At 46.4% G+C, this 121,896-nt stretch overlaps 3 protein-coding genes across 3 annotated transcripts in view; 1 reads left to right on the top strand and 2 right to left on the bottom strand.

The window, feature by feature from the left end:
* Nucleotides 1–5,645, top strand: part of COG8 (component of oligomeric golgi complex 8) — a gene marked incomplete at both ends in the record, with an annotated part of 12,553 nt that extends 6,908 nt beyond the window's left edge. Inside the window, 3 exons of the mRNA XM_080703481.1 lie at nucleotides 969–1,137; nucleotides 3,258–3,437; nucleotides 5,488–5,645. Coding sequence (XP_080559607.1) covers nucleotides 969–1,137; nucleotides 3,258–3,437; nucleotides 5,488–5,645 — 507 coding nt within the window. The remainder of the gene's footprint in view (nucleotides 1–968; nucleotides 1,138–3,257; nucleotides 3,438–5,487) is intronic.
* Nucleotides 5,646–8,338: 2,693 nt separating this feature from the next.
* Nucleotides 8,339–27,694, bottom strand: VPS4A (vacuolar protein sorting 4 homolog A; the record flags this gene model as incomplete). Its single annotated transcript, XM_080703482.1, has 13 exons — nucleotides 8,339–8,440; nucleotides 8,924–9,064; nucleotides 11,445–11,664; nucleotides 11,900–11,981; nucleotides 12,229–12,377; nucleotides 12,817–12,973; nucleotides 14,150–14,269; nucleotides 14,721–14,782; nucleotides 16,256–16,403; nucleotides 16,495–16,606; nucleotides 21,048–21,338; nucleotides 26,108–26,198; nucleotides 27,594–27,694. The coding sequence occupies 13 exons, from the start codon at nucleotides 27,692–27,694 to the stop codon at nucleotides 8,339–8,341; spliced, it is 1,776 nt and encodes a 591-aa protein (XP_080559608.1).
* Nucleotides 27,695–37,744: 10,050 nt separating this feature from the next.
* SNTB2 (syntrophin beta 2) lies at nucleotides 37,745–121,690 on the bottom strand (the record flags this gene model as incomplete). Its single annotated transcript, XM_080703169.1, has 7 exons — nucleotides 121,147–121,690; nucleotides 69,487–69,700; nucleotides 63,015–63,225; nucleotides 51,797–51,939; nucleotides 43,135–43,331; nucleotides 38,825–39,009; nucleotides 37,745–37,837 (listed from the first exon to the last, which is right to left on the bottom strand). The coding sequence occupies exons 1-7, from the start codon at nucleotides 121,658–121,660 to the stop codon at nucleotides 37,745–37,747; spliced, it is 1,557 nt and encodes a 518-aa protein (XP_080559295.1). The 5' UTR covers nucleotides 121,661–121,690.
* Between the last annotated feature and the right edge of the window lie 206 nt (nucleotides 121,691–121,896).

Below are 121,896 nucleotides of genomic sequence, written 5' to 3' on the forward strand. Positions count from 1 at the left end.
TATTTTGAAACAGGGTCTCACTAGGTTGCTGAGAGCCTCACTAAGTAGCTGAGGCTGGCTATGAACCAGCGATCCTCCTGTCTCAGCCTTCCAATGGGATTATAGGTGTGTGCCACCATACTTGGCTAAGAATATGCAGGGGTTTTTGTTTGTTTGTTTTTGTTTTTGCGGGTCTGGGGATGGAACCCAGAGGCATTTGACCTCCAAGCTACACCCCCTGCCCAATTTTTTATTCTTTATTTTGAAACAGGGTCTCACTGAGGTGCGGACGGCCTCATTAAGTAGCTGAGGCTGTCTGTGAACCAACATCCTCTGGTCTCAGCCTCCCGAATGCTGGCATTACACGTGTGCGCCACCACACCTGGCTTGAATATGTAGGCTTTGATGCCCATAGGGACTGGACCAGATCAGTAATAGATCCAAGAAAATGATGGAACTGACTTTGTCTTTTTTGTGTATGTGTGTGATACTGGGGATTGAATTCAGGGGCATTCTGCCTCCAAGGTCCTCAGCAAGCCCCTTTAGCAAGCTCCTCAGCAACTTAGATTCTATTTGAAAAACAAAAAACAAAAAACGTTCTGGGGGGATAGTTTGGAGGTAGAATGCCCCTAGATTCAATCCCCAGTGTCAAAATATACAAATAAATTAAAAAGGCTGGTGGTGTAGCTCAGAGGTAGAAAGCTCTTGGGTGCAATACTCAGTGCCAACAGAACACAACAAAACATGTATTTTCTGTATAACTCCATGATTTTCCTCCATTGGAACTGGAAACTATGCCAGTAATAAAACAAGTGGGATCTGAAATAAATCAATGAAGTGACAACATTGTGAAGACTGACTACAGTTCTGCTTTTAAATAGGAGATTAATGTATTGTTTGAATGACTTTCTTCATGAAAACGTGAGGGCTGTGTATTTGTTATCCTGTCATGCAGTGTGCTAGTGATTGATGATAGTGTTTTCTTTTAGGTAACCAAAATAATCCTGGCCTTCCATCGTGCAGAAGAGGCGGCCTTCAGCAGTGGGGAGCAAGAGCTCTTTGTCCAGTTCTGTACAGTCTACCTGGAGGACCTCATTCCTTACTTAAATCGCTGTCTTCAAGTCCTTTTTCCACCAGCTCAGTTGGCACTGACTTTAGGTAAGAGAAAACATTAATGCTTTGCTGATATATAATCACCCACCCATTTGTGTTTTTGTTTGTTTGTTTTTTGTACTGGGGAAGGAACCCTCTGGGCTACACTCCCAGACCATTTATTTATTTATTTATTATTTGCGGCACTGGGAAATGGAACCCAGGGGCATTCTTCCTCCAGGATACACCATAGCCCTATTTTTTATTCTTTTTTTTTGGGGGGGCAGGGTCTGAGGATGAAACCCAGGAACATTCAACCTCTGAACTACATCCCCTTCCCTATTTTTTTTTTTTTTTTTTTTTGCGGGTCTGGAGATGGAACCCAGGGGCATTTGACCTCCGAGCTACACCCCCTGCCCTAATTTTTATTCTTTATTTTGAAACCGGGTCTCACTGAGTTGCAGAGGGCCTCACTAAGTAGCTGAGGCTGTCCACGAACCATGATCCTCCGGTCTCGGCCTCCCGAGTGCTGGGATTACAAGCGTGCGCCACCACGCCCGGCCCCCCTTCCCTATTTTTTATTATTTATCTTTTTTTTTCTTTGCGGGTTTGGGGATGGAACCCAGGGGCATTTGACCTCCGAGCTACACCCCCTGCCCCATTTTTTATTCTTTTATTTTGAAACAAGCTCTCACTAAGCTGCAGAGGGCCTCACTAAGTAGTTGAGGCTGTCCGCAAACCTCGATCCTCTGGTCTCAGCCTCCCAAATGCTGGGATTATAAGTTGTGCCACCACGCCCAGCACAACCATCCAATTTAAAACATTTCCAATGCCTCAAAAAGATCATTCATGAGCTGGGCCTGGTGGCTCATGCTTGAAATCCCAGCATTTGGGAGGCTGGGACAGGAGGATTGTGGTTCGCAGACAGCCTCAGCTACTTAAACCCTTTGCAACTCAGTGAGACCTTGTTTCAAAATAAAGAGTAAAAAATCATGCTGGGGATGTAGCTAGGAGGTAGAATGCCCCTGGGTTCCATCCCTAGTACACCACACACACACACACATCATTCATGCTCATTTTAGCCACTCCTCAATCAACTTCCTGTTTATTTCTGTCCTAGATTATTTTGCAGTTCTGGGAATCAAATTCAGGGCCTTGCACTTGCTTGCAAACCCTCCACCACTGAGCTATAGCCTCAGCCCCAGAGAAGGGGTATTTGTTTAGCTTTTTTGGGGAGGGGGAATGCAACAGCTAGGACCCAGGGCCAGGAATATGCTAGGCAAATGTTAATGTTCTACCACTGAGCTGTCCTCCTAGCCCAAGGGGAAGGGATTTTTTAAAGTTTCACAATTTGCTTTCTCTTTCCTGTGTCGCCTCCTTGTGAGGAGTGAGGGAGGCATAACTTCTCAAAGGGCAGTAGGTTAGCGGTCACTGGCTGAGTGTCCGCCCTCCACCTTGGCCACAGCTTTTCCTGGCGATCTGTCCCAGGAAGCTGGTGTGCATTGATCTCTTCCTGGCCCTGTCTCCAGACACCCTCCTACCTGCTGCTCCAGATTGCCTTCTGTGGTCTTGCTTTACAGTAAGAGTATTACTTCCTGTCCCATATCACAAAGATGTGGTTTTTGCTGTAATGAAAATTTTAATTTTATGTGTTTCTTCCCTTTAAGTGTTCCCCCTACCCCGTGGCTCCTGCACGGAATTTAATTTATTTATTTTTGCAGTACTGGGGATGGAACCCAAGGGCATTCTACCTCTGAGCTACACCCCCAGTGCTATTATTTATTTATTTATTGGTGGTACTGGGGGTGGAACCCAGGAGCTTTCTACCTCTGGGCTATACTCCCAGACCTATTATATATTTTATTTGGAAACGGGGTCTCACTAAGTTGCTGAGAACCTCACTAAGTAGCTGAGGCTGGCTTTGAACCTGTGTGATCCTCCTGTCTCAAGCCTCTCAAGCACAGGGATTACAAGCGTGTGCCACCACGCCCAGCTTTATTTTTTAATTTTTGAAACAGGGTCTCACTGAGTTGCTAAGGGCCTAATAACTAAGGCTGTCCATTAACCGCGATCCTTCAGTCTCAGCCTCTGGAAAGCTAGGATTACAAGCGAGCGCCCGGCCCGGCTTACATTGAATCCGACTGATAATGTTTTTCCTACTTTGCCTTCCCTCCCATCTGGGTCAGGTATCCCACCCGCTCAGCTCTCCAAGTATGGCAACCTGGGACACGTGGACATCGCAGTCATCCAGGAGCCCCTCGCCTCTATCCTGCCCAAGAGAGAGCCGGTCTTCTCCCTGGATGACAAGGAGTTGGTGGTGCCCGAGCTCCCGGCTCCGGCACTGGAGCCGGCGGCCGAGGAGCCTGGCCCGGGGCCCACCGCTGCAGCTGCCCCGGCCGGCGCGGAGGCCGCGCAGCCCCTGGAGCCGCCGCAGGGGGCGCCGCCCGAGGCCGAGCCGTCGCCGGCCGCGCTGCCCGGCGAGGGGCCCCAGGCCGAGTCCCGGGGCTAGCTTCCGGGAGGCTGAGCCGGTGGACGCAGGGCACTTCCGCCCCCCCCCCCCCGTGCCGGCTGGAGTGTAACAATAAAGTGTCCGACTGTCCCCGCGCGACTTCCGTCCTCCCGTCGCGGCGCCTCCTTCCCGGCATCCCCCGCGGGCCTGGGCGCCATGGCGGGGCCGGTGCTCGCGCGGCTGGCGGGGCTGCGGCCGCGGGCGCCGGGCTGCGCGGCGCGGGCCTGCAGCTCCTGGGCCGACGGGCCGGAGGGCCCGGCGCGCGCGCGCTCCTACTGGAAGGTCGTGAGGCGCCTGGTGCGCGGCGCGCCGCGGCCGCCCTTCGCGCACGTGTGCCAGGTGGGCGACCCCGCGCTGCGGGCCGTGGCGGCCCCGGTGGCGCCCGCGCAGCTGGCGGGGCCCGAGCTGCGGCGGCTGGGCCGGCGGCTGGCGCAGGAGCTGCGGCGCCGGCGCTGCGTGGGGCTGAGCGCGCCGCAGCTGGGCGTGCCGCTGCAGGTGTTCGCCGCCGAGCTGCCCGAGCCGCTCTGCCGCGCCATGGCGCCGCGCCTGCGCGAGCTGCGCCAGGTGGAGCCCTTCCCGCTGCGCGTGCTCGTGAACCCGCGCCTGCGCGTGCTCGACAGCCGCGTCGTCACCTTCCCCGAGGGCTGCGCCAGCGTCGCCGGCTTCCTGGCGCACGTGCCCCGCTTCCAGGCCGTGCAGGTGTCAGGTGCGGCCGCGCGCGCCGGCCCCGGTTCTGGCGGGCCGGGTTGGCGGGCCCAGCTTGGCCCAGCGTTTAGTGAGCCTTTCCACCCCTGCCACGCCGCACATGGGTTGTGGAATGTGGGTTTTGTTGTTGCTGGTTTTGCGCGGTACTGGGAATTGAACCCAGGGGTGCTTTATCTCTGAGCTACACCCTCAGCCATTTACTTATGTATTTATTTAATAAGTAGATGAAAATTTATTTTTGCTGCACTGGGGATGGAACCTAGGGCATTCTACCTCCGAGCTACACTGCCAGCTCTATTTTTTTTTTTTTTTTTTTTTTTTTTTTTACTTTGAAACACGTTATCACTGAGTTTCAAAGGGCCAAAGTAGCTGAGACTGTCCGCTAACCGCGATCGTTCTGTCTCAGCCTCCCAAATGCTGGGATTACAAGCATTCGCCACCAGCCACCATGCCTGTCTGGGGGTGTCTTTTTTTTAGGAGAAACAGGACTGCTATCTACTTTTTTTGTTTTTTTGTACTGGTGATGAAACAAAGGGGCAGTCTACCTACTGCCCTACTTTTTTTCTTCATTTTGAAACGTCTCACTGAATTGTAAAGGGCCTCACTAAGTAGCTGAGGCTGGCGATCCTCCTGTCTCAACCTCCCAAATGCTGGGATTTCAAGTGTGTGCCACCACGCCCGGCTCTCCAGTATTTATTTATTTAAATTTTGTAACGGGGTCTCACTAGGTTGTGGAGGGTCTCGCTAAGTTGCTGGGGCTGGCTTCAAAGCTGTGATACTCCTGTCTCAGCCCCCCAAGTAGTGGGATTACAAGCCACAGCTGGCTGGCCTTTTTTTATTTTGAAACAGGTCCTGCTAAATTGGCTGAGGCTGGCCTTGAACTGGCAATGCTTCTGTCTCAGCCTTCTTAGTACTGGGATAACAGGTGTGTGTCAGACACTTGGCTTCTATATTATAGGGTCTCATTAAATTGCAGACAGCCTTGTAAAGTTGCTGGAACTGTTCTCTGACCTAGGATACTCCTGTCTCCACCTCCCAAGTACTGAGATCACTGGCAGGCGTGCGCCACCACACCCCACTCCTCCATTTGCTTCCTGATGCAGCCTTTAGTGAGCAGTAACAGGCAGAGATGGGGGACAGCAGAGAAGCTGTGAGTGCAGTTCCGTCTGGCCTCACCTCACTCGGCCGCACTTTCTTTGCAGGGCTGGACCTCAACGGAGAGGAGGTGGTGTGGCAGGCGAGCGGATGGACCGCCCGCATCATTCAGCATGAGGTGGACCACCTGCAGGGCTGCCTGTTCATTGACAAAATGGACAGCAAGACATTTACAAACGTCTACTGGATGGAGGTGAATGACTAGACAGCTGTGGCTCAGGACCTGGAAAGCAGCGTGCGGATTCTCGGCCTGAGCCGGGCCTTCTTACCCGGCCTCGGCTTCATGCGGTCTTGGATCTGACAGAAAACTGGATGGCCGGCGCATGCTGAGCTGAGCATGCTCTTGACAATTTTGTATGGAGAGAAGCGGGGCAAGTAAATTACCCGTCTCAGTAGAAATGATTTGATAAGACCTGTGCAGTCTACCTCCACAGCCAAGCTATGATGATAATGTGTTCTCCAAATACCTGAAAGCTGTGTTTCAAATGCAGGTACGGCTGTGGTTGAGGAACTTCCCCGAGTTCTTTTTATAAATGTCCTGTATGTATCTGACTTGCAGAATCCTTGGTTTGTCTTGGACACCAGTTGTTTATGAAAGTAAAATACAGGACTGATGGCCCCAGTTGAAGAAAGTGTTGAAGGAGCCAGGCGTGGTGGCACACACCTGTAATCTAAGTACTTGGGAAGCTGAAACAGAGGATTTCAGGTTTGAGGACAGCCTCAGCAAGTAGACTCTTTTTTTTTTTTTTTGCAGTACTGGACATGGAACCCAGGGGCATAGTAGCTCAGAGCTACACCTCCAGCACTATTTTTTAGTCTTTATTTTTTGAAACAAAGTCTTACTGAGTTGCTGAGGCTAAGTAGCTGAGGCTGTCAGGGAACCAGCAGACCACAATCCTCCAGAATGCTGGGATTACAAGTGTGTGTGCTACCATGCCCAGCCTTATTTTTTATTTTGAAACTGGGTCTCACTGAGTTGCAAAGGGCCTCACTAAGTAGCTGCTGCTGTCCATGAACCGTGATCCTCCTGTCTCAGCTTCCCAAATGCTGGGAGTACAAGTGTGTGCCACTACACCTGGCTTAGTAGTGAGACTCTTAGCAACCTTGTGAGGTCCTGTTTTAAAAGTAGCCGGGCTTGGTGGCGCACACGCACTTGGGAGGTGGAGACAGGAGGATCGCGCAGGTTTGAAGCCAGCCTTGCTGGCTTAAGAGACCGTTTCCAAATGTTAAAATATATATTAAAATAGGCCTAGGAGTGTAGCCCGGAGGTAGAAGGGTTTCCAAGAACGCCAGTACCACCTCCCCCCAAATATAAATAAATAAATAAATAAATAAAGGGCTAGGCCAGGCATGGTGGCGCATGTTTGTAATCCCAGTGCTTGGGAGGCTGAGACAGGAGGATTGCACAGGTTCAAAGCCAGCCTCAGCTACTTAATGAGGCTCTCAGCAACTTAGACCCTGTTTCCAAGTAAAGTATAGAACAGGTTTGGGAGTATAGCCCGGAGGTAGAAAAACCCCTAGGTTTCACCCCCAGTACCACACACACATACAGAAAAAGGCTAGCTGGGAGTGGTGGCACACGCTTGTAATCCCAGCATTTGGGAGGCCGAGACAGGAAGATTGCAGTTTGCAGCCAGCCTCAGCTACTACTTAGGCCCTTTGCAACTCAGTGAGACCCTATTTCCAAATAAAGAAAAAATAGGGCTGTGGGTGTAGTTTGGAGGTAGAATGCCCCTGGGTTCCATCCCCAGTAGCAAAAAAAGTGTCAGAACTTTGTCAAGAGGTAAGGGAACTCCAGAATAACTAGGTGAATTGTCTAACATTGTTATTTTTGCTGTCATACAGCATCTCCAATACTGCCAGCTCATCAGTGAGTGGGGACAGGGGGGCCCTTCTAAACTAGGCAGCCCCTGCTCCGTGCAGCTGGTAGGGATATAGGCCCAGCAGTTCCTGACCTAATCTTCCAGAAGCCTGAAATCCGTATTTTTACAACTCCTGGTTTTATTTTTTGTATGTGTGACACTGGGGATTGAACCCAGGGGCATTCTACCTCTCAGCTAGACCCCAGCCCAATTTTATTTGGGAACAGGGTCTAAGTTGCAGAGGGCCTTGGTAACAACTCCTGGTTTTAAATGTTGGCAGCAAACCAAACGCAGCAGTTGCGGGCCATGTGTGCCTCCCAGTTGTGAGATCTGGACGCCAGACAACAGGAAAAGCTGTCCAGGTCCTTTGATCACCCACTGGTGCAGACGGACAGGGAAAGACAAGCACACTCCAGGGCCTCCAGACGGAAGGGTTTATTAGACCATCTCCAGGACAGGGACCCAGGGCCGGGCTGGGCTGTGTTCTCACTCAGGAAGCGGCAGCAGCCAGGACCTGCCGCTGCCTTCGCTCCAGACTGAAATAGCTCTGTGCTCACAGAAACCCTCTCCTCTCAGAAGCAAGGAGGATACAGGGCCTGGAGGCCAACCCGGAGGGCAGGAAGGGCTCCTCTTCAGTCTGTTCTCACAGAAGGAGCAGGGGTTTGGGGCCTGTCTGCTCCCACTCCTTGACACTTCCAGGTGGTTTTATTTTTATTTATAAACAAGACAGAAATCAAAGCAGCATTAATTTAGGGGAACAAAAAAGGTTTCAACAAAGAAGACATGGTGGGGCAGGGAGAGGAGCTGGTGAGCATCCAGGAGAGGAGTAGGAGGAGCCAGTGTCCATGTGCGCCAGCACGGTGGGCTGAGTGTCTGCAGCTGCCAAGGCCCTTCCTGCCCCCTGGCTGGGGGCCACAGTGCAGGGGGCGCAGTAGAGACCAGGACAAGCCCTGGAGTCCTGCCTGCCGCCCGCGTGGGAAGTACTGTGGATTTTCCCTGCCACCTCCTGCCTTCGCCGCACCCATGGAGGCAGCCCTCAACTCTCCTGTCCAAAGTCCTCTGAGAATTTCTTCACTTTCAGGAGGTCATCTGCATTCACTGTAGGCCGGGTGGTGGCCAAAGACCGGAGCATGTCCGACTGCAAAGACAAGGGCTGTTGCTGAGACAGGCCGGGTTCCGGCCCTCCATACACAGCTCTGCTGTGGCCAGGTCTGCCCCCTGCAGGACACCTCCCTGCTTATCTGCGCTGGTGGGGACCCCTTCCTCCGGGAGGCAGCACAGATCCGACCTCTCATGCCTCCCATCGGCACATCCACGCCCGCGAGACTAACACGTTCGTTCCTTCTGGCCCAAATAAGCAAAGAAAGCCCTTGAAGTCACAGGTTCACATTATCTGCACTTTACTCTTCCTGCTGGAGAACACACAGTGCTAAGGTGCCACCTCTGGTCCAGGCCCCCACTTAGTCATGGCAGGACCTCAGCTCCCCAGAGCCACAAAGGCCACTGCAGAGGGGCTGCACTGCAGAGGGGCTACGCAGCCACAGGAGGGAAGCTACTTTCACCCCGACCCAGGCCCCCAACTGTCTGGGTTCTACGGCCTTTCTCCCAGCTGGCCACTTACCATGCAAACCACAGGCTCTAAGAGTTTGTCACTAGGGACATCCATCCAAGTCATCTCGATGGCCCCTGGGTCCCCTGGTGAGCACGGGGTCAGGAGGTCATCAATGACGATGCTAGGGTTGGTGCGGGAAGGGCCGCACACCTGAAACCAAGTTTGACAGGTTGACGTGGCTGCCCCTCAGTGTCAGGAGACAGGAGGACAACTTAGATTATTACCATTATTGTTTTATACAGCATTGGGGATTAAACACAGGGTGCTCTACCACAGAAGTATATCCCCAGCCTATACTGGGGTGGGTGGGTATGTCTGTGTGTTACTGGGGGAGGACCCCCAGGGGCCTTCTACCTCTGGGCTATATCCCCAGCCAGCCCTATTTTATTTATTTTTTGTGGTACTGGGCTACACCCCCAGCCCTATTTTTTTAGTCCTTATTTTGAAACATGGTCTTACTGAGTCACAAAGGGCTTAAGTAGTATCTGAGGCTGTCTGTGAGCCATGCTCATCCTGTCTCAGCCTCCCAAATGCTGGGATTACAAACATGTACCACCATGCCTGGCTTTATTTATTTAGTATTTACTTATTTTTGTAGTACCAGAGATGGAACTCTGGGGCATTGTACCTCCAAGCTACACCCCAGCCCTATTTATTTTTTTCTTTTTCTTTCTTTCTTTCTCTTTCTTTCTTTCTCTTTCTTTCTTTCTTTCTTTTTCTTTCTTTCTTGGTGGTACTGGGGTTCCTAGAAGCCCTTCTACCTCCGGGATACATGCCCACGGGCTACACTCCCAGACCTATTTTTTTTTTACTTTTTTATGTGGAAATAGGGTCTCTTAAGCCAGCAAGGCTGGCTCCAAACCAGCGCGATCCTCCTGTCTCCGCCTCCCAAGTGTGGGGATTAAAAGTGTGCGCCACTACGCCCGGCTATTCTTTATTTTGAAACAGAGTCTCACTGAGTTGCGAAGGGCCTCGCTAAGTAGCTGAGGCTGGCTGCTGACAGCGATCCTCTGGTCTCCGCCTCCCGAAAGCTGGGATTACAGGCGTGCGCCACCATGCCCGGCTCTATTTTTTATTTGGAAACAGTCTCACCAAGTTGCTGAGGCTGGCTTTGGATCTGCAATCCTTATCTTTTAGCCTCCCAAGTGAGCCACCATGCCTGTTTTTTTTTTTTTTTTTTTTTTGTTTTGTTTTTTTTTGTGGCACATATATGTAATCCCAGCACTTGGGAAGCTAAGACAGGAAGACTGGAGGTTCAAGGACAGCCTCAGCAATGTGATGGGATTCTTACCGACCTGCTGATACTGTTTCAAAATAAAAAATAAAAAGGGCTAGTGGTATTGCTCAGAGGTATAATATCTCTGGGTTAAATCCCCAGTACCACACACACACACACACACACACACACACACACACACACACACACGGTGCTGTACATTTGTAATCCCAGTACTTGGGAGGCTGAGACAGGAAGGTAACAGGTACACAGCCAGCCTCAGCTACTTAGTGAGCCCCTCTGTAATGTAGTGTGAGACTGTTTCAAAATGAGAGCTGCACATAGGTTTAACACCCAGTACTACACACAACTAAAAAGAAAACTTTTTTTTTTGGTACTAAGGATGGAACCCAATGGCAGTCTATCTCTAAGCTACATCCTGCACCCTACTTTTAATTCTTCATTTTGAAACAGGGTTTTACTAAGTGCAGTTGGCTTCACTAAGTAGCTGAGGCTGGCCAAGAACTGTGGTCCTTCTGTCTCAGCCTCCCAAGTACTGGGATTACAAGCATGTGCCACCACACCTGGTCAAAACAAAAACAAAATTTTTTTGGGGGGGCTGGGGATGGAACCCAGGGGCATTCTACCTCTGAGCTACACACCCAGCCTGATTTTTTATTCTGAAACAGGGTCTCACTAAGTTGCAAAGGGCCTCACTAAGTAGCTGAGGCTGTCCGCAAGCTGTGATCCTCCTGTCTCAGCCTCCCAAGTGCTGGGATTACAAGCATGTGCCACCACACCTGGTCAAAACAAAAACAAAATTTTTTTGGGGGGGCTGGGGATGGAACCCAGGGGCATTCTACCTCTGAGCTACACACCCAGCCTGATTTTTTATTCTGAAACAGGGTCTCACTGAGTTGCAAAGGGCCTCACTAAGTAGCTGAGGCTGTCCGCAAGCTGTGATCCTCCTGTCTCAGCCTCCCAAGTGCTGGGATTGTAGGTGCGCGCCACCAGCCCAGCCTCCATCTTGCACTCTGCGAAGCATTTACTTGGTGTCCACCCTGCTGCAACACAGTGCTGGTTAAGGGGCAGCAAAGCTGGAAAGTCACCGCCCCATCTTTTGGTTTCTCACACCTGGGAACGGGAGCGTGCAAGCCAGGGCTGCAGAGAGGGGCGGGCAGGTGTAGTCCCCCCGCCCTGGAGCCAGAGGACGCACCTGGCACTTGCCCTGGTTCTCCAGGAGATGGAGAGTGTCAAAGAGAGCAGAGATCCTCCGTCCCGGTGACACTGCTGAGGCCATCGCGGGCCACTTACCTTCTTGAAGTGTGTGGCGGACTGCACCTTCCTGACAGGCTGCATGAGGGAGTCGCGCACAATGATGCTGATGTCGGCGCCCGAGTAGCCTTCTGTCTTCCGGGCCAGCTCCTGGATGTTGACCTCTGTGAGGCTGTGGGGGGTGCTCCCCAGATGCAGCCGGAACATCTGGGCCCGTGCAGCTTCCTCCGGCAATGGGATGTAAATGCGCTTTTCAAACCTGGAATGAGAGCCAGTCACAGGGTGGAGGTGAGGGAAGGCGCGGCTTGGAGAGCAAAAGGAGAGGCCTTTCCAGGCTGGCGTTGCTGGCGCCGTGGCCTTCAAGCCACCTCTGCTCAGGGCTCTGCTCTACGTGAGCCTGGGGGGGGGGGGCTCCAGGGAAGGGAGTTCTGCGTGGCCGGCCACCACTGACCACAGCTGGAGGAGACTGCAGCCTGGCCCTCCCGTGGACTCACCTTCTCCTGATGGCCGAATCCAACACCCAGGGGATGTTTGTGGCACCGAGAACCAGAGTCCCATCGTTGTTGTTGCCTACCCCTGCAGAGAAAGAGAGATAGTCTGTAGACTGTGGGTGCTTGGAAGGGCCAGTCAGAAGCGGGGCCTCTGAGCCTCCACAGCAGCCACCCCAGTGCCACCGCTGCAGGGCCATCTGCACCCAGACCTCGCTCTGGTCTGGCCCAGGGCCCGGGCCCCAGGAGCCGATGGCCTCTTCACCCAGGACGGCCGGGCCACTGCCACGGCTTAGGGACGTGACCAGCCAGCGGGGCCCGGGGCTGGTACGCACCCTGCATCTGCACCAAGAACTCCGTCTTGATCCTTCGGGCGGCCTCACTCTCGTTTTCGTTTCTGGAGCCACAGAGGGAATCAACCTCGTCGATGAAGATGATGGAGGGCTTGTGCTGTCTGGCCAGCTCGAACAGGTTCTTGACCAGCCTGTGAGGGCGGGAGGGGTCAGGACGGGGCGTCCTCGAGCATGCCCACTCAGGCTTCCGGTTTCCACTTCCTTGCCCTTCCCATGGGGAGGCTGAGGGGCGCCGCAGTGACAGGAGCCCCGGCCCCGGCCCTGGCCTCGGGGCACATCTCTCTCCTAAAACTGTGAGCTGGGAGTCAGCGTGGGGAGCAAGCTAACCTTATAAAATGCTCCAACAGGGGACACTCCACTGATTGTCAGTCACAGCCAGCTCCCTTCCCTTCCCTCCTGCGCACGCCCTCTCTCCCGCGGGCTCCTCCAGACCCGCAGGACAGCCTCCCACTCGGGTGGCTCGCAGCCTCGCTCCTGGCTACTCTCCCTGATCACGGAAGCAGCTCCTCTGGGAGGGAGGCGGCCCAGGGGCAGGGGCTGGCCCACCGGAGCTGCCTGCGGCCGACTTACTTCTCGCTCTCCCCCAACCACTTAGACATCAGATCTGAGGAGGACACAGAGAAGAAGGTGGAGTTGTTGGCCTCTGTTGCCACGGCTTTGGCCAGGTAGGATTTCCCTGTGCCAGGGGGTCCAAAGAGCAGTATCCCTCGCCAAGGGGTACGCTTGCCTACGATAAAGAGTAAACTCAAGTAAGCTTCCTGATTGGGGCAACAGAACAAGAGAGCACAGGGTCTTTAGCCACTGTAAATACAGTAGGAAAGAGAAAGTTCTATAAAACAACTGCTTCTAGAACAACAGAGCGAAGGGACTGAACAACTACGGGAGTCTGTTCCTTTTGGATTTTTCTTGTGGTTTTTCTTTTTTGTACTGGGGACTGAGCTACACCTCCAGCCCTATTTTACTTTTTATTCTGAAATAAGGCCTCACTAAGTTGCCAAGGATCTAAGTTGCTGAGGCTAGCCTCAAACCTGCAATTTTCCTGTCTCAGCCTCCCAAGTGCTGGGATTACAGATATGCATCCTTGTCTGGCTTGTTTTGTGTTGCGGGGAGAAGCCAGGCTTAGGTGGCCAAGGGCTCTACCACTGAGCTGCACCCTCAGCCCTTGCTAATGACCCTGTGGTTTTGTCATGTGACACTGGCTGGCACTGGTTCCTGACCCTGCCAGGATTAACTCAAAATTCTGGTTACATATAAGTGGTGTGTGTATGGCACTGGGGATTCAATTGAGGGGCATCCTACCTCTGAGCTATACCCCATTCCTATTTTAGTTTTTATTTTGAGCCAGAGTCTTGCTACGTTGCTGAGAGCCTCACCAAGTTGCTGAGGCTGGCTGCGAACCTGTGATCCTCCTGTCTCAACTTCCCAAGTATAAGGATTACAAGTGTGTACCACCATGCCTGGCTCAAACAAGCTCAAACACCATGCCCGGCTTAAACCACCATGCCTGGTTTTTTCTTTCCTTTTTGTGGTATTGGGGATTGAACCCTGAGGCATGGCGCTATACCCCTAGCCCTATTTTATTTTTGTTTTTGAAACAGGGTCTTACTAGGTTGATGAGTCTCATTACTTGATGAGGCTGTCCTCGAACCTATAATCCTCCGTCTCAGCCTCCCAAGGTACTGGGATTACAGGTGTGCGCCACCATGCTCAGATGCACACGTGTTTTTGGTGCCAACAAGAAGCTACGGAGTAGATGAGCAGCCCCAGGGCCTCTCCTGACAGGTCACATGGCTAGGCCAGGGCCTCTCCTCTGCGGGCTCAGGGAGCCAAGGCCATCTCCCCCATGCTGGCTCCCTCGAAGCCTGGTATTTTTACATCCGGGCCTCAAGTGACTCACTCTTACCTGTGAACAAGTGTGGAAACTTAATTGGCAAAATGACAGCTTCTTTGAGGGCCTCCTTGGCTCCCTCCAACCCAGCCACGTCACTCCACCGAATGTTGGGCTTCTCCATCACAACAGCACCTGCAGGAGGAGGCAGACCCAGAGCTGACCCATGGGTGCAGGCCCCCCACAGGGCCCGAGGAGGCAGACCCGGAGCTGACCCATGGGTGCAGGCCCCCCACAGGGCCCGACGAGGCAGACCCAGAGCTGACCCATGGGTGTAGGCCCCCCTCAGGGCCCGAAGAGGCAGACCCAGAGCTGACCCATGGGTGCAGGCCCCCCACAGGGCCCGACGAGGCAGACCCAGAGCTGACCCGTGGGTGCAGGCCCCCCACAGGGCCCGAGGAGGCAGACCCGGAGCTGACCCGTGGGTGTGAGCCCCCCACAGGGCCCGACAAGGCAGACCCAGAGCTGACCCATGGGTGCAGGCCCCCCACAGGGCCCGACGAGGCAGACCCAGAGCTGACCCATGGGTGCAAGCCCCCCTCCAGGGCCCACTGCATCCTCCCTACCACAGGCCTCGGGCACTTACCCATCAGTTGTTCCTGCAACTTCTTTTTCTCAGGATTATCCCCTTCGCTGTCACTGTCACTGCTAGGAAGGGAGACAGAAGTTCAGAAGCTGGCCCCTGAGGCTGGGAGGCTCTGCTTCCTGCTCATCTCCGCAGAGGGACCAGCAAGCAGGTACCTCGTGACATTAGCCACAGGCTCTTCTCCAGCAGACACTCTCCCGCCCAGGGGAGAAAAGGACATCTACCCTCTCCCAGGGCTGCCTTGGCTGGACTGAAGGAACAGTTGGTCAAGCCAAGGTGCCATCAGGAACCTTTGCTAACTCACAGAGTGTGTGGCCGTGACTCCAAAGCAGGTGCAAGGACTGAGAAGAGCTGAAGCTTCTGAACCTAGGGCAGTCTACCCTGAGCTACCTCCAACCCTTTTTTGTGTGTGCTACTGGGGGTGGAACCCAGAGGCTTTCTACCTCCGGGCTATACTCCCAGACCTATTTTCTATTTTTTTGGAAACAGGGTCTCACTAAGTTGCTGAGAGCTTCACTAAGTAGCTGAGGCTGGCTTCAAACCCGTGCGATCCTCCTGTCTCAGCCTCCCATGCATGGGGATTACAAGCATGCGCCACCATGCCTGGCTTTTATTCTTTATTTTAAAACAGGGTCTAAACCAGGCGTGGTGGCCCACGCTTGTAATCCTACTATTCAGGAGGCTGAGATCGGAGGATCTCGGTCTGCAGACAGTCTCAGCTACTTAGGCCCTCTGCAACTCAGTGAGACCCGGTTTCAAAATAAAGAATAAAAAATAGGGCAGGGGGCGTAGCTCGGAGATTCAATGTCCCTGGGTTCCATCCCCAGACCCGCAAAAAAATAAATTAAAAAAATAAAACAAGGTCTCACTAAGTTGCAGAGGGCCCAAGTACCTGAGGCTGGCTGGAAACCTACAGTCCTCCCAGTCAGCTTCCCAACTACTGGGAGTACAAGCATCCTGCCTGTCTCATGCGTTCTCCCCTGGTCTCCAGGACGCCGCTGGCAATTGTGCTCAGCTGATGGCCCGGCAGTGGTGGGTGGGCCCCAGACAGAGGCCCTGGAGTAGGCACGGACTCCATCGTGCCTTGCTCTGTGCTCTGGCTAACCCAGCATCTCCCATCAGACGACGATGGGTTGTGACAGCAGATGATGTTTGCTGTGCGCTTATGATGCCAAGCTCCCGCTAAGGCTTCACCTCATCTGCTCCTTCCTTACAGCAACACGGAGAAGCGTTCCATCATCCTCCCCTCCCAAGCCGAGGCCGAGCGTGGGGAGAAAGGGTCTCACCACACCGCAGAGGCAGAGCCAGCATTCTACCCGACAGCTGGGTGGCAAGGTCCAAGGCTCTGACCCCCAGGCCAGGCTCCCCACCGCCCACAGCTGTTCTGCAGGGAGTACGGGGTACCTGGAGGGTGCTCTGCAGAGCCGCCCTGACAGCAGCTGCTGGTGGTACTCTGAGGAGGGTCCGGGTTTGGAGGGTGCAGACGCATGCGGGCATCAGAGCAAGATGGCCAGGCATGCGCAGAGGACACTCACCCCTTGCCCTCGCTCTGATTCTCTTTGACTGGCTTCTTGCCGTGCTTCTCTTTGTTCCGTAAATAATCCTTGAGCTTCTCCGCCCTGTCTAGGTACTGCGCGCACTTGGCTCGAATGCGCTCCTTGGCCTTGTCACTTTGAGCCTCATCTGCAAGGGGAGCAGAGTGAGCGGCCGTGAGCCGCGCGCCCTCTTTCTGCACCCTGCCCTGCCCCGCCAGGAAGGCCCCAGAGCCACTCACACTTGATGGCGTGGAGGAAGTACTCCACCGCATGCTGGTAGAGCCGGAGAGCCTCCTCGTAGTTCTTGGCTTTGTCCTCTTCTGTGGCTTTTGTCACCAGATCAATGGCTTTCTGGGAAGGCAAAGCAAGCAGCTCAGGGCTTCCCAGAAGATCCAGAAAGCCCTTGGGGTCACAAGCAACAGGATGAGATATGACCAGACAGTGCCAGGCCTGTGGATTTACTGGCTGCAGGCCATTATGTCGCCCTAGTTTCCTGATACCAACTAGAAAGGCCTTCAAAGGAAGCTTTAAGCTGGGCATGGTGGCGCACGCTGGTAATCCCAGCATTTGGGAGTCTGAGACAGGAGGATCGCAGTTTGTGGGCACCCTCAGCTACTTAGTGAGGCCCTTTGCAGCTCAGTAAGACCTTGTTTCAAAATTTAAAAAAATAGGGCTGGGGGTGTCACTGGGAGGTAAAATGTCCCTGGGTTCCATCCCTTTTACCGCCAAAAAAAAAAAAAAAAAAAAAAGACAACCGAGCTCATACACAACAGTTCCTACTCCCCTGCCATACTCTGGAGCTGAGCAAGCAGGAGCCTGGCCTACAACCTGGAAGGACAGACTGAGCCGAGAGCTTGGTGACAGCAGACACAGGGAGAAGCTGACCCTGCGCTCAGCCAGCTATGGAAGTCCTTCATGGACCCCAGAGAAAGCTTCAAGATGCCTCTACTCCCTTCTATTAGCCAACTAGTCAACGCGCCTCCTGGCTGAAAGGGAAGACAGTTTTCCTCAGCTGCCTGGAGTTGACACCTGGGAGGGGCTTAGCCACATGGCTCCATAAGCCTAGAGCTCCAGGAAGGAAAGTGCTCGCTCACTCCAGAGGCAGATACGTGCTGCAACTGAGAGGAACTGTCCCCTGGAACTCCTTTTTTCTGTGTGTGTGGTACTGGGGATGAAACCCAGGGATATTTGACCTCCAAGCTATATCCTCAGCCCTCCTTATTTGTGGTGCTGAATATTGAACCTTTGAGCCGCATCCCCAATTGTGTGTGTTGGGGGTACTGGGGATGGAACCCAGGGGTCTTCTACCTCCAGGATACAACCCCCAGAACTATTTTATTTTTACTTGGAAATAGGATCTTGCTAAGTTGCTGAGAGCCTCACTACGTTGCTGAGGCTGGCTTTGAACCTGTGATCCTCCTGTCTCGGCCCCCAAAGTACTGGGATTACAAGCATATGACACGATGCCTGGCATTATTATTATTATTATTATTATTATTATTATTATTATTATTATTTGGAAACGGTCTCAGTAAGTTGCTAAGGCCGGCCTTGAACCTGCAATCCTCTTGTCTCAGCCTCCCAAGTATAACAGGTGTGCACCACCAGGTCTAGCTCCCTGGACCTTCTAACTCGGAGTTGAGTGATGTCTTGGGAAATCTCCTAAGTCCTATGGGCCTGTGCTTTGGATGAACTGGAAGCACCTACACATCCAATTTTAGAAACTGCAGCTTCCCCAGCCCACAAGCCCAGCCAGAATTCTCCACTTGGTGTGACGCCAGTCACCTGGCAGGCAGATCCCACCACAGACCCAGATTCAGCCTCAGCAAACAATAACATTGCCACCTGATCTTGGCAGGACCAAGGTGATCAGTAGTCTCAGATTTGGGCGCAGTGGCGCACGCTTGTCATCCCCGCGCTTGGGAGGCGGAGACAGGAGGATCGCGCAGGTTGGAAGCCAGCCGCGCTGGCTTAAGAGACCCTGTTTCCAAATAAAAATATAAAATAGGTCTGGGAGTGTAGCCCGGAGTTAGAAGGGTTTCCAAGAACCCCTACCACCAAAAAAAGAAAATGTAGTGAGACCTTGTTTCCAAATAAATAATAGAGCCGGGTGTGGTGGCGCACGCTTGTAATCCCAGCATTTGGGAAGCTGAGACGGGAGGATAACGGTTCGTGGACAGCCTCAGCTACTTAGGCCCTCTGCAACTTAGTGAGACCCTGTTTCAAAATAAAGAATAAAAAACAGGGCAAAGGGTGTAGCTTGGAGGTCAAATGCCCCCTGGGTTCCATTCCCAGACCCACCAAAAAAAAAACAGGCCGGGTGTGGTGGTGCATGCTTGTATTCTTGAAAAGCTAAAACAGGAGACCCTGTTTCCAAATAAAATAGAAAATAGGTCTGGGAGTATAGCCTGGAGGTAGAAAGCCCCTGGGTTCCACCCCCAGTACCACACATACAAAAAAAAAAAAAAAGAATAAAAAATAGCGCAGGGGGTGTAGCTCAAAGGTAGAATGCCCCTGGGTTCCATCCCCAGACCCGCAAAAAAAAAGAAAAAAGAAAAGAAAAAAGAAAAAGCCGGGTGTGGTGGCGCATGCCAGCGCTTGGGAGGCTGAGACAGGAGGATCGCACAGGTTTGAAGCCAGCCTCAGCTACTTAGTGAGGCTCTCAGCAACTTAGTGAGACCCTGTTTCCAAATAAAATATAAAAAAGGTCTGGGAGTATAGCCCGGAGGTAGAAAGCCCTTGGGTTCCATCTCCAGTACTTAAAAAAAAAAAAAAAGGGGAAAGCATGCTACGAAACTGTGTGAGGAGGGCCTGGCAGGTAGTAACAGAAGTCACTAGACTGAAGAGACAGGAAGGGTGTTGACTAATAGGGCTTCTCCACTGCCTGCTCAGCCGACTGCCAGGCCCATCAGCTCACACAAATCCCACCTCTCTGCTCTCTCCGGCCCTTCTGCTAAGACACAGGATGGCGCTCCTCTGCCTGTGGCTTCTCTTCTCCAGAACGAACCCCCCAGTTCCTGGAGCTTTGCGCTCTAACTGCTCCTCGTTAGGCCTGTCCTGTGAAGTGGGGGCTCAGAACAATACTTGGGGTGAGCTCCGCTCCCCCCTCCAGTACAGCAGGCCCATCCCTCTCCCCTAGACCCACTATGAATGCACCTAAGAATGCGCTCGATTTCTGCAGGAGGCTTGTGTTCAGTGGTGAGAAACAGCTTTGTGTAACAGGAGGGCAAGGTGACAAATAAAACTGCCAGCACCGCCAGCTCTAGTAACACGCGTGGCAAAGGAAGAGTAACGAAGGTGTGCCGACGGAGCCCGCGCCTTTCCCTGCAAACAACCCAACAGCAAGTATTTCAGGTTGTTTTGTGTGATACTGAAGACTAAACTCAAGGCCATTCTGCCTCTGAGCTATACTCCCAGCCCTATTCTACTTTTTATTTGGAAACAGGGTCTCACTAACTTGCTGAGTCGGGCTTTGAACCTGCAATCCTCCTGTCTCAGCCTCCCAAGGGCTGGGATTGCAAGCGTGCACCACCAGGCAGGCTTTTTTTATTTTGGAACAGGGCCTAAGTTGCCGAGGCTGTCCTTGAACTGCGATCCTCCTGTCTCAGCCTCCCAAACACTAGGATTACAGGCATGTGTGCCACCATGCCCAGCTGGTATTTTTTGTTCTGCCAGCCATACAATCTCTGTAGCAACTTCTCATCTCTGCCTTTGTAGCACAAAAGCAGCCGGATTTTATGTAATGGAATGAACTGAGATGTGTTCCAAGAAAACTTTATTTATAGGCTCCAAAATTTGAATCTCAAAATTATTTTCACGAGTCAGAAAATGGTCTCTTTTTTCCAGCCTTTTAAAAATGTAAAAGCCTTAGCCTGGCGTGGTGGCCCACACTTGTAATCCCAGCATTCCAGCATTTGGGAGGCTGAGTCTGGGAGGATCGAGGTTCGCGGACAGCCTCAGCTACTTAGGCCCTGTTTTAAATAAAGAATAAAAAAATAGGGCAGGGGGTGTAGCTCCGAGGTCGAATGCCTCTGGGTTCCATCTCCAGACCCGGGGGGGAAAAAAAAGTAAAAGCCTATAACATCATGTTATGCCAAAGAAGTCAATCACAAAGGCGCACAAATAGTACTATTCCCTTTATATAATATGGTAACAGGCAAATGAGAGAGAGAGAAAGGGAGGGAGAAATAGAGGTGGGATTAGCGGCACCCTAGGGCTTGGATGGACAGAGGGATTGGCGACTGACAGTTAAAGGGCGTAAGGTTTCTTTTGGGGTTGGTGAAAATGTCCTGAAAGGTGAGCGTGGTGATGATTGCAGAAATCTAGGAATAAGTTAAAAGCACTGAGTGGTACCTTTAAATGGGTGACTCGAATGGCGCGTGAGTTACAGCGTGATACAGCCGTGTTAAAAACTCAAAATCCTTCTCTGCTCGCAGCCCGCGCCTACGCTGGCCGAGGCGCGGCGAGACCCCCGAGCCGGCTGCTGGGGTCCGGCCTCGGGGGTCTGGCCTCGGGCTCCCCGGCTCCCGGCCTGGTCCTCGCCCCAGGGCCCCCGCCCGGCGGCTCCGGCCACCCTCCTCCAGGGCCCGCCCGGCTCCCGCGCGCTCCGGGCCGCTCGGAAGCCCGGCCGGGCGTCGCCCTGGTCCGGAGGGGCCGGGCGTCCAAGGTCAGCGGCGGCCCCACCCGCGGCCCGGGCGGCGAGGAAGGCGGGCGCCGGGGAGGCGCGCGAGGCCGGAGCGCCCCGCCGCCCAGGCCCGCCGCCCTCGCCGCCCGCAGCGCCGAGCCCCGGTACCTGGAGGGTTGACGTTGTCATTTCATCTCCTGGTCCGCCCACCCCGCGGCGCTGCTGGCGGCCTCGCTCCGGCCCGGGAGCCGCGGCGCAGGGTCCGGCGCGGAGCCCGGCGGGTCGGTGCTGGGCGCGGGCAGGGCGGCCGCTCGCAGCCGGGGCCGAGTCGGAGGCTACCGAGCCGCGCGGCCAGAGCGGCCGGGCCCGAGCCGCGCGCCCGCCCCCCGGCGGCCACGGCCCGCACTGCAGGCGCCGCGCCGCGCAGGCCGAGGGCGGACGGGCTGGGGCGGGGCCTGGCTGGAGGGCGGGGCGAGCCGGGGCGGGGCCTGGAGGGCGGGGCGAGCCGGGGCGGGGCCTGGAGGGCGGGGCGGACGGGCTGGGGCGGGGCCTGGAGGGCGGGGCGAGCAGGGGCGGGGCCTGGTGGGCGGGGCGGACGGGCTGGGGCGGGGCCTGGAGGGCGCGGCGGGCGGGGCCTGCGCGGGGCCCTGGAGGGCGGGGCGAGCCGGGGCGGGGCCTGGAGGGCGGGGCGATCAGGGGCGGGGCATGGTGGGCGGGGCGAGCAGGGCGGGGGGGCTGGGCGTGGCGGGCGGCTGGGGCGGGGCACTGGCGGGCGGGGCCAGGCCGGGACCGGGCGTCCAGGACTGCCCTAGAGTAGCGGCTTCCCAATTTGCCAGAACTTTGGTTTCTTGCCGTTTAATAGGATGTGGTCATTAGTACCCACCTTGTCTAGCTTTAAAGGGAACGAACGAGCCAGCCAATGTACACACAGGGAGCACCTGATTGGGGGGCTTAATCTCTGATAACTGTTATGCAGATGGCGCTGTCTAAAACCAGATTTTTCAGTACTTGGGAGACTGAGACAGGAGAATCTCAGGTTCAAAGACAGCCTCGGCAAGTAGTAAAACTCATCAATCTAGTGAGATCAAGTTTCCAAATGAGAAATAAAATCGGGCTGGGGAGCCGGGCGGCGCGGCGGCGCACGCTTGTAATCCCTGCACTTGGGAGGCTGAGACAGGAGGATCGCACGGGTTCGAAGCCAGCCTCAGCTACTCAGTGAGGCTCTCAGCAACTTAGTGAGACCTGTTTCCAAACAAAATATAAAAGAAATGTCTGAGAGTATAGCCCGGAGTAAAAGACCCCTGGGTTACATCCCTAATACCACACACAAGGTAGAAATGCCTCCTCTAGGTTCAATCCCCAGTACCACCAAAGAAAAAAAAAAAAAACTTTTTTTTTTTTATGGTGGTACTGGGGTTCCTGGAAGCCCTTCTACCTCTGGGCTACACTCCCAGACCTATTTTCGCTGCCTCTTCCAAATGTGGAAATTACAAGCTTGCGCCACCATGCCCGACTTAAAACAGAATTTTTTTTGTGTGTGTGTATATGGTATTGTGGACTGAATCCAGGGGTATTTATTCTACTTTAAAGCTATGCCCCCAGCCCTATTTTATTTATTTATTTATTTATTTATTTATTTATTTATTATTTATTGCAGTACTGGGGATGGAACTCAGGGGCATTCTGCCTCCCAGCTTCACCCAAACTTTTATTTTTATTTTTAGTTTTAGTTTTTTTTGGGGGGATGGATACTGGGTATGGAACCCAGGGGCATTCTACCTCCGAGCTATACTCCCAGTCCTATTTTTTATTCTTTATTTTGAAACATGGTCTCACTGAGTTGCAAAGGGCCTCATTAAGTAGCTGAGGCTGTCCATGAACCGCGATCCTCCTGTCTCAGTCTCAGGAATGCTGGGATTACAAGAGTGCACCACCACACCCAGCCCCAGCCCTATTTTTTTTTTTTTTTTTTTTTTTTGTGGTACTGAGGATTGAACCCAGGGGCATTCTACCTCTCCCAGCCCTATGTTGTTGTTGTTGTTGTTGTTGTTGTTGTTGTTGTTATTATTATTATTATTATTATTATTATTATTATTATTATTTTGTGGTACTGGAGATAGGAATGCCCAGGGGCGTCCTACCTCTGAGCTACATCCCTATTTTATTTTATTTTATTTTTTGTGGTTGTGGGACCCAGGGGCATTCAACCTCCAAGCTACACCCCTTGCCCTGTTTTTTATTCTTTATTTTGAAACAGGGTCTAAGTTACGGAAGGCCTCACTACATAGCGGCCTCACTAAGTATCTGAGGGTGTTCTTGAACCACGATCCTCCAGTCTCAGCCTCCCAAATGCTGGGATTACAAGCGTGCGCCACCACGCCCGGCTCACCCAGCCCGATTTTATTCATTTTTTTTTGTGTGTGTGGTGCTGGGAGTGGAACCTAGGGGCTTTTCTACCTCCAGGCTATACTCCCAGACCTATTTTATACTTTATTTGGAAACAGGGTCTCACTAAATTGCTGAGGCTGGCTTCAAACCTGTGCAATCCTCCTGTCTCAGCCTCCCAAGAGCTTTATTCTTTATTTTGAAACAGGGTCTAAGTTGTAGAGGGCCTCACAAGCTGCTGAGGCTGGTCACAAACCTGTGATCCTTCTGTCTCAGCCTTGCAAGTATTGGGATTACAAGTGTGTACCACCACGCCTGGCTCCCTATTTATTATTGTTGTTGTTGTTATTATTATTATTATTAACATTATTATTTATTATTTTTTGGTGGCACTGGGTTTCCTGGAAGCCCTTCTACCTCTGGGCTACACTCCCAGACCTATTTTTTATATTTTTTTATTTGGAAACAGGGTCTCTTAAGCCAGCACGGCTGGCTTAGAACCTGCGCGATCCTCCTGTCTCCTCCTCCCAAGCGCAGGGATTACAAGCGTGCGCCACCACGCCCAGCTCCCTATTTATTATTTTAAAACTAGGATTTGCTAAGTTATTGTTGAGGGCCTCCCTAAACGGGTGAGGTTGTCCTGGAACCTGCAATCCTCTTATCTCAGCCTCCCAAGTACTGGAATTGGAGGTGTATGCGATCACACTCAGCTTAAACCCTCTTCCACCGTCAGATGTCCTTGCCCTGGCTGGTCTCCCAGCCTCTGCCCACAGTAGACCGTTCCCATCCTCTCTATCTACTTGAATCTTCCAGGTTCTCAACCAGTGACCTGGGCCTTCTCACAAGCGGTTTCACCATCTGGAATATACGTTCCCTCATCTCTCAAACCTCTGCTTCAATTGAGAGCCTTCTCTGAGCCCTGTCTTGGACAGGTACTTGTTAGAAGTGTCCAAAGAAGCCAGGCGTGGTGGCGCACGCTTGTAATCCCAGCATTTGGGAGGCTGAGACCGGAGGATCGCGGTTCGCAGACAGCCTCAGCTACTTAGTGAGGCCCTCTGCAACTCAGTGAGACCCGGTTTTAAAATAAAGAATTAAAAATAGGGCAGGGGGTGTAGCTCGGAGGTTGAATGCCCCTGGGTTCCATCCCCAGACTTGCAAAAAAAAAAAGTGTCCAACGAGCTGGGCGTGATGGCGCACACTTGTAAGCCCAGCATTTGGGAGGCTGAGACAGGAGGATCGCAGTTCACGGACAGCCTCAGCTACTTAGTGAGGCCTTTTGCACCTCAGTGAGACCGTTTCAAAAGAAAGACTAAAAGGCCAGGCTCATGCTTGTAATCCCAGTGCTTGGGAGGCTGAGACAGGAGGATCTCACAGGTTTGATGCCAGCCTCGGCTACTTAGTGAGGCTCTCAGCAACTTAGTGAGACCCTGTTTCCAAATAAAGTATAAAATAGTGCTGGGGTGTAGCCTGGAGGTAGAAAATCCCCTAAGTTCCACCCCCAGTACCACACACACACACACAAATAAATAAAATACCAAAGAGTTGGGCGTAGTAGCTCACACTTGTAATCTCAGCATTTGGGAGGCTGAGACAAGGGGATCGCGGTTCGCGGGCAGCCTCAGCTATAGAGTGAGACCTTCTGTAATTTAGTGAGACCCTGTTTCAAAATAAAGAATAAAAAACAGGCCAGGGGGTGTAGCTCGGAGGTCAAATGCCCCTGGGTTCCCAGACCTGAAAAAAAAAAAAAAATCGGGCTGGGGGTGAAGCTTGGAGGCAAAATGCCCCTGAGTTCAATCCCTAGTACCACAAAAATTAATAATAAATAGGGCTGGGGTTGTAGCTCATATATATAGAATATCCCTCGGTTCAATCCTCAGTATCAAAAAAGGGGAAGGTTCTTAAGAATCATGGGGCCAGCCAGGCATGGTGGCCCATGCTTGTAATCCAGCATTTGGGAGGCTGAGACTGGAGGATCATGGTTCGCGGACAGCCTCAGCTACTTAGTGAGACCCTGTGTCAAAATAAAGAATAAAAGAACCGGGCATGGTGGCGCACACTTGTAATCCCCGTGCTTGGGAGGTGGCGACAGAAGGATAGTGCCATTTTCTGGCTTAAGAGATCCTGTTTCCAAATAAAAAATATAAAATAGGTCTGGGAATATAGCCTTAGAGGTAGAAGGGTTGGTTCCATCCCCAGTACCAACAACAACAAAAAAAGAATAAAAAATAGGGCTGGGGGTGTAGTTTGGAGGTCAAATGGCCCTGGGTTCCATCCCCAGACCCACACACACACACAAAAATCATGGGACACTTTTTTTTGTGGTACTGGGGATGGAACTCAGGGGCATTTGACCTCCGAGCTACACCCCCAGCCCTATTTTTTATCCTTTATTATGAAATGGGGTCTCACTGAGTTGCAAAGGACCTCACTAAGTAGCTGAGGCTGTCCTCGAACCATGATCCTCCTGTCTTAGCCTCCGAATGCTGGGATTACAAGCGTGCGCCACCACGCCCGGCTATTTGTTCATTTTAGAGAGATGATGGTAACCCTAATATAGAAGAAAGATTGCAGGATGGGTGGCTATTGTAGTGTGAAGCTATTGCCGTAGTCCAAGGGAGAGGGAAGCTGGGAGGGCCGCAGAGAGACACCTTTTGAGGAGAAATCCTAGGAGCTTGCAAATGGACTGGGTGTGGGGCGTGGGGTGTGGGGAGGGGTCGGTGGGGACAAGACACCTCTGGCTTCAGCATCTGGACCGTGGGAATACTGGACGAAGACGGGCTTTGGGCAGGGAGTAAGGAAGATGAGTTAGAGATGCCTTTGATATACCCTTATGAAAACATCACCAGTTGGAGATAGATGTCTATGGTGCTCAGCAGGAAGATGAGGGCTGGAGATCCACATCTGGGCACATCTGGACACAGGCAGGAATGGGACCTGTGTGAGGGGTACAGAGCAGGGTGAGGAGTGCCTAGGACAGCACTTTGTGGGTACTGACTAAGCAGAGGCTGAGCCTGCAAAAGCAGCTCAGAGACAGATGGTGGAGAGGCGGGACAGCCAGAGTTGTGCAGAGTTGTGGCCTTTTTTTTTTTTTTTTTAATTCCTTATTATTGAAACAGGGTCTCACTGAATTGCAAAGGGCCTAAGTAGTTTGAGGATGTCTGCAAACTGCGATTCTCCTGTCTCAGCCTCCCGAATGCTGAGATTACAAGCGTGCACCACCACGCCCGGAATGGGTCTTTTATTCTTTTTTCTTTTTGGCACGGTGATTGAACCCAGAGGCATTCTACCTCCAAGCTACCCCCTGCCCAGTTTTATTTGGAAATAGGGTCTCACTAGGTTGCTGAGGGCTCCATGAAGTGGTGGAGGTAGCTTTGAAGGGGCTGGAGAAGTCTCAGCAAGGAGAGAGGGGACAGGCGTACCTAATGCCGCCGAGGCTGACACACGTGGACGAGGGGTGAAGGAATGAGGAAGTGGAAGAGGCGGGCGCAGTGGTTGGCGGGCAGGTACATCAAGCAAATAAATGCACCGAGACTAAGGGGAGTCGCGTTGCTCACCGGGAAGGGATACATCAACGTAGGAAGGGGAACGAGAGTCCTTACTTAGAAGCATCAGTGTGAACCATGGTGGCTAAATGTGTGATAGACACGTCTAAAGGTAGAAGTGTGTGTGTACACACCCGTGCACGTTCCCACTGTTGTAAAAAGCTCAAGTACCCAGGCCTTGGTTTCCCTATCACTCTACATTGGGAATCCTCAGGGCTGTGTGAAAGAAAGGCCAATTTTTTTTTTTTTTAATTGAAGGATGGGGATGCGTTATAAGGACAATCAGCCAGGGATAGTGGTGCGTGCTGTAATCCCTGTGCTTGGGAGGCTGAGACAGGAGGACCTCAGGTTCTCAGCCAGCCTCAGCTACTTAGGCAACTCAGTGAGATTCAAAATAAAGATTAAACACAAGGGAGATACATCCTCAGCTACTTGGCGAGGCCTCCACAGTGTAGTGAGACCCGGCTTCAAAATAAAGAATAATAAGCCGGGCGTGGCGGGCACGCTTGTAATCCCAGCATTCGGGAGGCTGAGACTGGAGGATCGTGGTTCGTGGGCAGCTTCAGCTACTTAGTGAGGCCCTTTGCAACTCAGTGAGACCCGGCTTCAAAGTAAAGAATAAAAAATAGGGCAGGGGGTGTAGCTCAGAGGTCCAATGCCCCTGGATTCCATCCCCAGACCTGCAAAAAACAAACAAAAACAAAAAAACGGAGATAGAATGCCCTGGGTCCCATCCCCAGTATCACAAAAAAGGGGGGAGCACTGCATGAGACTGGGGACACGGCACCACTCCTGTGGGATTTCTGCCAGGAACGCATGGGCCAGTCTGGTCCCAGGTGAGTCTGCGCGGGGCAGGTGCAGGACCGCGCTGCACAAGGAGAGCCCCATGTTGGAGACGCCCTGGCATCACGTGTGCTGGAGGGGCCTGCTCAGAAGCAAAGGGCGGCGCCGTGGGGGGCTGGCATCGCACGGGCGGGTCTAGGAGCAGCTGAGCAGTGCTGTGCCGTCGGCCTCCTGACTGGGAGGCCAGGTAGGAGCAGCCAGGGAGTGTCCGTGTGTGTGGTGTGTGCCCACCACACCCAGCTCACACTAGAGAATCTTAACGTGACAAGAGCCTCATGTCAGGAAGAGAAGTCAGGGTAATAGGAATGTGAAAAATGTTCATAATTGGAAAATTCTGGTGAAGGGGATACAGTTCTTTGTACTGTTTGTGAAACTTTCATGTAGGCTTGAAACTATTTCAACATTTAAAAAATAAAAATACAAGTCTAAAAGCAATTTTTTATTTACAGTATAAAGGTTACAAAGGTATGTATGTATATATATATATATATATAATACCCTTAAGTTACAAATTTCCATTGTAATGTACAATGCTATATACTGATGTGCAACTCAAGGGCCAGTGTTGTCCAGGCATCTATATTTATAGAGTACTCATAAAGCTTTTTATTATTTTTTTTTAAATTAAGAACACAAATACTGCCCTGTTTTTATGCTGTGGGCTTTTGATTTGGTACCCAGAAGATTTGAGAGTCGAATTTTAAACAAGACTTAAAAAGAAGTCTTGTTTAAATACAGGTTTCCAAAAGAAAATACTAGATTATCACATACTTTTAATTACTGCTAGAAGTACAATATTATTCTAGCTAAGTGTTTATGCCTCACAAATATGAAAGTGGTGCAGGAAAGAACGCGTCCAAGTGGACAGGGGTGTCACCCAAGAGGAGCCAGCAGGCCTTTCAGGCAGGTCTTCCCCACACTGTCTTCTGGAAGACCTCAGGGCTGGTACCAAGATGGAAGTTGATTCTTAGGGCACTAAGGTCTTCGGACATCGAACTCGTCAACACACTGTAAACAGAACACCCGCTTCCTGCGTGAGAGGAAAACCTGAGCCCGGTTCTAGGAGAAAGGCAGGCCTGCGCGGCGAGGAGACCGCGGGGACGGGGGACGGGGCGAACCCGGAACTTAGCTCAAATCATTTCCGCTCTTCCAAATTCTAACTCACAACACCGAGGTGCAAAGACCCAGGTGACAGCCACGCAGTCAGGACTGAGAACAGGAAAGCATTTCTTCTAACCAGAGGGACAGACGCCTGTATAATACTCATGTGCTGGTTTTTAAGAAAATACAATCATTAGCACCTGATTGTCAAAGGGCAGGTTTAAGGTAAAGGTCAAGACACCAGGGTGTGACCTAATCTTTTTGCACAACTGCAGGACACTTGAAGACAAAGGGGATGGAAGTGTGTGTGGCCCGGAGAGCTGAGCCTAGTGACCAGACCAGCCGAGGCCAGATGGGCAGGGACAGGGATGCTACTGCCAGGACACTTTATTTTGCAGTACTGAGGATGAAAGCCGGGGCATTCTACCTCTGCGCTCTGTCCCCAGCCCTATTTTTCTTTTTTCCAGTACTGGGGATGGAACCCAGGGGCATTCTACCTTCAAACTGCACCCCCAGCCCTATTTTTTAGTCTTTTATTATTTTGAAACAGGGTCTCACTGAGTTGCAAAAGGCCTAAGTAGCCGAGGCTGGCCGCGAACCGTGATCGTCCTGTCTCAGCCTCCTGAGCATGCTGGGATTACAAGTGTGCGCCACCACGCCCGGCCCCATCTCCTAATTTCTTCAGGTGCCCTTTTCACTGAATGGGAGCATGTTCTAGAATAAGTATGACTTTGTTAAGTTTTGAATATCTTCAATTTGCTCGAATACTAATGGAGAAATGCTCCATCCATCAGTGTGTGGGACTCGTAGCAAACAAGATGCTTAAGTGGTCATGAATGGGTTAGCAAAATTTAAATAAAAGGCCGATGAAAATATAGTTAGCTTTGCAGTTTACACCTGGAAGAAGCATTAGAAGACTTTCCCAATGGCCCACTTCAGCAATACAGCTTAAGTTTGGTTCTGACTGACTATACTAAAGACACTGTACACTGTTCTCGTTCCCAAACTAAAGGCTAGTTTTTCATTAAAAAAAAAAATTACACGTGCTGGCCAACCTATTTAAATGTGCTTGAATCCTTCTGTATTGACACAGATCAAAGTCCAAGCATCCTTTAAACATTTTCTAGTTTGCTAGATCAGAGAAGCAGAACTGGGAATATACTTTGGTAAAAATATGAAGTGATTAATTACTTAACCATAGATTGATAGAGATGGCATGGGATGATTGAAAATAATGGATTATATGATACTTGAAAGCTGAAAGTTTCTTTTGGATACTTCAAAATGCCCGAGCCGGGCGTGGTGGTGCACACCTGTAATCCCAGCTACCCGCGAGGCTGAGGTAGGAGGGCCACAGGTTTGCAGCCAGTCTCAGCCACTTAGTGAGCCCTTTAGGACTTGAGCGAAACCCTGTTTCAAAATAAAAAAAATAGCCGGGCGTGGTGGCGCACGCTTGTAATCCCCACGCCTGGGAGTTTAGCCCAGAGGTTGAAGGCTCCTGGGTTCCGTCCCCAGTACCACAAAAAAATAATTTGCGTGTTAGATGAGAGTTATGAATCAGTATGTCATTAACCAGCCTTGCAGTCTTCAGACTCTCCAAGGCCCCCAAAGAACCTTTTGTGTATTTGCGAGAGAGTTCTACCACTTTGGGAGAAGTGACGGACAATTGGCTCTGACGGGACATCTATGCCTGGGATAGAGGGACTCGCCAGCCTCGAATGCCATGTCAAGGGCACAAGCTGAGACAAGGCAGAGCCGAGAGGATCTTAAGAGGACTCAGAACGAGAGCACTCTGGCGCGGGGTGCAAGCCTGCCACCCAATCACTTGGGAGGCTGAGGCAGGAGGACCCCAAGTTTGGTGAGATTACCTCAAAATGAAAAAGGGCTGAGATGTGGTCAGAGGTAGAGTGCCTCTGGGTTCAATTCATAGCACTGGGGGAAAAATAGAAATCTAACCATCATTCCTAGTCTTACAATGTAATATGTATCATCTCTATATTACAAGCTTTTGAGTTTTTTTTTTTCCCTTTTGGCGGTACTGGGGATGGAACCTAGTGGCTTGGGCCACAGCTCTCGGCTCCAGATCTATTTTAAGTGGGGCAATTCAAAGACTACAGTTCACACGGCCATTGGAGAGCAAGCATTACTTACAAAGGCATATTTATGCGTCACATTAAATGTGGACTCACTACTAAAGCTAGAATATGCTTTGGTCTCGTCATCATAAGTGGGAAGAGCAGAAGCGTCAAGAGATTAAACTCAAGTCTGTGTTTTGCAGTAAAAGAAGGGCAGTGGCAGAGCTCAGGCTCGGCACGTCTGAGGCACTGGGCTCCATCCCCAGCACCCCACACAGCTAATAACAGCCACCATTCTTAGCTAGCCCTCTAGCCAGCATCAGAAAGAGAAAGAAGACAGATGTGCTCTGTATCTCTTGACTGTACATTGACCCTAACTTGAAATTCTTTTTTTGGTACTAGAATTTAACCCAGGGGCATTCTGAGTTATACCCACCAACCTTAAAAAAAAAAAAAAAATCAGGCCGGGCGTGGTGGTGCACGCTTGCAATCCCTGTACTTGGGAGTCTGAGACAGGAGGATTGCGCAGGTTCGAAGCCAGCCTCAGCTACTTAGTGAGGCTCTCAGCAACTTAGTGAGACCCTGTTTCCAAATAAAATAGAAAATAGGTCTGGGAGTATAGCCCGGAGGTAGAAAGCCTCTGGGTTCCACCCCAGTACCACCAAAATAACAACAAAAACAAAAATCAGTGTGTGTGTGTGGGGGGGGGTACTGCAGATGGAACCCAGGGGCATTCTACCTCTAAGCTACACCCTCAGCACTATTTTTTTTTTTTAAACAGTCTCACTCAGTTGCTGAGGCTGACTGCAAAACTGCAATTCTCCTGTCTCAGACCCCCCAGTACTGGGATTATAGGTGTGCACCACCAGGCCCAGCTCTTTAAAAAAAATATTTTGAAATGGTGTCTAAGGTTCTGAGGGTCTTGCTAAATTGTTGAGACCTGCCTGGGACCTGCGGTCCTCCCGTCTCAGCCTTCCAGGTACTGGGATTGCAGGTGTGAGCCAACTTGTCTGGCTGAGATTCTATCCTTTAATAGAACAAACTTCTATCACTGAGCTGCCAGGTGTGTTCGGTTTCTTAGAGAAGGGGCTTTGGACCAGCCACTTCAGTCTGTTACTTGAGTTAATAAATTCAGTCAATGTCATTACAGCACAGGAATAACTATATTGCTAAAAACAGTCTCGACATGGAGCACGCTTCCTCAACTGTCTATCATTATACATTTGTTAAATGTATGCGGACCCAACATGGTGAACAGTACAGCTTTAAAAGAGGCGGAGGGCAGACTGATGCTATTGGCTTTTTTTTCTTTTTTGGTGGTACTGGGGATGGAACCCTTCTGCCTCCGGGCTATACTCCCAGAACTGTTTTATACTTTTATTTAGAAACAGGGTCTCTTGAGCCAGCGCGATCCTCCTGTCTCCGCCTCCCAAGCGCAGGGATTACAAGCCTGCGCCACCACGCCCGGCATGCTACTTTTAAAGGCAGTATATGGGTAAAAGAAAATAATTCTAGATTACCAAGCAATTAAAATAGGGGCAAAGAAAAACAAAAAGAATGGTGGGAGATGGCCAATCTCTCTCCTTTCATCTTCAGAGGGAAAAATAACAACTAAAATTTAACTGAAAGATGAGACTCCAGGAGAATACCATCCTGCGGTACAGTACCTGATAGAGAAATAATAGGACAACAGCCACATTCAATTAGTCAGTGCAGAATCCCAAATTTAAATTTAGCCTCTTTGTATTACATAGATATTAAAATTTGACCAGAGCAATTTGCTTTGAGACCAGAGATCTGGACCTCACTTATTCATTAGGGATTAAAAAAGACCTTTGGCTTGCTGCCCAGCCATCTCACCGGTAGCGTCTACAGTAGACGGACGCTACAAGGAAACGTTTGCTGGATATTTGGATACTTGAAATAGTATGTACAATGAATAGCTTATAACCAGTGAAAATAAGAATGAAATTCCATGTAAATGTCCAAAAACAAGTTAGATACAAAAAGGTAGAGAAAGTGCTTGTGTCTACAGGTTGTCCCTGAAAATTTCAAAAATGTTTTAACTCTTTGAGCAGGTAGGGCTTTTAATAGAGTTTGCATAGCAGCTAAGGGGGCAATTTGCATGTAAAAACATGGACAGATTCTTCCATGGTTTTGAAAACAAACATATCCATATGTATATAAATTAAACAAGACAACTAGAGTTTCTCACAAAATTTAAACAAAAATTCCACTGTAACCCTGTGTCGTACTTTTGTCCACTAAAACCACTCACAGCAAAACTTGTTTCTGGGACAAACATAATCCTGTCTAGATTCCACAAAGGTTAAATTTTTTTTTTTTTTAAAGAATTTTGGTTTATCAGCTAAGTACATTTAATCAGCTGAAAAAAAACTTCACTACTATTCTGCTTAGGAAGATAGGCTGGGAGAGCAGTCAACAACCTTAGCCATCTGTTGAGAGCTGCTGCTTTTTTTTTTTTTTTTTTTTTGGTAGTCCTGGGGGTGGAACCCAGGGGCTTTCTACCTCTGGGCTACACTCCCAGACCTATTTTCTATTTTATTTGGAAACAGGGTCTCACTAAGTTGCTGAGAGCCTCACTAAGTAGCCGAGGCTGGCTTCGAACCTGTGCGATCCTCCTGTCTCAGCCTCCCAAGCGCGGGGATTACGAGCCTACACCACCACGCATGCAGGTGGTGGCAGGAGGATTTCAAGTTAGAGAACACCCTGTGCAATTTAGGAAGACCCTGTCTCAAAAAAAAAAAAAAAAAAAAAAAAGGTTGGAGATGTAGCTAAGTAGTAGAACACCCCTTGGCTCAATCCCCAGTACCGCAAAAAAGGTCAGAAATAATTAAATCTCTCCAGTAACGTTCAGTTACAAAGTTGTGAGAGTTCGGATAAAAAATGAGCACTACCAGATCTTCCCTATCTAAATACTGCAAAGATGTGGCTTTAAGATAGCTGACTGGAGCTGGGCATGGTGGCACATACCTGTGATCCTAGCACTTGGGAGGCAGAGACAGGAGTATCAGAGGTTTGAGGAGCCGCAGCTAAGCAGCAATTTAGCGAGACCATTAAAAAAAAAAGGGGATGGGGTGGAGCTCAGAGGTAGAAAGCCTCTGGATTCAATGCCTAGTACAAAAAAAAAAAAAAAAAAAAGTGGAATGGGAGCTGGATGAGGTGGTGCACACCTGTAATCCCAGTATTTGGGAGGCTGGGACAGGAGGAGCTCAGGGTTCATGGCCATTACAGTAACTTATTGAGACCCTGTTTGGGAAAAAAAAAAGACAAAAGGGCTGAGGGTTTAATTCAGTTGTAGAGCACCTCTGGGTTTAATCAGTACCACCAGCTCCCCTTGTTAAAAAAAAAAAAAAAGGCATATGGCATTAAGGTAATACTAATACTTTTTTCTTTGTGTGTGTTACTAGGATTGAGTCCAGAGGCATTTTACCTTTGAGCTACACCCAGCCGCCCCCACCTTTATTTTTTGTCTTGAAACAGGGTCTTGCTAGGTTGATGAGAGTCTCGCTACATTGCTGAGGCTGTCCTCAAACCTGTGAGCCTCCTGTCTCAGCCTCCTAAGTACTGATTACAGGTGTGCACTGTCATGCCGAGCTTAGCGTAATACTTTTAATTGCGTGTACACATCTGAATATTTAATCTGAAACTCTGTCTACTAGGTAGGAAGTTTGCAGTCACTATTATCTAATAAATACCACATAAACATAAAGTATTTCTTCACATAAAATATTAGATGCTAAATTCCAAGTAGTTTGCTTAATGACTTCAGGAAAGGACTTACTTTTTTAAAGAGAAAAATGGAGACTTTTCTATTCCTTTTGTTCCCTTCACTTTTCTTTATGGAGAGAAAGAAGAGAAGTTTTAGGGAAAGAGGAGGCAGCCTTCATATACAAACTGGCTCCTTCTCCAGACGCGTGTGGAGTGTGGAGTGTGGAGACGCAGGGCGGCCCGCGGCAACGGGAGGTGCTGTTCTGTTTTCCTGCCATTCTTCACGTGGGAGCCCGCAACATCCTCAACAACTGTCCTGATTCAAAATGCAAAAGAAACGTAGCTGGTTCTATAAAGGTGGAATATTAAATTGCCCGTGTCTAGTTATCATCTGAAAAAAACATGCCATACTTTGGCATATAAATACAAACTGCATGTATATAAAGGTGTCCCATCCGTAATGAGCATTTCATTTGTGGTATGAAAACCCCACAAACACACTTAATTGAGAACCACCTTGACCACTCGTGAGTGGAAAGCTGTTAATGTGTATAAAAACAGCAGCTTGGGATTCCTGCTCCTGAGAAGTGAGTGGACGAAGCACTACCGTACACTTTGACTGTACACCGAGCTCCAAAGATCTTAAACACCAGTGCGTCTCGGTTACGTACGGTTTAGGCTGGAGCAAAAGGAGCTGGAGTGGACGTGCGCCTCACCTCTCCACCCCCGCTTTCATCTCTGCTATTTTTACAGATCTTCATATTACCGATGAGCAGGGTGGCTCAGAAGTTCCCCTGTAGTCTCAGTGGCTTGGCCTTTTACATCAACACAGAAGACTTCAACCGTATGTATGGCTTTGCTGATCAAGTCTGTGAACACATCTTCCAACTTCTGTTTTTGGTGCTGGGGATTCAAACCAGTGGCATTCTACCTCCAAGTGATACTCCAGCTCTTTTTTTTTTTTTTTTTTTTCTTTTTCTCAAAACAGGGTCCTGCTAAGTTGTGGAAGGCCTCACTAAGTAGCTGAGGCTGGCCTCGAACCTGTGATCCCTGTCTCAGTCTCCCAAGTACTGGGATTACAAGCGTGCGCCCACATGCCCAGTTTAAACTTCTCATCTTAATAAAGAGTATTCAAGCTCTTTTATCTGAGGTTATTTTTTGTTGAAATTTTGCTTTCAAATAGAAAATATTTATCAGAAAGAAACAAGCTCAGGTTTATGAATTTGCAAAAAAAAAAATCTCTTGGGCCAGGTAAGGTGGTGCATACCTGTAATTCTGGCGACTCAGGAGGATGAGGCAGGAGGATCACCAGTTCAAGGTCGGCCTTGGCAACTTAGCGAGACTCTTTCTGAAAATAAAAAGTAAAATGGGGTGGGATCTAGGTCAGTGGTAAAGTTCTCCTTGGTTCAATCCCTAGTAAAGCAAACAAAAAGCTCCTGAAAGATTTGTCTAGATTGATGTGTGTGGGTCCGGGGATGAAACCCAGGGGCATTCTACCACTGAGCTACACCCTCAGCCCCATTTTTTATTCTTTATTTTGAAGCAGGGTCTCACTGAGTTGCGGAGGGCCTCACTAAGTAGCTGAGGCTGGCCGCGAACTGCGATCCTCGGCCTCAGCCTCCCGGGCACTGGGATTACAGTGTGCGCCACGCCCGGCTTTGTCTAGATCTTAACGTCATCCAGAGTGTACGGGACCATTCACTTTGGAGCTTTAATGCTTACTTGGAGCTGGGGAGGCGTTTCTCCCCAGCTCTGAACACTGCTGGTCTCGCTGACGGGGAGGGCAGGCTGGTCCCGGGCAGGCGGAGGGCGGCTCCCAGCATCAGAGCCCAGGTCGCCCCGGCTGCGCCTCCCGTCCTTCCTGCTGCCCACCCACCTGGAGCGGCCGCATCCTCCCTCGGCGTCGCTCCCCCCAGGCGCTCTTCTGATAGATCTGGAGGATCCTAGGGGCACTGTCCAGAGACCTCAGAGCACACCCAGGTCATCACCTCCTCTCCTTTCGGGTGCAGGGGCTCTGCTAATCGTGACTCTAGATATTACACCATCTTAAATGTTTTCAGAGATACAGAACCTCCTTGGAAATTAGAAAAAAACAAGCCGAGTGTGATTCCCCAAGAGGCTGATTTCACAGCCTTACCGACACTCCACCCTACTGATAACACCTGGGAATGCTCAGCCAACGCCGGCCATACGGCCCACTGTGGGATGTGCCAGGAAGCCAGCGCTGTCCTGAGCTGGCAGCTGCTTGTCTGTGCCACCTGCTGCCAGAGGAGGCGGCCAGGGCCAGGAGCCCGCACGGCTCGCAGAGGAGGACCTGGCAGGGCTCGCCCCCTCGTCTGCGCTGGTCTCCTGGACTCACGTTCCTCAAAGGTCCGGCCCGCTAGAAGAGCCACCTCAAAGGCCGCGACCTGGTGCCAGGGCAGGCGTACCCCTGGAATGGCAGTGACAGCCAGTTAAGCAAACAGTGACTGCTAAAGGGCCACGCACCCGACCAAAGGCACATTTGGTAAGCAGTAAAAGATGGCTTAGCTTAAAATGAGGATCTGCTTTTGAAATTAATCTCTTAATACTCCCTGGCTCCTAGCAAAGATAAAATCAGAAAAAACCTAAAACGAGCACAATTTTTCTTGCAGAGCAGCGGTACCCTACTTGCTTTCCACCATGGCCAAGGCAAATGAAAACGTGCAGGCGGAGCCCAGGCCCGCCTCTGAGCGGCGGCGCCGGGGCGAGAGCCAGGACGGGCTGCGGCTGACGCCAGGACAAAGCGGCGACCTGTGTGGAATGACCGAGGAGCTGCGGCTGCGCACGCCAGCGCCTGGGGACGCACGGCCAGCCCACGAGAGCGGCCACGCCTGCAGCAAACCCTCAGGAAGAGGAAACAGCCCCGAGCTCGATGGTGGCCGAAAAGGAAAACAAAGAGCCCCTCTTTTGTGAACAGGGAAAATACACCTCATCACTTATAAACCACATCGCAAGATGAGACGACACGTGGACAGCTTGGTCTGGAGCCTGTTAGAGCCTAGGATTTCCGGCCAGGGCGGCTCCTCTTCGAACCGGCCAGGCAGCGCTGGTGTGCAGGTCCTCGGGAAGGCACTGTGCAGAGGAGGGCAAGGGGCTTTGCTGTGTGCTTTGTTTTGAAGTGGAAGTGCTTGTAGTGACAGTCGAGGCTCTCTCTGACGTCTGCTGCTCACACCAGCAGTCCCATGCGAGTGACTTTGGCTGACAAGAACGTGTGCAACACAAACACAACTGGCTTTGGACAGGAGCGCAGGTCCATGGTCTGTGGAGAAAGGACACTGATTAGCACCGTGATATACGCGCACTGTCATTCTTTTTGCGGGTCTGGGGATGGAGCCCAGGGGCATTTGACCTCCGAGCTACACCCCCTGCCCAATTTTTTATTCTTTTATTTTGAAACCGGGTCTCACTGAGTTGCAGAGGGCCTCACTAAGTAGCTGAGGCTGCCTGTGAACCGCGATCCTCGAGTCTCAGCCTCCCAAATGCTGGGATTACAAACCTGCGCCACCACGCCCGGCTTTAATCCCAGTACTTTGGAGGATGAGACAGGAGGATTGTGGGTTCGAGGCCAGCCTCAGCTACTTAGTGAGGCTCTCTGCAACTTAGTGAGACCATGTTTCAAAATAAAGAGTTAACGCTGGGCGTGGTGGCGCACGCTTGTAATCCCCGCGCTTGGGAGGTGGAGACAGGAGGATCGCGCAGGTTCGAAGCCAGCTGCGCTGGATTAAGAGACTCTGTTTCCAAATAAAAATATAAAATAGGTCTGGGAGTGTATCCCGGAGGTAGAAGGGTTCCATCCCCAGTACCACCAAAAAAAAAAAAGAGTGAAAAATAGGGCTGAGGGTGTACCTCGGAGGTATAATAATGCCCTTGGGTCAAGTACTGCCCCCTCCCCCCAAAAAAAACCCAAACCAAACCAAAAAACCAAACCCAATGGTATCTTGCAATCCAAAGAATAATTTTTGGGTTCCAAAAGAAATAGCAGGCCACAACTTCCTTTTTCTTCTATTTTTCACTCTTTATTTTATGTACCACCATGCCCGACTCTTTAATTTCTTCTTTTGAAACATGCTCTCATTAACGTGCTGAGGGTCTCACTAAATTGCTGAAGCCGGCCTCAAACCCGCGATCCTCCTGTCTTAGCCTCCCGAGTACTGGGATTACTGGCTTGTGCCACCACACCTGGCTAATGCCATAATTTTTTACAGAAGAGGAAAGAAGCAATGAGAACGAAAGGATAAACTCTTACCAGTTCTCCCTCAGGACCACCAAAATCCAGATAGAGGTTTCTGATACCATCATCGGCTGACATTTTCAGCCGTTCAAAGGGGTAGCGATACAGTACGGTGCTGGAGCCTCCGTTTTCCCTGGAGACAGTGAACCCATTTTCATAGTGGACAGTGAATCTCACCTCTTGGCCATTTAAAGTGCAGCCTGCCAAAGACAAGAAAAAAGAATTAGTAAAAAAATTTTTTGGGGGGTCTGGGGATGGAACCAAGGGGCATTACACCCTCTGACTTATTTTTTATTCTTTTTTTTTTTTTTTTGTGGTACTGGGGCTGGAACCCAGAAGCTTTTTACCTCCGGGCTATACTCCCAGACCTATTTTTTATATTTTATTGGAAACAGGGTCTCACTAAGTTGCTGAGAGCCTCACTAAGTAGCTGAGGCTGGCTTCAAACCTGTGCGATCCTCCTGTCTCAGCCTCCCAAGCGCGGGGATTAATAGCCTGCGCCACCACGCCCGGCTATTTTTTATTCTTTATTTTGAAACAGTCTCACTGAGTTGCAGAGGGCCTCGCTAAGTAGCTGAGGCTGCCCATGAAAAGCGATCCTCAGGTCTCAGCCTCCCCAGTGCTGGGATTATAAGCGTGCGTCACCATGCCTGACTAGTAAAGTTCTTAAGCAAGTGGGAAAGGATTCCTCTGCTTCAGAAGAGGGAAAAAATCTCTTTCTTTCTTTCTTCTTTTTTTTTTTTTTTTTGGTGGTCCTGGGGTTCCTGGAAGCCCTTCTACCTCTGGGCTACACTCCCAGAACTATTTTTACATTTTTATTTGGAAACAGGGTCTCCTAAGCCAGCGCGCGCGGCTGGCTTCGAACCTGCGCGATCCTCCTGTCTCTGACTCCCAAGTGCGGGGATTACAAGCGTGTGCCACCACGCCCGGCTTTTTCTTTCTTTTTTTTTTTTTTTGATGGTACTGGGGGTGGAACCCAGAGGCTTTCTACCCCTGGGCTATACTCCCAGACCTATTTTCTATTTCATTTGGAAACAGGGTCTCACTAAGTTGCCGAGAGCCTCACTAAGTAGCTGAGGCTGGCTTCAAACCTGTGCGATCCTCCAGTCTCCGCCTCCCAAGCACGGGGATTACAAGCATGCGCCACCACGCCCGGCAAAAATCTTTTTCTTTTGAGAATAAATGACGACTAACCTGCTAGGACCCCTTAAAGTGGGTTTTGTTTGGTCACTGGAGTCCGCATCTTCAGATCCAAACCCCAGTTTTATTCAGGTTTCTACTCTGCCCCGTACAGTTCAGGAAAGGGTAATCCCAATGTAAGTGAAAAAGCTTACGGGCCAGTCAAAGCAAGGCTTTCCTGGGAACGGTGTGGCTGGGCTGCTGTGCCACACTGGCTCAGTCACTCGAGGACTACGATCAGAAGGGAAGGTCCTCCGGCCCTCACTCCTGAACACACACACTCTCCTTCTCCCCTCTCCTCTCCTTCTCCCCTCTCCCCCCAAGATAGTCCGTCTATCCGTCCGTCCTTCCTTCCTTCCTTCCTTGTGGAACTGGAGACGGAACCCAGGGACATTCTACTTCCAAGCTACACCCCCAGCCTTAGTTTTTATTCTTTATTTTGAAACAGGGTTTCACTAAGTAGCTGAGGCTGGCTTTGAACCTGTAATCCTCCTGTCTCAGCTTCCCAAATGCTGGAATTACAAGTGTGCGCCATCACACCTGGCTCCCCTATATAGTTATGTACTATTTAATCTAGTTGGGCAGGGTGGCACATGCCTGAATCCCAGCACTTGGGAGGCTGAGACAGGGGGATAATAAGTTTGAAGTCAGCCTCAGCAACTTAGTGAGGCTCTCCAGCAACCTAGTTAGACCTTATTTCATAAAAATGAAACAGGACTGGGAGTGTAGCATGGAGGTAGAATGCCTCTGAGTTCAACCCAGACAGACAGACAGACAGACAGACAGACAGACAGACACACACACACACACACACACACACACACACACACACACACAGAGTTTTAGTGGGCACTTTATATTGATTTCAGCCTAAAACATCCCAGCTGATATATCTAACCCTACTGACCATTCCTCTTTGAAATGCTCTTCCTATGGCTTCCATGACATTTACCACAGCCACAAAGCTGGTCTTCCTTCTAGTTATCTGGTGACTACTTTTCATTTTTTGTGGTACTGGGGATTGACCCCAGGGGCATTCTACTTCTGAGCTATACCCCAACCCTTTTTACTTTTGGTTTTGAAGTGAGATCTCACTGGTTGCGGAGAGACTCTCTAAGTAAGTTGCTGAGGTTGGTCCAAACCTGCGATCCTCCTACCTCAGCCTCCCAAATACTGGATTACAGGCGTGGAGCCGGGGTGGAGGCATTCACATGTAATCCCAGTATTTGGGGGCTAAAACAGAAGGAATGCAGGTTTGAGGCCAGCCTCAGCTACTTAGTGAAGCCCTGTTTCGAGATAAAGAATAAGCCGGGCGTGGTGGTGTTTGTTTGTCATCCCAGCATATGGGAGGCTGAGACTGGAGGATCATGGTTTGTGGACAGCCTCAGCTACTTAGTGAGGCCCTTTCCAACTCATTTGTTTCAAAGATCCTGTTTCAAAATAAAGAATAAAAATAGGGCTGGAGGTGTAGCTCAGAGGTAGATTGTCCCTGGGTTCCATCCCAAAAAAACCCAAACCCAAAAAACACCACCACCCCAAAAAAAGAAAATCTGGAATATCTGTGATGTATACATATTAAGACCTCAAATTCAGAAACCAGTCACAAGAGGGCGCTTTTACAATGAAAAGTGAAACCAACTTTATTTCCTTGAGATGCTTTTTTTGTGTGGTGCTGGGGATGAAATCCAGGGGCCTTCTATCTCCGGGCTACACTCCCAGAACTATTTTATTTTATTTTATTTATTTTTGCGGGTCTGTGGATGCGACCCAAGGGCATTCGACCTCCGAGCTATACCCCCTACCCTATTTTTTATTCTTTATTTTGAAACCAGGTCTGAGTTGCAGAGGGCCTCACTAAGTAGCTGAGGCTGTCCGCGAACCTCGATCCCTGGGTCTCACCTCCCAAATGCTGGGATGACAAGCGAGCGCCACCACGCCCGGCTCCAGAACTATTTTATATTTTATTTGGAAGCAGTGTCTCATTAATTTGCTGAGAGCCTCACTAAGTAGCTGAAGCTGTTTTCAAACCTGAGTGATCCTCCTGTCTCAGCCTCCCAAGCACTGGGATTACAAGTGTGCCCACCACGCCTGGCTCTTAGATGCTTTTAAAGCACAAGTTGGGCACATATTTTTCAAACTTTTAGAGAAAAATCCTTATTCTTAATCTTTTATTGTTCCACAGCCATAGGCTTGCCAGGTGCTAATATATATATTATATATATCCCCCCCCCCCAGTAATGGGAATTGAACCCTGGGACATTCTACCTCCAAGTTACACCTCAAATCCTATTTTATTTATTTATCTTTATTTTGAAGCAGGGTATCACTAAGTTGCCGAGAGCCTCACTAAGCAGCCAAGGCTGGTCCCGAACCTGCGATCCCCTAGTCTTAGCCTCCCAAGTACTGGGATTACAAATGTGCGCCACCAAGCCCAGCTTCGATGCTTATATTTAAGGCTGTCTTTTTATAATGCAGATTCCAATTCTTCTTAGTTAGAGTCAATGCATCTAGTACTTAGTGAGTCCTTAAATGATTAAAATGGGTAAGAATGTCCTGCTGTACATGGGGTGCTATACTTGTACTTAGAGCCGTGAACCAGACTTAGGAAGACTGCTTGTGAGACAGAACACCAGGTTTATCCCAGTCCTATTTTCTTGTTATTTTGAAACAGGGTCCCACGAAGTTGTGGAGAGCCTCACTAAATTGCTGAGGCAGGCCTTGAACCTGAGGTCTCCTGGCCTCAGCCTCTCATGCAGTGTGACTACAAACGTGCACCACCACACCTGGCTCACCACCATCACTTTTTTTTTTTTTTTTGTGGTACTGGGTACGGAACCCAGAAGCATTCTACCTCTGAGCTACACCCCCAGCCCGATTTTTAGTCTTTATTTTGAAACAAGGTCTCACTGAGTTGCACAGGGCCTCCCTAAGTAGCTGAGGCTGTCCACAAACCCGGATCCTCCTGTCTCAGCCTCTCAAGTGCTGTGATTGCAAGCGTGTGCCACCACGCCTGGCTCAGCATCACCACGGTCAGCAGCCACATTTTTACATGTTTTATAGTCTGGCATACAGGACAACAGTTTTACTCCGAAACAGAGTCTAACAGTCCCACTGTGTTACTGTTCGGAAGAGCATCGCATGTCTACCTAGAGAGACTTCCTTGATGAGCTCCGCAGCGGCGTGGCAGCCCTGAACGAGCATCCTGGTCCAGGTCGACAGGTCCCGATGCGTCTCCACCCTGAAGAGATGCATCTCGATGCCCTGCCGGGAGCCTGTCCTGGTGGCAAAGGTAAGGTCGGATCCGAGGGAGGGAGATCGACAGCCAGAGCCAGAGTGTACCAACCTAGGGCCACAAGAGAGCAGAGATCACAACAAATCCCCGCAGCGCGGGAGGAAAGCGCCAGGGGCCGATGCTCATTGACAAGCGCGCACTTACAAAAAGCAAGTTTTCGGATTAGTACGCTTGAAAGCAAGATCATGGTCTTCGGATGTAGACACTATTCTGTTTTCTCACAGAATGCCCCCAAGTGTCACAGCCAGACGGGACACTGTCTCCACAAAGAAAAGATCACCAGAAAGATAAAAAAGAGAACTGCTGTGCTACTGTCTATACGGTGGACTATTATTCAGCTTAAAAAAGGAAATCCGGTCAAATCTGCCACACGGCTGAACACTGAAGACATTATGTTCAAACAGGCGAGTCACAAAAAGACAATGCTGCCTCATTCTACGTGTGAGGTATCCGAAGTAGTTCCAGGATTCTAATTTTTCTTGGAAGCTAGAATTTTATCGTTGGCAACAAATGCCATCAGTGTTTTTCTTAGAGAACAGGCTCATCTCAGAGCGAGTCAAGTCTGACTGGCCAGTGTGTCCGTGAGGCGCTCTTCCAAGTGAACAGTGGCATTTCCTGAGGAAGACGTCAGGTCCAGCTCACGGCTCGGCCACTCTCGCGCTTCTGACAGCGCGCAGATTGGACCCGAGAGGAGCCAGAGGGGCCTCTGGGACTTCACTCCCACTTCATCCCACAGAGTATCATTACTTTTTGGTACTGGAGGTTGAATCCAGAAGCATTCTACCTCTGAGCTGCATCTCCAGCCTGATTTTATTTTGAAACAGGGTCTTGCTGAACTGCCAATGTTGGTCCCGAACTTGCGGGTTTCCTGTCTCAGCCTCCCAAGTACTGGCATTACGGACGTGCACTGCCATGCAGCTGCATCTGAGTATTAGTATAAAAATAGCTTTGGCGAGCGAGCGTGGTGGCGCACGCTTATAATCCCTGCGCTTGGGAGGCTGAGACAGGAGGATCGCGCAGGTTCAAAGCCAGCCTCAGCTACTGAGTGAGGCTCTCAGCAACTTAGTAGTGAGACCCTGTTTCCAAATAAAATATAAAATAGGTCTGGGCATAGAGCCCAGAGGTAGAAAAGCCCCTGAGTTCCACCCCCTGTACACTAACTAGCTAACTAGCTAGCTTTGGGAAGGCGTAGTGGTACACACTTGTAATGCCAATACTTGGGAGGCTGAAACAGGAGGATTGTAGGTCTAAGGACAGTCTGAGCAAGTAGTGAGACAGACTCTCATCAATTTAGCAAGACCCTCTTTCAAAATAAAAATAAAACAGGGCTGAGAAGTGTAGCTAGGGGATAGAATGGTCCTGGGTTCAATTCCCATTACTCTAAAAAACAAACAAAACACAAAACAAAAATAGCTTTGAATTTATAGATCCTCTGAAAAGGGCATCCCCAGATGTTCATGAAGTACACAAATTTATTTATTTATTTATTTAGCAGTACTGGGGATTGAACCTAGGGACATCTACCTTTGAGCTATTTTTTTTTTTTTTTTGGTGGTACTTGGGGTGGAACCCAGGGGTTTTCTACCTCCGAGCTATACTCCCAGACCTATTTTTTATATTTTTATTTGGAAACAGGGTCTCACTAAGTTGCTGAGAGCCTCACCAAGTAGCTGAGGCTGGCTTCGAACCTGTGCGATCCTCCTGTCTCAGCCTCCCAAGTGCGGGATTAAAGTGCGCCACCACGCCCGGCTACCTCTGAGCTATTTTTTATTCTTTATTTTATTTTGAAACAGGGTCTCACTAAGTTGCAGAGGGCCTCATTAATTACCTGAGGCTGGCTGCAAACCTGTGATCCTCCTGTCTCAGCCTCCCAAGTACTGAGATTACAAGTGTGTGCCACCACACCTGGCCCATGAAGTACATTTTGAGAGCTATTTACTGAGCTGATTCCTGTAGAATCAACATACCAATTAAACATGTTATCTCAAAAAGAGCTAAATAATACAGCCGGGCGTGGTGGCGCATGCTTGTAATCCCTGCATATGGGAGGCTGAGACCGGAGAGGAGAATCGCAGTTCACGGACAGCCTCAGCTACTTAGTGAGGTCCTTTGCAACTCAGTGAGACCCTGTTTCAAAATAAAGAATAAAAAAAATAGGGGAGTGGGTGTAGCTTGGAGGTTGAATGCCCCTGGGTTCTATCCCCAGACCCGCAAAATAAAATAAAATAAAATAAAATAAAATAAAATAAAAAAAGGAGTTAAATAAATTTCAAAATGACTCAATGTATGCCCCAAGTCAAACAGAGTGCAGGAAAAGTGCTAGGGGTATTCCAGCACATTCAGATTGACTGCTAATCCCAAGGCAGACATTACAAAATAAAGTCTAGGAGAGTTTTTTCCTACAGATTTGGTTATGAAATATTTTGCAGAGGGACTCTAATTCAAACCAGCTGTCGACTCTGGCTGAGCAACGGTCGGTTAGGACACACTGCCCAGAAGCGCCCCTTCGGTGGGAGGCCAGGCGAGCGCGTGCAAAGGCGTGAGAGCAGCTTTGGCCTGCGAATCCCATTCGCACACACTCCACTCTCCACACTGTGAAGGAGACGTCCTTTCTCTGCTTTTTCTCTTCTAGTCAAAGCAAGCGTATAGGACAAGACTGCCCCTCCTCTCTGTTTTTATTTTGAGGCTGCCCAGGCTGAAAAGCTTCTCTTTTTTCCTTGTACTTTTGATCCTCTGGTCTCATCCTCCAAGGTCCTGGGGTTATGGGCGTGGCCACCACATCCGTGCTGAGGTGTAAGAGTTCTTTATATATTGTAGCTTTGAATCCCTGGCGAGACATGTGATTTCAGTATTTTCTCCCCATGAGCTGTCTTCTTGTGTTTTTTTTTTTTTTTTTTTTTGGTGGTACTGGGGGGTTCCTGGAAACCCTGCTACCTTCAGGCTACACTCCCAGACCTATTTTAATTTGGAAACAGGTCTCCTAAGCCAGCAGGCTGGCTTCGAAGCTGAGCGATCCTCCTGTCTCCGCCTCCCAAGCGCGGGGATTACAAGCGTGCGCCACCACGCCCGGGTCACGCCTGGCTTCTAGACTGTGAAGAGTAGGTCCGGCTCACCGCCCTTCCTCCTGTCACTGTGCCTAAGGAGCTCTGCCTGACCCTGCTCAAGATCTACGTCCATGCTCTCTTCTAAGAGTTTTGTAGCCTGGGCCCAAATTTTGTCTCTACCTCTTCCCTAGTTGCAAATTAATGTCATACTGATAGTATACACACAGCCACCCACTTCCTTCTTTAGTACCAAAGTGTTTGATGATCCGCGCCGTGTCTAGTCTGTGGCCAGAAATTATTTGTTTACGGAGCTGTAATTCCATAAATAAAGTGAATAAAGGCTATCTATGGGATGTGGTAGGTTTCTGCTCCATTCAACCAGGGGCAAAGGGTTAAAGAAATGTCTAAACTGAGCATGATACCTGGGAGGCTGAGGCAAGAGAATCGCAATTTCAAGGCCAGTCTGGGTAACTTAGGGTCTTTGTTTCAAAATAAAATGAAAAAAATTTTTTTTTTTTTGGTGGTACTGGGGTTCCTGGAAGCCCTTCTATCTCCGGGCTACACTCCCAGGCCTATTTTTACATTTTTATTTGGAAACAGGGTCTCCTAAGCCAGCATGCGTGGCTGGCTTCGAACCTGCGCGCGATCCTCCTGTCTCTGCCTCCCAAGCGCGGGGATTACAAGCGTGCGCCACCACGCCCGGCTCCCAAGCCCTTTTTAAAATTTTCATTTTATGCTGGGCGTGGTGGCGCACGCTTGTAATCCCCGCGCTTGGGAGGCAGAGACAGGAGGATCGCGCAGGTTCGAAGCTAGCCCCGCGCGCTGGCTTAGGAGACCCTGTTTCCAAATAAAAATGCAAAAATAGGTCTGGGAGTGTAGCCCGGAGATAGAAGGGCTTCCAGGAACCCCAGTACCACCAAAAAAAAAAAAAAAAAAAAAAAAAAAGGGCTTGGGATGGGGGATGTAGCGCAAAGCCCTGGGTTCACTTCCCAGCACCACAGGGGAAAAAATGTCTAAGCATAAAGCTACCTTCCTTCTAGTATTAAAACTAGACTGTAAGTATCTTCCACAAAATTTAAACATAAGATATTGCCATAGTCATATTTCTAAGAGCTAAATCTTTGGGAAAAAAAATATATTTTTTTGCAGGTCTGGGGATGGAACCCAAGGGCATTCAACCTCTGAACTACATACCCAGCCCTATTTTTTATTCTTTATTTTGAAACAGGGTCTAAGTTGCATAGGGCCTCACTAAGTAGCTGAGGCTGTCCACGAACCGTGATCTTTCAGGCTCTGGCTCCCAAATGCTGGGATTACAAGCGTGTGCCACCACGCCCGGTTTAGAAAATACATTTTTTTTTTTTTTTTGACAGTACTGGGGTTGAGCCCTATTTTATTTGGAAACAGGGTCTCACTAAATTGCTGACAACCTCACTAAGCTGCTAAGACTGGTTTCAAACCTGATATCCTCCTCTCACTCGCCCAAATCCTGGGATTATAGATGTGTACCACCATGCCTGGAGGAGAATACAAATTTAATTGCTATAATTATAACTACTGAAATATGTCCACCTTTTTGCAGGATTCATGTTATGTTCCCAAAGTAACTACAATTTAAATGCCAGATAAAAATTAATGGGGCTTATTATATGCAAAATACTGTGGGAAGTGCTGCATTGACTAAGCAGTAACTTCTGTCTTCAAGAAGATTATATATATACATATATACATACATACATACATACATACATACATATATATATTTTGCAGTACTGGGGATCGAACCCAGGGGCATTCTACTTCCAAACTACACCCCTAGCCCTATTTTTTTTAATTCCTTGAAACAGGGTCTCAGTAAGTTACAGAGGGCCTCACTAATTAGCCGAGGCTGGCCAAAACCCCATGATCCTGTGGGGCGTGGTGACGCTTGGGAGGTGGAGACAGGAGGATCGTGGAGGTTCAAAGCCAGCCATGCTGGCTTAAGAGACCCTGTTTCCGAATTTAAAAAATGTATAAAATAGGTCTGGGAGTGTAGCCCAGCGGTAGAAGGGTTTCTAGGAACCCCAGTACCACCACCACCAACACACACACACACACACACACACACACACACACACACACACACACACAAAACAAAACAAAACACCAACCACCGTGATCCTCCTGTCTCAGCTTCCAAGGATCTGGAATAACAAAGAGATGGTGAGGATGTTGATGACGATGATGACTGGTACTGGGGAATGGAACCCATGGGCATCTATTTCTCCAGCCCTATTTAAAAAAAATTTTCATTTGGAAACAAGGTCTCACTAAGTTGTAAAAGGCCTCACTAATTTGCTGGCCGTGAACTCATGATCGTCCTGTCTTAGCTTCTCAAGTACTGGGATTATAAGTGTGCACACCCCTCCCCTGCCCAGCTGGACAAGAAGATTATAATTTATACACACTCGTGCACATCTACTAAAAAACACCAAAAAATCCTGCAGGTGAACTGTTGTTTAAATTCAACCTCTGCAGGTCTCTTCCACCCTGAAGGAATTAAGAAGCGCATGCTTCCCTAATTTATAGAGATACTCCTAGAAAGCTATGTAAAAATTATATATAGGCCGGGCGTTGGCCCACGGGTGTAATCCCCGCACTCGGGAGGCTGAGACAGGAGGATCGCGCAGGTTCGAAGCCAGCCTCAGCTACTTAGTGAGGCTCTCAGCACTTAGTGAGACCCTGTTTCTAAATAAAGTATAAAAAATAGGTCTGGAGCCGGGCGTGGTGGCGCACGCTTGTAATCCCCGCGCTTGGGAGGCAGAGACAGGAGGATCGCGCAGGTTTGAAGCCAGGCGCGTGCGCGCTGGCTTAGGAGACCCTGTTTCCAAATAAAAAAATGTAAAAATAGGTCTGGGAGTGTAGTCCGGAGATAGAAGGGCTTCCAGGAACCCCAGTACCACCAAAAAAATAAAAATTAAAAAAAAAAAAAAGGTCTGGAAGTATAGCCCGGAGGTAGAAAGCCTCTGGGTTCCACCCCCAGTACCACACACACACACATACACACACACACACACACACACACAAATTATAAATAAAAATTATATATATATATTTTTTTTTTTTTAAAAGAAATGACATATGTAAGGGAACTTGGAAAGTTGAAGAAGAACCCAGGATAAAGTGAAAATCTTCTTCTAATGAAAAGAATACTTTTCTTCACATGCACCTTTTCAAAGTAGGAAATCTCCAGTGTTGCCCATGGGACATATCACAGGATTCCTTCATTTTGCAATCTGAATACCACTTTTCTATGAGGCTCTTTTATAATGTGTAGATTTTTTTTTTTTTTTTTTTTTTTTTGGTGTGTGGTACTGGGAATGGAACCCAGGGGCATTCTACCTCTGAGCTACACTCCCAGCCTTATTTTTTAGTCTTTTTAAAATTTTTTTGAAACAGGGTTTCACTGAGTTGCAGAGGGCCTCGCTAAGTAGCTGAGGCTGGCTGCGAACCACGATCCTCCAGAGTCCGCCTCCCGAATGCTGGGATTACAAGCGTGCGCCACCACGCCCAGCCTACGTGTAGTTTTTAAGTTATGTCAACATCTGATTCTTTTTTAAAGCCCAAGTAAAAACTGAATTAGAATATGCTTTTCAGTTTTATAGTTATTATCCCTTAAGACATCCTGGCCCCCAAAATCTAAGTTTCTCTTCCCTTTTCCCTTCCAATTAGCCACATCTGACATGCCAAGAGCATTTTGTTGCTTCAGGTCAAATCAATGTTTATTGAATGAAATCAAAATTATGTGTTCTTCCATTAGAAAAAGAGTGAAAATATTGTGGCTGAAATGTGCGGTCTATCCACAGAACTGCATTCTGGTTTGAATGATTTCATCACTCGGTCAATAGGTTGCCACAATTTCAAAGTGGTTTTCCAGTCACAGTCAATAAAACAAAGGAAAAAAAAACAAAATAAAACAAAAAAACAACATTAGCTCCATGACTAAGCAAGCCTTGAAGAAAGTGGTTAGGAAGTTGCTTTACCAATTAAAAAGTACACAAAAGAGCAGGGTGTGGCGATGCACGCTTGTCACCCTTGTATCTGGGAGGCTAAAACAGGACGACTGCAGGTTCACGACCGGCCACAGTAACTCGGTTACACACTATTTCTTTTTTCTTGCGGTACTGGGGATGGAACCCAGGGACATTCTACCTCTAAGCTCTCCACCCAGCCCTATTTTTTATTTTATATTTTGAAACAGGGTCTGAGTTGCAAAGGGCCTCACTAAGTAGCTGAGGCTGTCTGTGAAACTGGATCCTCCTGTCTCGGCCTCCTGAATGCTAGGATTACAAGCGTCCACCACCATGCCTGGCTGACATACTATTTCAATATAAAGAATTAAATCGGGCTGGGGATGTAGCTTGGAAGTAAAAAGCCCGAGTTCAATCCCTAGTAACACCAAAAATAAACAAAAAGTACACACAAGCAAGACAGGTATGGTGGCACATGCTTGTAATCCCCCCCATTCAGAAGGTCTCAGCTACTTATAGTGAGGCCCTTTGCAACTCAGTGAGACCCTGTTTCAAAATAAAGAATGAAAAATAGGGCTGGGGTGTAGCTCGGAGGTAGAATGCCCCTGGGTTCCATCCCCAGTACTGGAAAAAAAAAAAGTACACACAAAAATTCTAGTGATAGGATCCATGTGTGGTGGTGCACACTTATAATCCTAGCACTTGGGAGGCTGAGACAGGAGGATCACACGGGTTCGAAGCCAGCCTCAGCTACTTAGTGAGGCTTGCAGCAACTTAGTGAGCTCCTGTTTCAAAACTAAAAAATGTAGCTCGGAGGTAGAATGCCTCTGGGTGCCATCCCCAGTACTGGAAAAGAAAATGCCAAAGAAAAGTTTTTATTTCAGCTACTTAAATCTATTTTAAGCACATAAGATGACTAAATAATAAAAATTTCTGTAAAGTTCTTTAGTAGAAAACTTTTTTCTAGTACTGAGGACTGAATACAGGAGCAATCCACCACTAAGCCACATTCCCAGACCTTTGTACTATTTATTTATTTATTTATTTATTTATTTATTTATTTATTTATTTGGTGGTACTGGGGGTGGAACCCAGAGGCTTTCTACCTCCGGGCTATACTTCCAGACCTATTTTATCCTTTATTTAGAAACAGGGTCTCACTAAGTTGCTGAGAGCCTCACTAAGTAGTTGAGGCTGGCTTCAAACCTGTGCGATCCTCCTGTCTCAGGCTCCCAAGCGCGGGGAATACAAGTGTGCGCCACCATGCCTGGCTTGACCTTTGTACTTTTTAATTTGAGATAGGGTCTCACTCAGTTGCCCAGGCTGGCCTCAAACTTGCGACCTTCCTGCTTCTGCCTCCAAAGTAGCTGGGATCACAGGCGGGCACCACCACGCCAGGTTAGGGCTCTTTAGTGGATTAGAGGAGGTCAGGCATTGTATCTTGGTCTTGGGTCTTCCTCACCTCGTGGCAATGAGAGGGTAGCTGTGACAGGGCGACGCCCAGGCGTCTCTGGTCCACGGCATGCAGTCATAAAGCAGCAGGTCCTTCTCAGTGACAGCCATGAGGACAGGTCTCCACTGTTGTCTTCCACCATCTAGTTTTGCCTGTTAAAAATAGTGAAACCCAGAAATTAGAGCTAATAGCAACATGTCACTGTAAAAGTTCCTTCAGCGGTGACATAACAGGGTCTCACTAAGTTGCAGAGGGCCTCACTAAAGAGCTGAGGCTGGCTGAGAACCTTGATCCTCCTATCTCAGCCTCCCAAATACTGAGATCACAAGTGTACACCACCACACCTGGCTCATAAGTAAATGTTTTGAATATTCTCCAATATAGTGTTTTTTTTCTTGTGGTACCAAGTACGGAACCCTGGGGTATTCTACCTCTGAGCTATACCTCCAGCCCTATTTTTTATTCTTTATTTTGAAACAGGGTCTCACTGAGTTGCAGAGGGCTTCACTAAGGGCTAAGGCTGTCCTCGAACCGCAACCCTCCTGTCTCAGCCTCCCAAATGTTGGGATTACAAGTGTGTGCCACCATGCCCGCCCTTCAATATGGTTTTAAATTATTCCAAAATAATACAACTATATTTTGTATAATATATGTTGATAATTTAAAAAAAATTTTTTTTTGCGGTCCTGGGGATGGTACCCAAGGGCATTCTAACTCTGAGCTACACCCCAGCCCTATTTTTTAATTCTTTATTTTGAAACAGAGTCTCACTGAGTTGCCAAGGGCCTCACTAAGTAGTGAGGCTGATTGCAAAACCGGATCCTCCTACCTGAGCCTCCCAAATGCTGGGATTACAAGCGTGCGCCACCACATCCATCTGATACTTTAAAAATTTTAATATGTTATATTTCAGGAAACATTGATCTAAGAATTCCCCATTATACATAAAAACTATTTTTTGGTACTAGATAATGATCTCAGGTGTATTCTACTTCTGAAATATATCCCCACGTCCTTTATTTTTATTTTTTATTTTTTATTTTTTGGTGGTACTTGGGTTCCTGGAAGCCCTTCTACCTCCAGTATACACTCCCACGGGCTACACTCCCAGACCTATTTTTTAACATTTTTATGTGGAAACAGAGTCTCTCTTAAGCCAGCAAGGCTGGCTCCGAATCAGTGCGATCCTCCTGTCTCTGCCTCCCAAGCACGGGCGGGCGCCACCACGCCCGGCCCCAAGTCCTTTAAAGATTTTTTTAAAGCCAGGTGTGGTGGCGCACTCTTGTAATCCTACCATTCGGGAAGCTGAGACGGGAGAATCGCTGGACAGGCTCGGGTACTTTAGTGAGGTCCTTTGTAATTCAGTAAGACCCTGTTTCCAAATAGAAAATAAAAAATTGGGCTCAGGGTGTAGTTTGGAGACAGAATGCCCTAGAATTCCATCCCCAGTACAACAACAACAACAACAACAACAACAACAACAAAAACAGTGGGTTAAAAAAAAAGTGGGCGTGGTGGGGCACGTTTGTAATCTCAGTACTTGGGAGGCTGAGACAGGAGGATCACAGATTCTCAGCCAGCCTCAGCTACTTAATGAGGCTCTCTGCAAATTATTAAAACCCAGTTTCAAAATAAATAATAAAGGCTGGATGGTGGCACATGCTTGTAATCTCAGTGCTTGGGAGGCTAAGACAGGAGGATCGCACAGGTTCAAAGCCAGCCTCAGCTACTGAGTGAGGCTCTCAGCACTTAGTGAGACCCTGTTTCCAAATAAAGTATAAAATAGGTCTGGGAGTATAGCCCAGAGGTAGAAAGCCCCTGGGTTCCACCCCCAGTACTGCAAACAAAACAAAACACCCAAAAAAACCAAAGAATAAAAAAAAAATGGGGCTGGAGATATAACTTGGAGGTAGAATACACCTGGGTTCAATCCCCAGTACTGGGGAAAAAAAAGTGGGTCAACAACCACTGTTCATCCATATTGGTGAGGTCCAAGGCCAGTCACAGATTATGTACAAGGAAAGCCCTGTCATCCTCAGAATTCTGGCTCAGGGGCTGAGCGGGGCCGCTGAGCATCACTGGCTCGCTGCCTGCTTCTGGAGAACTCCCCTTGCTGAGTCGCTGGCCTTGAAGGACTCGTCTCCAGAGCCACCTCCAATTTCTTTTCTTTGATGACTTCTGAAGGCCATGTGGACATGGCAGAAAATCTTAAACATATATTAATAATCTGCAAATGGCCAGAGTGGCTTGGCTCTATGTTAGAACATCTACCAAGGGGTCTCTTTCTCCCAGTCAGGGCCAAGAGCTAATTCCAGGAGTGGGAAGTGAATTCTAGCCAGGAAAGGGACCTGTGTGTCCTATGTGCTGACAGAAACAGAAAGCATCATTTGACTGAACATTCAAGTAAATGTAATCATCCTTCCATCCATTCTTCCTTCCTTCCTTTCTTTTTTTGAGGTACTGGGGATGGAACCCAGGGGCATTCTACCTCCGAGCTACACCCCCAGCCCTATTTTTTATTCTTTAGTTTGAAACAGGGTCTCACTGAGTTGCAAAGGGCCTAAGTAGCTGAGGCTGTCCTCAAACCATCATCCTCCTGTCTCAGCCTCCCAAATGCTGAGATTACAAGTGTGCGCCACCATGCCCGTCTATAATTATATTTTTCTTATCAGTGAATCTTATTTTTATACTTCATTGGTGTGTATTTTTTTTTTTTTCGGGTCTGGGGATGGAACTCGGGCATTTGACCTTCGAGCTACACCCCCTGCCCTATTTTTTTATTCTTTATTTTGAAACCGGGTCTCACTGAATTGCACAGGAACTCACTAAGTAGCCGAGGCTGTCTGCGAACCGCGATCCTCAGGTCTGTCTCCCGAATGCTGGGATTACAAGCGTGCCCACCACGCCCGGCCTTCATTGTGTATTATAGTCTCACATCACGATGCAGTTGGTAGTGAGAGTGATGTACATGCTCAGAGTCCTGAGTGGGATTTCCCCTTTGATTTTTTTGTTATTATTATGCTTTTGGTACTGGGACTGGAACCTATGGGCATTCTACATCAAAGCTATACTTCTAGCCTTTTAAAATTATTATTATTTTTGGTGCTGAGGATTGAACCCAGGGGCATTCTACCCGTGAGCTAGCCCCAGGTCTATTTTATTTCTATTTTGAGACAGGGTCTCACTAAGTTGCAGAGAGCCTCACTGAGCGGCTCGCGGGCAGCCTCGGCCACTTAGTGAGGCCCCTTGCACCTCAGTGAGATCTTGTTTCAAAAATAAAGAATAAAAAAATAGGGTCACTCAGAGGTATGCCCCTGGACTCCACGCCCAGTACCGCAAACAAAACAAAACAACCTACATTGAGATTCCATCTAACTCCAGACAGAATGGCAATCAAGAATACAAACTATAATAAATGCTAGTAAGGATGTGGGTTATAGGAACTCTTACACACTGTTGGTAGGACTACCACTAGCTGCTGTGGAGATCACCATGGGGGTTTCTCAGAACATGGGGCATGGAGCCACCATAGGACCGAGCTGTGCAACTCCTGGGCAGCTTGACAAAGGAGTTAAAAGAATCTTACAGCTATGCAAGCAGCATGATTCACAACAGCCAAATTATGGAACTGACTTAGGTGTCCCTCAACAGATGAATAGGTCACAAAACTGTGGCATAAACACACAATGAAATTTTATTATTATTATTTTTTTGGTGGTGCTGGGGATTAAATCCAGGGGCATTCTACCTCCAAGATACACCCCCAGCCCTATTATTATTTTTGTGTGTGGGTCTGGGGATGGAACCCAGGGGCATTCAACCTCTGAGCTACACCCACTGCCCTATTTTTTTATTCTTTATTTTGAAACAGGGTTTCACTAAGTTGCGGTGGGCCTCACTAAGTAGCTGAGGCTGTCTGCGAACTGCAATCCTCCTGTCTCAGCCTCTTAAATGCTGGGATTACAAGTATGTGCCACCACACCTAACACCCAGCCCTATTTTTAATTCTTTATTTTGAAACAGGGTCGCACTAAGTTGCGGAGGGACTCACTGATAGCTGAGGCTGGCCGCGAACCCAAATCCTCCTCCTGTCTCAGCCTTTCAAATACTGGGATTACAAACCTGTGCCACCATGCTCTGCTCACAATGAAATTTTACTTAGCCAAAACAAAACAAAACAAAACAAAAATAGAAAAAAGAATGGAATTTAAGCCGGGTGTGGTGGCGCACGCTTGTAATCCCCAAGCTTGGGAGGCTGAGACCGGAAGATGGCACAGGTTCAAAGCCACCTTCAGCTAATAGTGAGGCTCTTAGCAACTTACTGAGACCCTGTTTCCAAATAAAATATAAAATAGGTCTGGGAGTGTAGCCCAGAGGTAGAAGGTCCCTGGGTTCCATCCCCAGTACCACCACACACACACACACAAAAAAAAAAAAGGAATTTGAGATTATTATGCTAAGTGAGATTAGCTAGTCTCTCAGAAAGTGAGTAGTTTTGTTTTCTGTCATATGTGGAAGCTATTTGATGAGGCCCTGTTTCAAAATAAAAAACATTAAAAAAAATTGGACTAGGGATATAGCTCAGAGGTAGAATGCCCCTGGGCTCAATCTGCAGTACAAAAAATAAAAAAATAAAAAAAAGGACGCAGCTAGGAATTTAGTTAGTTCAGTGGTAGAGTATTTGCCTAACTTGTTTGAGGCCCTGGGTTCAAACTCCAAACTCCCACATCTCTCTCTTACTCTCTTCCTCTCTCTCTCTTTCTCTCTCTCTCTCCCCCAATGCCATAAAGTGATCAACAAATACATAAAAATATTTGCTCAACATTTCTTTTTTGTGTGTGTGGTTCTGGGAGTGGAACCCATGGGCTTTTCTACCTCTGGGCTAAACTCCCAGACCTATTTTATTTTTTATTTGGAAACAGGGTCTCCCTAAGTAGCTGAGGCTGGTTTGGAACCTGTAGGATCATCCTGTCTCAGCCTCCCAAGCGGGGATTACAAGCGTGTGCCACCACGCCCGGCTTCTTGCTCAACATTTCTAATCATCACAAAAATACAAATTAAAACCACCAAGGAGCCAGGCATGGTGGTGCACCCCTGTAATTCCAGTACTTGAGAACTGAGATAGGAGGATCGAAGGTTTGAGGTTGGACTTTTACCTAATTCAATGTTTATTAGATATTTAAGCTCATTATAATGCTTCTCAGAAATGACATTCAGGCTGGGCGTGGTGGCACACGTTTGTAATCCCCTCGCTTGGGAGGCGGAGACAGGAGGATCGCAGGATCGTGCAGGTTGGAAGCCAGCCACGCCTGCTGGCTTAGGAGACCCTGTTTCCAAATAAAAATGTAAAAAAAATAGGTCTGGGAGTGTAGCCCGGAGGTAGAAGGGCTTCCAGGATCCCCAGTATGACCAAAAAAAAAAAAAAAAAAAGTGACATTCAGTATTATCTGAACACTCTATTCTAAGAATGAAATTTGATTTAGGTAACCCATGCAACTACTTCAAACAATAAAAACAAAGAGTATTTTTAGAAGCTGAGCTTGTAATCCCAGTACTTGGGAGGCTGAGACGGGAGGATCACAGATTTTTGGTCAGCCTTAGCAACCTAATGAGACTCAGTTTCAAAATAAAAAAATAAAAATTGAACTAGGGGTATAGCTCAGAAGTAGAATGCCTCCTGGTAATCCCCCATACCACAAAAAGAGTATTTTAGTTTATTTTGGTGGTACTGGGGGTGGAACCTAGAGGCTTTCTACCTCTGGCTATACTCCCAGACCTATTTTATATATTTTTTAAATTTAGAAACAGGGTCTCTTAAGCCAGTGAGGCTGGTTTAGAACCTGCGCTATTCTCCTGTCTCTACCTCCCAAGAGTGAGGATTACAAGCGTGCGCCACCAGGCTCGGCTTCCAGTCCTATTTTTATACTTTATTTGGAAACAGGGTCTAAGTAGCCGAGAGCCTCACTAAGTAGTTGAGGCCGGTTTCAAACCTGTGCGATCCTCCTGTCTCTGCCTCCCAAGCACTGGGATTACAAGTGTACTCCACCTTGCCTGACTCAAAAAGAGTATTTTAGAAACAGTTCTTTGAATTAGCTCAGTGCTACTATTTTTAGGGAGGCTGAAACTTCTCCACTTAATATTATTTTCCAACACTGAGCTTGTGTTCATAGACAATATTTAATAAATATTTTGATTATAGAATTAGTGACTTATTTACTTTTTTTTTTTTTTTTTGGTGGTACTGGGGTTCTTGGAAGCCCTTCTACCTCCAGGCTACACTCCCAGGCCTATTTTATATTTTTATTTGGAAACAGGGTCTCCTAAGCCAGCGCGCGCAGCTGGCTTCGAACCTGCACAATCCTCCTGTCTCTGCCTCCCAAGTGCGGGGATTACAAGCATGAACCACCATGCCCGGCGACTTATTTACTTTTTGAATGTATGTATGTAGACAAAGAAAACAACATCACTGAACATTTACTATACACAAACCTCTGGGCCAAGTTCTCTTGAGGCCCTGAAGACTTGGGAAAATGTGCTTCTGTCTTCCAAGCACTCCCAACCGAGTTTTGGAAACATACATAAATATAGCCCATAAAAATCAGACTGTGACGAACTGGTGGCTTTTTTCCTTTTCAGCATAAACCCAACTAAATTCACTTAAAAAGTCTGGCAACTCTCAAACATTGTTGGTGGGAGTCTAAATTACTATGTCAATAATTGAAGCCAACTCAGCAATATTTATCAGAATTTTAAGTGCACATATACATTTGTGGCAGTGGTCAAAGTGCCATAAACCCTTTGCTACTCCTTCTGTGACTTCTGAGATGACAGCATATCAGGCATTGTGGCTTCTCCCTTGTACTCTGATTACTGCTCTGTGGAAAACCAGCAGCGGTGTCTCAAGGACCCTCAAATGCCTATGCAAAGGTGCACATGGCGAGGACCTGCGTCCTCTGCAAACAGCCAGGAAGGAGGCAAGGCCTCTGGTCATCCTGCAGATAAAGCCATCCTGGCTGATGGCTCCACTCTTCCATCATGAGAGGACCCAGCTCGGATCACCCAGCTGAGCCTGAGACAGGAGGATCTCAAGTTCACAGCCGGCCTCAGTTACTTAGTGAGGCCCTTACAACTTACTGAGACCCTGTTTCAAAATAAATAAAAATAACGCTGGGGGTGTTGTAACTCAGAGATAGAATGCCCTTGCGTTCCATCTCCAGTACTTCCAAAAATAAATAATAAGTAATTAAAATAAAATAGGGATGGGGTGTAGTTCAGAGATAGGCTGCCGCTGGGTTCAATCCCTAGTACTGCCAAAAATACATAAGTAAACAAACAAGCAAATAAATAAAATTAGAGCTAGAGATGTTGTTTGGAGGTACAATGTACCTGGGTTCAATCCCCAGTGAGAAAAGAAAAAAAGAAATGAGAAATTGTCCTAGGTGAGCTGGGTGCAGTGGCGCATGCCTATGATTCCAGCACTTGGGAGGTTGAGAGAGGAAGCTCGTAGGTTCGCAGCCAGCCTTAGTAACTTACTGAGAATCTATTTCAAAGTAGAAAAAATAATTAAGATTAAAAAGGGCTGAGGGTATAGCCCAGAGGTAGAATGCCCTGGATTCAAAATCCAGTAAAAAATAAAAAATAAAAAAGATTATTGGCCCCATAGCACAATTTCCTGGGAAACTTTCAAACAAGACTCTTAGGCCCAACCACAGATCTACCAAACCAGAATCTATACTGGGGACATCTGCTCTAAGGAAATAAAATTAATCTGACCTTAAAAAACAACAACAACAGAATCTGCAACGGCAGAGGATGTGGAGCCTGAGCTGGGAAAGTGTGTTTAAGATAAAATAAAAATGGAAGAACAAAAACCTCCTGCGCTAATTATGGCGTATTTGGGATCCTACTTCCTGCCCCTGTGCACACACACAGGGGACTGGTACTCAAAGAAATGAGGAGAATTTAAAAAGGACCTAAGCCAGCCAAGTGCTTTAACCCCAGCACTCATGAGGCTGAGACAGGAGGATCACAGGTCGCGGCCAGCCTCAGCTAGTCAGTGAGGCCCTCTGCAACTCAGTGAGACCCTGTTTCAAAATAAAGAATAAAAAATAGGGCTGGGGCTGTAGCTCGGAGGTAGAATGACCCTGGGTTCCATCCTCAGACCCACAAAAAAAAACCCAAAACCCAAAAAAACAACAAAAAAAAAACCCCCAAGGATCTAAGCCAGGCTCAGTGGCACATGTTTTTAATCCCAGTATTTAGGAGGCTGAGACAAAAGGATCCCAGACAGTAGCCTCAGCTACTCCCTGAAACCTTGTTTCAAAATTAAAAGGGCTGAGCAGGGCATGGTGGCGCACACTTGTAATCCCCACACTTGGGAGGCTGAAACAGGAGGATTGCACAGGTTCAAAGCCAGCCTCAGCTACTTAGTGAGGCTCTCAGCAACTTAATGAGACCTGTTTCCAAATAAAATATAAAATAGGTCTGGGAGTATAGCCCAGAGGTAGAAAGCCTCTGGGTTCCACCCCAGTACCACAAAAAATAAAAATAAAAAAAAAATAAAAAGGGCTGGGTTATACTTTTATGGTACAATGTACCTGGGTCCAATCTCCAATACTGCATAATAAAATAAATAACTAAATGGATTTATTTATTTATTTATTTATTTTGGTGGTACTGGGGTTTCTGGAAACCTTTCTACCCTCTGGGCTTCACTCTCAGACCTATTTTATATTTTTATTTGGAAATGGGGTCTCTTAAGCCAGCAAGGGGGGCTTTGAACCAGTGCGATCCTCCTGTCTCTGCCTTCCAAGCATGGGAATTACAAGCGTGCGCCACCACGCCCGGCTAAATAAATGGATTTAAAGCCAGTGAAAAACAGTGAAGACTTGTCCCTGAACCTTTGACCCTGTCTTCTCCATCACCTCCCTCTGGCCCAGCTGACAGAGAAGTGTGAGACTCAATGTCATGTAGAAACTTACTCTCCATGTGTCAGACCTGGGACCTAAAATAACTCTGTGTGTGTGTGTGTGTGTTTTATATTTAATTCTGAAGCAGGTCTCATGAGGTGAGACCCTCATTCCTGGCTGACAGTCTCGCCACGTTGCTGAGGCTGTCCTCAAACGTGATCATCCTGTCTCAGCCTCCCAAGTCCTGGGATTACAAGTGTGTGCCACCACCCTGGCTTAATTTATACTGCTAAGTTTTTCCTTTCCCTTCATGGGATATCCGTTTAAGTTTTCCTGTGTTTCTTTCTTTCATTTTTCAATTATGAAAGACAATTGTACTTTTGTCTAATGGCTTGTAAAATGTCTTGAATGTTTTACACTGTTCCCAGAACAGGGGACTAAGCTAGAACCTACTGTCCCTGGAAACTCAGTACACTACAGAAGGGGTAGAGAAACTATGACAGAACTCTGGGCCAATCTACTTCACCACCTGTTTTCCTAAGTAAAGTTTTACCAAAATACAGTCACGCACATGAACCTTCACACTGTCCGTGACTGTCCTCTTGCCATGATAGCAGTCAAGTATGTAGTTGGGAGCTATCTGGTCCTGGAGGAAATGTTTGTCGAGAGCCGTCTTAGAACTCTACCCTGAGATTAACATCTTGGATGGGCTCAAGCTGCGTACACAGTATTTGGCTGAGTGGGATTTGTCTGCAAGTGGACAAATTCCAAAGGACCTGATGGAATGGACGACAGTGTGGTCTTTGATGCCTTCTCCTCCAGTAATGCTGACCTTTTCCTTCCTCTAGATTTTTCCTGTCATTGCCTCTCCCTAAGCCTGGCCTGTAACCCTAAACTCCTGACTGCCCTTCCCTTTAATCAACTTTAGAGATACTCCGTTTAAAGCTTCTTTAAAGTCGGGTGTGGTGGTGCATGTCTGAAATCCCAGCGCTTGGGAGGCTGACACAGGAGGATCGCACAGGTTCAAAGCTACTTGGTGAGGCTCTCAGCAACTTAGTGAGACCCTGTTTCCAAATAAAGTATTAAATAGGTCTGGGAGTATAGCCCAGAGGTAGAAAAGCCCTTGGCTTCCACCCCCAGTACCACAAAATAAAATAAAATAAACCTTCTATAAAAGAAAAGTATACTCTGTAGGAGGCCAGGAGAATTATCAAACTGCCTATTCTCCACTGCCCCAATTTTTAAATTTTCTCCATATTACCATATCTGACTTGTCTACAGTCATTTTCGTGGGAGACAGTTCTTTTTGGTAGCTGCCTGGAGCAGCAACCTTCTTTGGCAGGACCACAGAGCATCTGTTATAAATGTTTGCTGGACTTGGTCTTATATCATAAAAATTACCAGAGATGGCAATAAAAAAAAAACAAACACCTCTTTAGTTGGGTATGGTGATAGCACACCTGTAATCCCAGTCCTTGGGAGGCTGAGACAGAAATGATCAGAGGTTTGAAGACAACCTCAGCAACTTAATGAGACTGTCAGCAACCTAGCAAGAACCTGCTTCAAATCAAAACATTTAAGCTGGGCATGGTGGCACACACTTGTAATCCCAGCATTTGGGAGGCTGAGACTGGAGGATTATGGTTTGAGGACAGCCTCAGCTACTTAGTGAGGCCCTTTGCAACTCAGTAAGACCTTGTTTCAAAATAAAGAATAAAAAATAGGGCTGGGGGTGTAGCTGTAGAATGCCCCTGGGTTCCATCCCCAATCCTGGAAAAAAAAAGGAAAAATCAAAACATTTTTTAAAAGTGACTGGGGGGCTGGGCGTGGTGGCGCACGCTTGTAATCCCCGCGCTTGGGAGGCAGAGACAGGAGGATCGCGCAGGTTCGAAGCCAGCCGCGCGCGCTGGCTTAGGAGACTATTTCCAAATAAAAATGTAAAAATAGGTCTGGGAGTGTAGCCCGGAGGTAGAAGGGCTTCCAGGAACCCCAGTACCACCAAAAAAAAAAAAAAAAAAAAAAAAGTGACTGGGGGGCCCAGGGTTCAGTCCCTAGTACCAAAACAAAACAGAACTTTTTAGTTGTATTGTGATGGTAATTACTGTGACAGTTCTTCCAGTAGAGGTAGTAATTACCAACAAATAGCTAAATGGTAGAAAGGAAAAACGGAAGGAGAATCAAAAGACTAGCAAGGCAAAGATTTTATAAGATTGTTATGCAAGACCTAACTGTACTACGAATATCACAGATGCGTGCAACGGGGGTTCCACTCTGGCTCCGACTGGGGACCAGGATGACGCTGCTCTGCCTCCGCCTACCTGCTCTGCCAGCCAGGCAATGTGCTTGACTTCCCTGCCACCTCCTGCTGTACTGGTTGCACCGAGCATGGCGTTGAGTTCGGCCAACACCTGTGGGAGGAGAGCCATTATGTTGGTGTGGATAGCTATGAACCAGGAGTGTGCCGTGGCTGTGTCCTTGCAGCGGAGGATCAAGGTGTTCCTGCTATCAGGAGAGTGGAGCTCTATCAATCTGTGTGGAAAGAGAAGAAAAAGAAGCAAGCTAGGTCAGAGGCCAGTACATCTGCTGGAGTTCCACATGCATAACTGCAAGTTCAATTTAAATAGTTATACATTCCTCAAGAGAGACACTTTCTCTTTCTCTCTTATTTATTTATTTATTTATTTATTTATTTATTTATTTATTTATTTATTTATTGTTACTGGAGATTGACAGTACCAGGGGCACTCTACCTCCAAGCTACAACCCCAGCCCTATTTTTTATTCTTTATTTGGAAACAGCGTCTCACTAAGTTGCGGAGGACCTCACTAAGGAGCTGAAGTTGGCCAGAAACCTGTGGTCCTCCTGTCTTAGCCTCCTGAGTACTGGGACTACAAGGGTGTGCCACCACGCCTGGCTCCCCAGCCCTTTTTCGTTTTGAAACAAGGTCTCACTAGGTTGCGCAGGGCCTAAGTTGCTGAGGCTGGCCATGAACCTACGATCTTCTTGTCTCAGTCTCCCAAATACAAGGATTTCAAGCATGCGCCACCATGCCTTGCTTTGCCACATTTCTAAACCCTTTACAAGACTTTATTTTTTGCATTACTAGGAATGGAACACAGGGTCATTCTACCTCTGAGCTACACTCTCAGCTCTATTTTTTTTTTTTTTTTTTTTTGGTGGTACTTGGGGTGGAACCCAGAGGCTTTCTACCTCCAGGCTATGCTCCCAGACCTATTTTATATTTTATTTGGAAACAGGGTCTCACTAAGTTGCGGAGAGCCTCACTAAGTAGCTGAGGCTGTCTGAGAACCGTGATCCTCCTGTCTCAGCCTCCTGAATGCCGGGTTTACAAGGGTGCACCACCACGCCCAGCTTACAAGATTTTTTTTTTCTTTTTTCTTTTTTTGTGGGTCTGGGGATGAAACCCAGGGGCATTCAACCTCCGAAATACACCCCCAGTCCTATTTTTTATTCTTTATTTTGAAACCAGGTCTCACTGAGTTGCAGAGGGCCTAAGTAGCTGAGGCTATCCGTGAACCGCGATCCTCCAGTATCAGCCTCCCGACTCAGCCTCCCGAATGCTGGGATTACAAGCGTGCGCCTCCATGCCCAGCTCTATCTTTTATTCTTTATTTTGAAACCCGGTCTCACTGAGTTGCAGAGGGCCTCACTAAGTAGCTGAGGCTGTCCACAAACTGCGATCCTCCTGTCTCAGCCTTCCAAATGCTGGGATTACAAGTGTGCGCCACCACGCCCAGCTTACCCCCAGGCTTTTTCATGTTTTATTTTGATACCAGGTCACACTAAGTTGCTGGGGCTGGCCTCAAACCTGTGATCCTCCTGTCTCAGCTTCCCAAGTACTGAGATTACAGTGTGTCACCACTCACTCCTGACTTTTTTATTTGCGGTACTGGGGATGGAATCCAGGAGCATTCTACCTCCAATCAACAATCCCAGCTCTATTTTTTTTAAATTCTATTTTGTTGTTGTTGTTGTTGTTGTTTTGGTACTGGGGATGGAACCCAGAGGCATTCTACCTCTGACTTTGTTATTCTTGATTTTGAAACAGTCTCGCTGAGTTGCAAAGGGCCTCACTAAGTAGTACTGAGGCTGTCCTTGAACTGTGATCCTCCTGTCTCAGCCTCCCAAATGTTGAGATTACAAGCATGTGCCACCACACCTGGCTCACTCCTGACTTTTTTATTTATTTTCCTTTGCAGTGCTGTGGGGATGAAGCCCAGAGGCATTCTACCTCCCAGCAACAACCCCAGCCCTATTTTTTTAAAATTCTATTTTGTTGTTGTTTTGTTTTTTGTGGTACTGGGGATGGAACCCAGGGGGTTCTCTACCTCCGGACTACACTCCCAGACCTATTTTACACTATTTGGAAACAGGGTCTCACTAAGTTGCTAAAAGCCTCACTAAGTAGCTGAGGCTGGCTTTGAACCTGTGCGATCCTTCTGTCTCAATCTCCCAAGTGCGGGGATTACAAGTGTGTGCCATCACACCTGGCTTAGAGGATTTTTCAAAAGCATAATCCTATAAACTCAGAAAGCATGGGAGGGGAGCAGCAATCACAAAATTCTGGACAAAAACTAGCAAGCAGACTGAGCAGTCAAATGACTTGTCAGGCGTGGCGGTGCATTGCTGTAATCGCAGTACTTGGGAGGCAGACAGGAGGACTGTAGGTTTGTGGCCAGCTTCAGCTTAGTGAGACTGTGTTTCAAAATAAGGAATAAAAAATAGGAGCCAGGTGTGGTGGCGCATGCTTGTAACCCCAGCATTCGGGAGGCTAAGACAGGACAATCGAGGTTCACGGCCAGCTTCAGCTACTTAGTGAGACCCTTACAACTCAGTGAGACCCTGTTTCAAAATAAAGAATATAAAAAAAAATAGAGTTGGGGGTATAGCTTGGAGGTAGAATTTCCTGGGTTCCATCCTAGTACCGGAAAAAAAAAATATATATATGTGTGTGTGTGTGTGTGTGCGTGTGTGTGTGTGTGTGTGTGTGTGTGTATATATGGATGGGAGTGTAGTTCAGAGGTAGAACGCCCTGGGCTCATTCCCAGCTAGTGTCAAGCTGCACTCAGGGGCCAGTGGCTGCCAACCCTCACCTAGGAAACGTTCAGTCCACCCCCACCCAACACACTGGATGGCAGGAGCAGTAATGTCCTTGGTTCAGAAGAGTTCCAGCAGGCGGCTCATTTTCTAGAAGGGCTATTCATTTCCACCTGGCTGCTCTGGCACTGTGACCAGCATAAGATCCTTTAAACACATGCAAAAAGTTCAGCGGCAAAACCATGACGAGAAATTTCCTTCACTCCCCCTCCTGACCTACTTAGCACCAAAGATAGGAACCAGTTCATCCTTTTCTAGGCACAAAATGTTCACCTTGAAAAAGAATCCTTATACATTTTACAGTTTTGGGGACAATTTCTCAGATACATCTCTGTCTCTGTCTCTGTCTCTGTCTCTCTCCTCTTTGCAGTACTAGGGATGGAACCCAGGGGTATTCTACCTCTGAACGAAACCCCCAGGCCTATTTGGGGGGGGGGGGCACTGGGGATGAAACCCAGGGGCATTTTACCTCAGAGCTACACTCCCAGCCTGATTTTTTAATTCTTTACTTTGAAACAGGGTCTCACTAAGTTGCAGAGGGCCTCACTAAGTAGCTGAGGCTTTCCATGAATTGCAATCCTCTGGTCTCAGCCTCCCGAATGCTGGGATTACAAGCGTGCGCTACCATGCCTGTCATGATACATCTCTTTTGACATAATCTAAACTCTGAAAATCTTGGTATCAAAGATCCTTAATATTAATAGTTGTAAAAATGGAAAATAAATATATTACAAAACAGATTTATTTCTTTTCTTTTTTTTTTTTTTTGTGGTCCTGGGGGTGGAACCCAAAGACTTTTCTGCCTCTGGGCTATACTCCCAGACCTATTTTATATTTTATTTGGAAACAGGGTCTCACTGAGTTGCAAAGGGCCTCACTAAGTAGCTGAGGCTGGCTTCGAACCTGTGCGATCCTCCTGTCTCAGCCTCCCAAGCGCAGGGATTACAAGTGTGCGCCATCACGCCCGGCCAAAACAGATTTATTTCTAAATAAATAAATTTTTTTAATTTCTTTTTTTAGTAAAGTCTTTGACATAATTTATGTGTTCAATTTAGTAATAGTAATGTAATTTTATATGCTATAATGAAATTATTTAATTTTTACCTGAAAAAAGTGCAAAGATGACCGAGACATTGTGAACCTGTGCGAAGGACAGACTTACACTTCTGAAAAGCGGTGTTTAAGAACACATTGTTCTAATTAAACATCATCCTGCCCACAGTTCCATTTGCTAAGGAACAGGCTCATGTTCTCTGCCTGGACTTTGTCATTATTTATTTAGATTTCACATTCCAGAATGAAACACTTATAATTATCAGAAGCATCTAGTGAGGTCATGAAAATTCAAGGTGGGGAAGGGAGTAAACCTCTTTTTTTTCCCTATTCTTTCTGATGGTCTGTGGAACAAAATCAAAGTAGTAATAGAGTAAAAAAAAAGTGTTTCTTTCTAATATAAAATAATTTTAGCTTAGAAAGTGAAGACATAGCCAGGTGTAGTAGCACACGCCCGTAATCCTAGTACTTGGGAGGCTGAAACAGGAGGATTGCAGATTTGAGGGTATTCTCAGCAATTTACAAAGTCCCTCCGTAATTTAGACCCTGCGGAGTGGCGCATGCTTGTAATCCCAGAATTTGGGAGGCTGAGACAGGAGGATCAGGTTCGAGGACAGCCTCAACTACTTAGTGAGGCCTTCTACAACTTAGTGATACTCTGTTTCAAAATAAAGAATAAAGGCCAGGGGTGGTGGCGCACCCTTGTAATCCCCGCGCTTGGGAGGCTGAGACAGGAGGATGGCACGGGTTCGAAGCCAGCCTCAGCTACTTAGTGAGGCTCTCAGCACTTAGTGAGACCCTGTTTCCAAATAAAATAGAAAATAGGTCTGGGAGTATAGTCCAGAGGTAGAAAAGCCCCTGGGTTCCACCTCTAGTACCACACACACACACACACACACACACACACACACACACACACAATAAATAATAGGGCAATAGGGCTGGTGGTGTAGCTCGTAGGTCGAATGCCCCTGGGTTCCATCCCAAGTACTCACCAAAGTGAGGAAGCCTTTACATAAAGATGAAAGATGGACCATAAACAGACACTAGACACTGCTCCACCCCCGCTTGAATGGTTACTATTATCGAGACTGGTGTTGGCAAAAAAAAGTGAGCCGATGGGAATTATGGTCGGTAGGAACATAAAATGGCACAATCACTTTGGCAGAAAGTTAGGCAGTTACACACACCTACCCTTTGACTTAGAAATTACACTCCTCTGAATTTATCCAAGTGAAATGAAAATGTATGCCCACAAGAAGACTTGTACAAAAGTGTTCATAAGGCTGGTCATGGTGGCACACACTTGTAATCCCAGAACTTGGGAGGCTAAGACAGGAGGATCGCAGGTTTGTAGCCAACCCCAGCAACTTAATGAGACTCTGTTTCAAACTAAAATAAAAAAGGTTGGTGTAGCTCAGGATACAATGTCCCTGGGTTCAATCTCCAGTACCACACACACACAAAAGTATTCCTAATCGCCAGATACAGCGGTACAGAGCTGTAAGCCCAGTATTGGGGAGGCTGAGACAGGAGGACTGCGGGTTCAAGGGTAACCTCAGCAAGACATGAGCCTCTCACCCATTAACATAGCAAGACCCTGTTTCAAAACAAAAATAAAGTAGAGCTAGGGGAGTAGCTTGGAGGTAAAATGTCCCTGGGTTCAATACCAGTACCATAAAAAAAGGGGGGACTAGGGTGTAACTCAGAAACATAACACCTCTGGACTCCATCCTCAGTACAGAAGGGGGGAAAAAAAAGGAGTAAAGAAAAAGTTTCAGGGCAGCCTGGGCAACTTAGCAAAATCCTGTCTCAAAATAAAATAAAAAGTTGGGTGTGGTGACAGACACATACTTGTAATCCCAGTACTTGGGAGGTTAAGACAGAAGGAATCTCAGTTTTGCAGCCAGCTTCAGCTACTTAGTGAGGCCCTCCGCAACTGGGTGAGACCCTGTTTCTTTTTTTTCTGTGGGTCTGGGGATGGACCCCAGGGGCATTCAACCTCCAAGCTACACCCCCTGCCCTATTTTATTTTTTATTCTTTATTTTGAAACCGGGTCTCACAGAGTTACATAGGGCCTCACTAAGTAGCTGAGGCTGTCCGCGAACCACGATCATCCGGTCTCAGCCTCCCAAATGCTGGGATTACAAGTGTGAGCCACCACGCCCGGTGAGACCCTGTTTCAAAATAAAAAATAAAATAGGGCTGAGAGTGTAACTCAGAGGTGGAAGTCCCTTGGGTTCAATACTCTGTACAAAAAATAAAAAAATAAAAAAATCTGGACATGGTAGCACATACCTATAATCCCAGTGCTTAGGAGGCTGAGACAGGAGGCCCACAGGTATGAAACCAGCCTCAGCAATTTAGTGAGAATCAACAACCTAACAAGATCTTATGTCTGTCCAAAATTTTACTCATTCTCCCCACTCCCTCTCTCTCTCTATGGCAGGAACAAGCATTTGAAATAACTCTGCTATGAAACTTCAAAAGTGAATGTCTCATGTCAGGCTGATGCCATCCTCTGTGCGCTTCTGTTAACAGAGGCGTGCCCAGTGGCGCTGTCCGTAGCTGGCAAGGCTGAAAGCGTGAGGCTCGGTTCTTGTTAGGTACAGCTCACCTGTTCTCCAGATCCGGCATGCTTAGGTTCCTGGCGGCAAAGCACATCTTGAGAGGGATGACCTTCCTGTCCTTGGTGCTGTTCTGGTGTTTTGGAGAACCGGAGTCCTCACTGCCACTAAAGCTGGGCGACTGGGGCGCTGCACCTTCCCATGGCAGATCTGACACCAAGGATGGCTTCTTGATATATGGTGTCACTTCTCGGATGAACTTGACTGTGAACAAAGACCAGAGAAGAAGGTCAGTATTTTGTTTTGTATGAAAAATTACAACCAAAGTATATTCTGTGTATTTTTTCTGCCAAGACACAGAGGGTAGATGTTCACACCCCGATGGGTACAGCAAAATTATGCACAATTCTTGCCACACTATTTGTGCTTCTACTGTTTTTCTTTTCTCTATAAAATACCCTGAAAGTGAGTTAAGGTGATATCGTCAAAGAAATAACCCTGAAGATATTATGTCACATACATGCATTATCTAGAACAAAGAAGAAATAAAGGTCAGAAACTATGAATCTCCTTGAAATAGATTCTGTGCCTCCTGAGACAGCTCCACGGAACTTTAGACAACTCTTGTTTTCTTTTTCTTTTCTTTTCTTTTTTTTTTTTTTTTTTGCAGTACTGGGGAGTGAACCCAGGAAATTCTACCTCTGAGCTACACCCCCAGCCCTAATTTTATTCTTTATTTTGAAACAAGGTCTCACTGAGTTGCAAGGGCCTAAATAGCTGATGAGGCTGTTCATGAACCGTGATCCTCCCTCTCCCAAATGCTACTACCACACCCAGTTAGACACTCTTTTTTTTTTTTTTGGCGGAATGGGGATGGAACCCAGGGGCATTGTACCTTCAAGTTATACCTCCAAGCCTTTTTTTAAGTCTTTTTATTTTTTGTGGTATTGGGAACGGAACCCAGGGGCTTTTCTACCTCCAGGGTACACTCCCAGACCTATTTTATACTTTATTTGGAAACGGTCTCACTAAATTGCTGAGAGTCTCAGTAAGAGCTGAGGCTGGCTTCAAACCCATGCAGTCTTCCTGTCTCAGCCTTCCAAGCTCTGAGATTACAAGTGTGCACCACCACACTCAGCTCAGTATTTTTATTTTCGAAACAGGGTCTCACTGAGTTGCGAAAGGCCTCACTAAGTAGCTGAAGATGTCTGCGAACCCTGATCCTCCGGTCACCATCTCCCAAAGGCTGGGATTTCAAGCGTGTGCCACCATGCCCGGCTAGAAACTCTTAATAGTAACAAACTTCTCAACACTTCTGCTCATTGATTCACTCTCTACTAATGCCATACAGAACAATCTCTCCACATAAGAACCTTTCAGATATCTGAAAGTCATGCTATGGTTCTATTCTTTTCTTTTGGGGGTGGGGGTTATAGGGATTGAACTAGGGGCATTCTACCTCTAAGCTGCACCCCTAGCCCTTTTTATTTTTGTTTTGAAATAGGGTCTCACTAGGTTGCTGAGAGCCCTGCTACATTGTTGAGGCTGTCCTGGAACCTGAGATACTCCTGTTTCAGCCTCCCAAGTTCTGGATTGCAGGCCTGCGCCACCATGCCTGGCTCTAAGTTAAATATTTCTAATTTGATCCAATTTGCTTCACATCCACTAGTTGTCCACCAAATGCAGGCTCTAGACTAGCCACAAGAGCAAATGAGGCGTGGATCCTGCCCTGCAGGAATGCCTGGCCTGGTAGGAGATGGCCAGGTCTGAAAATACAGACAAAAATAAAGCATATTCACGATAAGCACAAAGCAGACAAAACTGATCCCTTGTCCAAAATACTCTATTCCCATTAATGTAGCCCCAAAGTAAATTATAGCATTTAGTAGATAAGCGACTTTTATTTATTTATTTTGGTACTGGGGATTTAACCTAGGTGCATTCTACCTCTGAGCTACACCCCCAACCCTATTTTTTTATTCTTTATTTTGAAACAGGGTCTCCTTAAATTGTGGAGAGCCTCACTGATTAGCTGAGGCTGACCTCAAACCTGGGATCGACTGTCTCAGCCTCCCAAATACTGGGATTTAAATGCATGCACCACCACGCCCGGCAACTTTATTCTTTTTAAGATCAATTTTAGTACTCATATAAAATACTTCTTTTACTTCAGTCATAACAAGCATGTCAGTTTAAGTTGGAATGTTCTTGTTTTAAAAACCAGAGAGCTGGGTGTGGTGGCATATGTCTGTAATCTTACCACTTGAGAGGCTGACACAGGAGGATTGTAGGTTCATGGCCAACCTCAGTACAGTAAATTAGTGAGGCCCTGTTTCAAAAAAGAAAAATTAAAAGGGCTGGAGGTGTAGCTCAGAGGTACAATATTCCTAGGTTCAATCCACAGTACTACAATAAAATTAATTAATTAAATAAATAAAAATGAATAAGCTTAGGATTATTAAAATATTTTTTTTAGCTGAGAGGTGGCACATACCTATAATCCCAGTACTTGAGAGGCTGTGATAGGAGGGTCACAGGTTCGAGACCAGCCTCAGTAACTTAGTGAGACTGTCAGCAACCTAGTAAGACCCTACCCCCCAAAAAAAAAAAAAAAAAAAACAACCAACTAACCAACCAACCAACAAACAAACAAAAAAAACCCCCAAAAAACAGTTTGGGCATGGTGGCACATGTTTGCAATCCCAGTACTTGGAAGGCTAGGACAGGAGGATCCCAGGTTTGAAGACTGCCTTGACGATTTAGGGAGACCCCGTTTCCAAATAAGAAATGAAACTGGGTTGGGATTTTAGCTCTGAGGTAGAATGCCCCTGGGTTCAATCCCCAGTGCCACAAAAAAAGAAAAATTAAAAAAAAAAAAGGCTGGGGTGTAGCTTGAAGGGCCTGAACAGCCCTGTGTTTAATCCCAGGACCAAACAACAACAACAACAACAACAACAACAACAACAACAACAACAAGAAACTTTTTTCTACTTCTAAACCACGACCCCAACCCTATTTCATTTTTAGTGGAACAGGGTCTCAGTTGCTGAACATCTTGCTAAGGTACAGAGGCTGGTCTTGGACCTGCGATCCTCCTTTCTCAGCCTCTCAGGTACTGGGATTACAGGCATGTACCTCCATGCCTGGTTAGAAGTTTAAAAAAAAAGTTAACACTAATCAGTAGAAGGGATGAATGTATTTTCTTACAGTAAAGTAAACCTCTAATGCCAGCACCACATACTGGAAGGTGTGCTCCTGTGTACCCGTGTCTTCTCCCCAGGGACCATACGGCACTGGGGGTGGAGAGAACAGTAGCCGGCTGCCTCGGCTCACTGGGAGGTTTTTTTTTTTGCGGTACTAGGGATGGAGCCCAGGGGCATTCTACCTCTGAGCTACACCCCCAGCCCTATTTTTTTAGTCTTTTTTTTGAAACAGGGTCTCACTGAGTTGGGCAGAGCCTTGCTAAGTAGCCGAGGCTGTCCGTGAACGGCTCCTCTGGTCTCATTCCTTGAATGCTGGGATTATAAATGCGCACCACGCCCAGCACTGAGGAGATTTTTATCATCCTAGAAAAATGACCAGGGTTGCAGCCGGTGCATCCCTTGAGCAGCTGACTCAGGCATTTCAAGACATACTCTAGCTTTGTGCTTTCAAGAGACGATGAGATCACAAGAACTTGGCAAAAATTCCTAAGGTTTCCAGTCACTGCAGGTGACAGATCAGACATGCTCTTGAACATTTAACGCAGTATACCAACTACTGGGCTACCAACTGGAAAAAATTAAGATTTTTTTTTGGTGGTACCACGGGTGGAACCCAGGGGCTTTCTACCTCCAGGCTACACTCCCAGACCTATTTTATACTTTATTTGGAAACAGGGTCTCACGAAGTTGCTGAGAGCCTCACTAAGTACCTGAGGCTGGCTTTGAACCTGTGCGATCCTCCTGTCTCAGCCTCCCAAGCGCTGGGATTACAAGCGTGTGCCACCACGCCCGGCTAAAATTAAGATATTTTAAATACCTATTCTAGAATATTACAGTAATCAGAAAAGAATCTTTAGGGGCTAGGGATGTAGCTCAATGGTAGGTGCTTGCCTAGCTGTGCAAGGTCCTGGTTCAATCCATATCCTGAAAAAATCACTTGTAACCCCTTTTACTCTACTTTTTTTTAGGGGGGGGGGAACCAGGCATTGAACCCAAAGGCATTCTACCTCCAAGCTACAATACCAGCCCACCCTCATTTTATTTTCATTTTTTCTGACAGTGAACGGGAATTTGGGGAGCTGTACCGTGAGAATTGCCATTTATTACAGAAGTTGCCAAAATCATCACCAAGGATTCACCGAGGGGTGCAAAGGGGAATGAGGAGGCTCAGATACTGACTGGGGGGTAACACATCTGGGTGGAGGGGGAATGGTGGGGAGACCCAGCTGCCCCTGCCCCTTCTAATGCCATGGAAAAGGGTCCTCCTCTGGCCAGCTCTCCTCCCCATCCCCATGACCAGTTTCTCTCTGGGGAGGTGGGGTGGGGATGTGGAAAGAGGTTATAGTGTGAGTGGGCCCCAGAAGGGGGAGGGCACTGGGGGGTCCCCCATTTTACATGCACTCAAAACACTGATCTCCCCGTAAGCAGAAATGGGGGAAACTGGCCAGGCCCCCCTGCAGGGCAGCACTTCATTTTTAAAAAATTCTTTTGAAAATCCAGGGTCTCCCTAGATTCACCTCATTTTTTTTTGAAACAGGGTCTTACTAAATTGCTCAGGCTGGTCTCAGACCTTCTGTTCTCCTGTCTCAGCCTCCCAGGTGGAGGCATTACCTGTGTGCACCACCAATGCCTGCTTCCGTTTCCTCTTTAGAATGACAAAACCATGTATGTACTCTACCACATACTTGTAAAGATGCTTGGAAAGATTTTCATCAAAATTTTAAAGTGCTTATAAATAAGTTGTGATTATATTTGATTTTAAAAGTATAGTCCTAATTATTTAAAACTTTATTTCAATTATTTAAAAAATTTAAGAAATAAACTTATTCTGAAACCTTGTTCAAACTTTAAACATGAAAATGCCACCAACTGAAATCTTGTTCAAATTTCAAAACATTCTAATGCAATAGATGTGATACAAGATCCAACAGATTCTTACTAAATTCCAAGTTCTAACAAATAGGTTTATGGGAAATTCCACATCTGGGGCATTAGACAGCAGCTGATGTAAAATGAATACTGTCGATGGCTTTTAAAAGTTTATCTAAGCCGGGCATGTTGGTGCAAGTCTGTAATCCCAGGACTTGGGAAGCAGAGACTCGAGGATCACAGGTTTGAGGACAGCCTCAGCAAGCAGTGAGAGTCTCAGCAACCTAGCAAGACCTCATTTCAAAATAAAATAAACGGGCGTGGTGGCGCACGCTTGTAATCCCCACGCTTGGGAGGCAGAGACACGAGGATCGCGCTGGTTCGGAGCCAGCTGCGCAGGCTTAAGAGACCCTGTTTCCAAATATAAAATAGGTCTGGGAGTGTAGCCTGGAGGTAGAAGGGCTTCCAGGAACCCCAGTACCACCAATAAATAAATAAATAAATAAATAAATAAATAAATAAATAAATAAATAAAATATAACAAAATAGGACTGGACTGGGGGTGTAACTCAGAGGTAGAATGATCCTGGGTTGGATCCCCAGTGCCAAAAGAAAAAAGAAAACAAACAAAAACACCCTGGGGGTGTAGCTCAGAGGTAGAATGCCCTGGGGTTCAATCCACAGTACAGAAAAAAAATATGCATATGTTAAAATTCGCAGTAGCCAGGCGTGGTGGTGCACACTTATAATCCCAGCATTTGGGAGGCTGTGATCAGAGGATTGCGGTTCACAGCCAGCCTCAGCTGCTTAGTGAGGCCCTTTGCAACTCAGTGAGACGCTGTTACAAAATGAAGAATAAAAAATTGGGTGGGGGGTATAGCTCGGAGGTAGAATGCCCTGGGTTCTATCCCCAGACCCGCAAAAACAAAAACAAAAACACAATAACACAGAACTGGATGGGTGTTGTGGTACACACTTATAATCCCAGCATTTGGGAGGCTGAGACAGGAGGATCACAGTTCACAAACAGCCTCAGTTACTTAGTGAGGCTCTTTGAGACTCAGTGAGACCCTGTTTCAAAATGAAGAATAAAAAATAGGGCTGGGAGTGTAGCTGGAAGTAGAATGCCCCTGGGTTCCATCCTTAGTACCACACACACAAAAAAAAGCCGGCGTGGTGACACACGCTTGTAAACACTCCCCCCACCCCCCCACCCCCCCCCACCCCCGCTTGGGAGGCGGAGACAGGATGATCGCGCAGGTTCGAAGCCAGCCATGCTGGCTTAAGAGACCCTGTTTCCAAAAATAAAAAATAGAGCCGGGCATGGCACACGCTTGTAATCCCTGCGCTTCGGAGGCTGAGACAGGAAGATCGCACGGGTTCGAAGCCAGCCTCAGCTAATTAGTGAGGCTTTCAGCAACTTAACGAGACCCTGTTTCCAAATTAAATATAAAAAAGGTCTGGGAGTATAGATCGGAGGTAGAAAGCCTCTGGGTTCCACCCCCAGTACCACCAAAAATAAATAAATAAATAAACAAACAAATAAATAAATAAATAAATAAAAGGTCTGGGAGTGTAGCCTGGAGGTAGAAGGGCTTCCAGGAACCCCAGCACCACCAAACAAAACAACAACAACAAAAACAAACAAACAAAAAAACCCAGAACTGTATACCTTAAGGGTGTGGGGGGGGTGAGAGAGTGAATGATACTGTATGATAATTAACTTTTTTTTTGTGGTACTGGGGTTCCTGGAAGCCCTTCTATCGCCGGGCTACACTCCCAGACCTATTTTTTTATATTTTTAAAATTTGGAAACAGGGTCTCTTCAGCCAGCGAGGCTGGCTCCGAACCAGCTCCATCCTCCTGTCTCTGCCTCCCAAGCACAGGGATTACAGGCGTGCGCCACCACGCCTGGCAAAATTACACATTTTTTTTAAAAAAAAAAACTAAGTTACATAGTATGTTTGAAGACTGTTAAGTGTTAGGAAAAAAGGAAACAATAAGAGGAAGGTAGTCGGGATGCTGCAAAAGGCACACACACACACACACACATACACACACACACACACACACACACTAATAACAATAAAAAAAAGCAAGGAGAAGACAGTAAACCAGAGAAACACAGTGTTAACAAAGCAGCGCAGGTCAGGGGACAGTAGAAACTGGGGTCCCAGAGGCAAAGGGGCAAGAGGCAGGCCCCATGGGGTCTTTCGGGTCACTAAGCTTGAGCTTCCTTCCCTACAGAAAAAGAAAGTCATCAGCAGAAGAGTGAAGACTGCTGAGAACAGTGAAGAGGCCAAGGCTGAGGTGAGATGATGGGATGGCCCGGAGGCAGGAGTGCAGGTGGAGAGATGTGGTCAGATTCTGACTCTCCTGTGTGTAGATCTACTTAGATGTCTCAACAGTTGAGGAATGACAAGAGGAGAGTCAAACTGGCTGGTGACACACGCCTGTAATTCCAGTAAGTACTCGGGAGGCTGAGGCGTGAGGATCATAGGTTTGAAGACAGCCTTAGCAATTTAGTGAGGCTTTTTTTTTTTTTTTTTGGTGGTACTGGGGATGGAACCCAGAGGCCTTCTACCTCTGGGCTACACTCCCAGACCTATTTTATATTTTATTTGGAAACAGGGTCTCTTAAGCCAGCTGACGCTGGCTTCAAACCTGTGTGATCCTCCCGTCTCAGCCTCCCAAGCGCGGGGATTACAAGCATGCGCCACCACGCCCGGCTATGAGGCTCTATTTCAAAATGAAAAATAAAGCTGGCGTGGTAGTGCACGCTTGTAATCCCAGCATTTGGGAGGTTGACATCAGAGGATCGTAGTTCGCAGACAGCCTCAGCTACTTAGCAAGACCCTTTGCAACTCAGAGAGACCCTGTTTCAAAAAACTAAAAAGACTAAAAAATAGGGCTGGAGGTGTAGCTCAGAGCTACAAAGCCCTTGGGTTCCATCCCCAGTACTGCAGGGGGAAAAAAAAAATGGGGCTGGGCTATAGCTCTGATGTAGAAGAGGTAGAATGCCTCTGGGTTCAAACATTAATACTAAAAAACAAAAAGAATGATTTCAGAGTTTTTATCCTGAATAACTGGAAGAATAGAGTGGCTACTGACAGATCTATATTTTTTTGGTACTAGGAATTGAACACAGTGGGATTCTACTATTGAGTTATACCCTTACACCCCCACCTTTTAAAATTAATTAATTACTTAGTTTATTTTTTGCGAGTCTGGGGAAGAAACTCTGGGGCATTCTACCTCCGAGCTACACCCCGTGCCCTATTTTTTATTCTTTATTTTGAAACAGGGTCTCACTAAATTGCAAAGGGCCTCACTCAGTAGCTGAGGCTGTCTGTGAACTGTGATCCTCCAGTCTTAGCCTCCCGATTGTTGGGATTACAAGTGTGCGTCAAGCCCGGCACCTTTTTTTTTTTTTTTTTAATAGGGGCTACCATTGTTGGCCTCAAACCTGCAATCCTCCTGTCTCAGCCTCCCAAGTATTGGGATTACAAGCGTGCACTAGCACGCCAGGCTACCACTTTTCTTCCCCCTCACTTTATTCTCTAGTCTCTGGAAACTTTCAATGCTAGACTTCTTGAACCATTATCTCTTATTGGCCCCAATTCCTTCTAACTGGGTGCCGGCCAATCTTTTCAACATAGCCAAATGTGAATTAATCTTCATTATCCCTAATCCCCCTGTCCTTTGCATACTCTTAGTTATCAGGATTAGCACTGCTGTCTTTCTAGTCACCCAGAATCTAACCCAGTGGGATGTGAATCTCATGCAGGCACAGGCATCTGTATTTTACTAAACACTGCCCAACTGAGCGCTTCTCACAAGCTCGTTCAGGGCTTGGGAGCTGCTTCACAAAACCTCTGCGATCTCCTCCCTCTCCCTGGCAACACATCTAGCCAGTGCTGGACATTCCTGGCCACCCTGCAAGCGGTCTCTCACGTACTGTTCCCTTTAATCCCCACCTCTGGACCGAGCCGACTGTTATAATGGCCTTTTTCTGTGTGTGCTGGGTGTGGTGGTGCACGCCTGTAATCCCAGCATTTGGGAGGCTAAAACCAGAGGATCACGGTTTTTCTTTATTTTAAAACAGGGTCTCATTAAGTTGTGGAGGGCCTTATCACTAAGTAGCTGAAGCTGTCAGCGAACCGTGCTCCTCCTGTCTCAGCCTCCCAAGTACTGGGATTATAAGCGTGCACCACCACGTTCAGCTTTCCACTCCCTATTTCAAAGAACCTCTGGTGGTACACTCCTGTAACCACAGCTAATTAGAAGGCTGAGGCAGGAGGACTACAATTTTGAGGCCAGCCTGGGCAATTGAGGGAGACTCTGTCTCAAAAGTAAAAATTTAAAAAGGGCTGAGAACATAGCTCAGAGCTTGAGAGTTTGCCCAGCACATACAAAGTCTTGAGTTCAATCCCCAATACCATACACACAGTCCAAATGAATGTAAACTCATCTTTCCATCTAATTTCTCTCTCTGTTCTGTCCTCCCCTCCCCTTATATATCTTACTATTTTAATAACTCACAAAAGAAAAGCCCCAAATTATTTCCAGCAAGTGCAAGCCACCACAACCCACTGAACTCCTTGCAGGGAGATACAGTCTGACCTTCCTACAGATGTCTTTACTCTTACTCATTCCCTTTACTTCTTTATTTCCATGTGTCTAAATCTTAATATTTTCTTTTTTCTTTTTGGTGGTACTGGGGTTCCTGGAAGCCCTTCTACCTCCGGGCTACACTCCCAGACCTATTTTTATATATATTTTTTATTTATTATTTTTGGTGGTACTGGGGTTCCTGGAAGCCCTTCTACCTCCGGGCTATACTCCCAGACCTATTTTTATACTTTTTTATTTGGAAACAGGGTCTCTTAAGCCAGCGCGGCTGGCTTCGAACCTGCGCGATCCTCCTGTCTCTGCCTCCCAAGCGCGGGGATTACAAGCGTGCGCCACCACGCCCAGCTAAATCTTAATATTTTCCAAAGCACATCTCAAATTATTATTTTTTTTTATGGTGCTGGGGATTGAACCCAGGGGAATTCTACCTCTGAGCTACACCCCCAGCCTTATTTTTTATTCTTTATTTTGAAACAGGGTCTTTCTGGGTTGCAGAGGTTCTCACTAAGTAGCTGAGGCTGGCCGAGAACCCGGATCCTTCTGTCTCAGCCCCCAAGTACTGGGATTACAAGCATGCGCCACCATGCCCGGCTGCACATCTCAAATTCGACTTCATCTGTTCATGTGAATGCAAAAGTGGTGTGAACTCAGTAAGATCTGGCAGGGCTTAACCAATAGCTATGTGTCCACTGTTACTGCATCCGTGCAACTCCATGAAAAGCTGCGGAAGTGGTAGCTAGTGGGTCCAAACTCACCACAACTCCAGAATATTTGAAGAAACTTAGTATAGCAGCTGATGTGCCCCTGATATTGGTCAGAAAGAGAAACTTCCTGATTATAGGCCTGAAATCAGAGAAGAAGACTCCGGTACTGTGTTATTAACTCTGGGGAAACAGCAGTTTGAAGCTCTCATACTGATGCCAGCATTTTTGTTTGGTTTTCTTTCTCCTCTCTTTCCAGGGGTCTGAACCCAGGAACATCCTACCTCTGAGCTGTACCCCAGCCTTATGTTTATTTTGAAACATGGTCTCACTAGATTGACGAGTCTCACTACTTGCTGAGGCTGCTCTTACACCTGCAATCCTCCTGTCTCAGCCTCCCAAGTACTGGGATTGCAGGCGTGGACCACCACACCCAACTGTTTTCTTTCTTGCCAGCCCTTTTTCTTTTAGTTCTTTTCTCCCTAGGTCCCATTTCCAGGACTCTTATAGCTACCATCAAGGGCATTTGTGGTGATTAAAGTCTCTTAAAAAGTGCCATGTGTGGTGGCGTATGCTTGTAACCCCAGCATTTGGGAGGCTGAGACAGGAGGATCTGAGCTTGCAGACAGCCTCAGCTACTACTTAGTGAGGCCCTTTGCAACTCAGTGAGACCCTGTTTCAAAATAAAGAAATAAAGAATAAAAAATAGGGTGGGGGTGTGGCTCGGACGTAGAATGCCTCGGATTCCATCCTCAGTACCACACACACAAAAATAAATAAATAAAAAAGCCTCTGCCTTGCTCTGTGTAGAAACTACTGAGAAAAGCCCAGTGTTCTGACAGTCACATTGGCTTGGAAAAGATGTCACACAGCACACAGTGCTATCTCTCTCTCTCTCTCTCTCTCTCTCTCTCTCTCTCTCTCTCTGTGTCTGTCTGTCTGTCTGTCTGTCTGTCTGTCTGTCTGTCTGTCTGTCTGTCTCTTCCTTTCTCTCTCTCTTTGGCAGTACTGGGGATAGAACCCAGGGGCATTCTACCTCCGAGCAACATCCCCCACCCTATTTCTTATTCTTTATTTTGAAACAGGGTCTCACTGAGTTGCAAAGGGCCTCACTAAGTAGCTGAGGCTGTTCTCGAACTGTGATCCTCCTGTCTCAGCCTCCTGAATGCTGGGATTACAAACCTGGCACACAGTGCTACTTCTAACACAGGAGTATATACTATTTGAGTTTTGAGATGGGTACAATCAATCCCCAGTACAAAAATGAAATAAAACAACCTTTGCTATTTTAGTAAGTGTAAAATTGTATATAAGCCCACCCAATCTTGATCTTTTGTCTTAACAAATATAGGATGTTAGGATTTGAAAGCAGAAACTCAGGCTGGGTGTGGTGGCACCTGCCTACAATCTCAGTACTTGTACATGGGAGGCTGAGACAGAAGGATCATAGGTTTGAGGATAGTCTCAACGAGTAGTGAAACTCTCATCAACTTAGTGAGGCCTTCTTTCAAAGTAAAAATAAAAAATAGGGCCGGGTATAGTTTGGAGGTAGAATGCTCCTGGGTTCCATCTCCAGTACCAAAACGGGAGTGGGGGGGGGGGCGGTGACAGGAAATCTACTTGGTTTTTTTTTTTTTTTTTTTTGCAGGTCTGGGGATGGAACCCAGGGGCATTCGACCTCCGAGCTACACCCCCTGCCCTATTTTTTATTCTTTATTTTGAAACCGGGTCTTACTGAGTTGCAGAGGGCTTCACTAAGGAGCTGAGGCTGTCAGCGAACCGTGATCCTCCGGTCTCAGCCTCCGGAATGCTGGGATTACAAGCGTGTGCCACCATGCCCGACTCTATCTTTTTATATGCATTTTTTTTTTTTTTTTTGGTCAGAAGAGCTCAGAGGGGTGATTAGTGGCATTGGAATAGTGAGGAGTTATAGGACAATAACCAGATCCTCATATTTAACAGAGTCTGAACCACATTGACTGACGTAGGCATTTCCACAGTCCTGTTTAATTTCCCATCACTGCCTTATCACTCAACTCTGAAGTTATCTCCTTTCTTCTTGCCAGGGATCAGGGAGGGGATGTCCAGAAATTAAGCACGACCTCAGAAGCAGTGTGCTTAGAAGAGGTGTTTTCAACATGTTTTGCTTTTAAAAAGTTACTGAGCCGTGTCTTGCGCTTGGGAGGCGGAGACAGGAGGATCGTGCTGGTTCGAAGCCAGCCTCGCTGGCTTAAGAGACCCTGTTTTCAAATAAAAATATAAAATAGGTCTGGGAGTGTAGCCTGGGTTTCCAGGAACCCCAGTAACACACACACACACACACACACACACACACACACACACATAATAATAATAATAATAATAATAATAATAATAATAAATTAAAAATAAATGCTGGGGGTTGTAGCCAGAGGTAGAATGTCACTGGGTTTAACCCCCACTACCACAAACATACAATAATCTTTTGCAGTGAATTTATGCAAACTGGCAATCACAACAACAAAAGATATGTTTTAGGCCTCAAATTTTGACATGGATATCTATGACTTTGACATAAAAGTATTCGCTTTCACACAAACAGAAAAACAAGCTAGACTGAAATAATTTGGGGCTTTGGACTATTTACTGTATAATCTGTCTCGGTAGACTTCTTTAACTCCTAATCTAATAAGGTCAAGTAGTTGTGGGTTATTTGTAAAGTAAATGTTTCTTAAATGAATTTAAAAAGTATATTTTGGAATGCTTCCTCTAACTGCAATAGAATATGCAAGTTTTTCAACTGCTCCTAGAAAATGTTTTAAACATTTTGAGTTTGAATATTTAGGTATTTTTGTAAGGAAGACAGCTAGGTTCAAAGCCAGCTTCAGCTACTTAGTGAGGCTCTCAGCAACTTGGCGAGACCCTGTTTCCAAATAAAGTATAAAATAGATATGGCAGCGTAGCTTGGAGGTAGAAAGCCCTTGGGATCTATCCCAGTACCACACACACACACACACACACACACACACACACACACTCCTTTACTTAATTAAAAAAATGGGAGACACTGCACCTGAACAACCAAGGTGCATATCTCTCTTCCTCTGGTATTGCGATGTGTGTTAATTTCCTATGCCATATCTGTTTTTCTAAGTCATTTGGACTCTTTGTACTCCCTTCTCTAAAAAGAAGTCCTTGAGTGTGTGTGTGCAGCACCAGGGATTGAACCCAGAGGCATTTTACCTTTGAGCTACACACCCAGCCTGATTTTCTTTCTTACTCTCTCTTTTTTTTTCCCAGTACTGGGAATGAAACCCACCCGCTTTCTACCTCTGAGCTCCACTTCCAGCCCTACTTTTTTATTCTTTATTTTGAAACAAGGTCTCATTGAGTTGCAAAGGGCCTCACTAAGTAGCTGAGGCTGTCCACAAACTGCAGTCCTCCTATCTCAGCCTCCTAAATGCTGGGATTACAAGTGTGCACCACCACACCTGGCTTCTGATTTTATTTCTTATTGGAAACAGGGTCTCGTTAGGTTGATGAGTCTCATTTCTTGCTGAGGCTGTCCTCCAACCTGTGATCCTTCTGTCTTAGTCTCCCAAGTACAGAGTTTACATTCCTGTACATGGAGCAGGAAGTATTCTTAATGTGAAACAATGTTCCAATTTATTTCATATCCTTCTGCTTACTTCAAAATACACAAAGTTCAAAAAACTTGTTGACAACTCAAAAAAGTTTGATTATGTAGCCAGGCGTGGCCCACGCTTGTAATCCCAGCATTCAGGAGGCTGAGACCTGGAGGATGGTGGTTCGCGGACAGCCTCAGCTACTTAGTGAGGCCCTGTGCAACTAAGTGAGACCCGGTTTCAAAATAAAGAATAAAAATTAGGTCAGGGGCTGTAGCTTGAAGGTCAAATACCCCTGGGTTCCATCCCCAGACCTGCAAAAAAATAAAAAATAAAAAAAAGAGCTCTAGACCACTACTGCACTTCATTTGTTAAGAATAATTATAATTTACATTGTCTTAGTCTCCTGCTAAAATATTAAAGCAAAGCCTGTCTTGGGAAAACAAAAGTGAATTCTACCAGGTTTTCTAAAATGTCATAAAATGATTCATACGCTATAAAACTGAGGTTATCAGAGTTAAGGATAAGAGGAAGCTCTAGGCGTTACATATCTAAAAACGGTTCTACATAGATCAGTATGTTCTTAAAGTACTCAAGAAAAGATGCCAACTTGATAATAGTGGTTATATTTGTGAGTGCAATCACAGGAACTTCTATTTTAGAAGCTAAACATTTCTAAAATGTTTGAACCTTTTTATAACAAGTCTGCGTAAATGATCTCCAGAATGGGATTACTAAGCAATACTGATAAATACCTGGACAGGACAATTAAGCTATCTCTTGCCAAGCCTGGTGGCCTACACCTGCAATCTCAGTGCTTGGGAAGCTGAGACAGGAGGACTGCAGGTTCTGAGCCAGTCTGATCAACTCAGTGAGGCCCTCAGCAATTTAGCAAGACCACTTCAAAATAAAAAATAAAATGGGCCAGAGGTGTAGCTCAGAGGTAGAATGTCCTTAGTTCAATCCCCAGTACAGATATCTCCCGAGGGGCGGGGCATGGTGGCACATGCCTCTAATCCCAGTACTTGGGAGGCTGAGACAGGACAATCACAGGTTTGAGGACGCCTCAGCAAATTAACAAGATCCGCCCGCAATTTAGGGAGACCTTGTTTGAAAAACAAAATAGCATTCCCCTGGATTCAATACCTAGCTTTTACCCCAAAAATATCTCCAGGAAGACAGAAAGCTAATCGGCCTTTGTCTTCCTTGCACTAAAAGACCAACTTGGCAGCACAGCCTCCTCACTTCACACTCTAACACTCAGTGTCTCCCACTGTGCAGGCACTCGGCACGTGTCAGTTTCTGTTGTGTCCATCTATTCTACTTGATGAATGGTGCACTGAAGGGATTAAATTCAAGTTACTACAAAGTCAACAATAATTCCAACACTTCTGCAGTTTATCTATTAGAGCTCTATTTATAAAAATTTTTGTTGTGCTAGGGATTGAACCCAGGGACACTGTATCTCCGAGATACACCACCAGTCCTATTTTATTTATTTTGAAACAGGGTCTCATTAGGTTGTTGAAAACCTTGCTAAATTGCTGAGGCTGTAGTAGAACCTGCATTCCTCTTGTTTTAGTCTTCCAAATACTGGGATTGTAGGTGATACATATAGGCTTTTATCTATTCCTAGCACAGATCTTTATTCTTTTTTTTTTTTTTTTTTTTTTGGTGGTACTGGGGATGGAACCCAGGGACCGTCTATGTCTGGGCTACACTCTCAGACCTATATATATATATATATGTATTTTTTGGTGGTACTGGGATTCTTGGAAACCCTTCTACCTCCGGGCTCCACTCCCAGACCCATTTTTATATTTTTATTTGGAAACAGGGATTACAAGCGTGCGCCACCATGCCCGACGTCTCAGACCTATTTTGTATTTTATTTGGAAACAAGGTCTCTTAACCCAGCTGAGGCTGGCTTCGAACCTGCTCAATCCTCCTGTCTCAGCCTCCCAAGCATGGGGATTACAAACGTGCGCCACCATGCCCGGCTTAAGTCTTTACTCTTAAAAAAAAGAAAGAAAAAGAAAAAGATCCCCTTGTCCAACAACAAAGAACTCTCCACAACAAGGAGATATTCCACAAAGCATGTGGGATATTTCATGTTTAGTATACAGATTTTGTCCTCAAGTTTGTTAATCTGAGGAAGAAAAAAAAAAAAGATACGTATCCCTCAAAATAGGCCAAAATATAAAGTAGAAATTATAAGGTAAAATGTAATAAATGCTATGGAGGTATAAATAAAATGTTACACATAAATGGAATGTAACAGCAAACAAAATAAAATACACTTAAAAAGTACCTAATAATAGCTGGGTGTGGTGACACATGCTTGAAATCCCTGCATTGGGGAAGCTCAGACCAGAGGATCGCAGACAGCCTCAGCTATTTAGTGAGGCTCTCTGCAATTTAATGAGACCCTGTTTCAAAATAAAGAATAAAAAATAGGGCAGGGGTGTAGGCTTGGAGGTCATTCCATTCCCAGACCCACACACACAAAAAAAGCCAAAAAAACAATATAATGTTCTTCCACCAAACAAAAAAATTCTAGCAGCTGAAGTGCGAGGAAATCCTTATCTGCATGTCTGCTGCTAAGTGGCTGTGTCCGGGACTAGCTGGATAAACCGGATGGCTGTTTGGGATCAGCACTCCGGGTGATAAACTCTAGACGGAAACAGTATTAACCTGCACAATAGCTGTGTGCACGGGGTCAGCCGCCACTCCATCCTGAAACACCAAAGCCCCCCTGGAGAACAAGAACACCATCCAAGTTTCCGTATCTTTAAGCACTTGTTTTTTTTTTTTTTTTTTTTTAATTGTACAAAAGAAATGCTATTAGCAACTGCCAGGCTTTTCTTGCCATTAGGGATTTTCTGTCCAAATTGGAATAAACTTAGTTCAGGAAGAGGAGAAAATGATGTGTTCATGTTCTTTCCCTCTTCGATCTTACAGAACACATGACTAAGGATTTCAGTTTAGTACACGGAAAACTGTCGGGGTTAATACAAACTAACTACTGAGTCGGGAGGACTGAAAATTTGAGGCCAGCCTGGGCAATTTGGTCAGACCCGGTCTCAAAATAAAATGTAAAGCCAGCAAGGCATGATGATACATGCCTGTAATCCCAGAATGTGTATGTGAGGGGCTAAGATAGGAGGATCACAGACTGATAGCCAGCCGCAGCAACCTAAGGAGATCCTGGTTTAAAAACAAAAAATAAAAAAAGCTGAGGTATAGCTTGGAGTTTGTAAATGCTCCTGGATTCAACCCCTGGTACCAAACAAACCATTAGGGGAAATTTGGGTGTGGTGGTGCACACCTGGGCATTGTTGTGCATACCCATAATTCCGCACTTGGGAGGCAGAGACAGGAGGATCGCGCAGGTTGGAAGCCAGCCTCACTGGCTTAAGAGACCCTGTTTCCAAATAAAAATATAAAATAGGTCTGGGAGTGTAGTCCGGAGGTAGAAGGGTTCTACCCCCAGTACCACCAAAACAAACAAACAAACAAACAAACAAACAAAGGCCTGGGGATAGAGACAGAGGTGGAATACCCTTAAGTTCCACCCCCAGTACCAAAGGGGAAAAAACTCTTACAGGCTGGGGATGTAGCTCAGCGGTGAAGCATGCGCAAGGCCCTGGGTTTAATCCCCAGCACTGCCACCCCAAAATCTGATTTCTATGACTATGGTATAAACTTTAAATAACTGAGGAACTTACAACCAAATGAGAGGACCCTTTAAACACAACTGGGAACATGTTATTCACTGTCTTGGAGGTCTGCAGGTGCCCTGTCCTGCCTCACTTCAGGACCTTGAGCAAATTACTTCATCTTTAGACCATCACCTATGTAGTAATGACTGTCATATTGACATTACATGTTCTTAAGAGTCTCAGCTCAATATAAATGATCACATATTGCAACTCTATTTGTTCAGGCTTTGAGGGACTGCTCATAATTCTAGAGGCATATGAGAACATTCTGGCTTGTATCTCCAGTGATCCAGACATTAGAATACATCTCCCTACTCCCCTATTCCCCACCTCCTCCTTGGGGACCCTGATTAAATGTTCTTTTTTTTCTTTTTTTAGTGGCACTGGGGATTGAATCCAGGGTCATACCCCTGGATTGAAGCCATACCCCTGGGCTTCTTTTATTTTGAAACAGGGTCTTAGCCTGGCATGGTGGCACACACTTGTAGCACAGTGCTTGGGAGGCAGAGAGGAGATCCCAGGTTTGAGACCAGCCTCAGAAACAGCAAGACTCTGTTTCAAAAAATAATAAACTAGGCGTGGTGGCACATCCTTGTAATCAGCATTCAGGAGGATGGGACAGGAGGATCCGGGTTCGCAGACAGCCTCGGCTGCTTAGTGAGGCCCTCTGCAACTCAGTGAGACCCTATTTCAAAATAAAGACTAAAATATAGGATGGGGGGCTGTAGCTTGGAGGTAGAACCCCCAGTACAGCAAAAGTAAATAAATGAATGAATAAGTAAAGTAAAATAAAATAAAATGGGCTGAGTGTGTAGCTCAGAGGTAGACTGCCCCTCCTGGGTTCAATCCCCAATTCAAAAAAGAAAGAAAGAAAAAAGAAGGAAGGAAAGAAGGAAGGAGAGTCTTGGCGAGCTACCGTGTGCTGGCCTATCCTGCGATCCTCCTGTCTCAGCTTCCCCAAACACTGGGATTACAAGTGTGTGCCAACGTGCCCGGCTGCCACCAGTTAAACTTCTCAAGTACAATTCTAATTAGTACGCTCCCACTTAAAAATAGGTTTGCCCACAGGGGAAAAGTTCAAATTCCTTAATATGGTATGATGCTCTTGACAACCTTTTCAGTCTCGTTTCTTGCCAACTAGCTGGAGACTCGGAGCCTGGGTCTGCTGCTGCTGTCGCCTCATTTCACTCACTCTGCACTTCAGACCCGGTGGAAGGAGCGTCCTCTCCCCTGCCCAGGTGCCACCTCCATGCTTCAAGAGGACTAAGGACTTGAACATCCATGGAAGACGGCACTGTGGTGGCCAGTGCCGGCTCTGAACCAGACAGGGCTCGGTCACCCTAAGTTAACACACTGGCTCCGTCACCTCAACTAAGTCACCTCATTTTCAAAATCTCAATTTCTCCATTTATAGAAGACATAATGAACTGCTTTGGCCATTAAATTAGATAATTCATGAAGCACCTGGATGCCATTTTTTTTTAATGATGTTGTGTTTTGGGGTTTTATTTGTTTGCAGTATTGGGGGTCAAATACAGTCTCTACCACAAAACTACATCCCTAGTCCTATTTATTTATTTATTTATTTATTTATTTTTGGTACTGGAGATGGAACCCAGGGGCATCCTACCTCCGAGCTATCAAGCATGCACCATCACGCCCGGCTTATTTTTTTTTATTTTTAGACAAAGATCTTACTAAATTTCCCAGGCTGGCCTTCTATTTGAACTCCTCCTCCCTCGGCCTCCCAAGTAGCTGACAATACAGATGTGTGTGCTACTGTGTCTACCACTATGAGTATTTTAGCCATCTTAGTTTTCCTATTGCCAAGTTCAGTGCCAGGTAAATATGATTAATATTTTAAAACATAAACTGAGCTGGGTGTGGTGGCGCATGCTTGTAATCCCAGCACTTCGGAGGCTGAGACAGGAGGACAGCACAGATTCAAAGCCAGCCTCAGCTACTTAGTGAGGCTCTCAGCAACTTAGGGAGACCCTGTTTCAAAATTAAGTATAAAATAGATCTGGGAGTACAGCCCAGAGGTAGGAAATCCACTGGCTTCCAACCCTAGTACAATAAATAAATAAATAAATAAATAAATAAATAAATAAATAAATAAGCAATAAATTGAGCTGGACATGATAACGCACACTTATAATCCCAGTACTGGGGAGAGTAAGGCAGGAGGATCACAGATTCATGGCCAGCCTCGGGTACTTAGTGAGGCCCCCCTGCAACTTAGTAAGACCCTGTTTCAAAATAAGATAATAACTCTAGGGATATAGCACCTAGGCTTATTCTATTCTCGAGGTAGAATGCTCCTGTTTCTATCTCCAGTACCACAAGTAAATCCATCCACCCATCCATCCATCCATCCATCCAAACTGAACAAAGAAATTCTCAATATAATAAATATGTACAATTAGTGGGTTCTTGTGAATATCATTTATGGCTTTTTTTGTGTGTGTGTGTGGTTCTGGGGGTGGAACCCAGATGCTTTCTATCTCCGGGCTATACTCCCAGACCTATTTTATACTTTATTTGGAAACAGGGTCTCACTAAGTTGCCGAGAGCCTCACCAAGTAGCCGAGGCTGGCTTTGAATCTGTGCGATCCTCCTGTGTCAGCCTCCCAAGCGCGGTGATCACAAGCCTGCGCCACCACGCCCGGCCTCTAGTTTATCTTCCTAACTTCTGGTTCCAATAAGATCTTGTCCCCTTGGGCAAATCCCAATGTCTCAAGTTACTTATCCTTAAAATGTGGAGAAACAGTATTTCCTTCACAGACTTGTGAGCATAAGTTGTCAAACACTTGGAACCCACTCAACAGCCCACCAGGCTCCAGAGAGGAGCAGCGGACAGCGAGCCGAGGTGAGCCTCTGTGGAAAGGACGGGCAGAATTTGGCAGATTGTTCAGCGCAGGAAGTGTCTAAAGCTCTCAGGAGCTGGGCTCAGCACACTCTGTAGGGACTCAGAGCAGAGCTCAAAAACAGAGAAGAAATACACCAGCCTCACGGCCGAGGGCATGACAGCGGTGCCATATTGCCACCGGTGGAAGCAGCAGCGAATTCACTGAGTCCACTATAGCTCCATTAGCGCACTCAACAACAGTGAGTCAATTGCAGCCCCTAGAGACGAAATCCCAGTACTGTACTCCCAGGGACTTGACCCAGTCAGGGAGTGGTGGTGGCCGACATATCACACCATAGAAGAACGCTCAACCTGGCAACCCCCCATGGTCTAAAGCAGCCTCGATTGACTCCCTGGGTCTGAGACTCTGTGATACAACCTAGTAAAAGAGTAGTGGGGACTGAGATACCACAGACTCGAGATCCAGAGCCCCTTAAGTGAAGTCATAGTGATCCAAGGGAAGAACCCAGAGAAGGCACAAACTTCCAAAATCATGGGAAAGAGGAATAACAATGGAGCAATGAATGCCCACAACCCCACATCAGAACCCGATAAAACAGAAATTCAGAGATTTCTAGAAGATCAAATCAGGAAAATAACTGTAGAAATAATAGAGATGTTTCGAAAAAAATTCAGAGAGAGCCAAAAAGAGATAAAGGATGCAATTAATGAAGTAAAGGCCTCAATTCAAAGCATGAAAAACCGATTAGACCACATGGAGAACAGAATCTAGCTCTTAGAAGATGATCATTCAAAAAATGAACACATAGTTTCTAATTTAGAAAAAAAATCTGACAGCAGGAATCTGACATTGAAGAAATATGGGCCCATTTTAAGAGAGCTAACCTAAGAATAATTGGAATAGAGGAGAAAAAAGAAGGTGAAACCAAAGGGATCAACAATCTCTTCAAGGAAGTAATAGCAGAAAATTTTCCAATCATAGAGCAAGAGGTCGATACACAGGTCCAGGAAACTTATAGAACTCCCTTTAGACAGGACCGGAGAAGAGGATCCCCACGCCACATAATTGTCAAAATGACCAATGTGGAGCCAAGCAGAGAATCTTAAAGGCAACAAAAACAAAGGGCCAAGTGACATTCAGAGGCAAACCAATTAGAATCAATCTAGACTTCCCAAACCAAGTCATGAGAGCCAGAAGGACTTGGAGTAACATATTCCAAACTCTGAAAGAAAATAACTTCCAGTCAAAAATTTCCTACCCAAGAAAACTTTCTATCAAATTAGATGGGGAAATAAGAAGCTTTCAGGACAAACAGAAACTGAAGGAATTTATGTCTTCAAATCCAGCGCTAGAGAAAATACTCAAAGAGATTAACTACAAAGAAGAAATAGGTAACACACACCAGAACCAGAGAAACAAGATTTTCCATCCAACAGACAACTAAGATTGGTTATCTGTGGAGGTTCATTATTTATTTGTTAGTCTTTTACATATCTCTAAATTGTATTGTTTGCTTTTATTGTTGTTAATTTTTAGGATTTCTAGTTGGAATATTAATATGCCTTCAGATATAGCATTTGAAAATATTTTATCCCATTCTATCAGTAACTTTTAACTCTGTTTACATTGTCTTTGGATATACAATATTTTTTTATTTTTTAGGGAGTTTGTTTACCCTTCTGTTGCCTGTGCCATTGAAATCATATCCAAGAAATCAATGCCAATTTCAATGTTGTGAGGTTTTATGACCCAGATTTTCTTCTAAAAGTTTATAGTCTTAAGATTTATATTTAGGTCTTTTATCTATTTTGAGTTAATATTTGTATATGGTGTTAGGTAAGGGTCCAATTTTATTCTTTTTCATGTAATTATTATTTTTCAACAATATTTAGTTAAAAGATTATTATTTCCTCCACCAAATGTTTGTGGAAACCTTGTCAAAAATAACTTGACAATATATGGAAGAATTTATCTCTCGGCTTTTATTTAACTCCAATGGTTTATATATCTGCCTTTAGAATAGTACTACACTGTTTCAATTATTGTAGCTTTATATGGTTTGAAATCAGAAAATATACATCTTCTAGCTTTGCTCTTTTTCGAGATCGTTTTGGGTATCTAGAGTCCATATTCCATATTAGGATAGATTTTTTCTGAAAAATAAATAAATAAATGTTATAATAATAATGTTATAATTAATAAATAAATAATAAATGATAGTTTCACCTTAAAAAAAGGAAAAAAAATTCTCTGTTAAGAAAGAAAACAAAAAGAAATATTAAAATGTTATCTTTAAGTCATCAAAAGCTTGGTATCAGACAAATGAAACTGTTATGTGAGATTATCAATGTTAATTTTGGATAAATTGCTATAATACTAGATGTCAACCACTAAGCCAAGCATGGAAAGGAGGGATAGGGAGGAAACGGGGTGGGGATCGGGTAGGGGCTAATTGGGCGATGTGTGCATGTATGTCTACAAAGGTTATTTTTTTTATCCCATTATGACTTATGAATACAGTGCACCAATAAAAAAAATAAAAAAAGAATAAAAACAAAAACACTTGGAACAGGGCCTAGCACACTCTAAATGCTCAATAAATGTTAGTTATAATCACCACACATTCCCTTAAGAGAAAAGTGTTAATTCTTTGCAAATATGACAGATATTCTGTGCCTAAAAAGTGAAACTAAAGTTTAAAAAGAAGGTCTCTAGAGCTAATATGGCCTTCCAGCGAAACAAAAGAGGACTCCTCAATAAATAGTCTTTTGTTTTCTGTGGTTTGAGATACTGAACCCAGGGGCATTCTTCCTCTGAGCTACACCCCCAGTCCTATTTTTACTTATTTATTTTTATTTTTTGCAGTACTGGGGATGGAACCCATGAGCATTCTAGCTCCGAGCTATAGCCCCAGCCCTAGTTTTTTATTCTTTATTTTTGAAACAAGGTCTCACTGAGTTGCAGAGGGCCTCACAAAGTAGCTGAGACTGCGATCCTCCTGTCTCAGCCTCCCAAATGCTGGGATTACAAGCATGTGCCACTACACCAGGTTCCTGTATTCATTTTTGTCTTGAAACAGGGTTTTACTAGGTTGATGAGAGTCTATTTGCTGAGGATGTCCTCCAACCTGCGATCCTCCTGTCTCACCCGTCCAAGTACTGTAATTACAGGCATGACCACCATGCCCAGCTAAATATAGTCTTTTTATTCCTCTTTACATCAGTCAACACACCCTTAACTTTTTTTTTTTTTTTTTTTTTTTTACTGGGGTTCCTGGAAGCCCTTCTACCTCCAGGCTATACTCCCAGACCTATTTTTATATTTTTTATTTGGAAACAGGGTCTCCTAAGCCAGCGTGCGTGGCTGGCTTCGAACCTGCGCAATCCTCCTGTCTCTGCCTCCCAAGCGCGGGGATTACAAGCGTGCGCCACCACGCCTGGCTTTATTCTTTATTTTGAAACAGGGTTTCATTAAGTTGTGGAGGGCCTCACTAAGTAGCTGAGGCTGTCCGAGAACCTTGACCTCAGATCTCAGCCTCCTGAATGCTGGGATTACAAGTGTGCGCCACCACACTGGGCCTTGTAATAGCATTTTTTTTTTTTTTTTTTTTTTTTTTTTTTTGGTGGTACTGGGGTTCCTGGAAGCCCTTCTACCTCCAGGCTACACTCCCAGACCTATTTTTTACATTTTCATTTTGGAAACAGGGTCTCCTAAACCAGCGCGCGCGGCTGGCTTCGAACCTGCGCGATCCTCCTGTCTCTGCCTCCCAAGCGCGGGGATTACAAGCATGCGCCACCACGCCCGGCCTTGTAATAGCATTTTGACTGCTAGGGAAAATTCCAAATTGACTCTAGCTCTGCTAGTGTGTAATGTGATCAATCTACTGTGTAACCCTAATGTAAATGATCTTTTTCCTACATTTTCCACTCCACAAAGATGAGATTTCACCTCAAAATGTTGACAAATTGGCCACAGTTCAATCTGCTTCCATTAAAGGTAGAGTCCTAGCTGGGTGTGGTGGTGCCTGCTTATAATCCCAATATTTAGGAAGCTGAGACAGGAGAAGTGGAGGTTTGAGGACAGCCTCAGCAAGTAGTCAACCTAGCAAGACCCTGTTGCCAAGTAAAAATAAAATAGGGCTGGGGATGTAGCCTAGAGGAAAAATGTCCTTAAATATATTCTAGGCCTCCCAAAATTTTAAATCTGCAGCAGTTCATTTAGGTTGTGGGCATTCAGTGAGATACTTTCATTCCACAGAGCAAAATTAATGAATCATCTGTCCCTGCCAGGAATTTCTGACTCTGAAAGAATTTTAAGTCCGTGTGAGGAAGGGCCCGGGGTGCTACAAGTAAAAGAGCTGTGGCAAGGTCTGACTTCTTGGAAAATACTGTCTCAACTTGCTTTGCTTCTGAGAAGCAATTCAATTCCATGTGCGGAAGACCTGGTGGCATGCAGCGGGGGCTCCTGGAGGCAATGCCGGAGAGGTGAGGTGCGGCTAGGCTTGCTCCAGCAAAGGACCCCCACTGCTCTCTCACTAGGAGAGGGGAGTTCTCAGTACATAGGGGATTCCTCATGTAATGTGGAGACCAGCCTTGATGCAAAATAAAAATGAAATAGGGCTGAGGGTATAGCCCAGGGCTGAAGCGCCCACTGGGTTCAATCGTCAGTACTATATTTTTTAAAAAGGGAAGGGAAGCTGGGCTTGTGGTGCATGCCTGTAACCCCAGCATTTGGGAGGCTGAGTCAGGAGGATCAGTTACACAGTGAGGCCTTCTGCAACTTAGTGAGACTTTATTTAAAAATAAAGAATAAAAACAATAGGGCTGGGGGTATAGCTTGGAGGTACAATGCCCCTGGGTTCCATCCCCAGTACCTCAAAAATAAAATAAAATAAGGGAAGAAAAGGGCTTATGGAAACTATTTTAAATGGGAAAGAAAAGGTAAAAACCAAATATTAACAGTTTTTAGAGATCCCAATAGTGAGCTGGGTGTGGTGGCACACACTTGTAATCCCAGTACTTGGGAGGCTGAGACAGGAGGATTGCAGGTCGCAGGTACACAGCCAGCCTCAGCTATTTAGTGAGGCCCTCGTAATTTAGTGAGCCCCTTTCAAAAAGACTAAAAAATGGGACTAGGGTTGTAGCTTGGAGGTAGAATGTCCCTGACTTTGATTCCCCAGTACTGGAAAAAAAAAATCTCAGTAGTACATAAAATTTACAACCTACATTTAGTTTGAAAAAGCAACTATCATCTTCCACTATAATCTCATAAAAGCTGGATTTCTGTTATTCTAAATAATGCAAACCTTCTCCAGAAGCCTTGACATGGAAGTTACCAAGGGCAAGAAGAGCGAGAAAGTCTCCCTGTGACGGCCCCATCCAACAGTAAGGGGCTGTGAAGACATCTGCCAAGGTCACAGTTAAGTCAGACATGCTCCTCGAAATAAAATAAAATAGGTCTGGGGTGGAACTCATAGACAGAACACCTCTGGGTAGAGTACAAAGAGGAGAAGGGAGGGAGGAGAAGGAAGCAAGGAAAGGGAAGCAGCTGTCGCCAGGCGTGGTGGTACACGCCTAAAGCCCCAATACTTGGGAGGCTGAGATAAAAGGATTGCAGGTTTGGGCCAGGTTCATCAAGTAGCAAGACTCTCAGCAATCTAGTGAGTGAGACCTTGTTCCTAAACAAAAATTAAAAAGGATTAGGGTATAGATGAAGGTCGAATGTCCCTGCATTCAGTTCCTAGTAACAAAAACAACCTGGCTGGAATTAACTTTTTAAAAATTGTTCCTGGAGATTGAATGCAGGCACATTCGACCTCCAAGCTACACCCCTAGCCCATTTTTAGTTTTTGTTTGGAAAAAGGGTCTCACTAGTTTGCTGAGGGCCTTGTCAAGTTGCTGGCTGAGGCTGGTTTGGAATCTGGGATCCTCCTGTCTCGGCCTACCAAGTACTGAGATTATAGGCATAGGCCATTACACAAGGTGGAATTGACTTTTTTTTTTTTTTTTTTTTTTTTTTGGCGGGTTTGGGGATGGAACCCAGGGGCATTTGACCTCCAAGCTACACCCCTTGCCCTATTTTTTATTCTTTATTTTGAAACAGGGTCTTACTAAATTGCAGAGGACCTCACTAAATAGTTGAGGCTGTCCACGAATTACGATCCTCTGGTCTCAGTCTCCCGAATGCTGGGATTACAAGCATGTGCCACCATGCCTGGCAACATTTTTTTTTAACACCTATTACATGTTAAGAACTTTTTATTTATTTATTTATTTTTTGGGGGTGGTACTGGGGATGAACCCAGAGGCTTTCTACCTCCGGGCTATACTCCCAGACCTATTTTCTATTTTATTTGGAAACAGGGTCTCACTAAGTAGCTGAGGCTGGCTTCGAACCTGTGCGATCCTCCTGTCTCAGCCTCCCAAGTGCGGGGATTACAAGTGTGCGCCACCACGTCCGGCTTGTTAAGAACTTTTTAGCCGGGTTTTTTTTTTTTTTTTGGTGGTACTGGGGATAAAACCCTTCTACCTCTGGGCTACACTCCCAGACCTATTTTTATATTTGATTTGGAAATAGGGTCTCAAGCCAGTGATGTTGGCTTTGAACCTGAGCGATCCTCCTGTCTCTGCCTCCCAAGCGCTGGGATTACAAGTGTGCACGTATGCTTTTTTATTAAGAATTTTTTTTTTTTTATTACAGAAACCCAAAACCAATTTAAACAGAAGTGGAATGTATTGCCTCATGTAGCTCCTGAGACTGGGTGGATCTAGATTTAGGTACTGTGGTATCCAAAAGCTCAAATTATCTTGGCCTGCAGCAGTTCCTGTTGTGGAGAGTCTAATTCTGTATAGTCAGCTAAGATGGTGCCGGCAGTTCTAGGAGTATATTGCCATAACTTAATAACCCCAATTAAAGGGGGGGGGACTTTTCTTCTAGCGCCCGCGGATCAGTCTCAGGAAGGGCTTTGATTAGCTCTGCTTTGCAGGCTCCTTGGACTTTTACCAAGATGATGGAGACACTGGTCCAGGACAGAGAGTCACATGCCCGCCCTGGTGATCAGAGCAGCAGATGCACCAAAGTGAAACGTAGAATGGGTGGTTGCTAGAAAAATTAAAACCACTAGAATAATGCAGACAATAAGGCTATAAAGCTTAAAATATTTTTGTATCTAGATTTTTTTTTGCATGTGTGGTGCTGGGTATGGAAACCAGGCAATCTACCTCTGAGCTATACCCCAGCCCTATTTTATTTTTTATTTGGAAACAAGGTCTCCCCTTAAAGTTGCTGAGGTTGACTTTGAACCCACACACACTTATTTTTTTAATTGCCTTTTTTTTTTTTTTTTTTTTTTTGCAGGTCTGGGGTTGGAACCCAGGGGCATTCGACCTCTGAGCTACACCCCCCACCCTATTTTTTATTCTTTATTTTGAAACTGGGTCTCACTGAGTTGCAGAGGACCTCACTAAGTAGCTGAGGCTGTCCGCGAACCGCGATCCTCCAGGTCTCAGCCTCCCTTAATTGCATTTTGAGACAAGGTCTCACTAAGTTGCCCATGTTAGCCTTGAACTTGTGATTCTCCAGTCTCAGCCTCCTGAATATCTGGGATTATAGGTGTATGCCATCACATACATGGGGATTATTATCATAATTTTTTTCTTTTGGTACTAGGGATTGAACCCTGGGACATTCCACCTCTCCACCTGAGCTATACCCCTATCCCTATTTTATTTTTTATTTGGAAACAAGGTTTCCTTAAATTGATGCCAGCCTCACTGAATTGCTGAGGCTGGTTTGGAACCTGTGATCATTGTCACAGCCTCCCAAGTACTGGGATTACAGGTATGCATCACCACACTAGACTCATTACCACAACCTGTGTGAGTGTGTGTGGGGGGCTAAATCCAGGAACATTCTACCTCCAAGCTACACCACAGCTCTGCTTTATTTTTATTTGGAAATAGGGCCTCGTTAAAGTTGATGAGTCTCACTACTTGCTGAGACTGTCTTTGAACCTGTGATCCTCCTGTCTTAGCCTCCCAAGTACTGGAATTCCAGGCATGTGCCACCAGGGTCACCTATCACAATTTTTAATATCCCTGTGAATATTCTATCTCCGAGCTATACCTCCTGCCCTATTTTTTATTCCTTATTTTGAAACAAGGTCTCACTAAGTTGTAGAGGGCCTCACTAAGTAGCTGAGGCTGGCTGCAAACCTGTGATCCTCCTGTCTCAGCCTCCCAAGTACTGGGATTACAAGTGTATGCCACCACTCCTAGCCTTTTATTATTTTTTAAACTTAAGTACTTTGTGGAACAGGATCTCTCTATGTTGTCCAAATTGGCTTCAGCTCAAGTGATCCTCCTGCTTCAGACTCACCAGTAGCTATGACTACAGAGCATGCAACTGCTCTGGGCTCATTTGAATTAGTTGACTTATTTTGTGGTACTGGGGACAGAGCCCAGGGACATTATACTTCCAATTATAACCCCAGCCCTATTGTTTAGCGTATTTTGAAACAGGGTCTCACTAAATTGTGGAGGACCTAAGTAGCTTAGGCTGGTTACAAACCTGTGATCCTCCTGTCTCAGCCCCTCAAATACTGGGATTACAAGTGTGTGCCACCACACCCAGTTTCTGGGCTCATTTTATTTATTTATTTATTTTTTATGGTACTGGGGATGGATCTCAGGGGTATTCTACCTCTGAGCAACACCAGGAATGGAATCCAGAGTGACATCCCTAGCCCTATTTTTTTTTTTTTTATTCTATTTTCGAAACAGGGTCTCACTCAGGGCCTCGCTTAGTAGCTGAGGCTGTCCTGGAACCACAATCCTCCGGTCTCAGCCTTCTGAATGCTGAGATTACACGCATGCACCACCACACCTGGCCCCAGCCCTATTTTTTAATTCCTTATTTTGAAACAGGGTCTTACTGAGTTGCAAAGGACCTCTAAGTAGCTGACGCTGTCCCCAACCGTGATTCTCCTGTCTCAGACTCCCAAATGCTGGGATTACAAGTATGCGCCACCACACACAGCTTCTAGGCTCATTTTAAATGAGACCTGGAGGATTAAAAAGTTTACCCAGGCTGACAGCTCCTGTAGGTGGTAGAGATAAGAGCAGTTACTCTCACTCAGCAGGCTGCGCAGCTCCTGGTATAACCATTATAATAGTGAATCAGTTGGATTCCAAAGCTAATGAGTCTAAAGACTAACCGGATTTATTGTTATGATTGGCTTAATGTTCAGGAAAATTGTGTTCTGCATTCTGTGTTCTTGCATCTGTCTGGAGGTTATCCAGTTAATGTCTCTCAGTCTTTATATCTGTTTTTTCTTGCTGAACACCAACTTCTGAGATTAATCAACTCATATTGAATACCTATAAGCCCCAAAGACCCCCCCCCCAGTACTGGAGAGAGAACACAGGGCCCCCCACATGCTAGGTAAGCTGTCTGAGCTATATCCTAGCCCTTTTTACTTTTTATCTTGAGATAAAGTCTTGCAAGTTGCCCAAACTGGCCTCAAATGTGTAATCCTTCCTCAGCCTCCTACATAGCTGGGATTACAGGTCTGTGCCATTGTGCCCAGATAGCACTTCCATTTTTTACATATTTCTATTTTAATTTTGGAGGACACAGTTTCAGCAAAGTAGCATTTTCCATATCTACTCACCTTTACAGATGCACATGTACCCAAAAGAGACAAAATCTATTTCACTGAACACCGAGTCTCTTGGATTTGCCTTCTCCTCTGTTTACAGCAAAGCCATTTAAATTATTCTTTTTTAAATTTTTTAGTACTGAGGATTAAAATCAGGGACATTACTACCTCCATGCTACACCGCCAGCCCTTTTCTTTCCTTTTCTTTGAATGCGGCACTGAGGATTGAACTCAGGGACATTCTACCTCTGAGCTGCACCCCCATTCGTATTTTATTTTTATTTTTGTGGGTTTAGGGATGAAGCCCGGGGTATTCAACCTCCAAGCTACACCCCATCCCTATTTCTTATTATTTTGAAACAGGGTCTCACTGAGTTGCAAAGGGCCTAAGTATCTAAGGATGTCCGCAAACTGCGATCCTCCAGTCTCAGCCTCCCGAATGCTGGGATTACAAGCATGTATCACCACGCCCAGCCTTCCTCTCAATTTTTATTTTATTTTTTGGTTATGGGGATTGAACCCTGGAAAATTCTACCTCTGAGTATAACCCCAGCCGTTTTTATGTTTAAACAGGGTCTTGTCAAATTACTGAGGGTCTCCCTAAATTGCTGAGGCTGGTCTTGAATCTGCAATCCTCCTGTTTCAGGCTAACAAATATTGGGATTAAAGATGTGGGCTACCACACCTGGCTTCTTTATTTCCTTTTAATTTCCTATATTCCTTTCTGCTTCTCCATGATTGGGTCTGAAAAAAAATCTTTGGGATGGGATCCTTAGTATATCTTCAAGCCTATGTGAGTAGTTAAAGAAATTACCTAGCCAGGCTAATTGTTAAAATTATTTAACAATCTATTTTTTTATTGGTGCATTGAATTCATACATCTTAATGGGATAAAAAAAAAACTTGTGTAGATATACATGCATACATCACCCCGTTAAATCCTACCCCTCCCCATCCCGTCCCCTCCCCTTCCTCCCATCCTTGGTTTAGTGGTTGACATCGATATGTATTTTATGTACATCATGTGCTTTAGAGAGTTTCCTTCTTCCCCCTCCCATCCCCTCAGTTTGGTTGCCTTGTTTGTTCCTCTCTACAGGATCTCCTTTTTCACCAGGAGGTCCTCTTATGACCCATTTCACCTTAGCTTTCACATATTAGGGAAAGCATCCATTTTCTTACTTTTTGCAACTAACCTCACTTAGCATAATGTCCTCCAGTTCCATCCATTTCCCTGAAAATGATCTAATTTTTTTTTTATGGCTGAATAAAATTCCATTGTGTACATATCCCACAGTTTTGTAATTCATTCATCTGTTGATGGACATCTTGGCTGGTTCCATATAATCCAATAAAAAAATGGGCAAGTGAACTAAATAGACACTTCACGAAAGAAGACATTCAAATGGCCAATAAATGCATGAAAAAATGTTCAACATCATCGGAAATCAGAGAAATGCAAATCAAAACTACCCTGAGATTTCACCTAACTCCAACTAGAATGGCAACCATTCAAAACGCAAACAACAAATGCTGGTGAGGTTGTGGAGAACTGGGAACCCTAAAACATTGTTGGTGGGATTGCAAATTAGTGCAACCACTTTGGAAAACAGTATGGAGGATTCTCAGAAGAATGGGAACTAATTTACCATTTGGCCCAGCAATACCACTTCTGGGTATCCACCCAAAAGAAAGCAAGCCAAACTGTTTAACAATCTAGAATGTAATTAATTTTTTTTTTTTTTTTTTTGCGGTTCTGGAGATGGAACCCAGGGGACATTTGACACCCCCTGCCCTATTTCTTATTCTTTATTTTAAAACAAGGCCTCACTAAGTTGCTGAGGGCCTAAGTAGCTGAGCCTGTTCGTGAACCATGATCTTCTGGTCTCAGCCTCCCAAATGCTGGGATTACAAGTGTGCACTACCACGCCCAGTTTTAGAATGCAATTAATTTTGTGCCTGATTATTGTGTAAAGAAGTTTCTTCATTTTCTTCTGTGAATAAAGGCAGACTCACAATGAAGATTTGCATTTTTCTTTTCTTTTTTTGGCACTGGGATTGAATCATGGGCCATTCTATCTCCAAGCTACAAGCCCAGCCCTTTTTATTTCAAAACAAGGTCTGAGTTACTGAGGGCCTTGCCAGGTTGCTGAGGCTGTCCTTACACCTATGATCTTCCTTTCTCAACCTCCCAAGTACTGGAATCACAGGCGTGTGGCACTGTGCCTGATAAAATTTGCAATCTTAATGACTATTGTCAGAAACAGCCAAAGTCCATGACTTACATGCCAAATATTTCCTTCTTTCTAGTATGAAAAATCACGAGAAAGGGAGAAATTCTGTTCTTCACTTCTTTTGAGTAAATTCTTGAGTGGAATTTCTAGGTTACGGGGTAGATGTGTGTTTGATTTTATAAGAAAACAAGGATTAGGGATGTTGTTGCTCAGTCATTCATCATAAAAAAAGAAAAAAGTGCCGGGCTACGTGGTGCACACTTGTGATCCTAAGTGCGTGCACTTAGGAGGCGGAGACAGGAGGATCGCGAAGGTTCGAAGCCAGCCTTGCTGGCTTAAGAGACCCTGTTTTCAAATTAAAAAATATAAAAAAATAGGTCTGGGAGTGTAGCCCGGCGGTAGAAGGGCTTCCAGGAACCCCAGTACCACCAAAAAAAAAAAAAAAAAAAAAAGAAGAAGAAGAAGAAGAAGAAAAGAAAAAAAAAAAAAGAAAACAGCAAAACCCAAAAACACTTGAGAAATTCTTCTTGGGTTATAAGATTAAAGTTTAAACAGTTATTTTAGATTTCTTATTTGGAAAGCAATAATCTTGACTTTGGTTAAAACATGATCTGTGAACATTCTACTTCTGAGCTACACCTTCAGCCCATTTTATTTTATTTTATTTTATTTTTGGTACTTAGGATGGAATCCAGGGACATTCTATCTCCGAGCTAAGTTACAGAGGGCCTCACTAATAGCTAAGGGTGTCCAAGAACAGGGGATCCTCCTGCCCAGCCTCCCAATTATTAGGATTACAAGCATGCACCACCACACCCAGTTCTATTTTCTGTTTTGAAAAAGGGTCTTGCTAGATTGCTGAGATTGACTTTGAACCTGTAATCCTCCAGTCTGCCTCACAAATACTGGGATTACAAACATGTGCCACCATGCCCCCTCAATTTGAAACAAGGTCTCCCTAAATTGCAGAGGACCTCACTAAATTACTAAAGCTAGCCACAAATCTTTGCTCTTCCTTCCTCAGCCTTCCAAGTACTGGGATTACAGGTATGTGCCACCAAATCTGTTTTAACAATTGTCTACTGTTATTTTTCAAAATGTCTTGGCTGGTCAAATCCACTTGAACCACCAGATATTAAAAGCTATAGCATAGAGTGTAGCATATTACAGAACACAAAAATAGAACATAATACAAGCCCGATGGACATGGTGGTTTGTAATCCAAATACTTGGGAGGCTGAAACAGGAGGATCAAGGTTGGCAGACAGCCTCAGTTCATTAGTGAGGCCCTCCACAACTTAGTGAGATCCTGTTTCAAAATAAAGAATAAAAAATAGCCTTAGTAATTTAGTGAGGTCCTCTGCAATTTAGGAAGACCTTGTTTCAAAATTGAAACTAAAGAGGGGCGTGGTGGCACATGTTTGTAATCCTAGTACTTGGGAAGCAGTCCCTAGGTTTAATCCCCAGTACCACAAAAAACAAAACAAAACAACAACAAACACCAAGAGGGTCAGAATATTATACAAAAAAGAAACAGTGTAGCTGGGTATAGTGGTGTAAACCTGTAATCTTAGTACTTGGGAAACTGAGACTGGAGGATCAGAGTTGAGGTCAGCCTCAACAATTTAGCAAGACCCTTTTTCAAAATTAAAAAATAAAGAGTGGCCAGGTGTGGTGGCGCACGCTTGTAATCCCCGCACTTGGGAGGCAGAGACAGGAGGATCGCGCTGGTTCGGAGCCAGCCTCGCTGGCTTAAGAGACCCTGTTTCCAAATTTAAAAATGTAAAATAGGTCTGGGAGTATAGTCCAGCGGTAGAAGGGCTTCCAGGAACCCCAGTACCACCAAAAAAAAAAAAAGAGTGAGGGTGTAACTCAGAGGATGAAAGACCCTGCGTTCAATCTCCAGTATAAGGAAGGGGAAAAAAGAGAAAAAGGAAGAAAGAAAAGTGGGTTGGGGTGTAGGTCAGTGGTAGAGTGCTTGCCTAGCATGCACCAGGCCCTAGGCTCAATCCCCAGCACTGCAAAACAAAAAACAAGAAAGATATAGGAGAAAAAGCAAAATGATAATAATAAAAAAGTATGCATTTCATATATCCTTAAATAGGTATAGGTCAAAGCATTCTAGCAATGTCTTAGGATCCAGAAATGAAAGTAAATTTGAATATTGTGACTCATATTCTTTGCAAAAGCCAAATCTACTGATACCACAATCACTGGCTTTTATTTTAATGTGTGTGTGTGGTACTAGAGGTTGAACTCAGGGGCATTCTACCTCCAAGCTACACCCCCAGCATTTTTTCTCCCTCCCTCCCTCCCTCCCTTCCTTCCTTCCTTCTTTCTTTGTCTGTCTGTCTGTCTGTCTGTCTGTCTGTCTGTCTGTCTGTCTGTCTGTCTGTCTCTTAAGCCAGCAAGGCTGGCTCCAAACCAGCGTGATCCTCCTGTCTCCGCCTCCCAAGCATGGGGATTACAAGCCTGCCCCACCACGCCAGGCTTTATTCTTTATTTTGAAACAGGGTCTCACTGAGTTGCAAAGGGCCTACGTAGCTGAGGTGGTCCCTGAACTGTGATCCTCTTGTTTCTACCTCCAGAATGCTGGGATCACTAGAGTGCACCATGACCACACTTGGCTACCCACCCTTTTTATTTTTGTTTTGAAATAGGTCTCACTAGATTACTGAGAGTCTCACTAGATTGCTGAGGCTGTACTCGAACCTGCAATCCTCCTGTTGTCAGTCTCCCAAATACTGGGATTACAGGTGTGTGCCATCACACCCAACAGAAGAAAGCCCCTTTGCAAAAGGAAGAATAGGCCGGGCTTGGTTGCGCAGGCTTGTAATCCCCATGCTTGGGAGACTGAGACAGGAGACTCGCACAGGTTCAAAGCCAGCCTCAGCTACTTAGTGAGGCTCTCGGCAACTTAGTGAGACCCTGTTTCCAAATAAAATATAAAATAGGTCTGGGAGTATAGCCCGGAGGTAGAAAGCCTCTGGGTTCCACCCCCAGTAACACCAAATAAATAAATAATAATAATAAAATAAAAAAATAAAAAAGGAAAATATCTTATTCTTTGTGACCAGATATAGTGTGATGTTTATAAACTAAAAATTTTCTTTTCAAACTCCAGACAGCAGATACAATAACATCACCTAAGTCCTTTACAACAAAACAGAATGGTATGAGGGCAACACCCTTCCAATTACTCCATTTTCCTCACTGGTACCATCCTTTTACTGTCCCTGGATAGAAGTCTCAGAACTAATTCATTATATCCCACCCCCCATCCCGTCCTATCATTTCTGCCTTTAAAACAGTGACTGTTTGACACCAAGGTCTCTGCGCAGAAGCATCTCCACCAGTTTCAAATCCTGGGTGCACAGGCGGATGGAAAGTGTCTATTCAGGCAGGAAAAGGTCCCCAGGGGATGTGTGTCCTCTGGCAGGAATTGCCAGCTTTCAGTTTCTTGAATGAAATCCCCTTCGACTCCCAGGGGCGCCCTCCCTCCTGTGGCGAGCACCTCTGGTTTGAGTTCCTTTTCACTGGAGCAGCTGTAGCTTTCCCCACCTTTGCTCTTTCCTCTTTGCACAGCATCCAGCACGCCCATGCTGCCAAGCCAAATTCTGTTCCCATCATGTCACTTCCTGGCTCAAAAACAGACTGCATCATCCCCCACCCTCCTGTCCTGTCCACCTCTCCAATTCTGCTGGCCTCTTGTCCTGACCTCATAATATGTCCCGACTCCTTCCCACGAAAACAAAATATAACATAAGCAGCCACCAAGTAAAACCTTCCCAGGGCACATCATGCAATTCTCGTTGCCACCTTTGTTTCTTTTATTTTGCTGAGCCCCCCCCCACCCCCATGTACTGGGGTAAGGCAGGGAGCTCCCTCTCTGACCAGTCTTTGGGAGCGGTCATGGGAACTGAGGGGGAAGGGGTTCTACCTCTGAGCTATACTGCACTCCAGCCCCCAATGCTAGGGATGGAACCCAGGAGCACTCTACCTCTGAGCTACCCCCACCCCACCCCTATGTTTTATTCTTTATTTTGAAACAGGGTCTCACTGAGTTGCAAAGGGCCTCACTAAGTAGTAGCTGAGGTTGTCCATGAACTAGGGTCCTCCTGTCTCAGCCTCCCAAATACTGAGATTACAAGCGTATGCCACCACACCTGACTCTTCATTTATTTTTTTATTTTTTATTTTTGTGGTACTGGGGTTTCAGGGAACCCTTCTACCTCCGGACTACACTCCCAGACCTATTTTATACTTTTTTATTTGGAAACAGGGTCTCTTAAGCCAGTGAGGCTGATTTCAAACCTGCGTGATCCTCCTGTCTCGGCCTCCCAAGCATGGGGGATTACAAAGGTGCGTCACCACGCCCAGCTTCATTTATTTTTTAAAACAGAGTCTTGCTATGTTGTTGAAAGTCTCACTACTAGCTGAGGCTGTTTATTTTTTATTTTGAAAACAAGGTCTTGCTAAGTACCTGAGGCTGGCCTTGAACCTTGCAATCCTCTTGTTTCAGTCTCCCAAGTACTGGGATTACAGGTGTGTGTCACCATGCTCAGGGAGTTTTTATATTTTTGGAAGAGTCTCACTGAGTTACTATGTGCTGAGGCCTCAAACCCGTGACCCTCCAGCCTCCTTCTCCCAAGTACTAGGGTTAGAGCCATGTGCCATGGCACCTGGCTATTTTGCTAAACCTTTTATTTTTTTGGGGGGGTTAGTACTGGGGATGGACCCCAGGGCATTTTACCTACAGGTTATACTCCTAGCCCAATTATATTTGAATTTTTTGAAACAGGGTCTCACTGAGTTGCTGTGGGCCTTGAACCTGTGATCCTCCTGCCTCCTCTCAAGTCCTGGGTTAAAGGTGTGAGCCTTGATGCCTGGCTGTTGTGCTGAGCTTTTTTTTTTTTTAATTTTTATTTTTTGGTGGTACTGGGGTTCCTGGAAGCCCTTCTACCTCCGGACTACACTCTCAGACCTATTTTTACATTTTTATTTGGAAACAGGGTCTCCTAAGCCAGCACCTGGCTTTGAACCTGCGCGATCCTCCTGTCTGCCTCCCAAGCGTGGGGATGACAAGCGTGCGCCACCACGCCCGGCCTGTGCTGAGCTTTTTAAAAGCTCCGCTCCCGTTGCAGCTCTTACAAGGACTCGAGCTGTCCCATTCTCTCCACATCACAGGCAGTGGAGTTTTCAGCTAGGATTTCCTTATTTGTGTTTTTCTTGAGACAGGGTCTTGCTGAGCTGCACAGGTTGACCTCAAACTCACTGTCCTCTTGCCTCAGCCTCCTGAGTAGAGGGAGTTTAATTCTCAATTTCCCTCCTCTAAGCCCTCCCCCCTCTGACCACCACTTGTCATTTTCTCCTGAGCTTCCTACCTCCGAGGCCATTCCTTTCCAGACCCCTCTCCCTCTGCTGGGGCTTTATATGTAGGTGGGGTTCGGCGTTCTGCAGATTTCACCCCGTCCCGCCTCTCTCCAGCGTGTGACTCTCCCGGCAATCTCAGCCTCACTCAGGGCTCAACCGCTGCCTCTGCTAGAACATCCCATAAATCTCCACCACAGCTGAGACGTTCCTCTTGACTGCAGACCCGTAACTCGAATTCAACACACCTAAAAGCACACCTCTTACTTTCACCGCAGACTAGTTCCTCCCTGTTCATTTTAGTATCAATTATCCAGTCTCCCAAGTTAGAAATCCAGGACTTTCCTCCCTTTCCTTCTCTCCAAAACAGTTGTGTCTATTGTTTCTGTCTCTCCTCTCTTTCAGCTCCCAGCTCCTACTGGTCTCATCCTCCTCATGACACAGCAATAGCCTCCTAACTGCTTTCTCCGGCTCAGGTCTGAAGCGCCTATACTCCGCCTGCCCCCCTTACTGAGGATGGAACCCAGGGGCGTTCTACCTCCGAGCTACACCCCCAGCTTTATTTTTTTATTCTTTATTTTGAAACAGGGTCTCACTGAGCTGCCCACTTTCCTGCCTCCTCTCCTGGTATACATTTTCTGTACCTTCCCAACACACCAGTGACTTATCACTTTCTTGCCTTCAACATGGTGTCTCACAGGAGGATGGCAGGTTCAAATACAGCCTCAGCAACTTAGCGAGGCTCTCAGCAACCTAGTGAGACCCTGTTTCCAAATAAGAAATAAAAAATGGGGCTCGGGGTATAGCTTGAAGGTAAAATGCCACTGGGTTCAATCTCCAGTAAACACACACACACACACACACACACACACACACACACACACAACCACCAACAAAAAAACATGCTATCTCAATGCCTGTCTTCATTTCTTGGACAATGTGTTCTCACCTGTACTAAAGCACTTACCTCTTTTCTTACTAGTCTAAAGGCCAGGAGTGACTCCCAATTTGTAATTCTGAGCATCTACCACAATACCTTGTTTGCAGTGAGTACTTAAAATGTTGAATGAGAAAATGAAAAAGGTCCAAATTCCTTGAACATCTTGTACTAGCTGGTTGTAGTGGGGCAGGCTTATAATCTCGGTACTTGGGAGGCTGAGACAGGAGGATCGCAGGTTTGAGGACAACCTCAGCAAGTAGTAAGACTCTCGTCAACCTAGTGAGACCCTGTTTCAACATAAAAATAAAATAGGGCTTGAGGTGGAGCTCAAAGGTAGTATGCCCCTGGGTTCAATCTTGAGTACCATTAAAAAAAAAAAAAAAGTCTTATACTAATCACTAACCTGGTTCCAATTTTTCTACCCAACTTGACTTTCTCCCCAAAGTCCGCTTCCATTAGCCCTTCACCTCATTTCCAGTCATATGTCACGCTCATGTGGGGTTTTGCTCAAACTATCCACTCAGCTCTGGACTGACTTCCATCTACAGAGAAGCCTGTCCTTTAAGCCTCAAAGCCTCCTGCCCTAATTTCACTCTAGGTTCTTTGATCCCAGGGACCATCTTCAGCTTTTTTTTTTTTTTTTTTTCGGTTCTTGGGGTGGAACCCAGGGACATTCTATCTCGGAGATACACCCTCAGCCCTATTTTTATTTTCTTAATTTTGAAACCAGGTCTCACTGAGTTACAAAGGGTCTAAGTAGCTGAGGCTGTCCATGAACCACAAGCCTCCTGTCTCAGCCTCTCAAATGCTGAGATTACAAGCATGCACCACCATGCCTGGCTCATTTTCAGCTTCTTTGCACAGTGCACTCGCAGTACTAGTTCAGTACTAAAAAAAAAAAAGCTCAGCACAACAGCCAGGCATCAAGGCTCACACCTCTAACCCAGTGTGTGACAGATGAGACACACGAGATGCTAACACATCTGTCAGGTTGTAAGTGGCACTGTATAGGGGATAAAGCACTGGAATGGGTGTGTATGTATGTATGTGTGTGTGTGTGTGTGTGTGTGTGTGTGTGTGTGTGTGTATATATATATATATATATATATTTTTTTTTTTTTTTTGCGGGTGTGGGTATGGAACCCAGGGGCATTCGCCTTCGAGCTATACCCCCTGCCCTATTTTTTATTCTTTATTTTGAAACGGTCTCGCTGTGTTGCAGAGGGCCTCAGTAGCTGAGGCTGTGAACCGTGATCCTACGGTCTCAGCCTCCCGAATGCTGGGATTACAAGCGTGTGCCACCATGCCCAGCACCGGTTATATATTTAAAAATTTTTTTTAATTCTTAATTTTTTTTTTTTTTTGCGGTACTGGAGATGGAATCCAGGAGCATTCTACCTCTGAGCCCTATTTTTTATTCTTTATTTTGAAACAAGGTCTCACCGAGTTGCAAAGGTCCTCATTAAGTAGCTGAAGCTGTCTGTGAACCACGATCCTCCTGTCTCAACCTCCCAAATGCTGGGATTACAAGCGTGGGCCACCACGCCCAGCTGGAATGGGTTTCAGTATAAGCCCTACCAGTAATTTATTAGGTGATCTTAATTATACCACTTAACAACTTTGGTTTTTCATTCCTCATTGTAAAAGGAGGATTTATAATTTTTGGGGGGGGAAGTACTGGGGATCGAACCTAGAATGTTCTACCTCTAAACTATACCACAGCCTTATTTATTTACTGTACAGGAGATTGATCCTAGGAGCATTCTACCTGAGCTAAACCTCCAGTCTTATTTTATTTATTTATTTATTTATTTATTGCAGTACTGAGGATGGAACCCAGGGGTATTCTACCTCTGAGCTACACTCTCAGCCCCATTTTTTATTCTTTATTTTGAAACTAGGTTTCACTGAGTTGCAAAGGGCCTCACTAAGTAGCTGAGGCTGTCTGTGAACTGTGATCTCCTGACTCAGCCTCCCAAATGCTGGGATTACAAGTGTGCACTACCACACCCAGCTATTGATTGATTGATTGATTGACTGATACAGGGGCTGGAACCCAGGGGCATTCTACCTCCAAGCTTACACTCCTAGCCCTATTTTTTATTCTTTGTTTTGAAACAGGGTTTCACTAACTTGCAGAAGGCCTCAGGATATAGCTAAGGCTGTCTGAACCAGCATCCTCCTGTCTCAGCCTCCCAAGTACTGGGATTACAAATGTGTGCCACCATGCCTGGCTTATTTTTCTTTTGAAATAGGATCTCACTAGATTGATGAAAGTCTCACTATTTGCTGAGGCTGTCCTCAAATCTGCATCTGCCTGTCTCAGCCTCCCAATACTAAGATTATAGGCATGCAGCACCATACCCAGCAAGGCTTTAATATTTTTAAAATTCCAAAAAGATGCTTCCTCTCACCCAAAGGATACATTAAAATTTCTCCCCTCAACAATCAGAGAAGCTGCGTGTGGTGGTGCACACTTGTAATCCCAGCATTTGGGAAGCTGAGACATTAGGATTGCAGGTTCCAGGCCAGCCTAAGCAATTTAGTGAGAACCTCTACGGGTTATACTCCCAGACCTATTTTATATTTTATTTGGAAACAAGGTGCGGCTGGCTTTGAACCTGTGCGATCCTCCTGTCTCAGCCTCCCAAGTGCTGGGATTACAAGCGTGTGCCACCATGCCCAGCCAACTTAGTGAGATTCTCTTTCAGAATAAAAAATATAATAGGGCTGGGGTGTAGCTCATAGGAAGAATGCCCCTGGGTTCAATCCCCAGTACCAAAAACAAAACAAAACAAAACAAAACCCACAAAAAACAAAAAAACAAAAAAAATCCCAAGAGAAATTCTGAGACTTTAAGTAACTCACTTAACTTTTGTAGGTTTACAAAAGTTAACAGTCTACCTGCAAGCATTGTATAAATATCAAATAAAATTCTGATATTAATGCATAATTTTAGCATCCTGATAAAAATCTAAGGCATTACATACTATACACAGTGAAAAATGCAAGAGAATGGCATTATTTGTTATTCAGTTAGTTAGCACAGTGTGTTGACCCAGCCAAGAACTGATCAGATCTTGGAGCAGTCAGGTTGAACAGCAGAACATAGCCACGGGCTCCTCCCTCCAGGAGAAAGCCAAGTTATGGTTCCTAAAAAAGGTCCTTAAATTGTGTGTGTGTGTGTGTGTGTGTGTGTGTGTGTGTGTGTGTGTGTGTGTGTGTTGTACTGGGGACGGAACCCAGGGGCATTCTACCTCTGAGCTACACGTCCAGCCCTATTCTTTATTCTTTATTTTGAAACAGGGTCTCACTGAGTTGCAGAGGGCCTCACAAGTGAGGCTGTCCAGGAACTGTGATCCTCCTGTCTCAGCCTCTCAAATGCTGGGATTACAAGTGTGCGCCATCACGCCTGGGTAGGTTCTTAGAATCTTTATAACCACTCAAAGTTCGCATATATTTTGGTAATAATTTGTAGAGCATATTTTAACATAAAGGGGACATATAAGAAATAATTGGGCTGTGCTGGACTTGTAATCCCAGCCCTTGGAAGGCTGAGATAGAAGGATCGCACAGTTTCGAAGCCAGCCTCAGCTACTTAGTGAGGCTCTCAGCAACTTAGTGAGACCAAATAAAATATAAAAATATAAAATAAAATATAAAATAGGTCTGAGAGTGTGGCCCAAAGGTAGAAAACGCCTGGGTTCCATCCCCAGTACCACAAAAGAAAAAAAAAGAAAGAAAGAAAGAATTGGGCTGTAAAAAATCTCCTATAAACATGTCTAATCATTCAAGTGAAACAGAGGGGCTAATTAAACAAAAGAAACAAGCACAGAAACGCAAACATCCTAACAATTTAGCTTTTAAGAAATAAATTAATGAATAAACATACAAAATTTCAAAGAAAATATAGGAGCTAGGAATATAGCTCAGTGGTTGAGGGCATACTTAGCAAAAAAAAAAAAAAGTAAAATGATTTCCCTTGGAGACTCTAAACTTGCCCAAAGCACAAGAAAGAAAGTGGCTGTGTGGGAATCCAAACCAGCTTCTTCAGCAGCAGCCTAAAAATGTCATTGGCATTTGTTACATGTCCCCTGACACACAGAGCCAGATTACACGTGACACTCAAAATCTTAAATAATTCTAGAAACAAATCATTTTCAGCCAGGCATGGTGGCACACGCTTGTAATCCCAGCATTTGGAAGGCTGAGACCAGAGGACTGTGGTTTGCAGACAGCCTCAACTATTTAGTGAGGCTGTTTGCAACTCAGTGAAACTGGGTTTCAAAATAAAGAATAAAAAATAGGGCTGGGGGTGTAGCTCGAAGGTAGAATGCCCCGGAGTTCCATCCTCAGTACTGAAGAAAAAAAAAAAAAAGTCATTTTTAAGCCAGACACGGTGGTGCACACTTGTAATTACAGCAGTAGGAGGCTAAAACAGAAGGATCCTGGTTCGAGGACAGCCTCAGCTCCTACTTAGTGAGGCCCTTTGCAACTCAGTGAGACCCTGTTTCAATATAAAAAATAAAAAATAAAAAATAGGGCTGGGGGTGAAGCTTGGAGGTAGAATGTCCCTGTGTTCAAACCAGAGTACCACAAAACAAAACAAAAGAAAAAATCATGTTCAATTATGAAATTAAACTTAATACTAATCTATTTCCTCTATACATTTAACGATTTTCTCTTCAATCAAGTTGAGACAGTATTTTTAGAATCACATTTAGGCAGTGAAAGATAACGTTTAACAATGTCCCAGTAAGAATTGCTTCAAAAATATTAATTTGTTCCCAAATATCAAACCTCATGCTGGACACTTCAGCCAACTTCCTAGCCTCCACTGGAACACTTTTCAATGTGTAGTTAATTTAATGTGTAGCTTAATTTCATAGCCTTAAAAATATAAATTCTAGAACCTTTCTGGATAGACCTTATCTAGCACAAAGCACATAGTAAATTCAACATACAGTATCTGCTAGGTGTATAGAGTTACCCCTTATGCTTACAATCTGCATTATTAATACAAAGGTTATCTAATCTGCATGCCTTAATATCAATGCTAACTGTTACCAGATACAACTGCAAGTATACATTTAATGGCAAGTCTGGTGGTTCTGAGTAATAAATGCAAAGGGAAAAAAATCAGATAAAAAGAAAACTGAATGTAAACTTAGGACATAAGATTTAAAAAACTGTTTGCAGGTTGGAGGTGTAACACTGGTAGAGTGCATGCCTAGCATGTGCGAAGCCCTGGGTTCCATTCTTAGAACCATCACACAAAAAAAGAAAAGTTGTTTGCATTCAAGAAATACAAACCCATTCCTGTTCTCCTAAAACAATTCTCTTATTTCTTTGCAGGTAAGATGGGAAGTCTCGGGTTTTATTTTAACATCTTGTTCTCCTGTCTTTAATTCACAGCACCCTTCTGACCCAACCTGGCTTCCTCATCCAGACATCTGCCGTTGACTGCTGTGCCTAGTGCCTAACAAAGCATCCCGAACATAATTATTGAATGAATAGCTCCTCTCTGAGGGAGGCATCATTACCATCCTGCTGTTATGGATGCAGAAAGTAAGGTATAGCGAGATTAAATAACTTGGCTAGGGGTTGCAAACCAGTAGACAGAAATAAATGCACGTCTGACTTGCTAGTACTCTCTCTCCCCTCTCCTTCCCTCCTTCCTCTGTGTCTCTGTCTGTCTCTGGGAACTGAGAATTGAACGGAGGGGCATTCTACATCAGAGCTATACCTCAGCCCTTCTTTTTTGCCTTGAAACAGGGTCTTGCTAAGTTGCCAGTGTCTTACTAAGTTGCTGAAGCTGGCCTGGAACTGCAATCCGGTCTCAGCTTCCCAAGTACTGGAACTGTAGGCGTGCGCTACCACGCCCTCCTATTCTGATGACGTGTCTTTAGGGGTGCAGCTCTCTCTTGGGGAAGGCTCAATCCAAGCACCAGCTTCTCCATCATCCTCGAGTCCCCTCATGGGCCATGCAGACCTCTTCCTCTGCTAAGCTGTGCCCTCTGTGCCCTGTATTACAACCATGTTTTAGCCCTTTGCTGTACTTATTTACTTTTCTCTCTCAACTCTAAATTTCCAGAAGGCAGGAATCAGCTGTCTTTAAGTACCTCTGATTCATGAGAGTTGAATTTGCTAATAGTGCACAGGAGGAAGAGCCCATAACATGAAAATGGTTTGGTCAGGCTTGGTGGCGCATGCCTGTAAACAGTACTTGGGAGGCTGAGACAGGAGAATCATATCTTTGCAACCAGCCTCAGCAAGTCAGTGAGATCTTGTTTCAAAATTTAAAAAATAGAGCCAGGAGTGGCGGCACACCGCACTTGCAATTCCAGTACCTGGAGAGCCGAGACAGGAGGGGTTAATAGTCAGCCTGGGCAACTTAGCAAGGCCCCTCTACAATTTAGTGATACTCTGTATCCAAATAGGAAATAAAATGGGCTGGGGGGTATAGTCTGGAGGTAGAATGCCTCTGGGTTCAATCCACAGTGCCAAGACAATTGATTAATTAATTAACTTATTATTTATTTATTTATTTATTTTTTGGTGGTACTGGGGGTGGAACCCAGAGGCTTTCTACCTCCGGGCTATACTCCCAGACCTTTTTTATGTTTTATTTGGAAACAGGGTCTCACTAGGTTGCTGAGAGCCTCACTAAGTAGCTGAGGCTGGCTTCAAACCTGTGCGATCCTCCTGTCTCAGCCTCCCAAGCGTGGGGATTACAAGCATACACCACCACGCCTGGCCAATTTATTTATTTTTTTAAAAAGGGCTGGGGGTGTAGAGCTCAGAGGTAGAAAATCCCTGGTGCTCAATCTACAGTACCAAAGGGGAGGGAGGGAGGGAGGGAGGGAGGGAGGGAGGGAGGGAGGGAGGGAGGTGGACGGAGGAAAGGAGGGAGGCAGGGGAGAAGAGAGGGAGAGAAAGAGAAAAAGGAAGGGAGGAAGGGAGGGAGAGAGAGAGCTAGTAAGAACAGTCTGGGTCAAAATGTGAGTACTGCCAAGAATGGGGAGGGAAACTGAGCTACAGCAAAGGGGGCGGAAACAACCTTGGCCTCAAGGCTATACCTCCTCCCTTTATGCACAGAGGATGTATTAATTTCTCTGGAACCCACCAATAAAGGGAGGGGAAATGGGCGGGAAGAAACCACTGCTTCCTTTAAGGGCTCCTGCTTTTATCCATCCTTACCCACACTCCCTTACATTGCTACATTGACAGTTTACCCAAGCTGTTAAATATTCCGCCTTTTAGTGATTTTTTATGTGTGGGTAAGTACATTGTCTCTAGTTGACTGTACCTATCTTTGGCCAGAATGTTTTCCTTGGACAGAAGATGGCAAATAAAACAGGTCTTTCCCCTAGGAAAACTGAATAAATGTTTGATGAGTGAACGAATGAACAATCCCCACTAATCCCCAAGATAAAAAAAAAAAAGAACCCTTTAGGTTGGTTCCTTAACCTCAGGCAACCAGAGATTTCCTTGGCATGGGGGTGGAAGGAACATGCCCAGAATTCCCTACCCACACCACAAAACGAGCATCGCTGTGCTGTTAAGGCACGTTTTTCAAGTTTTCAAACACCCAATGAAAAACGCAATAGAGCTTGAAGATTGAAGGACTAAGAATAAACTTAGTCTCTTTAGGAAGTGGGGACTCACTATGTTACCCCGACTGGCCTTGAACTCCTGGGATCAGGAGAGCGTCCCTATTTCAGTCTTCTAGTAAGTAACAGGGACTGCAGCATATGACTAAACTGTTTTTTTGTGTATGGTACTGGGGAATGAACCTTCAAGGTATACCCAAACATATTTTATTTTGAAACAGAGTCTCACTAGGCTGTTGATAATCTCACTACTTGCTGAGGCTGGCCTCAAACCTATAATCCTCTATCTCAGCCTCCCAAGTACCGATATTATATTCGTGCACCACCATGCCAGACTATTATTACTAAAAGTTATTTATTTAGTTAGTTTATTTATGTGGTACCGGGGATTGAAAACAGGGCATTTTCCCTCTGAGCTGCACTCCTAGCCCTATCTTATTTTTTTTATTTATTCTTTTTTTTGGTGGTACTGGGGTTCCTGGAAGCCCTTCTACCTCCGGGCTACACTCCCAGACCTATTTTTACATTTTTTATTTGGAAACAGGGTCTCCTAAGCCAGCGCGCGTGGCTGGCTTCGAACCTGCGCGATCCTCCTTGTCTCTGCCTCCCAAGAGCGGGGATTACAAGCGTGCGGGGATTACAAGCGTGCGCCACCACGCCCGGCCCTATCTTATTTTTTAGTTTGAGACAAGGTCTCACTAAGCTGCTGAGGTTGACCCTGAACCTGCAATCCTCTTGTCTCAGGTAGGCTGAAATTTTTTTTTTTTAAATGGGACTACCAGGCCAGGCATAGTGGCGCATACTTGTAATCCCAGCATGTGGGAGACTCAGACCAGAGGATCGCAGTTCGCGGACAGCCTCAGCTACTTAGTGAGGCCCTTTGCAACTCGGTGAGACCCTGTTTCAAAATAAAGAATAAAAAATAGGGCTGTAGGTGTCACTCAGAAGTAGAACTCCCTGGGTTCCACCCCTAATACTGCCAAAAAAAAAGTCTACCAGGTTGGAACATCAGCTTTCAATTTTAAATAGCATTGATTGGTTCATTAAATTACTATTTTCTATGATTTGGGGTATTTGGAGTAATTTTATTTTTATACCCCCGACTTAAAAAATACAGCATCAAGCTGGGCGTGGTGGCGCAGGCTTGTAATCCCAGGATTTGGGAAGCTGAGACAGGAGGATCGCAATTCGCAGACAGCCTCAGTTACTTAGTGAAGCCCTCTGCAACTCAGTGAGACCCGGTTTCAAAATAAAGAATAAAAAACAGAGCTGGAGGTGTAGCTCAGAGGTAGAATGCCCTTGAGTTCCATCCCCAGTACCGCAAAAAAAAAAAACAAAACACACACACACACACACACACACACACACACACACAAAAAAAAAAACCCAGCATCATAAATCTACTGTACTAGCCGGGCGTGGTGGCACATGCTTGTAATCCCTGTGCTTGGGAGGCTGAGACAGGAGGATTGCACAGGTTCGAAGCCAGCCTCAGCTACTTAGTGAGGCTTCAGCAACTTAGTGAGACCCTGTTTCCAAATAAAACATAAAAAAGGTCTGGGAGTATAGCCCGGAGGTAGGAAGCCTCTGGGTTCCACACCCAGTACCACCAAAAAAAAAAAAAAAATCTACTGTACTCACTTCTCCCCACCTACAGGGACAAAACTACTTGTCTTATACAAAATGGGAAAATAAAGTAGCACCTATGTGTTGCATAAAAAAGCACTCAATAAATAAATATGTTATGCTGTCATCTGTAAAGCTTTCCTAGGGTATATGTGGACTATTTTAAACTAATGAATACTGGGAAACATTTACTAGATGGTTTTCATTTTACCAGTATAAATACCATGTTCAAACTATATCTAAACAAAACTGTTTTTGTTTTTATTTTTGTTTTTGCAGGTCTGGGGATGGAACCCAGGGGCATTCGATCTCTGAGCTATACCCCCTGCCCTAATTTTGATTCTTTATTTTGAAACAGGGTCTCACTGAGTTGCAAAAGACCTCACTAAGTAGTAGTTGAGGCTGTCCTCGAACTGCGATCCTCTTGTCTCAGCCTCTCAAATGCTCGGATTACGAGCCAGTGTGCACCACCATGCCTGGCTCCTGTTTTTGTTTTTAATTGTTATTTTTTACACAGAGTGTAAAAGGTTTAACTCAGCTGGGTGCAGTGGTGCATTAGTAGTGGGTGTGTATCCCACTAGTTGGGAGGCTGAGACAGGAGGATCACAGGTTTGTGGCCAGCCTCAGCTCAGCAATATGAGGCCCTTTGCAAGTTACTTAGACCCTGCTTCAAAGTAAAAAAATAAAAAATAAGACTGGGGGGTTGTAGAACACCCCCCCCATTCCATCCATTCCCAGTGCCACTACATAAAAATAGATAAATAAAAGTTGACCTGTCTACCCACTGCCCTTGAGGATCACTTGATTAATATAAATTAAAAACTTTATCTTGCGCCTGGCGTGACACTCTTTAAATCCCTGCGTTTGGGAGGCGGAGACAGGAGGATCGCACAGGTTCGAAGCCAGTGCGCTGGCTTAAGAGACCCTGTTTCCAAAATAAAAAGTATAAAAAATAGGTCTGGGAGTGTAGCCCGAAGGTAGAAGGGCTTCCAGGAACCCCAGTACCACCAAAAAACAAACAAACAAACAAACAACAACAACAACAAAAACACTTTGTCTTGCTGGGCATGGCAGCTCACACTTATAATTCCAGTAGTTAGTGAGGCCCTCTGCAACTTAGTGAAATCCTATTTCAAAACAAAGAATTAAAAAAAAAAAAATAGAGCCGGGCGTGGTGGCACACGCTTGTAATCCCAGCATTCGGGAGGCTGAGACTGGAGGATCGCAGTTCGCAGATAGCCTCAGCTACTTAGTGAGGCCCTCTGCAACTCAGTGAGACCTGGTTTCAAAATAAAGAATAAAAAATAGGGCAGGGGCTGTAGCTCAGAAGTAGAATGCCCCTGGGTTCCATCCCCAGACCCGCAAAAATAAATAAATAAATAAATAGGGCTGAGGGTGTAGCTCAGATGTAGAATGACCTTGAGTTCAACCCCTAGTTCCACACACACACAAAAAAATTTGTCTTGAAAAAATAATTTAACCAAATGCTTAACTAGACCAATTTCTTCTTTCTTTCTTTCTTTTTTTTTTTTTTTTTTGGTGGTGGTACTGGGGTTTCTGGAAACCCTTCTACCTCCGGGCTACACTCCCAGACCTATTTTTATACTTTTTTATTTGGAAACAGGGTCTCTTAAGCCAGCGAGGCTGGCTTCAAACCTGCGCGATCCTCCTGTCTCCGTCTCCCAAGCTCGGGGATTACAAGCATGTGCTACCATGCCCAGCTTTTTTCTTTCTTTTTGTGGCACTGGGAATTGAACTCAGGAGCATCCTACCTTGCAGTTACACTCCAGCCCTACTTTATTTTGAAATAGGGTCTCTCTAGGTTAATGGGAGTCTCACTGTTTGCTGAGGCTTCCCTCAAACCTGCCATTCTCCTGTCTCAGCCTCCCAAGTACTAGGATTACAAGCAGGAGCCACCACGCCTGGCTGACCAATTTCAAAGTATACATTTAGAATAATTTTTTTTTTACACACACGTAAACCACAACCTGTAATTTTACTCCTTTTACTAACACTAATTTCTGAGCAATGTCTAGCCTCTAAAAGTAGCTAATGATTTATAAATAGGATATTGGAATTTGGGGCACTGGAATTTCATAATTGCTGCACATGAAACCTTTTCCTTGCAAACCAGTATTTTCCTAATATTCACAAGCAGACTTCTGGTCTCTCAGTTTACTGAAAATCAGTCCCTCCACATTCCCATCCCCAAGCCCTTCCCTCCTGTCTTCCTCTGCCAGGAATCTTTCTTGACTCATCTCTGCCCATCTTTGACCATCACTTCCATGGTAACCTGGCTCAAGATTCAGCTCCTCGAAAAAGTCCTTGCTGACTAATTTCATCTCTGCCAACTTATTTCCTAACTTTTGCATTCCCTTGGCTTTTTTTTTTTATTAGAGATTAAGTTCAACAGTATTTTACTTCTGAGCTAAACCCAGTGTCCTTTAATATATTTTTGAAACAAAGTCTAGCTAAGTTGTTGAGGCTGGCCTTGAACCCACAATCATCTAGTCTCAGCCTCCCAAGTACTGGGATTATAAGTGTGCCACCATGTCCAGCTTCCCTTGGCCTTTATATATATGATTCGCACTACAAAATCAAGTATGTGACTTTTCCCTCCCTATAAGTTCTTTTTCTATCAATTCCCCAACTAGAGACCAAGTAGGGACGGCATGTTCTTTTATATTCTCTTCTATACAGCCAGCAATAAATACTTCTAGAATGATTGAATCACCAAAGGAAGAAACTCTCTCAAAATTTTTCTGAAACAAGCAAGTGACTTTTCATTTACAATACTCTTATCACCTCAAACATGCACGAATGAATCCTGGGAGAGGAGATTTCATTTTGCCTTAGAACCACAAATACATAAAAGAGTTGGACACAGATCGCAAGTATACTTAAGATAAATAATAATCCTGGCTATCCAAACACATCTTGTGATATTCCATTCCAAGTTTCTTATAAAAAAAAAAAAAAAACGCCTAGCCTTGACGCAGCACGCCTGTCAGTGGTAGTAGGAAGTTGGCACTACTCTCTTGCAAAAGGGGCAAAACTTTAGTTGGCAGTAAATGTCCAAACACGTGAGCCTCCACTGTTGAACAAGGCTCATTAACCACACAAACTTGCTGCTTCAGCTCTCTGGCTTCAACGAAGTGCTATGATCTCCTTTAGTTATTGTTGAGAGGCAATGACGGGTTAAATTCCCATAAATTAAACGGCGCTTTGGTGGTTTGCCCAAGCATACTGCTGGCATCGGTGTGGATGGATTTTTTTTTTTTTTTAATAGACCCGCCCGCCCGGGGAGCCAGAAGCGAGTGAAGAAAGCGCCAGCCCGACACTTCTCAGCAGGCAAAAGGAGAACTGCTCGACTCCGGCCGATCGGCCACCCTCGGTTCTTAGTGTCGGCTTAGCGGGCGGAGGGGGGTGCGCCTTCGGACGCGGCCGCTTTTTGCTAAACCTCGGCAGAGTTGCTCAGGGCGTGCGAGCCCTACACTTCGGAGGCTGCTCAACTTTTCCTGCAAGGCGCACCCGTTTTTCCGCCAGGGGGTCTGAAGGGGGGACGCGGAGGGAAGAGCCGGCTCCTCCTGCAAAAGGGGCGCAGAGAGGCCGAAACAAAGTGCGCGCCCGAGCCCGCCGCCCGCGCCCGCCGCCCGCCGGCCGCGCTCACCCTCCAGCAGCACCTCCTTGCCCGCGCGCTTCAGCGCCTGCACGGCCTGGTCGTGGGTGGCCTGGCGCAGGTCCGTGCCGTTCACCGACAGGATGGCGTCGCCCAGCCGCAGCGCCCGGCTCTGGTCGGCCGCCAGCCCCGGGAAGATCTTGGAGATGAGGATCGGCATCCGGTTCTCGCGGCCGCCCTTGATGCTGATGCCCAGGCCGCCCGCCTCCTGCTTCACCACCAGCACCCGGCGCACGGGCGGCGACGCGCCCGCCTCGCCCGCGGGGCCCCGGGGCGGGCTGGGGGGCCCCAGGCCGCGGCTCGGGCTGGCGGGCAGCGAGTCGCCGGCGCCGCCGCCGTTGGCCAGGCCGTTGAAGGCGCCGGCCGCGGGCTCGGGCTCGGCCGCCGCGGCGTCGCCCGTCAGGCTCAGGCTCTCGCCGCTCAGCTCGGCCACCACGCGGACCCAGCGCTCCCGCAGGAGCAGCTCCACCAGCCCCGCTTTGGTGGCCCGCGTCCACACCGCCATGGCCGGCCCCGCTCCCGCCGCCGCCGCCGCTGCCGCCGGCGCCGCAGCTACCCTCATTCCAGCCCGGCCGCCTGGCGCTTCCCCCTTCCCGCCGAGGGGGCGGGGCCGGCCCCTCCCCGCGGGTTATTATGCAGGCCACGCCCACCTCCCGGAGGGGCGGGGCGGCGGCCGCTTCCGGGCGGGGTCGGAGTTGGGTTCCCTGCGCTTCGCCGGACGTGGGCTGCGCGGCCGCGGCG

The sequence above is a fragment of the Muscardinus avellanarius genome (genome assembly GCF_963383645.1).
Source record: "Muscardinus avellanarius genome assembly, chromosome: 10".
Lineage (NCBI taxonomy): Eukaryota > Metazoa > Chordata > Mammalia > Rodentia > Gliridae > Muscardinus > Muscardinus avellanarius.